General features: G+C 45.0%; 7 protein-coding genes across 12 annotated transcripts in view; 3 read left to right on the top strand and 4 right to left on the bottom strand.

Annotated features, from left to right (window-relative positions):
• Positions 1–42,732: 42,732 nt before the first annotated feature.
• Positions 42,733–45,447, bottom strand: aamdc (adipogenesis associated, Mth938 domain containing). 2 transcript variants are annotated; one of them, XM_076015034.1, is made up of 4 exons: positions 45,325–45,447; positions 44,054–44,203; positions 43,532–43,627; positions 42,733–43,404 (listed from the first exon to the last, which is right to left on the bottom strand). In XM_076015034.1, exons 2-4 carry the CDS (start codon positions 44,183–44,185, stop codon positions 43,264–43,266), a joined length of 369 nt encoding a protein of 122 aa, XP_075871149.1. In that variant the 5' UTR covers positions 44,186–44,203; positions 45,325–45,447; the 3' UTR covers positions 42,733–43,263. The 2 variants fall into 2 exon arrangements, with proteins under 2 accessions (XP_075871149.1, XP_075871150.1); XM_076015035.1 differs by lacking the exon at positions 45,325–45,447 and adding an exon at positions 44,312–44,394.
• A 785-nt stretch (positions 45,448–46,232) lies between these two features.
• LOC142881026 (remodeling and spacing factor 1-like) lies at positions 46,233–60,796 on the top strand. Of its 3 annotated transcripts, none has more exons than XM_076015062.1 (18): positions 46,233–46,472; positions 48,386–48,477; positions 48,656–48,748; positions 48,884–49,089; positions 49,483–49,607; positions 51,593–51,694; positions 51,850–53,191; positions 53,693–53,855; positions 53,945–54,127; positions 54,968–55,072; positions 55,240–55,319; positions 55,403–55,451; positions 55,599–55,708; positions 56,486–56,550; positions 57,179–57,308; positions 57,407–57,618; positions 57,702–57,887; positions 58,585–60,796. In XM_076015062.1, the coding sequence occupies exons 1-18, from the start codon at positions 46,319–46,321 to the stop codon at positions 59,325–59,327; spliced, it is 4,140 nt and encodes a 1,379-aa protein (XP_075871177.1). In that variant the 5' UTR covers positions 46,233–46,318; the 3' UTR covers positions 59,328–60,796. The 3 variants fall into 3 exon arrangements, with proteins under 3 accessions (XP_075871177.1, XP_075871178.1, XP_075871179.1); XM_076015063.1 differs by lacking the exon at positions 46,233–46,472 and adding an exon at positions 46,563–46,816; XM_076015064.1 differs by lacking the exon at positions 46,233–46,472 and adding an exon at positions 47,526–48,239.
• Positions 60,797–61,082: 286 nt separating this feature from the next.
• On the top strand, positions 61,083–65,889 carry clns1a (chloride channel, nucleotide-sensitive, 1A). Of its 2 annotated transcripts, none has more exons than XM_076015067.1 (8): positions 61,083–61,107; positions 61,741–61,871; positions 62,443–62,579; positions 63,193–63,336; positions 63,648–63,758; positions 64,009–64,182; positions 64,940–65,006; positions 65,434–65,889. In XM_076015067.1, coding segments are annotated over exons 2-8 (753 nt in total). In that variant the 5' UTR covers positions 61,083–61,107; positions 61,741–61,752; the 3' UTR covers positions 65,435–65,889. The 2 variants fall into 2 exon arrangements, with proteins under 2 accessions (XP_075871182.1, XP_075871181.1); XM_076015066.1 differs by having other exon boundaries at positions 61,088–61,111.
• Positions 65,890–66,436: 547 nt separating this feature from the next.
• LOC142881027 (pannexin-1-like) lies at positions 66,437–73,362 on the top strand. Its single transcript, XM_076015065.1, has 8 exons — positions 66,437–66,583; positions 68,436–68,671; positions 69,093–69,208; positions 70,027–70,214; positions 70,851–71,129; positions 71,819–72,041; positions 72,366–72,612; positions 72,936–73,362. The coding sequence occupies exons 2-8, from the start codon at positions 68,491–68,493 to the stop codon at positions 73,013–73,015; spliced, it is 1,314 nt and encodes a 437-aa protein (XP_075871180.1). The 5' UTR covers positions 66,437–66,583; positions 68,436–68,490; the 3' UTR covers positions 73,016–73,362.
• Positions 73,363–74,123: 761 nt separating this feature from the next.
• LOC142881030 (unconventional myosin-VIIa-like) lies at positions 74,124–114,293 on the bottom strand. Its single transcript, XM_076015068.1, has 49 exons — positions 114,159–114,293; positions 111,862–111,975; positions 110,770–110,922; positions 109,368–109,552; positions 108,188–108,309; positions 107,883–108,025; positions 107,527–107,640; positions 107,365–107,433; positions 106,870–106,954; positions 106,534–106,610; positions 106,281–106,400; positions 106,020–106,162; positions 104,678–104,888; positions 104,374–104,509; positions 104,040–104,146; positions 103,587–103,724; positions 102,862–103,020; positions 102,594–102,686; positions 102,260–102,354; positions 101,601–101,685; positions 101,222–101,440; positions 100,589–100,696; positions 99,997–100,206; positions 99,179–99,385; positions 98,868–99,044; positions 97,940–98,029; positions 96,381–96,508; positions 95,864–95,990; positions 95,628–95,747; positions 95,175–95,348; positions 94,279–94,506; positions 93,747–93,914; positions 93,229–93,346; positions 92,714–92,840; positions 92,450–92,607; positions 91,972–92,165; positions 91,380–91,504; positions 90,634–90,791; positions 90,245–90,398; positions 89,960–90,115; positions 89,608–89,713; positions 89,422–89,535; positions 89,165–89,252; positions 88,630–88,736; positions 87,652–87,837; positions 75,878–75,994; positions 75,615–75,698; positions 75,348–75,467; positions 74,124–75,240 (listed from the first exon to the last, which is right to left on the bottom strand). Exons 1-49 carry the CDS (start codon positions 114,261–114,263, stop codon positions 75,151–75,153), a joined length of 6,612 nt encoding a protein of 2,203 aa, XP_075871183.1. The 5' UTR covers positions 114,264–114,293; the 3' UTR covers positions 74,124–75,150.
• Positions 114,294–119,647: 5,354 nt separating this feature from the next.
• Positions 119,648–133,770, bottom strand: ngef (neuronal guanine nucleotide exchange factor). 2 transcript variants are annotated; one of them, XM_076015029.1, is made up of 14 exons: positions 133,135–133,770; positions 128,367–128,472; positions 126,660–126,724; positions 124,581–124,831; positions 123,830–123,990; positions 123,542–123,694; positions 122,047–122,176; positions 121,863–121,937; positions 121,455–121,544; positions 121,198–121,361; positions 120,950–121,108; positions 120,647–120,726; positions 120,455–120,559; positions 119,648–120,096 (listed from the first exon to the last, which is right to left on the bottom strand). In XM_076015029.1, the coding sequence occupies exons 1-14, from the start codon at positions 133,367–133,369 to the stop codon at positions 119,843–119,845; spliced, it is 2,028 nt and encodes a 675-aa protein (XP_075871144.1). In that variant the 5' UTR covers positions 133,370–133,770; the 3' UTR covers positions 119,648–119,842. The 2 variants fall into 2 exon arrangements, with proteins under 2 accessions (XP_075871144.1, XP_075871145.1); XM_076015030.1 differs by lacking the exons at positions 128,367–128,472; positions 133,135–133,770 and adding an exon at positions 126,901–127,116 and having other exon boundaries at positions 119,649–120,096.
• A 3,024-nt stretch (positions 133,771–136,794) lies between these two features.
• Positions 136,795–141,619, bottom strand: part of kcnj13 (potassium inwardly rectifying channel subfamily J member 13) — a 6,424-nt gene continuing 1,599 nt past the window's right edge. Inside the window, exons 2-3 of the mRNA XM_076015036.1 lie at positions 139,240–139,805; positions 136,795–138,160 (exon numbers count right to left, since the gene is read on the bottom strand). Coding sequence (XP_075871151.1) covers positions 137,595–138,160; positions 139,240–139,805 — 1,132 coding nt within the window. The 3' untranslated portion in view covers positions 136,795–137,594. The remainder of the gene's footprint in view (positions 138,161–139,239; positions 139,806–141,619) is intronic.

Raw genomic sequence — 141,619 nt, 5'->3', positions numbered from 1 at the left:
CGTGTGTGTGTGTGCCTTGTCGCAGGAGTGACACTTCAATGAATGTAAAACCTTCAGCTGAGCTTTGTTGGGTACAGTCAACATCACAGCTGTTTGTCTGCAGCCAGCGCCGTCTTCATCGCCCTTTCATCTCCGTTCGTTGCCCCCCCCCCTCCCCCCTTCCCCCTTCCCCCACCCCTCCATCCTCCCCCCTCTGCCGATTCCTCCCTCTGTCCTCTCCCACTTGTTTACACTGTCACTGGTGTAGGGCTTCACAGCAACACAATGGAACTTGTGATCTTAATAGAGCTAAGTGTGTTGTTGGCTGCGCCTCCCTCCCTCGCTCGCTCTCTCTCTCGCTCTCTCCTCGCTGGCTGGGGGGGGGCGGGGGGGGTTCTGTGGAACAATGTCTGTCACTTATCCCCCCCCCTTCCTTCTGCCGCCTCCACCAGAGACTCTGGCGCCGTCAACGAGCACTTGAAAGAATAACGAAAGAAGGAGTTCATTGAGTGGTGGCACGAGCTGCGTTTCCAGTGCCCCTAGAATTGGGCTAAAACCTAAATATGGCGATAAATAAAACTGGTGGTGGAAACGGTTCCACTTGAAAAACCTCTCAGACGTGACTGAAAGGTTTTGAGCCTCTCGTGAGGAGGTTTTCCACACGCATCCATATACAACAGGGGTGTCAAACTCGTTTTGGTTTCACGGGGCCACATCGAGGAAAATCTCTTCCCAAGCGGGCCGGACCGCTAAAATCACGCTATAATAATAACGTGAAAATAATAACATCTAATCTAATTGTTTTCTTTGTTTTACTTTGTTTGTGTTCTTCGAGCACTCTGCACTCTGCATCAGCGTTGTCAACTCCTCAGTAAGGAAAGTCGCCATTGGCTGTCCTAGAAGTCGCCAAATGACCTCATGGTCTAACTTGCATAATTGACCATTTGTACTTGATGGCAACGTAACGACAGCAGGAAAAGTCGCTAGAGTTGTCGCTCGTCGCTTTTGACAAAAAAAAAAAAAAGTCGCTATTCTCCCTATAGCGGCTTTTTTTGTGTGTGTGTGTGTGTGTGTGTGCATGAGCCTTGTGTGGACTCCCGTGATGCCGCTCGTTTGACATGCAAGCATTCCATATAAAAAGGATTGGCTGCGGGGGGGTGAAGGAGAGGCGAGAGGAGGACGATGGAAACCATGGATGGAGACCAAGACCAAGACCAGACCAAGACCAAGACCAGACCGAGACCAGACCAAGACCAGACCAAGACCAAGACCAAGACCAGACCAAGACCAGACCGAGACCAGACCAAGACCAGACCAAGACCAAGACCAGACCAAGACCAAGACCAAGACCAAGACCAGACCAAGACCAGACCGAGACCAGACCAAGACCAGACCAAGACCAGACCAAGACCAAGACCAGACCGAGACCAGACCAAGACCAGACCAAGACCAAGACCAAGACCAGACCAGAACCAGACCAAGACCAAGACCAAGACCTAGACCAGACCAAGACCAGAACCAGACCAAGACCCAGACCCAGACCAAGACCAAGACCAGACCAAGACATTTGATCTTTTTTAAATTCCAGTGCTTCTAAATGGAACAGCAACGTCTCTTTCCTGCAACGTTTTCTTGTAATCAGTTTCTTGAACATTTTGCTGCTTTCCCAACTATTTTGAACTATTTTCCGTCCAGACCGAGACCGAGACCAGGCCCAGTAAAAATGCCTCCGAGTCCGAGACGAGACCCAGACCCTTAAAAAGTGGTCTGGAGACCAGGACCAACCTCCGGGACGACAACACTGTTTCAATGAGAAAACTCACGTATTCACGTCTTCATGTATTTGCTGTAATCACAGCACGAGTTTAACTTAATTCTTCTTCCGTATTTTATCCCACGCAGCCAAGTGCAAGTTGAAGGTCTTGGAAATTAAAAATAAAAAGCTTTTCTTTTTCTTTTTTCCCGGCATGGCCTGGCGAGCTGGCTGCCATCAGACATTCATTGTTCCTGGGGGGTCGATGAAACTGCTAGGCGTGCCTTAAATATTTCATAAACCCGCAATGTTAAAGCAGTCCTCTGGGTACATGCGATATTCCCCGCAGCTCATGTGCGCTGCGAAGAAGCAACTTCAATGAAATGGTTTGAAATCCCAGAAAGCTGTACGTCCCCGGCAGTGGCAAAGTTTGACATGCAACGGAGATCTCCAAAATGTGAGCGGAAAGCGTCAGCGGCGAGCGAGGAAAATACGAGGAGGAGGAGGGAAAGAAAGGAACGACGAGCAAACATGATCGGGATTAAAAGGAATGTGATGGATTGAAGAAAAAGGCCGTCGTGCCGCACGTGGAGACGCTCCTGTGGTGTCTGAGGGGGAGAAGGCGATTGGAGGACACGGACAGTTTGAATTGCTATCACAACAGGAACAAGTGAGGGACTGTTGGGAGTCGGCTGGAGGGAGAGCAGCTTAAATTTACAGCGAAGACGGCCAGTGAATGGGAAGACGTGAAGGCCTTGCAGATTTTAGCCGAAACTTGCGATTCATCGCACAGATCCATGAGCAGCGCTTAGTGCACATGAGGAAGGACAGGGAGCAGACATTACAGAGCGTCAGGACTTCTCTGCTCCTGTTTCTTACTTTCACACTTTTTGTCCTGAGATTATTCCTGCCAGCAATTATTTTATTTGCGCTGTCAATGAGCGTTGCATACTTAGGAGGAATGAGCTGCGAGACGTAGCGCTGCCTTGGAGCACGCAACTGAAGCCAAAGTCAAACAGCTTTCTTTTTAATTAGTCATATTGTTTCTTGTGTGCGATTTTCCAAAACAATTTGCCGTAAAGTGCAGCACCAAGAAGCCCCCAGCCTGCTGCTGCTGCCGCTGCTGCTGCTGCTGTTACTGCTGCTGCTGCTGCTGCCGCTGCTGCTGCCGCTGCTGCCGCTGCTGCCGCTGCTGTTACTGCTGTTGCTGCTGTTGCTGCTGCTGCTGCTGTTACTGCCGCTGCTGTTACTGCTGCTGCTGCTGCCGCTGCTGTTACTGCTGTTGCTGCTGTTGCTGCTGCTGCTGCTGTTACTGCTGCTGCTGCTGCTGCTACCACTGCTGCCGCTGCTGCTGCTGCTGCTGCTGCTACTGTTACTGCTGTTGCTGCTGTTGCTGCTGCTGCTGCTGTTACTGCTGTTGCTGCTGCCGCTGCTGTTACTGCTGTTACTGCTGTTGCTGCTGCTGCTGCTGTTACTGCTGCTGCTGCTGCTGCTACCACTGCTGCCGCTGCTGCTGCTGCTGCTGCTACTGTTGCTGCTGCCGCTGCTGCTGCCACTGCCGCTGCTGCCTTTTGCTCAAATCACAGTGACACGGCTTGACAGAGTGATGAAGCCGTGGCTTGGCCAGCCAAAGCAAACAGAGGCTTTTTCTCCAGAGCAGATATTTTATGTATAAACACTGTCCACTCAGGGAGGAACCTGTCTGTTCAACTAATAAAAGGGCTCCTTGTAGCCTGCCGAAGAAAAATAAATTGGCAAAAAAGCTTTGAAAAATCCCATCCAAGTGCTTGAAAGTGCATCACCCCAGAGTGACATCAAGTTGAGTTTCATTAAGTTGCATTAAACTTATTAGCATTTAGGATGATGAGGTCGAACTCGCAGCAGAAAACTGTGAAGACCAAGCAAAAAAAAATAACATTGCCAAAAATGGCACTGAATGCTTTGTCTTCCATTTCCAATTTTTTATGTTTTCAACACAAAAGTGCGAAATAACTCAAGCAAGTTTTGTATTTCAGATGATGTAGAAGAGCCACGCTTCATATAAAATATACAGAACATCACGTTCATATTCAAAAAAAATGCATTAATACACATTAATCCACATATTATTGCTCATACATTTGATGTCTTCAGTGTGGTGGTGAGTTTAAACGCACACCTGCAGAATTCGGCAGGAATAAATCTGATGTGCGTAACTTTTGTATGGTTATTATCATTAGTAGTCGTAGTCGTAGCGGTGGCACTAGTGGCTGCTGCTGTTGTTGTTGTTGTTGTTGTTGTTGTTGTTGATGCTGTTAATAATCTGATCCGGGACTCTGTATCGACCGCTGCTGAATCCAACAGTGATGTTCACTGTGGGAATATTCACTGGGGAACAAACCTGAAATGATGACATCTTCATCTTCATCTTCATCTTCATCGCACAATAAACACCGCCGTCATCATCATCAGCAGGAGGAAGACTCTCTGGCTGGTAAAACCTCAAATCTGCATCGGAACGGAAAACCGCTGCACTATTCAGTGATTTAAGACATTAAAAAAAAAATCCTGATGAAATGTATAAATCCTGTTGCTAAGTGAGAATACGCTGCGCTACCGTTCTTGATAACATGTCACACATTCTCCTTGCAGAACTCTCACATTGTTACACTCAGCTCTGTCTGTGTCTCCAGGGGCTCATTTGACTGCCTTCATATTCCCAGAGGTCCAATTACATTCTATGAGTGCTTATAGAAGAAGAGTGTGTGTGTGTGTGTGTGGGGGGGGGGGGGGGGGGGGTTATTTGCAGAAAGCAAACAAAAAAGCAGTGATACTTCAAATAAAGAGGGAAGGAAGGAAACCAATGAGCCTCCTGATGTCTCAACCACAGCTTTCACTGCTTTTCCATCTGACAACAGGACATCCAATCAAAAACAATCAACCTGCTCCGTATCATCCAATCAACTTTAGTTGTACAGCGCTAAATCACATCCAAAAACGTATCAGCTTTGTACAATCAGAGAATATAGATATATAATAGATATACTGGAGATAGATCATCTTATTTTTCTCTTCTTTCTGTCTCTCTCTCTCTCTCTCTCTCTCTCTCTCGCTCTCTCTCTTTCTCGCTCGCTCTCTCTCTTCTTCTTCTTCTTCTTCATTTTTTTCTATTTCCCTTTCAATCCACCCAGTTCAAGCAGATGAGCGCCCTCTGGGGTGTGGATCTGCTATAGGTTTCTTCCTACAGGGGAGTTTTTTCTGGCCGCTGTCGCCCTCTGCTGCTCTGGAGGGTTCACTTGGTTTTCTCCTGAAAAGTTGATGGCTTGATTTTTGCTTTTCTCTTACCAAAAATCAGTGGTGTGACACCTGAATTTCCTCCGTAGGGATAAATAAAGCATCTATCTATCTATCTATCTATCTATCTATCTATCCATCTATCCATCTATCTATCTATATATCTATCCATCTATCTATATATCTATATATCTATCTATCTATCTATCTATCTATCTATCTATGTCATTCTATCTTGTTTTTTAAACCATGTTTAAACCAAACCAGTTTGCGCTACTCTTGGCTCGGTGAGAGGGGTAACGAGGGATCCGATGGAAAAGTTGATAACCGAGTTCTGAACTTGCATCCAATCTCGTCATCCCTCCGGTACTTTTCCCCCTCATCCGCTTCCAGCAGAGTTTGCCGAGTCATTTCAAGCCACGCAGCGACTCCAGTGAAATACTTGTGACTCCGTCGCCGCTGTTGTGCATTACTGTGCCATCCCATTAACATCAGGTCGCTTTCCCTTCTTCTGCAGAGCCTGCTGATGTTGCATTATGCCTCCGTCCTAAATGTGAAGGGATGTGTTAAATACTGTGTAAGGAGTCTAAAAGCCTGCAAGTGCTCCCTAAGAGCTCCCCTCCTTTCAGACTCGGTCCAACCCGACAAACCAAGACCCATGAATCTCTTTGCAAATGCATTCACTTCACGTACGGGTCGAGTGATGAGTCTATTCACAACATGGTTTGCAGGGTTAAACCACCATCGTGGCTGACAGCAGCCATTTTTGACACTTTTTTTTAGTCATGTAATGTTACGATTGGTCACAATACAGCGTGACTTAGACCAGAGGTCCCCAACCACCGGGCCGCGGACCCGTTTCATTCATTATCTGAGTCTGAAGAATTTTATTTTGAAAAATGACCGGACTCTCTCCGTTACGTCCGTCTAACGCTCAACTCTTGGCGCACGTCGAGGCGCCTGTCTCAGTCACCTGATACGTCACCGCGAGATTAAACCCACAAGCTAGCGAGCTAGCGGGCAACATGAGTGTCGATCGCCATCTCCTCCACCCCCATCCCCAAAATGAAACAGGTCATAGGTTTCCATAGCACCTCAGGTCTCAGTGTGTTCTGTGAGGACTGTTGAGGAATGCTGATGGGACACTGCTTCTAACCATCAACAGCCTGGCAGTGGATTGACTGTGTTCACAGGCTAAAAAAGAACAGAAGAGGTGTCGGTGGAGAATTGAACCAACAACCTCATTGACTGCAGTCAGGCTCCCTCCAACCTGAGCCGTCTGTCCTGACGAGAAGATGCTTTATTTTCTGGCCTCGCTCTCTCTCACCTTGACTCGGAAACAGAGACCATGGATCCAACCCCTGGGCTCCCGCACCAGGGTCGGCACGCTAGCCCACTGAGCCACATGCACAGCGATCGCGCCCTTAAAGTATTTATATCACACTGAACTCCGACAGAGGAAATAAGTGGCGGTGACAAGGCCAAAAAGGCTGGTGGACGGAGAGAGGGAAGAGGAGGAATCGCGGAGGAGCGACTCAAAGAGCCGTTTGATGTTCAGATGCTGCGATAAATAATTGATGCGGAGCCGGTTAAGTAAGTCCAGAGCTCATTTCATTACAAATCTCATTAGGGTTTTTACAAAACATGCTCTAATAACAAAATCCATCAGCGTAATCGCTATGTAAAGAGATTGAGCGCTGTCATTACACAGAGCGCCTGGGCGGCTCCATTGTTTCTGATCGGGCCTCCGACTCTCGTGAAATACAAATGCGGCGCAGTTCAGGAGTCACGCGGCGAGAAACTCCCGATGGAGAGGATCGTTGCTTTGGTCTGACGTTTTCACTTCCGATTGAAAGTGGTTGCTCTGTCACTGAATTAAAAACACGTTGCTCATAATCAGAGGCTGTGATTCGTTGTTGGCCCTCACCAAATACATTCCTTCATGTCGCAAAAGTCTCATGGAAACACTTTGTTCACATTGACGCGTCAGCGGACGTGACGTACGGGGTCAGGTGACCAGTTGACTGACCAGTGAAAATGGCGCGTTATGATTGGACAGAGGAAGTCATCAAAGAGGAAAATGTAACAACCATTGTGGACAGCAAACAAACGTTTGTAAAATCTCGCTTTGACGAGAATTATGGCTTCAAGATCAAGATGAACTTTATTGTCTCACATGGTGAGAAATTAGCTCCTTGTTACGGCTTATGCGAAAAACTGTCATGGAAAGGCAGCTTATCGTTAGCCTAATGGCATAATTGCCATTTTCTTTGGCCAAATTATTGAAATTAAATTATCTGCCTAACTTTACCAACGTGTCGCTAAAAAAAAAAAAAAATCTTGTTTTACGAAAAACCTTCAAACATGACTTAGCTAACTATGCTATTAGGCTAACGTTATGATACTTCGGCATTCCTTTTCTAAATCAAAACACATTTTCTCCAGCTTCAACCAATCTTGCTTTCATTTCAGTTTAATTTCATTTTTTTAAAACATCGAGCAGCTAATGCCGCCACTAGGATGAGCTCGGATGGACGTGTTTGGCTGCCGCCAGACGACGCACAAGAGTCGAGACTTGAGGCCGAGAGATAAACAAGAGCTGGCAGTTTTTCAGTCCATTTAAAAAGACTTAAGTGCAGAGTCTGAGAGATGTGTAAATGTTGTCTGACAGTTCAGGAACATTCCGGCTCGAGCTGGAAGAAGGACGGAAGCCTTGCAGGGGCTTTTAGGCTCCTTCGCGTGGTGTTTCTGCTCATCCTCTCTGCATTAGGGAGTCAGAGTCCTGGCTTTAAACACCAGCAGGGTTCAGAGGAACCTGAATGCAGTCTGACAGTGCAGGGTCCAGCCGGTTATGTGCAGAGAAAGCTACTTACGGTCCAGACCTGCGGTGGTTCTTAACCGTATCACAATGATGTGGCAGCGCACAAACAAAACATTTCAAGCAAAAGCTAAATTATGGATGGTAAATTCTAAATGAAGAGAGTGCAGGCGCTGGTGACCAACAGTGGACTGTCTCCTCCTTCAGCATTTTCACATCAGGACTACTGCGGCTTGGACCTATTGTAAAGTGTTACCTGCAGTGCGGCTGCTTCTTCTGATTGGCAAGAAGTTTGTCTGGAGTTTTGTTCTGAAGGTCCCCAGTCAAAATGCCAAGTGTGCTCTTTTACCACCATAGGGGGGGAGAAGTCATCACTGGCACGAGTGGAGTGTTGCATCGTTAAGATTTTGACCTTTATTATTTTTCAAAGTGCAGATGCATCTCAGCACCTGTCACATGGGTCTATCATGTGTAGCGCAACATGACGTTCCCTGTATTGATTCCTGAACGTTCTCTCTGCTCTCGGCCTCTCCCGCCTCCTCCTCTTCCTCTTCCTCCTCCTCCTCCTCCTCCTCCTCCTTCTCCTCCTCCTCTTCCTCCTCCCCCTCCTCCTTCCATTCAGTAAAGGGAAATGTTAAATGGATTTTTCATGCCTAAAATACATCTTTTTAAAGTTGCCCCCCCCCCCTTAATAGCTTCCTCTCCTCCAGTCTGTATCCACGTGCACAAAAAAAACGTCAATTTGCTGCTAATGTCAGGAGTGTTTCAATACTGTTGATGTGAAGTGCCACCTGACTGTCAAACTCTCCATCTGTGCTTCAAAGATGTGACTGCTTGTTTGGAGTTTCTTTTTTTTTAACGTCGTCGCTCACTGTCTGTTGTTAAACCCTGGCTTCCTCTCTCTCTTCTCCGCCACGTCCCTCCATCCCTCCCAAACATCTCCCAGATACAGTACAGTCCTACCCAGAACATTAGACTCTCCTGAACAGGTTGTTGTATTTCCCCCATGTGTGAACTCTTGTGAGCCAACAACCCAAGACAGACTTTCTAAAGGCTCAGGAGCCTTTTGCAGGTCTTTTGGATTCTTTGGACTCTTTGAAGCTCCAACACTGAAGCTTTTCACAGTATTCTAATGTCCTGAGTTTGTGGCTTTGTGGTTTTAATAAGCTGGAAATCTTCATCAGCAAAGTGACAACAAGGAACTGCTTGAGATGTCAATTTGTGTGGAATGGCTCAATAAAATGTGTTGCTTTCATCTTTGATGTTAAATTGCAAAAAATAAAACAACTTTTACTGGATATTCTCATTTTTCGGGCAGTACCTGCATTCCAGCTGTCACATTAGCGGAAAACAAGTTCTGTCCATGGCAAATGAAAAGTGATTGACTGTTTGGAGGAACCAAAAGCAAATAAGTACAGAATTCTAAATAATATATACATGAAAAAACACACATTTAGGTTTGATTTTCAGAGCATCTCTGACTGGAGTTGAAGACTGGACAACAATATGACTCCACACAAGCCTTCCATGACTCTCTTGTTTTCACCTCATGAATGTTTGTGAATTCAAGAACCTTGATCTGAGGCACTGTGCAAATACACTGCAATACCAGAGGAGTTTGCCTTTTAACAACACATTGCAAACATGTTGGAAAAAACCCATTTAGACATCAATCAATCAATCAATCAATCAATCAATCAAAATCAATGAAACAACTGGTAATTGCATATTGTTTAATGTTGTAATGGACTTCAAATTGATTTACCTTTGCCTTGTGTGTGTGTGTGTGTGTGTGTGTGTGTGTGTGTGTGTGTGTGTGCGTGCGCATGCGTGCGTGCGTGCGTGTGTGTGTGTGTGTGTGTGTGCAGGTATTGGAAAGTTGAACTCCAGATGAATTATTCACCAACAGTAGAAACAAGGACACAAGTCAAGGCCAACTCCTCCTCTTGCTCCTCTTCCTCCTCCTCTGCATCTGTCTCTCTTCCTCCTGCATCCATCGTGTAGCTTCCTCCTCCTCATTCATTTTTCATATTTTCACTCTCAGCCTTCCTGCCTGCACACCTCAACCTTTCCTTGGCTTTTTCATTACATTTCACAGTGTTTCTTCGACCTCTGAGCTCTTCTCTTAACTTTTTGCCTTTTTTTTCTTCTCGCACGGCGTTTTCTCTGATTTTCTTCAGCATTTTTCCCGCTTCATTTCCTCCTCTTTTCTTCATCTCCTTTTATTTGCCCACCCTTTTCCATTTCCCATTTTCTAAGAGCTAATATTGTTAATCTTTGAGTCCTCTGAGTAATTCTGTCTTCTGTCTTCTGATCATTTAGCTCAACTTGATCCTGTTGCTTCCCCCAGCTAAATTAATTTTCCATTTAAACATTTTTTTTTTTTTTTTTTTTTTACAATAGGCGAGGCAATGGAATTAATCTCAGCGCACATTATGCACCAAAAAACTATTTTGCCGTTCAAGCCGTGAACACAAGACGTGAGCAAAATAATCTCCTTCTGCAAAGCTCTGGAAAGACTCAACAAATGTGTCTGAATCTCAGGAGCTCAAAAGAAGAAACTTGATCTTCGCCATCGGATCTCACGATGTGAAACACTGCATGGTCTTTTGAGTCTAGTTGAATCATCACAAGTGGACACAGATACACTGGTAATGTGAATTATTGTGCTCCCTCCTTCCTTCATGTCTTGACCTTGTTGTCTGTCTCTCCGTGGTTCCATCATCAGCTTCATCTCCTACATCTGCGTCCACGACTCACCTGCCACTCATTTGCCTGATTGTCACCACCCACCTCTGCCACTATATAAACCTGGGTCTTCATGTGCAAAGGCTTGCATGGCTTTCACACGGAACTCTGACTTGGGGCCAAGTCGAAGGCTCAAAACTTTGTGAACATTCAAATTCAAGCATGTTTCCTTTGTCAATGCCCGTCATTGTGGAATTGATCCCATGCGAGCGCTTCCCTTGCCACTTCCTTATGGTGTCTGTAGAGTTCTATTAGTGAGCTGTGCCGGTTGTAATTTCATTCATTCTTCAATACTTAAATTTATACGTTTGTCTTTGCCAGTAGATAGCGCTAATTTCTGCTGACTTCCCAGGATCCCAGGATGCTTTGCAGCAGCACGCAGAGCATCCTGGGATACATAAGTACAGGAAGGATAGTAGCAGTGCAGCCTTGGAAATCGGCTAAAACGAGGGCACATTCCGAGTACGCACTTGGAGCGTCTTTCGGACTTTTGGGAATTGGGAGGAGCCTTCACGCAGTGCTGTGACGCAACTTCCTTTCAAAATGCGTACTTCAAGGATGCAGAGCCTGAATTGAGACACAGCAAGCATTTCTGTGTTGTGGCTCCTTCCCACAATCCCCCTGTGTGGCAGCGTCCGCTGTCAGTCATTGGGCTCCACCTCCACCTGGCCCTCCTGCTGCTCCTCTGGTTCTCCCTCCTTCCCCACCGTTCACCCTTCCAGTCTTTATTTAGCTCTGATCTACCTGTGCAGCAGCTAATTCGCTCTCCCCGGGGTGAGCGGGTGAGGTGGGGAGGGGGTGCGGGGGGGTACTCTTAATAAGCACAGCTGTTTTCATCGTCACGGTCCGTGGCGTTTTGTCCTTGAAATTACAGGACAATCCCAAAAACGGGATTGTCTGGAGAAGCAGTTTCCTCTTCATGAAAAAAAACAAACAACATAAAATGAAAGCAGTACAACAGGCAAAGTCAGGATTCAAACATGTCAAGCTGAGAGTGTAAATAGCAAAATGCTGCTTTCTGTTCAGCACCCAAGCTCACTGTTCAGTGTCAGAGCTCCAACCCGCCACACTCAAAGCCTGGATTTTCAACTCTGGTTCACCCACTGATGAAACGGAACCAGAAAGAAAACAAACTGAGCACCAACACTGGCACTGTGAACGTGTGGACTTGCTGATGGCTCTTGAGCTGTGTTTAAGATTTAATTGCATTCTGTTGCAATTCTTTTCTAATCAAACTGGTATTTATATAGGTTTGAAAGAGACAGTATCTTCAAAAATAAAATGATTAAAATGTTTTATTCTTCATGAAGTCCAGAGAGGTTCAGGTGAACTCTGTCGACTCAGATTAATGGAAATAAGGTGTTGAATATTGATATTGTCTGTATCCGACCTTTGTAATTCATGGTTGATAATTATTGAGAACTCATTAACGTCGTCAGTGTATCAGAGTGTCATTAATGATGGCGCACAACTAAAAGTCAAGTGAGAAATGTGTTATTTCAGAAGAGTGCAGCAAACTGGTTGCCCTTGGTGTGACTTGGGACCCATGAGTAGCTCCAGAAAGCTTGGTGAGCGCTGCGCATGTGCATGGTGTTTGTGACCGGGCGGCATCCCTTCCACTCTCAATGCTGCTTTCCCAGGGCGTGCAGGAAACTCCCCAGGGGAATTCCCAACTGCTCACAGTATAATAAGAGCGTTTGAAATACAAACACTTGAGATCATCAGCAGATGAAAGGACACTGAACAAAACCAAGTGAAGGAGTTGCTGCACACCACCAGTGGGACTGGCAAAGCGGAGCTAGAGCACCCAGGGAGAGACTGATGAGGGTCCAGAACTGGAAGTTCAATCATTGACTCTTCAGCGAAGGGCTGTTTGTGGAAGGCAGTCAAGGCCTGACAAGAATCGGTGGTGACCGTAGCGGCATGCGGGCTGTAAGGGAAGATTAGCTTCTAGCCGTGATGATGACGATGAAGACGATGATGATGATGATTATGATGATTATGCCTGGAGTGCTTTTAAAAAGTTCTTTTTTTTTTTATTTCTTGCACTCCTAAGAAGGAAACATGGGCTGCTAGTTCTGCTTTGCTCGCTGTCCACCAGTCTGTCTGTTGTAAGCAGGAGATAAAGTTGCCAGAAAAAACATCTATACTGCTTGATGTCTTTGGATCAGTTATGATGTTAAGAGATTAACATTCGTACCAATCTGCAGTAGGGTAAATGTTTTTTTTACAGAATTTTTATTTTATTATTATTATTTGCAGCTTCTGCTTCCTTCCGGTTCAGAGGAACCATGTCCACTTCTGCCTTTAATGCAAACGACATGGCGATAACTGAGCCCTTCTGCCCCTTCCCAGGATGAAGCACAGTGTTGCGTACGCATGGATAATGAAAGAAGCATCTGAAAAATGAAACATTAAACTGCTCCTCGCTGCTTTGGTTGCTTGTATAACTCAAGGTGTGTGTTCACTGACCTGTGGTTTGTCTATTTATGTTAGAAAAGCAGCTATAGAATGAGCTACTGTGACACGCCACTGGCCTTTACAGCACGAGGTCCCATGTTGTGCCTTACGCTTTGCCCCAAACTCTGTGTCTGTGCCGAGTTGAACATATCTGTCCGCTCGCACTTTAATGGGAAAAGCATGTCTGTTAAGGCTCCATGCTGCTGATGCTCAAGACTCCATCTGAGGCACCTTTGAGTAGAGCACAGTACGCTACACAACGACACGAGCGGGAGGGCCTGGTTTCAAAAAAGAAAGAAAAGAGTCACCTGTGTGTGTTACTTTTTTGTGTTTTTAAATATAATATAGAAATGCTATTCCATAAGCAAATACAGACAATAATGTAGAAGTAATATCACCATGTTTCATATTTGTTAAAATGAATGTAGAAGAAGAAGAAGAATTGGAGCTGTTTTGCAAAGAAAATTGATTTGATTGATTGAGCGTGAAAGATAAAATAGCACGCAATCAACATCTTCATATTTCCTACGTCAGGAAAAGAAGAACCGATGAGTGCAGAAAATTGGGGAAGACATATATATATATATATATATATATATATATATATATATATATATATATATATATGCAGATAAACAGGGAAGCGAGAGGATGACAAGATGAAGATGCAAAGATCAAAGGAAGAGCAGCGGACATGTGGTTGACAGGAGGAGTGAGTGCTTCAGCTGAAGAGCAAAATGCACGAGTGGAGGCTGACGAAAAAAGAGGGAAAGAGTGAAAGAGAGACTTGTGGGAATTGGAGTTGGAAGATGAGAGCTGAGAGGGTGATGCAAGAAGAAGATGGTCGGGGGGGGGGGGGCAGAGGGGGGGGTGCAGAGCAAGATAAGCAGGAGAGGAGGAAGGTCCAATGGAGTTGGCTGGACTTTAGGAAGGAGAAGATGGGAAGGAGGAGGAGGAGGGAGGGACACAGTGACACCAGGAGTCAAAGCACCATGTTGCTGTTGGAAGGTACTGGACGTCAGAAAAGTGATGACCAGCGAAAAACTTCCTTCAATATTTCATGTCACGGCAAAGGTTTTTCATCATCCCTGTAAGATAAACTCAGCGTTAATTCTTTGATGGACTTCATTTCAATTTTCTCATGTTTAAAATCCCCCTCATATCTCCTCGCACTGACGGGAAAGCCGCTTTAAAATGAGCGACTTTTGTTTTGGGAATCTGTGCTGTTGGTATCATTGAAAAAGCCCCGAGGCCCTAATTATGGGACATCACACAATCCATCATTTCATTTAATGGAGACTGATCAAGGCATTTGCAAGGCCGCAACATTGCCTGTCAGGGTTTACATTGATGCGTCGCTGGCCGTGTTGTTCAGTGCGCTGGCATCACTTTGCATTGTCGGCCTATGCATTCATCAACAATCTGACCCCACTTTCCATGATGGGGCCAAATAGCCGCAAAATTATTGTTTTGCTGTGTGTGTGTGTGTGTGTGTGTGTGTGTGTGTGTGTGTGTGTGTGTGTGTGTGTGTGTGTGTGTGTGTGTGTGTATTATCTTGAGGCGGTTGACGGATCATCATATGGTTCTACTTGTACACTATACTTATTCTGGTGCCATTTGGATCCCACATTTGCCGATATGTTAATTTGTTTTCCAGTATCGGGCTGCTGTCACACACACACACACACGCACACACACACAAAATGTGGATACTTTATCACAAAGGAGCCCAGATCAAAAGTGGGCGGAGACATGTTTGGTTTCCCACTGGTCCCAAGAGGCTTTCTGATCCAATCCAATGAATGTCACAGCAGTTGGTCCGGTGCGCTTCACATCTCCCGCCAAGGAAACCAAGGTACAGTGAGGTGGTGGTGCAGCACGAAAACATCAAACCTCTCCCCAGCAGGGAAGTGAACCAAGGTCTTCCACAGAAAGCTGCACTTGAAGCAGGTGTCAACAAAGGACGGGTCGACCTATCAAGTCAGGACTATTGGCTGTCGGACATTGGAACCATTGCTGAGAGCTTCAGGAGATCCACCGCTGGCACCAGTGTTTCTGCAGTGTCGTGGTTATTCGTGGGCCTTCACCTTCTACGTGAAGTGTCGTCTGTTGGGACCGAGGCAGGGACGATGCTTTGATTCTAAGAGGCTGCTTTTAAGAATTTTTTTTTTTTCTTCTTCTTTTGATCCAATTCAATGAATGTCCCAGTGGTTTTCTCTGAGTGCAAGTTCAGCTTCCACACAGTTTTATTGTCAATCGCGTGTTTCAGAAGATTATTAGATTTTTTTTTTTCATGATTAAATTTGTGTTTGCTCAGTTTTAGTTTTATTTTTTCGTCTCTCAAAGGGTTTCTGAAATCTTTTGGGTTTTTTCCGTTTTTCTTTTTGAAAAGTAACTGAAGTGAATGGCCCAGACTTCTTTTCTTCTTTTTATCCAATAAAGAACATGATCAAGCACTGTCAGTCAATATCTCACGACAGGTCAATGGTTTAGTAACCCAGAGAAGGATGTTATAAAAAAAAAAAAAAGTTCATAAAAAGTGACTGACAGCATTCGACCACATCACAGCAATATTGTCTCGGAAAAAGAAAATCATGCTGACAACTTCAGCTGCAGCAGACAAAGCAAAGAGCTCCTCCACCTTTGGTTGGACTTGAGATTCAGATTTACAAAGTGTGTAGCAATACTATTAGCAGACAGATTGAATATTGCAGACTGAATCAATCCAAGCTGAGGTCCGTCCTCAATATCCATGGTGGTGTTTGAAATATTTATGAGGGAACATTGGATTCATTCAGAATTTGCACACAGAAGCACACGGCTTTGTCCAGTAGGATTTCCCCTCTCAGGCTAACTTTCCACTCGTCTGGTTGCCGTCTCATCCCCTCGTGTCTTCTGTGTTTTGTGACACATTTTCAAGACATTTGTTTTAGCAACATTGGCATCATTGCATCAATAATTGGATCTGGCAAAAGGATCCATGGCTCTGTGGAGCTCAGTGATGTTGCACTGATGAAAGATCTTGGCTCCTGCCCTCCTCACCCTGAGCTCCTCACCCTGAGCTCCTCACCCTGAGCTCCTCACCCTGTCCCTCAGGGTGACCCAGCTCCTCACCCTGAGCTCCTCACCCTGCCCTCCTCACCCTGTCCCTCAGGGTGACCCAGCTCCTCACCCTGAGCTCCTCACCCTGCCCTCCTCACCCTGAGCTCCTCACCCTGTCCCTCAGGGTGACCCAGCTCCTCACCCTGAGCTCCTCACCCTGCCCTCCTCACCCTGAGCTCCTCACCCTGTCCCTCAGGGTGACCCAGCTCCTCACCCTGAGCTCCTCACCCTGCCCTCCTCACCCTGCCCTCCTCACCCTGTCCCTCAGGGTGACCCAGCTCCTCACCCTGAGCTCCTCACCCTGCCCTCCTCACCCTGAGCTCCTCACCCTGTCCCTCAGGGTGCCCTAGTCCAGCCACCCTATGGAGGAAACCCATTTCAGCCGCTTGTATCCGAGATCTTGTTCTTTCGGTCATCACCCAAAGCTCTTGACCAGAGGTGAGGGTGGGAACGTAGATCCACTGGTAAATCGAGAGCGCCACCTTTCAGCTCAGCTCCTTCTTCACCACGACAGCTCAGTACGGCGACCACATCATTGCAGACGCTGCACCGATCCACCCGTCGATCTCACGCTCCATCTTTCCCTCAGTGGTGAACAAGACCCCGAGATGCTGGAACTCCTCCACCTGAGTGGGGTCTCTCCACCCACCCAGAGAGGGCAAACCAACTTTTATTTCACCTCTATACAGGTGTTCATAGTTTTGATGCCTTCAGTAATAATCTATTATGTAAAAAGACATTATTTATTGACGGCATTAGATCTTATAAAGTATCAGGTAAGTGCAGTGAGCGCTCAGATCTCCTGACAGCCGTGTGCTGATCAACTCCACGTGACAGATGGCTCACCGCCAAGGTTTTTTTTCCACGTTCCACCGTTGCTCCGGATTTCCAAAATGCATGTAAGTGGCCGCAATCCATCAAAATCCCAACCCCTCAGCACGGTGGGAACAGGCGGGCAGTGGAACACTCGACAGTCGCTCAGCGGGTACAAAGTCACTCCTAATACCAGCAATGTGTTGGAGAAATGAGTTGAATGACAGCAACGCCTGCGGGGTAATAGGAGACATTAAAGGCTTCACAGCCATAATTGGTTTTCTGGGCTTCGCTTGAATGAACCTGCGGAAAAAAGAGAAAAGAAATGTCCTTCCTGGAATCTCCCTTATCAATCACAATCTGCATCTTTTGTCCTTCTCCACCCCCGCGTCCCCGCCGAGGCCTTTCTGTCTGCCTGCACACTCTGCTTTTAACTTGCACCCTTTTCACTTCCGCACACTGGTGGCACACGACCATCAGGAACTATTTGGGGTGAAGGAAGTATCACTCAATCCCCAATCAGTGAACGACTGAGTCGCCGTCCTGAGCCTCGCTGAACCTCCAATCATCAGTTCAGGTCCATCAAGCCAGAATCTCCCACACGCGCATGTTTCCTAGCCTTCAACAGCCACTGTACCTTCAGACGGAAGGCACAGTCGTCCCACTGAGCCCTCGTCTTCGACTCCAATTGAAGGAGGCCACATTCACCACTAGGTGGTGTGGTTTTGCCCTGCATGAAAACCACAACAAACAGGGTCTCTGCGCTGCCTCTGCAGCCTTCTGTTCAAACAGGGACTCACTGAGCAAACAGGGGTGCGACGGATAGAACAGATGGTCGTGTGAAGAGCTTAAGTACACAATGGTCAGGTAGAGGGCGCTCTCCTCCATTTCTCCCCTCTTTTGCTTTGCTTTCAATTCCATTTTAGGCCAGCATTTTAGCCTGCTGTTCTAGGCATTGAGGAGCAGTGAGCTACCAGCATGGTGAAATAAGAAGAAGAAGAAGAAGAAGAAGAATAGAGCAGGAGAACAACACAGTGAGACATCACTTCCAGTTTTGAGGCATCCTTCAAAAACTGAAGTGATTCAGAGCTTGAGCTCCTTCTGTCTTAAAGAAATGTGCTTCAACACCAGGATTCAAAGACGTTGATGGGCGTCTTGGCAAAAATCACCTCAACTTCTCACCATAGCAGAACATTTCTAATGCCTAATGGTTGGTGATGATATTTCGTACCTGTATATTTAATGACTTCTTAGTAGGACATTGGGATGAAGAAGAGCTTTGATGGTCCAAATTCTACAGTTCAAGTTCCAACCTAATGTCGACCAAAATAATTCTAATCAGTTAGTAATTGTAACCATCTGTATGAAGTTCATTTCTAATAATTAAAACGTGCTGTAAAGGTAACTCATGACATAAAATAAGAGTCGTTAATTCTTCCAACACCGTCGCCGCTGCAGACAAGGAGCCACTGAGAGCTCTGACAGATCCCTGAAATTTAACATCTGAGCGCGTTTGTTTTGTCTTGGAAGGAGCGCAGCCTCAGTCAGCACGAAGGTAGTTATGCCAAAATGACTGATGTGAAAAGAAAATGAATAGAAGCAAAGTGAGGGACTTTCTTTGTACATTCCTGAACGACAGCTGGAGGTTTTTCTGCCTGAAAAGAAAACCTTGGTCATGAACAAAGACAGAACTCCTTCATTGTCACTGGAACACGCAGCAGGGGATGGCGGGACCGACATACTGGAATACAGTGCTGAAAAAATGACTGATAGACAGAGAGATAGACAGATGAATACTTTATCAATCTCCAAGAGAAATTTGCAGTTACTGGCAGCTTGATACAAACATTTCTGCTGATACTTCCTGGTCACTTTTTACATTCAGAACCAAATGGTTTTGTCTTCAGGCCTCCTTCCAAACCAGCGACCCCTCAGCGATGAGTCAGTGCTGCGTTCTGCCGTTCACTCTGCCCGGCGACAGAGGAAGCCAACTCATAGGAAATAAATTATTTTTAGAGCAATTATTATTGTTTCATGGCCAGGGCTGCTACAACATTGCCAGGGGTGGGTGTTATGTAACTGATGAAATCTCACTTCCTCTCGCCACCGTGTCGTGACGATGCAGAATTTAATGAAGGCAGCGTAATTGCGAGAGAAGGCACGAAAAACATGAAAACCGAGACAAGGAACAAAAAAAAAACGCTTCTGGATATTCCTTTTTTTTTTTTTTGTAATGTAATGTAAAAAAAATGTTGTGCACAGACAGGAAGTGAATGAATCATTTATTTCAGATATTACATTTTAGAGTTGGAGTCATGGCTGGTGATAATTATAAAGCCGTAGCTCCAGGCCTGGCCATAGTTTTCTCTTCTTTTTTTTTTTTTATCTGGAATTCGAGGATAATTCCAGGAAGGATTTATGTATCTTTGACCTGGTAGAACTTTCTGGTGGGAGGAGCCACCCAGAATACCATTCAAAATTGTTTGTTCAATAAAATATTGCATTTATTTGGTAACATACATTAGACTGGACTCACTAGAAGTGATTTTTTTTTTTTCTTATCTATTTTCTTTGTGCTTCAGCTCCGTCACTTGACGCCACAGCTGACAGCAACGGTCACCACAGACGTTGTCTTTGTTAGCTCAGTATCGCCCCCCTCAGGCTGCAACAGGACGACATTAGCTGTGTTTCCGTGACAGTTTTTCGCAAAATAAAAGCGATATTTCTAAAATTTCGACAAAGCACAATTGTGATTGGCAGGTGTTTCCGTTGAATGGTGTGAAGATCATCAACCATCATTCTGGTCAGATCTGGTCCAGCGAGACGCCACAGTGAGGAGGACGGAGGGATGAAACACTTTGCCAGAAATCTGCATTTCCGTGTTGTTTGCTGTCCAGAATGCTTGTTCTAATTTTCTCTTTGATTACTTGTAAAAAATAAATAAATAAATAAAAATTCCGTCTCCTCCTCCGTCCAATCATAACGCACCATTTTCACTGGTCAGTGCCCTGGTCATGTGACCCCATACGCCACGTCGACTGATGCGCCGCTCCCTGGACCATCTGAGGTCATCTGGGGATGTCTGGCATTTGACAAGAGCTCACTGAGATAAACTGGCCTGAGTGGGCGGCGTGAGGTGATTGTCAGGCCCCTGATTGGCCACAGTAATGAGTGTCTGCAAGAGGCGAAAAACTGAGCTGTTGATTCAAGCTGTTGATGCCAACAGAAAAAGAAAAAGCTTCATGAAGTGGAACAAAAATGGCGTGAAATATCAGCTTTGGAAATTGTGTCTATGGTTCTTCACTTTCTGGAGCCAAGAAGTTCAAAGTGGGTCGATGGCTCGGAGAGCGGAGGAGGAGCAACGCGGCCCAGGCAGACGCTTCAACGCAACGCATTTGGCTTCGGGCACTGACGTCTTTAAGGAAGGAACATTTTGAACATTCCAAGAATAAAAACAGCTTTTCTTCCCAACTGGTGTCAAACTCGTTCATTTACTTTGCAAATGAAAGGTTGACTGTTGGCAAGCAAGAAACAGCAGAGCCTGCTGCAGCCGGCCACACATCTGAGTGACACTTGAAACAGCTTGTAAAATCCATTACTGAACATATGACTCAACTTGTATCATGCAGCCGTCGCTCTCCAACCAGTGATCAAAGGAGATTAAAAGTGTTGCAATGACTGTGATTATGTTTTTCAATCATGGCCGCATGGCGCTCAGTGAGTGTTGGACCTGAGGAAACAAGCAACCTGCCCACTGACACAACAACTTCTCCTGGATGAGACCATTCATCCATGTAATCAACGAGTACCATGAGACAACGAAACAAAGGCTGTGTTATTACAGAGGTTTTATATCACTTTTATTTTCCTCTGCAACGTAGCGGCAGGCAGCGGCGTCTTTGTTTCCACACTGGAAGGAAAGCTGAATGTTTCCCTCTGTGACTCTACGAGACGTGGAGCCGAGAAAGAGAACGGTGAAAGTTTGTGTTTCCATTTGTTTGATGTGGAATCGCCGTGCACATTGTTTGTGTCATGGACATCTGCAGTTGAAGGCAGCCTGTCTTTGAAGGAGGAGAAGAAGGAGTTGAAAAAGCTTTTAAGAGGACAGAAAAGCGCCTGACAGCCACAGATAAAGCAATCTCAATATTCCGCTCTGGATTAGGGGGGCGTGTCACTCTGGGTGTCGCAAGCACAGCGTAAAACAAAAAATATATGTATTTCCTGTTATAATCGAGTCATTACAGTGTTGGCTGAGTCTCCACTGGTCTGGATCCCAGTCCCAGGCCGAGACCAGACCCAGTAAGAATGCCTCCGAGTCCGAGACCAGACCCTTGAAAAGTGGTCTGAATCCCAGTCCCAGGCCGAGACCAGACCCAGTAAGAATGCCCCCAGACCGAGACCAGACCCTTGAAAACTGGTCTGGAGACCAAGACCAACCTCCAGAACTGCAACACTGGTCCTGCCAGGACTGTGTTTCTAGAATGAGCACCAAACATTAGATGGAGATTGGAAATATTATAATACGCCGCAAAGCAACAAAGGAAAATGAAAAGTGGGAAGGCAAAGGTTTTTTTTTTATTACTTAATTTTCTATTACTGCTTCTCCTGCACTCAGGGTTGCATTAAAAATAAAAAGAAAAGTCTGTCTGAAAGAAAAAATAAATTCTCCAAACTGGCTGAGCTCCGTCTTTATCAGTGAGCTGTGAGGAATTAAGAGGCGCCTGGGGCTGCACGGCCGTGTGTTGAGGTGGAAACACATCGAAAGCAGCGGGAAAGTTGCAAACGCGTCTAAATATTTTAATTTGCTGTTCCTTTTGAAGATTAATCCTTTCACATCAAGGTTTGTGTTTATGCTTGTTTACATTTCTTTCATTTAGCATAATTGAGCCAAGCTCTCGCCACCCGGCAGCAACTGTGAAATCTGGTCTTCCAGAATGATGCAAATATTTCAATATATAATATTGTCACACTCAGTTGGTGTATTGGTGCAATTCTGAGCTGATAGCGGATTAAACACCTTTATCCGTCCCATTTCCATTTTTCTCAACAGGTTTTTCCCATTTATCGCCAGCTGTGTCTGAGAGACGTTTGTTCAGAACAGGATGCAGAACCTGGGGTTCGAGTTTTACTCATCTTCTGTTCTTGCCGTAAAAGCTTTGGTTTCATTTCCTGACGCTTCAACCTCAGACGTGAGCTTCACTCGGAGTTCCTGCAGAGAAGACCTCCAAGAAGAATGTGGCTACAGAATTCTGTTGTTTTTTTTCTCATTCCAGTGCAGTGGTTCTGCTTCTGCAAACGGACCTTCACTACATCATTAAACCTCAGGTAGAAACGATTGAGCACTTGGGCCAACGGTCTGAACTAAAACCAGCAATCAAAGGGTGTTCTTGCTATCTTCAGATCTCACCGTAGTGTTCAGACCATCCCAAACACAGCCGACAGCATATTTGCAGACCTTTGCGGACCTTCACTACATCATTAAACCTCAGGTAGAAACGATTGAGCACTTGGGCCAACGGTCTGAACTAAAACCAGCAATCAAAGGGTGTTCTTGCTATCTTCAGATCTCACCGTAGTGTTCAGACCATCCCAAACACAGCCGACAGCATATTTGCAGAGGCTCATTTGCACTTTTATTGGCTTTTTGTATTTCTCTTTTAATGACGTGTTGGGAAGACAGATGAATGCACTACAAAGTACTTTTCCTTTTCCTTTCTTCCTGTTGTGTGACCAGAGGCTTACTGTGAGGAGGTATTCTCTCATTTACATCACTGTTTGAACCTATCCTAATCAGTACGTAGACTAACAGGCCTGGTAGCTGCAAACTGATTCATCAGTCAGGTTCTTTGGTCTGGTGAGGACTTTCCCTCTCTTCCAGGAGGAGGAGCTAAACACACTGGGAGTCACAGCTTCCCACGGCGGAATAAAAAGGCCGACTGCACGCAACTGTAATCGGCCCAAAACACTGAACTCATGCTGGAACTGACCTTCAGCTTGTATTCATCTGTTCTGTTCTGGAGCATCAACTATACGCAGATTCTGCATTCAAAAACACAAAGAAAAATGTTGCTTCTTTTTTCTTTTACCGATTTCCATTTTGACGTTGACATAAAACATGGAACCTAAAGAATGAATTGAAACTGCCTATGGCAGAGTTCTCCTCACCACACTCAACATCACATTGGGTAAAAACTAACTGGGCCAGTGGAGATATAACAAACTGCACAGCTACAAGAGTTACTGTGTGAACGATGCTGTATCTTGTTCAACACTAAAGAAACCGGCTCATTAAAAATGACTGACACATCACAGACGTTGATGAATGGGATGAAACTGGCGAAGCTGCCCGCTGGTGTGTTGTGTGTTGGCTGCTGCCAGCCTCCTCCTGCCTCTGGTGCCGTCCGCCTTGTTCCGCCGCCATTCTCATCATCTGGAGGTGCAGCAAAAGAAAAAAGTCCATTTGAAGCTGTTGCTGTTGCTTCACCGAGCCAGCGTCACCAAGAGCTGCTGAGTGTTGTGTTTGATGCCTGAAGCCTCCGTCCTGCAACTGCTTGTTGTTGTCGTTGTTGTTGTTTGTTTGTTGTCATTAATCCTCTGCTGGTGGTAGTTTGGGTGACTCGTTTGGACTGGACACAAACACAGTGAATGTGTCACAGCACGTACAGTCGGCCTCTACCTCACAACACAGAGGGAGAGACAGAGAGAAAAACACACACAAAGAACACACAAAACACACTGGTCAGGAAAGGAGAGGACGGAGGAGAGAATTATTGACTGGGACCAGTCTGGATCTCGCACGGTGGCCAGTAGGATCACATGCATTGTAATGTAATAAAGTGACAGGTTGGTTCAGGAGCCACTTGTTGTTTAAATGTATTCACTGTGAATGATTTTGAAAAAAGAGCAAAGTGTCGCCATGTGGGACGATTGTGGGACGATTGAGATCAGATTTGGGCAAATGAGCGAATAAACCTCCTCTAGCTACATCTCCAGTTTGGATGGACTCCTTCGTCCTCAGTGCCTGGTGAGCAGGACCTTCTCCAAAGCTGGAGAGCAGGACCTTCTCCAAAGCTGGAGAACTGCCACCCAAGAAAATGTTTAAAAACCAAGACACTGCACCAAGACACTTTTTTTCAAGTTTCTGCCTCAAAGACACAGCGAGCGCTGTCTTTGGGTGAGTGCATATTAAGTCCAGTGGAAGCACCTGTGGGTTCCTCTGATGTTTCGTCATCATTCTCTGCGTGAGTGAAGTGAAGTGATTGTTAGTCCTGGCAGAGACTGAGGCGAACACCAGCAACTAAAGCATGAAGGGGATCTAATGGCAGCGAGACCACTTTTCACCAGGCTTATAAAACAAACCAACCTCTGTTTTCCTCAGAGGGAGCTTCAAACCACGACCACCTACTGAGACCAAACACTCACAGGTCGTTGCTGAATAAAACCTGGACCCACAGTTTCTCTCTCTCTCTCTCTCTCTCTCTCTCTCTCTCTCTCTCTCTCCCCAGCCACTGTCGCCCCCTGCTGCTCTGGAGGGGCTCAGTTGCTTTGCTCAAGAAGTTTAGAGGCGCCTTGATCTAGCGCTGTGAAAAATAAAAGTTGACTGACTGACTGATTGATTGATTGATTGATTGATTAAGTGAATTTCAAGTCCACAGAAAATTAAACAAGCCTTCACTGATCCTGTGACAGCGGTACTCTAGTTGAAAAGCAGAGGTTAAGCCTTCAAAATAAAGCTAGCTACCTTTGTGGCCTCAGCCCTGACACACTGATCTTAATAATGAATAATAATGAGCGCTGTGGCAGCTGGGATGCTTTTTGGTTTTTTCTTGTTTGCACGGCAAGAGTTGTGCTATATTTGAACACAAGTTGTGTATAAATTGACACATTCCACACACGTACTCAGTCTGTTCCCCCTTGATTCATAAGAGCTGTTGGTGTTCTGAGTGTGAAACAGTATTTTAAACTTAGTTCAAACTGTTCTGAAATTGGCCTGATGGAGATGTTGGATGGAGATGTTGGATGGAGGTGTTGGATGGAGATGTTGGATGGAGGTGTTGGATGGAGGTGTTGGATGGAGATGTTGGATGGATGGAGATGTTGGATGGATGGAGGTGTTGGATGGAGGTGTTGGATGGTGGGTTTGATGGAGGTGTTGGATGGAGGTGTTGGATGGTGGGTTTGATGGAGGTGTTGGATGGAGATGTTGGATGGAGGTGTTGGATGGAGGTGTTGGATGGTGGGTTTGATGAGTTTGGAGGGAGGAAGACCTCTGCCAGTTTGTTCGCTGAGCAGCTCACGTCTCCAACGAGAGGTAATTAACCTCCTCATGTGACTGCGGGGATCACGGCAGCAGGCATGTGGTGCAATCAGAACCTTTCATTTCTTGTACTTCTTTAACCTCTTTTGGTTTCTTGGAGATTCGAGATTTAAAAAGAAACTTTTCTTTGTTCTTCTTTCTGCTTTGACTTCTTATTGAAGCATTGGGGTGCAATTGGAAAAATAAGTTTTTGTCCCTTTAATAAAAAGTGGAAATGGAGACGCGCAGCGATGCAGCTTCTGCTGAATACCGTGTCTCCAACTTTTATTCCCCGTGGTTTCACCAAAGCGCATTCGGAGCGACGATTCACTTCAATGCAGCAAAGTTTGTCTGAGTCACGAGCACTGCAGCTCGCCTCTGTTGTGTTGGTTTAATTTTCTCTTTCATCTTTTATCTTACTTAGCCTCCATTAGTGTTCTTTTAATAACTCTGTAGTGCTGCTTTGTGCACGGATCTCAGCCTCTGGCAGCGTTGCTGCAAGCGGAGAAGGTAAAAGAAAAAAAGGACAAAGGGAATTTTTACACCTATAATGACGGCGTTTTATGTTGTGATTTTCTTCCTTCTCAAATTCTGCAACTGCCAAGAGTTTTCTAGGCCTGCAAATGAAGTCTCACTTGGATCTCAACACAGCAGGTGTCCATCAGCGCCGGCCGTCTCCTCAGCTCTAATGCCACTAATGAGGACAATTTTTTTTTTTTCCAAAGCGGAGGAGATGCAAGCCAAATGAAATCCCGTCTCCAAAGTCTCTGTCAATTTCCAAAGCAGGATAAACTGACAGATTTGACAGCACTTGAAAGACTCGTTGTTGGGTTTGTGTGTCGGTGTGGATATTTTAGCTATTAGCTGATTACTAACTTGGTTGAATTTTCAGTGCTTTCACTCGCTGCCTCGTCCAGGGGTCCTCCCAGCATCAGTCAGTTTGATGTCTTTGACAATCTGCACCAGGTCATAGAGCAGCAGGTCAGGTCTCCAGGTCGTCGGGGGGGGTGGGGGGGGGGGGTAGAGCAGCTGTTTCCTCAAATGTCCAGTAGTTTATCTTGATAAAACCTAATCTATTCTGTCAAGCACATTGTTTGTGGGTTGAGGTTGGCAGCATCAGGTTCACGACCAGCTGTGTTGGAGTCACTCAGTCGCTCACAAAGCATCAGAAGAATTGTTGAATGTGTTTTTCTTTGCTGCATAATTACAGATATCTTGCTCATGTGTTTGATGTCTGCAGTGTGGTGCAGTAAAGTTTTCTTTTGATTTGACTTCTGGGAATTAACTTGCCATCTTCTTTATCTTCTGTCAACAGAGCCGCTTTTCCCACATTACCTCTCGTTGAAGCGTGTACGGCTGTGCACCTTTGAACACTCAGGTACATCTTTTTTATTATTATTTATTGCTCCAATGTGACAGTTAAGGGATTTGAAACACTTTCTTTTGGGGGCGACAATTGATCATGAATGTGATTTATATGCAGAGGAGCTGCTTAGCATTCTGGGACGCAACATTTTTCCAAACCCCGGCTGTTTGACTTTGGAGTGTGAACTTGCTCATTAGCATTTCTGAGAAATCACAAAAGCACATTAATATTATGTCCTCAATCCTGAGAAATTGCAAGATGCAAATTGTTTCCCTGAAACAAAGCTGGGAGTTACAAATGAGCAGCTTTGCCGCACAGTTTCCAACATTTCTACCACATTTAACAGCACAAAGTCGTCTCCTCCGGGCTGCTGCCTGGCTCCCCGTCTTCAAAGGCTGATTGTTTGGTGTTCTTCTAAACCATTCTGGAAATTCTCTTTAATGAAACGACTGATACACAGCTATGCCCCGACCATGTTTGGATTATGGCAAATATATATATATAAATATTTGTGTGCGCATCATTTATGCGCATAACTTACGTGCTTGCAGAAGCTGTTTTTCTGGGTTCAGCATCTTCATGTCCTGTATTCCACATGTTTCCTGAGCTCACCATCGTTCTGTGCTGCTCAGTCTTTCTGCTTGTGGACTGCACTTATATTGCACATTTCTGCACCTTAAAGGTCCACGGTGTAATACAGGTACTGCCTGAAAAATTAGAATATCAAGTAAAAGTTGTTTTATTTTGGCAATTTAACATAAAAGATGAAACCAACAAATTTTATTGAGCCATTCCACGCACATTTACATCTCAAGTAGTTCCTTGTTGTAACTTTGCTGATTAAGATTTTCATAAAGATTTGACTTTATGTAACATTCTAATTTTCTGCAAGACCTGATCAGCAAAATCCAAAGAAATAAAAACTTGAAATATATTGATTTGCATATTATTCCTTTATATAATATGCCACTTTCACCTTTTCAGTTGAATTGCAGAAATACAACAACCTGTTCAGGATATTCTAATTTTCTGTATTTGAAGAGGAAACAGCGACATCAAGCGGTTACATTTTACATTGCAGCGTCTTTCACTCTCCCTCCCCCTCCTGAGCTTGCCAGGGAGCTACGGTGGCCCTGCACACCCACACCTGGATACCTGGACACCTTCTTCTTTTTCATTGGTTGTTTATTTGTGTGCTATTGCATTGCAATTACACACTGTTATCCATGCATTAATGCTCAGTACATTAAGCTTTTACCAATATAAAAATCCTGAATCAAAATATTACACAGTGGACCTTTTGAAGGTGCCCTTCACAGCGACGTCTCATTCGTCCATTCGCACACCGATAGCTGGACTCTTCCGTGCACCACTGCCAGGTCATTGAGAGCAATTCAGGGTTCAGTGTGTTCAGTGACACTTGAGCGTGTGGACAGCTGGAGGTGGTCATCAACCCGCTGACCCTTTAGTCGTCGGACAACCTGCTGCTCCACCAACTGAAGTGGGTTGCAAGGACATGTTTAAATCCCACACAAACCCAAATAATTATTTATTTTTTTAAATTTAAAACAATGTTTTAAAGGGGGAATAATTTACATCATTGTCGGATAGAAGGCCATTTAAAACCATGCGATAGCTCTGTGAAGCTCTGCTGGTGGCATTTCTTCGGTGGTCGAGCGTTGCATCACACGCCCTCTGTCTGTTGATATCAACCCTGTTCTATCCCTTTGTTTACAAAGCCAGACTAGTCACACGCACGTGTCAGCGCATGTGAACGTCTACCTCCGCCTGCCCAGCAGAACAGCTGACGGTTGGAGATACAGGGAAGCTGCTTTGCCTCCATTGCTTCCAAATGTGCCAAAACTCGAGGGAAAACAGGTGCAAGTCAGATGAATGCGAACTGAAGCTGTTGCATCTGAGCCCTGCGGCGTTTTCAAGGGGACCACTGCGACTGACCTGCATCCCACACACAACTCTGCTGAGATATGGAAGCGGTTTCCTGTTGCTTTTGGATCAAACGTAACGAAGCAAAAGAAGTTGCAAACGGTAGCGGGTCCGTCAGTCGCTGCACTTCCATGGCAGTTGTTTCGCAAAAATAAAAGCAATATTTCTAGAAGTACAATTGCGATTTGCAGATGTTTCTGGTGTGGTCCAATCAGGTCCAGTGAGACTCCACTGTGAGGAGGACGGAGGGACAAAACATTTTGCCATGAATCTGCATTTCCATGTTGTTTGCTGTCCAGAATGGTTCTTATATTTTTTCTGTTTGATTACTTGACAAATAACGCGGCATTCTCACTGGTCAGTGAACTGGTCACGTGACCCCCGGTACATCACATCCGCTGACGTGCCAATGTGAATAAAGTGTTTCCATGACACTTTTGCGATATTCCTCAATATGGATCCATGTGAAAAAAAAAAAAAACACCTGATGAGAGCGTCAAAAGCTTTCAGCCATATTGGAGAGGTTTCTCCCAGCTGAGCCGCTTCCATCACCAGCTGTTACGGCCGTATTTAGGTTTTGTGCAGTTCTAGCAGCGATGGAAACGCAGCTACTGACAGTGGCTTCCTTTTAAAGTGGTCCCCTTCTTGTCTCTTTGTCCCTTTTTGTCAGTCTGCCCTTTTGTCCGTTTAAACGTTGTAGTTTCCCATGAATTGTTGTCCAAAAAGAAAGCAAGATGTCTGGGGGGCGGGGGGGATTTAGAACAAAATCAGACCTTTCTGCGACATTTCCCTCCCTGACACCATGGCTGATTCTCCACGACGGGCCTGGCCGTGATAAACTGCTATCTCTTCTATCTATACATTGAACTTTACAGCGGCAGTCAACCCAGTGTGTTCCTCTGACAGCCTAAATTCAGTCTAAAGAGCCGAGTGCCGCGCTCCAGTGTGTCACGTAGCGTCTCGCCATGAGCTCAAACGGTCGACAAAAGTGTCGCCGTTGGGGGAGAGAGAGCGTAAAAAAAAACACACCAGAGCCAAAGCAGAATGCGTGCGATTAGCTGCAGAAACCCGTCAGCGGCTGCTTAGTGAAGACATGAAGTGGCTTTGCTCCTGACACATGCTGCTGCAGTATTTATGCGATGATCTCTCAAAGAGAAACTGATCTAAATTTGTAGAAGTCGAAACAAAGCGGCGCCTCGTGGTTCATTCACCGAACCGAAATGTCGTCGTTTTTTTTTTTTCCCTCTTTTTGGTGTGACAGGAAAACAGGGAATAAATAAATCACCTCATTTGCTTCTCCAAATCCTTCCAGGAGATGTTTTTATCCCAATAAGGTCTCCTGGATTTTTCTGTGTTTTGGTCCAAAGGATGGATTTAACGACTCAGATCTGCTACCGAGAGCACCGGCTGATTCCCACTGCTGGCGTAGCTCCGTTTCTTCTTGTCATCCTGCTGCTACGCCGCTACGTGGCCGAGGCGGTTTCTGTGGGACCAGCGTCTGTTGGACTCGATGCCGCGGCCGCGGACTCGTGCGCCGCACAGCGTGAGGCTCCTGCGTCTGCAGGGTTTCCCGCAAATCGTTCCGTCACTCCTGATCAGCGCTGGAGACGGAGTGGCGGGAATCTCGTGGACGCAGTCCTGCTTTCCACCCCCCGGTGGGTTTGTGTGCATTTCTCATTTGCGGACAGAGTGGCCTGACGGGAACGCTGGCTTGTTTTGCATCTGCCGCGTCGTGCGGAACTTGAAGCCGTGGGATCGGCGTAACTTTGCATGTCGATGCTTCCTGATTGCTGCCTGTGCCCACTTGGCTTCCACTTACACTGTGTATATCTTTGCTTTGGTTGTTTGAACGATGTTCATCGCTGACTGACTGACTGATGCTCTTTGTTTGTGTCGCCGGAGGCCAGATTGACGCCGTAGCAGGACCACCTGACTGATGAATGGATTGATTGTTCTATATTGAGGCGTCTGGCCTCCGGGGAAACGCAGCCTGCGTGGAGACGGGACACCTTTCTCACTAATTTAACACAAACGACGATGTATCACCAACACGCACGACTTGGCATTTGACAAAGTTTGCTTTCCAGCGTCGTCATCTGTGTGGAGTGAATTGCACTTGTTATCCCGTGCCCTCAGTCACGCGGGCTGATGGATTAATTGCTTGTCCCCATGGTCTAATTGGACCTAAGCTGCTGGGCGACAGGAAGCGCCTGGCTGACCCCCTACGGTGGTGCGTTCGCTGACTTTGGTGTCGGCTAATTGCTTTGTGGTGTTCACGCGTGGCGTGTAGGAGCCTTCCTGTCATACTGGCCTGATGAGCCCTGATGAGCCCTGCCGCAGGTGACAGCGCCACCTAGGTAACTGCACGGACTGGCTTCTTATTCTGACGTTTCTGTTGATGAAAGGACTTTTGGTTTTCTTTCCATTCAGGGTTTTGTTGGAGTCGTGTTTGGAAATACAGACAGAGGAGGCAATGGCAACACAACAGGCACACAACTCACTGTGTGTCTCTTTATGAAAGACATGAAAGATGTTTTGTCCCTTCAAAATAAAATGCTGCCAGAGCAGAAACAAGTTGACTTCCAATTTCCTGATCATTTGCTAAACTTCCCACCCTTCTTCTCCTCTTTTCTCTTCATTTCATTCTCATCACGCCGCTTGCACACCTCTTCACGTCTTCTCGCTCTCTTCTCTCAGGTCTCCTCAGCACAGGAACTCTCAGCTTAATCTCACACCCACCTTGGCTTTTCATCGAGAACACAAATAGAATTGAGAAATAAACATCTCTTATCCGTTTGGCGAAGATCTGGCTGGAATCCCATGGCTGACGCAGAGCTCAAACGGCTCTCATTCCGTCAAACTCAGTCATGGAATCATTCTGTCAAATTCCATCCATTTATATGCTGATCAATACCTTTATTTTTTTTTTTTTTGACTTAGCATGCTGTGAAATGCTCAAATTTGCCAATCAGGCTTCGAGTTCTGCAAGCGTCGACACCAGAAGAGTCGCCGGCCAACCAACCAAGCAAGAAAGTGAAATGCACGAGAAGATAAAGCAGAAGCTCTGTCCTCTCACCAGCACCTTGTACTGTGTTAGGTTTTATATTAAGTGGGACAAAAACATGGGATGGCAGATGATTCGCAGTGGCCACCACTGAAGGTAGCCGGCAAAAGCAGAAGACATCAAAAAAGAAATATTGACCTTTATGTCCTTTGATGAAATTTAGAAGCTGATTAATTTTTTTTCTGAATCTGTCTCCATTGAAAATTAAAGATAAAAAAAAAAAAAAATTGTACTATCACATTCATTGGTAAACAGAAGCAAATGCAAATCAAATTGAGCGGTTGTTTTCTTCACCCAGCGGTGGATCAGCAGCATTGACTTCATTACCGAGCACATGCAGCCTGAGACTCCTGGCTGCTCCCTGCCTCTGTGCAGCTGCAGACAGTGTGTCGCACTGTGACCCTCTTATTAACCTCCACCTTTGGCTGACGTGTTGCTGCGAGAAAAACACAGTGTTTCTCGGAGGTCGTGGAGTCGCACCGACGTTGCTCTCCCCCGGTTCCCTCTTGTTTATTTCACAATTCCCTCACGCAGTGTTTTGCATCTCCTGCTTTACGCTGATTTTGCCTCAGGTGAAGCTGTTCTACAAAAACACAGCCGGGGAAAAATGAGAGAATGAGAAGGAAGAGAAGCGTACAGATGAGTGAGCCTCTGCCTCTCTGCCGCGGCCCCTCGGGATTTACGCAATGAATTATTAACAAAACAAATTGGAGTTACAAACACAACTGGACATATCTGTGCCATTTAATGAATGTGGAGTTTTCAAATTTTGCTGAAATTAAATATTAACACTGTTTATTGCTTATTTATTTATTTATTTATTTATTTATTGTTTATTATTGCTCTCGAGTGGTTTTCTATTGTTATTTTTACCCGTAAAGTGACTTTGAGCACCTGTAAAAGCGCTTTATAAATAAAAAGCATTATTATTATTATTATTATTATTATTATTATCATTATTTGTTTATTTACTGGGATCTCCATTCGCTGCAGCAGAGCCGCAACGACTTCCTGGGGTCCACCAAAGATTTTTACATGAATCAAAATTCCGTACAAAATTCCAACAGTATATAAAAAGCAAACAAAAAAACCTTAATCCTACTCGATGAATCACTGTAGTTGACTAAGTCTGCACACATATGAAAAATAGGCCCAACTGGATGCCACCTTTCTGTGTATTACATGCATGCAAACAAGATTAAACCCAGATTCCTCCTCATTGTGATAGATGCAGTCTCACAAGTGTTTGGAAAATGACCTGCATTTGAAGCGAGTTTGATGGGATCGGGTAATCGGCCAATCACGTGGCAGCGATGAAACGCATTTTAAGCACTCGTCGTTGCTGTCGTTGAAACTGAGCATCAGAGCATCGGAGGGGATTCTGATTTGGTGGTCGGTGGCAGACGGCCTGGTTGGTCCGAGGGTTTCGCACACTGCCGGTCTGCTGGCATACTGACTCTCTCTCTCAGCTGACTTAAACAGCTGAGAGACAGCTGGTGAGGGCACGACAGTGAGATATTGGGAAATTTGAGACGAGCAGAGATGTTTTTTTACAGAGCTCATCTCACACAACAACTTTAAAGAAAAACAGATGACATTTTTTTGTTGTTGTTGTTGGTTTTGATGGAATCAATGAAGAGAAGAAAAAGAAATTTTCGCATTTCTTCGTATTTCCGCCAGTTTTGTGTTGTGGAACGAAGTGAAGCCCTTATTGGGTTTGAACAGTGGGAGTCTGGCGTCTCTGAAGGCATGAAGGTACCGACAGTAGGGTCAGGTAGTGGCAACGTGCCGGGGGTTTGCTCCCTGAGACCACCGCGGATCCACAGTGCAACCGCCGAGCGTCCTCACTTTACTCACTTTTCTTTGTCATCATTTCGTTTGAGGCAAACTGCCAGGTTGCTGTCTGCCCAGCTCATTGTGCAGCGTTACAGGGCCCACACTGTTTAATGCGCCACCTGATGGTGATTACACGCAGACACACACACACACACATTATAGCGGTGGGCAAACAGAGGCGCATTAGCTGCTCTTTGGCTCACTTAGATCATAAACGCGTCACATTCTACGAGGCTGATTTGTGCCTCCGTCTCATTGTCATCGGTCACAGCTGTCGCGGTCCATTTGCAATCCCCGCTGTCTGCCGCGATGTTCTATTCCCACGAGCCGCGTTTTGACGGCTGCCATTTATCATTACGTTTAACCGTGAACGCGCAGTTCACAATTGCGCGACAAATAACGCCGCGCGCTGAAAGAGGAGATCGCGATCGTTTACCAGGGGTTCTTTTCTGAAGCTCAGCGCTCCGTGGAATCAAAAGAATAATAAATGATCCCATGAAGGGCTTTCATTTAAACAGAGCGAGCGTCAGAGAGCCTCCTGTCGGGCCACAGCACAGACGCACAGCAATGACATGAAGAGCTACGTTTTCAGAAGTGTGAGTGCTGCGAATCAGCGAGCCTCCAATTATATTCATGTCCACTCTTATGAGGCTCCTTGTCATTATCTTAGCACATCCTGAATGCGAACGAGTAAGGAAATAGTTTGAGAAAACTCAGTTCTACAACGTTTAAAACACCAGCAGCTGCGTTTCCATGAATTGCCCAAAAGCTAAACACGGCCATAAAAACTGCCAATGGAAAAAAAAAAGTCTCCGCTGGGAAAAACCTCTCAAACACAGCATTGACACGTCAGCGGACCTGAGGTAAGGGAGTCACGTGACCAGTTCACTCACCAGTGAAAATGGCGCGTTGTGATTGGACGGAGGAGGGAGGAGACGGAATATTTTTGACAAGTCATCAAAGAGAAAAATAGAACAAACAACAGCGAAATAATCTCGCAAGACGAGATGTTACGAGAATTGCGGCTGATGAGCTTCACACCACTCAGTGGAAGTACCTGCAGATCACAACTGTAATTTCAATTTTATAAAAATAAATATGGCTTTTATTTTGCGGGAAAAAAAAAAACTGTCATGAAACGCAGCTGGTAGCTACGGTATAATCATTCACTGAGTTTGAAATGTCTAATTAATCTGCTAATTGCAGTGTGTGGGGCTAAACAGACACACTGGACGCTAATCTATTTGTTTCATTTGTTGATTCATTGAAAATGACTCCACTGCTTCACCTGACTTCAAATAAACACGGCTAAGAAATAGAAGAAAAAAAATTGAAAGTGAAAATAGTGCGGCAAACTGACGTCAACAGACCGACCTCTCAGTGCCACCATGCACAACTGGCAACCAGCTCTCTGTTCTCTGAATGATATCATGACGTGATTGACTCCTCTCGCTCACACTTCCTGGGACAAACAGAAAGTCTCCTGTCGGGTCCTGCTCACTGAGGAGCAGTTATTGGATGGTTTGCTTCAGAACAGGGCTGCACCAGAAAGGAAAGCGACCCGTCGTGTCACCTCGTGATGTGAGGAGAGGCCGCGGTTGAAGATGTTACTTTTCCCTGGCACGCAGTGATCAACATTTGATGAGTCAACCTTCATAAAAGATGGAGCGCTGCGCTCCCCTGGAATCTCTGGGGCCTCTCCTGGATATGTTTTGCACGACGGGAACTATTTTGACAGCGGCCTCTTCCGATGCGTTGTAAACAAGACGCAACATCTCCAACAACCTGCTCAAGTATGCATGAGCTCTTTTTATGTAAATGCTTTGGCGAAGCAAAAAAAAAAAAAACAATGGGAGAAATTGAGTTGAAGTTTTATTTCATAACATGGAACGGAAACTATGTTCAATCTTTTCTTTTCTTTTCTCTTTTCTCCGGCATTTAGTGAAAACCCAAACCACAACAGTGATCCATACTCATTCATTCATTCATTCGTCCATTCAGAGTGGTTACATGAGGCCTCACTCTTTGATGCAACCTTTCAGAAAAATGCAGTTTGGGTGCATGTTTTCTCTAAACAGAAAACATCATAAATTAGACATGCGGTTTGGAATATAAATAACACAGGCAGACCAGCTGTGCAGGACCAAAGGGTGACAGGGAAATTGCATTGTTAGGTCAAGTGCATGATGATGTTTCAACGATTATACCACAGCTTGAACACTTCTGCAAATACAAATCTGCGTGTCCCTGCACTGCAGGGGTGTCAAACTCATTTTGGTTCACGGGGCCACATAGAGGAAAATCTATTCCCAAGCAGGTCGGAACCATGGTAAAATCATGGTATGGGAATAATAACGTGAACATAACAACAACTTCCAGTTGTTTTCTTTGTTTTACTTTGTTCGTGTTCTTTCAGCACTCTGCACTCTGCATCAGCGTTGTCAACTCCTCAGTAAGGAAAGTCGCTATTGGCTGTACTGAAAGTCGCAAGAGTAGCCAATAGGAGACGTTCTGGGGCAATGAGGGCAGCCAATAGGAGACGTTCTGGGGCAATGAGGGTAGCCAATAGGAGGCGTGAGTGGCTGTACTTGTGCCGATTTGCTCAGCCCCAGTATTGAGTTTGTTTGCAAAGCAGAAATGATATTGCGACACCAAGTGGACACATTTAGAACAGCACTTTCTTTCACTGATAAATTGCGGTCTTTATATTTTGCAAAATCATCTCGCGGGCTAGAAGAAAACAGTTTGCGGGCCTGATCCGGCCCGCGGGCCGTATGTTTGACACCCCTGCTGTACAGCATATCCTGTCTGGATATTGAACAGGAAGTAGAAGATGGTCCAGCGAGGGAGGGAAGGACACACAACCTCGCTCGCGGAGGAACTCCACCACCAAGCAGCTCGAGTGGGAGCCGCCTCAGCCTGCAAGCAGCAGGCCCGCAGTCTAACAAGCACATCTGTCACCATACGAGCTCGCTGGCAACTAGCGGGCTTGATAATTAAAGTCATATGGCAAACTGTGTCTCCCCGGCTCACTGACTGTAGGGTTGCCTCTAATTCATCATTTGTCCTGTAAAACATGGCCATTAGTTGAGTCACAGATGATTCTCTGTTTGGCCGTCTTCTAATTATTTATCACCTATATTCTCCCAATTATGCGCCTCATTTGACTCAACCTTCGGCGTAATTAGGACTTGATTGTAGAACTAATGTGCCTGTGTCTCTGGACCTCCCTTTTTTTTTTAGGCAGTTCCAACACAATCTACTCAGTTCAAATGGTTTTATGAAGCTTTGGCCACTTCTAATGGTGTGCACGACGTCCACTGAGTGCAAACTGATGTTGTTGCAAAGCAGCTGAGAGGTTTTGCGCAATTCCATGAGCCGTAGAATTGCGCAAAACCTAAATATGGCAACAAAAAGCTGGCGATGGAAACAGCTCATCTTGGAAAAACCTCTGAAATATGGCTAAAGGTTTTTCAGACGTACTCATATTGAGGTATATCGTTAAAAAAAAAAAAAAAAGTGTCATGAAAAAACACTTTTTGGACATTTACAATTACAATTGACTTTTTTACGGCCGTATTTAGGTTTTGCCCAATTCTAGGGGTGATGGAAACACAGCCATAGACAGTTTGAAATCCTTGAATGCACTTTCCAAGCAAAGACTGCTCAGTCCCGAGCCCCTGCTTGCGAGGTGGCTCTGTCGAGACACTGGACCGTCGTCGTCGTCGTCGTCGTCGTCGTCGTCGTCGTCCTGCTCGCTGAACCACAAAGCCATCAGATGCCCTGCTGGCCACACACACACACTCAGGGGGGAATGGACCGCTTGTTACTCTGCTGTCCGGTGCAAAGACAAAAATGATGTCAGATCAGTGGAGCAGAGTCGGAGCCATCAGACCGCAGGGACTTCTCATTGGGTCAGCTCATTAGAGCAGCTCATTAGAGCAGCTCGTTAGCACGCGCCCTGCGTCATTGATTTGGGCAGCAGCTCGCCGGACGGATATAAATGGGAGGAGTTAGTCTGGTTAGAGGGAGGTACGCTTCGTGTGTGTGTGTGTGTGTGTGTGTGTGTGTGTGTGTGTGTGTGTGTGTGTGTGTCCAGTCCACCAAATGAAAAGGCTTCATTCTAGGCCCCATTAACTGATGCCTGTTGGCAAATTGAAAAATAAGAGAGAAGAAAAAGGGGAAGAAGTTTGGAGATGATCAGAAAAATTTGTGTGACAATTTCACATCTGATCCTTCAACAGGGCCGTCTGTGTCACTCGTTTGATGTAGGGGTAAACGAGCACGAGCACGAGCACGAGCACGAGCACGAGCACAGGCTGAGATTCGCAAACAAATCGCACTCAGCCGAAAATCTTATCACGTTGGAATTGGATGGTTGTTGTAGGTTTAGCAAGAATTCCGGCTGGTGCGCTTCACGCCATTCAGTGGAAACGCCTGCAAATCGCAATTGTGCTCTGTCGAAATTTTAGAAATCTGGCTTTTATTTTTGCGATAAACTGTCATGGAAACACGGCTACTGTTGAACTAATACAGTGCTAAATAATGTTGTCAACACATCTGGGAGATACAGCTGCTGCCAGGACAGATTGTGTTTTATTTTTTTCCTTTCTTTCACCACAGTTGTTGTGTCACATCTGGCCCCCTTTGCTCAACCCAAATTTCAATCAATCTGAAAAAAAAAAATCTCCAAAATTGTAGATTATATCCATGACTCCTTGATCTGTGTGACAGGGATTTGAATTAACTTGCCTGAGAAACTCCTTTGAGATAGAGCCTTGAAAATCCTCATATTCTCTCTTGACTCTTCCTTTATGATTCATGGACGTGGACTCCAGACTGTGGACTCCAGACTGTGTACTCCAGACTGTGGAGCGTCTGTGGTGCAAACACAAGCTGCAATGGGCTGCAGTGGTTCATGCAGGTGTTGTTGTTCCTTAATGGGCGAATCGTTGCCATTTGTTATCTTTCACGTTCACGCAGCCGTCAGCACATCCAACACGTACTCAAACATACATCTGGCAATATGAGAATGGTGGCCCCGCCCTTTCCCCTCCCCCTGCCCCCATCTGCCAGAAACACTTGAACATAGCACACGGCCCTCCCACACTGCTGCCACTGGATACACTGCCAACACGATGCAGGTTCGCTGCTGTTTGGACAGACTGGCAGGCACGTGTGTGAAAAAAGTGCCACACATTTGGCCAAGTAACACAAGCCACAGACAACATGCTGCCGCTAACATGAGTTGGTGAAGATCAGTTATGAAAGTCATTGAGATCTCCACATGAGAGCACATGACAGCCTTATTTTCCAATACCACAAATAAAATGTACTCATGTCTCAAAGATATCCGATAGTTTTAAGTCTTAAAAAGTGATTTGTTTGTTTTTGTTTTGTTGATGAAGAGTTGCTCAGACACTTGTGTAGGGAAATTATTTGCCTCAGGTTTCCTTTCCTCATAAGGTAAAGAATAACTGCTTAATACTCCCCACTATACCAGAGCCAGAAACTACAGAGTGGGTTCACACACAGGGTGAGAGATTTAAATAGTGCTCAGTCTGAATGACCTTTATATTTTTTTAACCCAAGAAAATTGAATTGAATTTAATCTGAATAAACTGATTTATGAAAAGCCCCTGAGGAACCAGTAGGTAAAGAAAACCTCTCTCTGTAAAAGAAAAAGGAAAGGCAGTCATTAACACACTGCTTCAATTCAAAAGTGCATTTGCACCTCAGCGGACGTGAGGTACGGGGTCACATGACCACTTCACTGACCAGTGAAAATGGGGAGTTATGATTGGACGGAGGAGGAGACAAAGAGAAAACTATAACAACCATTCTGGACAGCAAACAAGATGGAAATGCAGCTTTGTGGTGAAATGTTTTGTACCTCCATCCTACTCACTCCCACCTCATCACTCGGGCCTTTATCCGTCCTTATGATAACCTTGAAGCTGGGTGGTGATGGACAGGTGGCTTCACTCCTGGATGAACTGATGAAGGGAAAGAAAAAGTACAAGAAACCAAAAAGAGTAAATATGAATGCAGCCCAGGAGACTGTGTTTCTTCAGGGATTCTACCTGGGTGCATTTTCTTAAAATCTGTCAAAGTCATCTCAGTTGCCTTTCTACCGCGTGTCATTTTTCATTTTTTTTTCTGTTTTTGAACTTGAGGACGACAGCAGACAGACTCTTGCATCCACAAAGAGATGCTTGATCCCATTGATCTACAAAACTCACTGTGGTGTCTGCTAACGTTATCCAAGGGGATGAAGGAAAGTGGGTGAACGGCTTCTTTCTGCTGTGTTGTTTGTTTAGCAGATGGGCGTGAGTTGCCTTTTCTTTCAAATTTGCTTTCATAACGATTTAATGAGTGAGAAACATGCTGCCGTGTTGACTCGTACAAAGTCGCAGCTCTCCTAGGGTGAAGGCAGGGGGACACCCTGGACAAGTCGCCAGTTCATCGCAGGACCACATAGAGACAAACACTCACATGCACACCTACGGACAATTTAGAGTGTTCAATTGACCTCACATGCATGTTTTTGGACTGTGGGAGGAAGCCGGAGAACCCGGAGAGAAACCAGCAGACACAGAGAGAACCCAGAGAGAAACCAGCAGACACAGGGAGAACCCGGAGAGAACCCAGAGAGAACCACGCAGACACAGGGAGAACCCGGAGAGAACCCGGAGAGAACCCAGCAGACACAGGGAGAACCTGGAGAGAACCCAGCAGACACAGAGAGAACCCAGAGAGAACATGGAGAGAACCCAGCAGACACAGAGAGAACCCAGAGAGAACCCAGCAGACACAGAGAGAACATGCAAACTCCACACAGAAAGGTCCCAGGCCCGGAATCGAACCCACGACCTTCTTGCTGCGAGGCGGCAGCGCTAACCACTGCGCCACCTACAAGTTCCTGTTGCAGATTTGTCGTGTGACGCCTGCTCACCCGCGTCTTGCATAATGAATCCAGATGAACCGAGTAACCCCACCCCAGCAGTCATGTCCTGCAGTGTGGTTGCTCTGTGCAAGAACAAAAGTTCACTCTGGCTCCCCTCTCAGGTCAGGAATCGTCGTTTTGATGAATGTAAATATTGAGGACCTTTAACCTTATCTCTGTCTCTCCCCTCTCTGTCTCTCCCCTCTCTCTCTCTCTCCTCTCTCTCTCTCTCTCTCTCTTCTCTCTCTCCAGCCAATTATTTATGAAGACAGTGAATGTTCATACGGGGTCTGGGCTCAGGCTCATGTCCGTGGTTACAGATTTGAGGTTTCCTCCTCCTCCTCCTCCACCACCAATCCCCACTCTCTCCTCTTCATCTCTCGCCACTCACTCGATAACTGCTCGTAACTCGCATGTTTGTCTCTGTCGCCCGTTCTCTCCTCCAGCCAGAGAGGTAATAACCTTGTGAGGCAGTTCAATAAGCACAGGATGAGGTGGGAATGTGGAGCGGTATTTCTATGAGGCCTGAACAAAGGTTGCTTGCATCAGCTTCTTCTTCTTCTTCTTCTTCTTCTTCTTCTTCTTCTCTTCTCGAGGCTGAGATACAGCAGCGGGAGAAAGATGAGGCCCGGTAGGGAGACCAGGCTGGGATCCGTACCGCAGCGAGAGCAAGGGAGTCGCTACAGTCAAAGCTTTATTGCAGTTGGTAGATGGAGCGGTTAAGTATATAACGAGGTCAATAAATATGTGTGTACTCATATTTATGGAGCAGCGTTTATCAGTGTTTTTAAAGGGTATAAACTTTAATGACTGCCTGGTTTCCAAACACCTTTCAAAAAGAATCAGGACAGAATTTGTCCCTGTTGAATATATATATATATATATATATATATATATATATATATATATATATATATATATATATATATATATACATCTGTATAAAAGATCTTTGCAAATGTAATAACCCAGCCAATAACATAATATTAGTGGATGTTATTTTGGCCAAAAACGTATCAGCCAATAACTGGCTGTAATGTCATAAAAGCCCTGAACCAATCACGTAATAACGTCATTGGCTTCTGTAGTCCCAGCCGTAAGATTTAAATTTCATTCATCACTGGACCTTAAAACATGAACGCAAATACAGCAGCCTTGATGCAGATTCCTGTATTCGAGATTTCAACCTGGGTTCAGTTCATCCATGTGGTTGGACTCACTCACTTTTGTCTCCATCTTCTTTCTGTTGGACACAGGCAAACAATATAACGTAAAGATCCATTAATCTCCTTCTTTTCATCCCAATACAAGACAGTGTTTTCAAACCGCCTTTCTTCGGACTCTGCAGTCCCACTCGATCGACCCTGAGCTGCTCCAGGCTCAGATGTCTCCGGCTAATCAGACGGCTGCAGGTTCCCTCTCACCTCACCTCCTTGAAGGTGAGATATTAACCTTTTGGTCTATACCTGGTATGGGGAAACTACAGCAAGGGGGCCGTTAAGATTATTAATCCAGCCCTCCAAACTATTAATAATCAGTCAGTCAATGGTAATCATGCAGAGAGTGTGAACCTGGGAACTTGGAGACTGAGGAACTTTGCTTCCTCAAACTCACAAACAAATGCTGCCCTGGAAATAAAGGAAATCTTTTTGATAATCCACCAGTTTGTTTTACATCGACTTTTTAGGTAAAGTCCAAGGGAGAAGTGTTTGATTTTCTGTCGGGTTGTTTTGCGTCAATCTGCACAAGTTGTATTTACCGAGACAAAAATCCCATGTGACTACAGCTTTAAATAGCGCAGCTGTGGCAGCTCTTTGTCACCTTCTATCAGGCGTGAAAACCCACCAGCCTGCACACCGACACCGCTTCTGCTTCCTGTACTCTGGAAAAGCCGGTGTGTTTCTTTCTCTTTCCTCAAGTCTCTCAGCATTGTGGCTGCTTGAATGTCCTTTCCTCCAACTTCACATTCACTTTCTAATACATCCTATTTGTAAAGGTCCACTCCACTATTAACTATTAGTTAAACACTAATAAATAAATAAAAAGTTAAATCCTATTCTTTATGTTCTTTATATTATAATGCCATGGCTGTTGGAACTTTTCAGGAGGAACAGAATTAAAACTAGACAGACAGAACAATCATGTGCAATCATTTAGGATGTGGTGACCTTTCGACCAGCCTTCAGCCTCCAGGCTGTGTGCCAGTCTGTGCAAATCAGTGTCATTCTAAATAACAGAGATACTGCATATGTACTTAAAATACATGTAAGCCCATAGAGGTAAATACCACCGAACAAAGATACAGGAAAACAAAACACGCTCAAGACATCTTGATGGAATCCACAACCACGGCTTTTATACATACAATAATGTCACCTGACGTAATATTGGAGGTGGACCGACCTCCACCGGACCAACAGCACAGAGTGGAGGACACCGCTGTCACTTTTATGCTTTGCTTGATTCAGACCACTATGTGGCACTGTTGCGCCTAAATTAAACACTGTCCACATTCAAGTTCTGGAGACCAACAGAGGTTGACAATATTGAGGGTCAAGAAAGGCACTCTGACTGCGTCAGTAAGGCTGAAGTGACGTCATGAGGAGCAAAAAGCAGTCAATTAAGACGTGGAAATCCTGGTTCGACTGCCGCCACTGTGAGAGCAATTAAAATAAGGTCAACACTGACCTCAAGAGGACGGAAAATGAACTGCAGTTTATGCTGTTTGGCAGTAAAGAATCTAAAAGATCAACAATAAAAGGTAGAAATGCATCACTGAGATGTTTTAGTTGTTTCGTGGAAACAGGCGTCAGCCTCTGGGAGTCTTTGAACTTTCTTTAACCTTGGTGTAATAAGCCAAGGTCCTCAGCAGGTGGAGTGGAAGACTCCTCCCACTCGGGCTCCCTGGCCAACCAGCTTGTTGTACTCGGCAACGGCCTTCTGCGTCTGCTGCACCGTGACTCCGACTCCCTGCTGCCTCACAAAGTCCAGGGTGGTGGAGGGAACCTGAAGGAGACACAGACCAACATCAAGCAGCTTTCTGCTGTGGGCGCTGTCCAGTAGACACCAAGCATCGAACGACATTTTCTGTTGTCAAAATACCTGACGTGCTCATTCCTTGTTATTCTTTTACCTGCATGGCCTCGTTCATGCCTCTGCCAATCACCAACACGTCAACGCCCTTCAGCAGCACCTCCTCCAGGTCGGCAGGCTGCACACCAGGGTAGTGCTGCCAAAGCAATACCGGTCAAATCACGCTCACTCCTTGAGGATTGCATGCTGCTGTGCACGTAAGACACTAAGGCAGTGCTTCTCAACTGGTGGAGTCTCAGGACCCACATCATTTTTTTTTTTTTTCCTCATCATGAAGTCACGACCAAAATTTATTCCACGAAAATAAAAAACACTTGCCTCACTCTCTATCGTGTCTATGTCTTTTTATTGAACTGTGTTTCCTGCAAAATAAATGTCCAACATTTTCTCTAGAAATATATCTCGGCTGTGTTGGACTACCTACCTACACAGCTGTGACCCAATCAAAACAGCTCAGCGCCCCACTTTTGGGTCCCGACCCACCCGTTGAGAAACGCTGAACTGAGTGGACTACAGCTGCACTGGGATAAATGAGTTCAAAGTCTCATTATTTCTGCCTCACATCAGTGCCAGTCTCCCTCCAGTCCCAGGCCCGACTCCCACCAGGCCAGACCTTGCAGTCCTTGTAGCTGGATGAGCTTCCCTTGACCTTCATATGACCCCATGACAGCGAGGTGATCTCGGGGGAGGACATGTCTCACCAGGCTGTCTGCTGCGAGGCAAATTAAAAAAACGTTAATACTGTGTTAGAACCAACGAGCTCACAAATGTCAACACAAAGCAGCAGCGCCCTGATCTCAAAACTTAACTAGTAGGTCACCTGTGATTGGCTGAATAGTTTACGATTCTATAGTGAGTCTTTCAGCGACGAGAACCAACCAGATTCAACCATGTGTGTGTTGGCACATAAGCTGAGTTTCCATGAGCGTTTTTTCGCAAAACAAAAGCCCTGTGTCTGAACTTTCGACAAAGTACAATTGCGATTTGCAGGTGTTTCCATTGAATGGCGTGAAGCGCATCAGCCGTAAATTCTCGTCAAATCTCTCAGAATGGGATTTGACGAGAATTACGTTTGCTTTTGTTTGTTTACGTTTGTTTGCTGTCAAGAATGGTTGTTGTAGTTTTCTCTTTGATTACTTGTAAAAAGAAATATTCCATCTTCTCCTCCGTCCAATCGAAATGCGCCATTTTCACTGTTCACGTGACCCGGTACGCCGCGTCACGTATTATTATTATTATTATTATTATTATTATTATTATTATTATTATTATTATTATACTGGTATATTATGTTTGGACTACAAAGTTAAGTCGTTCTTGGACATTATTTGAGCGCGACAAAGACGAATTAACACAGCTTTTGGGGGCCGCCAAGTTTAATTTTAGGGTCGCTGAAGGGCCCCCAAAATAAGGCCAGCGTCGTCCTTGCTTGACAGAACGCCAAGAAACACAGAATCTATTTTAAGTTCGTTCAAATCACGCAGGTAATCGTGCAATCTTGATGTCGTTGTGCCGGTGTATTAAAGCAAATTCAAAGTTCTCCTCTGTTCATGAGTGATTGTTTTTTTGTTTTTGTTTTTTTTATCCTTATAATGTTATGCAGCCCGACAAGGTACTGAGACGTGTTGACAACACCGTCCAAAGATCGGATTCGCGTCATGTGAACCGAGAGAGTCGAGGCGACGCGAATTTGGTTTTGTATTCGATATTCGGTTGTTTTGTTGTTGTTGTTGTTTTTGTTCTGCTTTAAACAGTATTAGCGTTCTAAACATGACAACCATTCCATCAAGTCTGGTACAGAAATGAACGCCAGACGTTGCGCAACTCACTCACCCAAGTCCAGTGTTTACGGCGGAAGTGTACACGATCTAAACATCCGGCCGAGCACCGCGTCGCAACCCGAGGATTTAGGGACCGTCGTAAAATGTCAGTATCATTATTTTTTTCTAAATGGCTTATACAGCTGTACTTAAACAAGCTCCCTCCCAAATACAAAATTCCAAAATGTAGCGTTAGCAGATGTTTGGTTTGGCCAGAGCAGAACCGTATTAAACGCTCCGTTTTCTTCAGACACTTTCCTTTTCTTACAATTCTCCAAAGGAATTCTCCAGGCCCTATTTTCACACAGTGTCTGGGTTTTGTTCCTGATTGTATGCCTGTAGTTTTACATGGCGCCACTAGATGGTGCTATCAGCCAACTCACAGATACTCTTTGGAACAGCTAACTGGAAGCAAGACCCTTAACCTATGGACATTCTGATATATACAGTATGTACTGCAATTATACACTTTTATTAATGTATTTATGGGTAGTATATTAGGTTTTTACCAAAATAGAAATCATAAATCAAACTAAATATTACACACTGGACCTTTAATGTTAAAAAGCCACACATTTGACAGATGCTGTTTAACTCTCCGTTAAAACAGCTTTGTGAAGACTGTAAGCCTGTTTTCCTGCCAGGATATTAGCTTTGTGTGCATCTGAACATGCCTGGGTTTGAGTCAGTATAGAGACTATATTGTCATTATTAGGCTTAACAAAAGGAAAAAGTGTCATTTTATACATTTTTTGGGTTTATGTTTTGCCACGGCTAAAATTAAAAAAAAAAAAAAAAATTTAAATAAAAAAAAAAAAAAAAGTTGGAAAACATTGCAAGTTTAACTGTACTGACGGTCTTGTTCGGCACAGGCGGATGCTACTACTCCCTCAGTCCCCTCTCTTCGTTCGCAAGTCACACAGTCGCATCCTGGCAACAGCTCTTCTTCCTCCTCCTCTTCCTTCTCCTCCTCCTCCTCCTCTTCCTCCTCCTCCCTCCCAGGAAAGATGGCCGCCGCCGCGGTGCTTCGGAGCTGTGGGCCGGCCCTGTGCCCGAGCTTCGCCGAGGTCTGCTCCTTCCTGGAGCGCTACGGAGCAGCGCTGGATTTGCCGGAGATGAATTTCACGGAGATGGAGAGATACCTGCGGGACACGACGACAGGTGAGGAGGAAGAAGCAGGAGGAGGAAGAGGTGGAGGTGGAGGAGGAGGAGGAGGGCCGGCGGATGGTGTTGTTGCTTCGGATGACAAAGTGGAGGAAACCTGCGACACACCGACATTGAACTTGTGCTCGAACACCATCACCGTCACGCGCGGAGGTTTAATGGATTGGAAATAAAATGATCGCGGCGTTTGTGAAACTACACGTCAAACCTCGCAGGTCCATGAACGCACCATCACAAATGGCGTTTCACTTTTCCTTTTTTTTTCCTTCTTTTTAGCTAGAGTTGTACTACGGTGGATGTAATCAGGGAGATTCAACATATTTGTGAGTCACCAAGTGCAGGTTCGTCCAAAAATACTGTCAACGTTTTTACGTATGTGTGTAAGCGTAGGTCCGGCGGTTCGATGCAGTATCTGTACACTGACTGGAACGGCGAGATCGTGAGATGTTTAAATTTCCTACTGGACACTTTGGTTGACTTCACTCAAAGGAGAAAGTGAATGCTGTTGAAAATATGTTTTATATATTTATTTATTCATCGTATCCTCCTGTCAGCATCTCTCAACTCCGTGGATGCGTGGAAAGGGACATACGTTCGCTCAACGGAGAAAGAAAAAAAAATTGGATGCTAATTTGCGCCGTTAGTGTCGCTTATATGTGCGTAAGCGCAGTAGATACTTTTTTTCTTTTTTCTTTTTTTGAGTAGTCAAGCACGAGTATGACGAAGGCACGCTGCCACCTGAATGCATCACTACACATTCAGGTCCTAAACCCGCCGGGATCACCAACAGCAGCGCCAACATTTACCCTGAAACATCTGCAGTTAGCAATGAGCTAACTGTTGTCTGCATGCTACGGGTTGACGTCACATGGGTAAATGCACCAAATAACATAGCGTTGTCGCATTTTGTTCGTATTCAGAATGTTTTTTAAGTAGTAATAGTGCTAGAAAGTAGTAGTAGCAGTAGTATTAGTAGCAGTAGCAGTAGCAGTAGTAGTATTAGCAGTAGTATTAGTTGCAGTAGTATTAGCGGTAGTAGTAGTAGCTGTAGTAGTAGTAGTATTAGTAGCAGCAGTAGTAGTAGTAGTAGTAGTAGTAACAACAACAACAGTAGAAAGATTGAATGGGCCAATAATGAAATGATGATTAGTTATATGATGTGTGTATATAAGAGGGACCTTGTGAAACGGTGAGGATACAGGACAGGTGACGGTGGAGAATTTGTGAAGTGTTTCAGCTTTAGTTACGATAAAATGCAGAGAGTGGAGTAGAGAAGCATGTTAAGCCGGTTCGGAATGGAGCATCTGTAAGAGTGAATGTGAAGGTGTACAACGGTGGGGAGACCAGTCATCTATTTATCTGTCTATATATGTAATGAGACAGTGCCACTTAGGAAAAGACAGGATGCAAATGCTGCTGTTCTTTTTGAAAGTGAGCGGGATGAATATGACCAGGAGTGCTTTAAAGGGACCTCTCTACTCCGTAGTTTGCAAAGCTGGACCGGCTGGATATGCTCATGCTTGATTGGCTGGAATGATGCTGGAGGTAACCCTAAATCCAGAGGCTCTTCTCCCAGAAAGCCACTGATAGTCCCCGCCTCCCCGGAAACACAACATGCAAGCATCATTTGTTTTGCCAAGTTTAGCATTTCCAGCTCGTTAACTCAACATTCACACGCTTGCAACATGATGTACTCGTCACTCGACATTGTCCTTGAACATTCAATGTGTCTGTTTTGCATCACATAGGAGGAGTGGCGAGAAGGTGGGTCTCCAAAGCCTCTTTTGTTTGGTATACACGCTCAGCTGTGCTGTCTAGCAGTGAAAAATTGTTTATTTCCCTTGAAAAGAAGAAGAATGGAAAGCTGAAATCAGGGGGTTTGATTTTCTGCATTAAAATTGATTTTTCAGTTCCTAAACCTCTTATGGAGCTCCACGTCAAGCTGCTCAGGAAAATGGGGAAGTATGTGTCTACTGACCGTTGGGAGAAATACTTGGCTAAGGTGAGGGATACATGTCCGTGCATGTTTAATGATGCATGTGACTGCGCATGCCATTCAGAATTACTGTGCTTTTGCATAGATAGAAATGAGTAAATCCTGATTGACTATTGACTGCTCATCCAGTCTTCCAAAGTGGTTTATATCTGCTTGCATATGTCATGTCTATGACTTCCTGTAGGTTTGCCTAGAGCTTAACCATACATGGTCGTGGGACCTGGAGCATAAGGGCTATCAGGAAATGTCAATGGAGTGCAAATCAAGCATCCTCAAAGTAAAATACCTTCACTATGAACACTTCTGAACATCTCAGAAATATTCTCTTTTTTTAAAAAAAAAAATACACATGCTTTCTTGCTTTTTCTATCTTCTCCTCTTACCGTTTATCTACTTTTTTTTTCACCTGAAGTATCTCTGCGAGTCTCAGTTTGATGACAACGTAAAATTCAAAATGGCAATTAACGAGGAGGACCCAGAGAAGATGCGCTTGCAGCCAATAGGTCGGGACCAGCAGGGCCTGATGTACTGGCTACAGCTTGACCAGGAGCAAAACATCCGGTTATACACAGAGGAGCAAGACGATATGGACGGATCAACATGGAAGTGCATTGTTAGGTAGTGCTGACTATTGACACTGACACTGACTACACTCTCATCTACTGTATTTCCGAGAGGAAGATTTTTTTTGTTTATAGATAATTACAAAATAAATGATGCATACTAATCTAATAATGGTTGTTTGCATACACTTGTTAATTATTTTCCATTCATGGCTCTCATTGTCCATCTCATTCTTGCCCTCTTGTACCCCTCTTTGCTGTGGCAGTGACTTTTAACGGTACAATAGTCTACATGTAAAGCTTCTGTAATACCACCTAACTAGAGCGTCTCTTGTATTTGCCAATGAAATCCTCACAATGCATTACAGTGGAAAATAACAACACTGTCAGGCAAACATGTTCTGTCCCAACACTGTGTTACAGTCATTTATGTAGACCTTTTTCTCAGGACACGCAATGATCTCGCCGAGGCTTTGGGGCTTTTGAAGGCGCAGATTGATTCAAATGTGAATCGGTCCCTCAACTGGAGCAAGGCTGGACCCACAGCCACCAGCGCCTCATGGGATTATCCAGGTACGTGATGTTATTTTGGGTTGCAGAGTTCTGTGATATTGTTTACATTGGCCATCATATTTGTGCAAAAAAAAAGAATGTTTTCTTGCTTTTAACTGCGGGGGCGGTGTCCTCGGTCTCCTCTGGCCCATGCTTTTCTCAGCATGTCCTGGTTAGGGCTCTAGGCCTCCTCCTGGTTAGACATGCCTAGAACACCTTTTTGGAGTAGGTAGGTTGACCAATGGATTGGTTTAAAATCCGCATCACTACCATCGTTGCCCCAATCCATCTGTTTCCAATTCCATCTGCTTTTTTCCCTCTGTATTCAACCCCCACTAGTGAATAGGACCCTGCGATACCTCAACTCCTCTACTTGGGGTTGACAAGCCACCCTGCTAATGCTAACTGGTGACAGGTGCATTTGTAGTGATTCATCATGGAGAGATACCTAGATGTTTCATCATCTTGAGACTACCAGTCATTCATGTTTCACTACCAGTACATTCCAGGTGGTGGATCAATGTCATGGATTTCCCCCAATCTTGCTTGTCCCTCAACTCATTTACTTCTGCCTTAATTCCTCCACAACCAGTTACTGCTCTCCCCTGCTTCCTCATGTCCTTGAACATGTGACAGGTTGAGGCACCAACTAAGCCCAGGCACCCTATCACCCTATCTTGTTGATATCCCCTGTTTGGGGCTCTAGCAGGACCCCCATTGGAGGGTCAGGTGAGTGATGACATCCTTTGGGTTATCAAGTGGGCTCCTTCCTTTTAGAATGTTTTGCTGATAGGCCCACAACACCTCTAGAGGGTTCAGCAGGGAATCCCAGCACCCCAGGTTCACCCACTAGATACCATCGACTCACCTTGGACCCGAGGCGGAGTCCCTCCTCTCCATCCACAGCCATGACTCCCCTTTTCAGCAACTCTGGAGAGGTCTTTGACTGCCTGCCAGTGGGCCTACCCTCATACTCCCATCTGCCTGAGAGTCCTTGATGTTGATGAGGTGGCTACGAAATCCTCTGCGCCCTACTTACACTGGGCTTACCTTCGCCCCTCCACCCCGTTGTTGCACATCGTCTGCAAGTTCAGCGTACCTCAGCCTTCTCCGCTCAAAGGGTCCAAGGGTCCAAGTCTTTCAGCTGCAGGTGTCCCCCACCTCGCTGGCCAGCATCTGGTCCTACGGTGCTGAGGCTTATTTCACCCTTGCACTCCTGCACAAATGAGGTTGCCTGCCAGCAGGATGATGGGGATGAAGGGTGTTCACGCTCATCTGTCAGCACTCAAGCACAGTTGCAAGACTCTTTAAGACCTGGTTTTGAAGCCAGATGTACCAACCTTGACTGAGGCTGGTCTTGCAGCCCACCAAGATGTGTTTCAGTGGTGCTGGACTTGGGCAAAGAGACAGAGAGGGGTTTTGCCATAGAAGGTAGGACATCATAGACCCGCTGGATTTCTCTATTTTCGAAGTTGGTGTTCCAGATACGAGGAATTTTGACTGTGTCTCATGCAGGGGATGTCAGTGGTCTGCCCTGAAACCTGACAGCTTGCCTGACTGGAGCTGACCAGCCAGCTTTCTCAGCAGTGGCGGTTCTGGCTACCATGGGGGCTGGGTTGGGTTCATTGGCTGCAAACTTTGAAAGTCATGCTCTCGAATGCAAAGGAAATCAAAGGAAAACGTGCACTGTGTGCTTCTTGGTGCTCTCCAGTGCGACTCTCTCTGGCTGCTGCTTCTTCTTCTTCTTCTTCTTCTTCTTCTTCTTCTTCTTCTTCTTCTTCTTCTTCTTCTTCACCTCGAACAGCTCTGTTTGTAATGTTTGTGCTTTATTTGTGCTTGTTTTTATCTTATACATATTTGCTTGTGCTGTTTCAGTTTTAGATATATGACATGCTTTAAATTTGGATGATGACGTCACAATTCCAATTAAAAATGGAATTGTTTAGAAGTTGATGTGATTTGTGAAATAATGACTGTACGTTTGTGTTTCTGCTGCAATCATTTAGGGAGCACAGCTATTAAGAACGAAGAGAAGGCTAACGTCACAGAGGAACACTCTGTCAGTGAAAAGCCTCACCTAGTGAAAGAAGTGAAGCCCACACATCAAGGTACTAATAATAAGAAACCTTTGATCTCATTCATTACAGTTATGCCACATTATCACAATAGAAAGTGGTCAATGCCAGATTATATTTGATTTGTGTTTGGATTTAGAAGATCCGATTGTCACTCTAACTTTTGTCTTGTGTCTGGTCTGTAACAGTTTCTGTAACAGTGTCAAAGCAGCAGCAGATGCAGCATGAGATCTTTGCTGTGAAAGATGAGAAAATAGATTTCAGATTCCCTACCTCTGACAACTGTGTGAACACAATTACTAACATCATTGAATTAGAATCATCCGTGGATGCACGTGTCCCCAGAAAACCTGAGCCGGCTGTCATGGCACCAGATGCACCTGTAACCAAACTGGAAATGACCAAAGTAAAGGAAGCAGAGAGAACAATCTTTCGGAGCAGCCAGCAGGCCAAGATACCGCTGAAGAAAAGGGACCTTAAGCTTGCAGAGAGCTACCACATCGACTACCTTAACAACAGTAGTATTATAGTTTGCAACCCCATGATGACCCAGACCAAAGGCAGTTCTCCAGGAGAGGTCCTGAACTCCAGCGTGAACCCTCTTGGCCAAGCTCCTCAAGAGTTGAACAATGGGAGAGCAGCACCTCTTGACTTATCAGGTAAAGAGAGACCCAGTGGCCTCATAAGAGCTGTGGGACATGTGGGCGTAATTCGAAGCTCATTTGACTGTCATATAGTGCCTATTACTAAGCAGGAGGAACATAAAGTGCCTTGTTTGGAAAACCAACCAATCATTGCTAAAGAGCAGGCCAGTAATATTAGGCAGCAGTCAGTTCTCGTAAAGAACGTTCCCAGTGAAGATCACGTAGAGACTTCTGCTTCTAAAACCACTGCTGTCACAGTGGCTCACACTGGGACAAACCAGCATTCTCCAAAATGTGATCAACTCCCGAGTGCTTCTGAGAGACACAGGATATTTCCAAGTAGCTTCTCACCGCCTCAGTCCACAGAAAGACCCGAAGAAAACGCAGAAGAAATGCAAGGTCTAAATACAGCAGGAGTGGAAGCAGGCAAAGAAAACAACTCTGAGGTGAGCCGTGAGCTCCTCAGACGTGACGAGGTTAGCAAAATCCACGAGATGAGAGAGGGATCTGAAATCAGTCCTGTACTAGAGGGAAATGCTGACGATGAAAAAGAAAGGAGCACTGTTGGAAAGATGAAGGCAGATTTGGAAAGCAGTGTTTCACCTCTAAAAGGAGATGAAGGGAAGAAAAAAGAGCTGGATGACGTGATTACACAAGGGTTGGTTGTCCAGTTAAAGTCTGAAGGAACCAAGCCAGAATCAGAAGTAATGGATGGACCCCTGGTGGAAGCCTCCTCTGAACTACAAAAAGAAGGAATCAGACTGAAGATCAAGATCCCCCCACACCGCAGAGACAAGTTGAGAGGGAAAGAAGGGAAGGAAAAGGAGAGAAAGCCGCAGTTGCAAGAAGCATGGAAGCCGCTGCGAAGATCTGCCAGGATTTGCAGGTCAGTAAAACAAAAAGCATCAGGGGATGATGGTTCACTGGGACTTTAACTTTCAATGAAATAAAAGTACAGTTTTGATTGGGGATGATTAGGGACCAGTGTCAGGTATCGCTATCGATACGAGGGTTGAGTACTCTAATTGTATAATACGTAAAATACATGCTGAACACCGGTACCAGTTGTGTATGTGACAATTGAATTGAATTGAATTTAGTTATTATTGTCATTGCACAAGTTGCAATAAAAAATTACAATTTTCTTAGATTTGTGTTTGTGTTTGTGTACTGCAGTGAAACTTGTTCTAGAAAAACATGTGGAGGAATGTTGTTACGATAACACATCTGTGTAGAAAAACTCAAAGTCATTCTATAATGTGTAATGGCCTTATTAAGTACTTAGTGTCGATGTCGGTGAGTACTGAAGTGAAAGTACTGTGTAAAAAAAAAAACGATTGGTGCATCCTAGTTTTGATGATCTTTTTCACTTTTCCAACTCATAAAGACCCAGCTCAAAGGCAGCTGAAAGCCCCAGAAAGAAACCAGAGGGGCACCTAGTTCTGCCGGCCGAGTCTGAAAAACACTTTGAAGAGGAAGAAAATGAAGAGGAGCAGGGCCGTCCTGTACAGAAACATAAAAAAACTGAGCACTATAGTAAAAAACAACAGGTAATATTATTCATTGCTGTTTGTGTCTTCTGCAAGCTTATTGTCTGTGTTTTTATCTTGACGCTTCCCCTCTGCTGATCTGACTTCAGGGCAAGAGGAGCCACCGGCACCATGGCTGGTCAGGCACTCGCTCAAAGAGAAGCAAGCACAACGAGGCGGCCGAAATTAAAGACAGAGTTGAAAAAAATTGTGTGGAGGAAATCAAATCAGAAGAATCGTTTCTCTCAGAGGATTCCTGTAGTAACTGTGGCCTGGCCAACCATCCTGAACTGGTGAGAGACGAGTGTGTCGGGAAACGTAGAGGGCGTTGACACTTTTTAGGTGCACATTAACCAAGAAAAAGTGCGTCACGGTCAAAGGAACTTTAATTACCTTGATTTGATGTTGTTAAGTTACTTGAGGGCCAGTCCACAATATATGACAACAATAGACGATTTAAAGGTTCAATGTGTAATATTTGGCTCGATTTCTTAATTCTTATACTGGTATAAGCTGAACGTACAGCCCATAAATACATTTAAAACATTGTATAATTCCCGTGTAATAAAAGTTGTTTGTTTTTCGGTTCTCAAATATAAAAGAATATACATAGATCCAAGGGTCTTCCTCCCAGTCAGCTGCCGTCTTAAGGAAGCCTGGAGTGGACAATCCAGCTGCACATTTCATATTTAGGGTTAACGCTGACGTCCTCAAATAAACCAACGAAGAAGAAGAAGAAGTTGGAGGTTTCCATTGGGATTGGGGGGGGGGAGTGAAAGATCGTGCAGCCTGAAATGTAACCACTTGATGTTGCTGTTTCTTCTTTGAAATCTCCAAATATTACACACTGGACCTTTAAGAAGGCAACGTTGGACACCCTGTCGCAGGAGGTCAAAGGTCTCGGCTTTGATTTCTAGTCCTGGGGACTGTCTGTGTTGTGTGTGTGTTCTCCGTGTAGTCCAAAGACATTCATTGTGGCAATAGACATCTCTCAATTGACAATGTGTGTCAGTGCGGATGGTTGCCGTTTACGGCACCGTAATTATTAAAATAGTCATTATCATTAACGTGATTTGAGATCAATATATTTCAAACGTGGTTCATGTCACAGCTGGGATTATTTGTTGTTCTAGATTCTGCTGTGCGACTCGTGCGACAGTGGATACCACACCGCCTGCCTGCGACCGCCACTCATGTTGATCCCAGATGGGGAATGGTTCTGTCCCCCCTGCCAGCATGTAAGCTGTATGTGTGTCTGAAAAATGGAGAAATGAATCCAGAGGCAGATATCATCTCATGCTTGAATCTTTTGGAGATATTTTGGAGGGGAAAAATAAAGTGATCCTGAATTGTACTTAATCGGGCATGCTTTTATTTTTCTGTGTTGTTTTTTCCCTCTCTTTAGAAGCTGCTGTGTGACAAACTAGAGGAACAGCTTCAGAACCTCGACAGTGCACTGAAGAGGAAAGAGCGGTCGGAGCGAAGGTAAAACAAGCAACTCCTGGAAAAACTCCTTTGAAATCCTCCAAACAGCGTCAAGTGTGTCTCTCACATCTTGCTTTCTGCAGGAGGGAACGACTGGTCTATGTGGGAATTAGTGTGGAGAACATCATTCCTGTGAGTAGATCCCAAAGACTTAAGTCCCACAGTTGAATCTCATGGAATGTATCCTTTTCTTTTTCTAGATCACCGTGCAAAAAAATACAGGGTATTGTAAAGGGTTTTTCTGTTGTGTACCATTACAAAGTTGTTTTGACTTCATAGGATGAAAGTGAAGAGGCAGAAGAGGAGACTTCGACAAAGAAAAAAGATTCAAAAAGAATCAAAAATCTTGGAAGGAGATCAACGAGATCAAGAAAGAATATCAGCTACAGGTGTGTTGGAATGTTAGGATGGGATTTAGGCTCTGATTCTGATTCTTTTCCTAAATTCCCCTTTTTTACATTTTGTATTGGAATTCCTTTTCTTTTTGGTGGGGTTTTTGCTACACTGATGACTTTATGCAATATACTGTGGTTCATAATTCTTTCCGGCTCAAACATTTCCTATGATGGATAATGATCCTTTGTAAAACTATCCACAAAGATGATGCATGATGACTGTGGCTCAGTAGGTAGAGCAGGTGGTCCAATCAGTACAGTAAAGCACTATAGGGGGCAGTAAAGGTGCTGGAAAAGCGCTATGTAAGCACAGTGCATTTACCATTAAGCTCTGGGATATGAGAGACATTGGCAAAACTCAAGAAGTCATGAAAATGATACAACTAGCGATGGGTCGTCCACGAGTGCCATTGTCAAACCCAGATAATAAATAAAACAGCCTTTGATTGGCCTCAATCATCCCCAGTCGGCTGGCTGACTAATGGGGAGTCAATCAGCACTTGAGGCAGTTGTTGAGTTTCACCACTGTCATTGGTGTCATCAAGAGCCAGTGCAACACGAAAACCATTGTGTACCTTAAAGCTGGAGTGAAGCCAGAGGCTAACCCAGAGGCTAACCCAGAGGCTAACCCAGAGGCTCCTCACCACCACCCCCCACTCATCTTCCCAAACAGCTTCAGTCGTCGGAGAGGAAAACTCAGAGTCGCCCCTCCTGACCGTTCTTCAACTGTTTGTGCATTCATGTGTTTCCATGCTTGTTTGTGTGCTGCAGCTTTGATGCCTTCGATGATGCTATTGAGGAGGCCATTGAAGAGGACGTCGTGGAATTTCCTGGTGGTAAGTAGTGAGGAATTGTGACAGCGTAGTTGGAAAAACATTTCCAGAGATGTTTAGTGCAAGGCTTAGCAAACACTTTTAATGTCAATTGATAAAACCGTGTCATATTCTTATTATCATCATGATGTAATATTTATTCATCGTCATTATTTGTTGTTGGTAGGGCAAACCTAATTTTGGGTTAACATTTACAAAGTGCATCATAATATGAAAATGACGCAGTTCATTAGAATTCTCCTTTCAGAGTAAACCTTGAAGTTTGTTGCACTTGACATTTAAGTGCGGTACAGGCACATATGCAATTAATGTGATTTATTCCTCATTTGATAGTTTGAGTCACCTTATTAATCAATTATCGTCAAGCAGCGATTTCCCCAGAAGCTGAATTCCCCTCTGAATCAAAATGTTCCATCTATAAATAACATACAAAGGAAGTGAGGGTTCTATGCATCTCATTTAGATAGCGATAGTTGAAAAGTGTTGATGGGTAGCTTCACACAGGAGATACCTGCCAGCCAGATTGTTCCACCACCAGGTTGTGGAGAGAACAACACCACAATGCTGTTCCATATGAGTGGACCTGAAACGTTTAAATGTAGGCCCAAAGAAATCACCTCTATCTTGTCAGAAAAGGAGATTCACCGACCCGTCGCAAGCCAAGCGCGTTCTGCCAGAATCACAAAGAAGCGGAGACTGAGAGACCTGGAGAGCGACAGCACAGGAGCAGAGAGCGAAGATGACTTTGTGATGAGTAACAGGTGTGGTGAAGCCACTCAAATGTCGTGCATTTGGATGGCACGGCTCTCCTATTTGTTGTTTATCCTTCCTTATTCTTTCATTGTCTTCCTCCTTGAAGCTCGGACGATGAGGACTTTGGTGTCTCTGGAGATGACGTGGAAGAGGAAGACACACCGAGTGATAGAGGGAGCTTGAATAGTTTGCCTCACTCCAAACATACCTTTAGAAGGATGAAGAACTGGCAACCTCAGCGGATCCTACACAAGGGCAAAAAACAACCTAAACAACAACAGAGGCGCTCCACTGAGGAAGACAGTGACGAGGAGACAGGTGAGTCTGACTGGTTGGTGTCACTTTTTTAAATTCTTTTTTCACTCCTTGTTTTTTTTTACTATCTCTGTCTCTCAACTCAGATCGGTTTAGCAGCATGACTGACAGTGACACTGACTCAAAAAGGCGCAACCTGAGACGTGGCCAGCAGCAGCAGGTCAACTACTGCGAGACGTCCGACTCGTCAGGTCGTTCCTCGGCAGGCAAGCGCAAGAACAAACTTCATAGCCGGCCAGAAAAGGAGCATCTCTCCAGCGACTTCAGTGGTGGTTCGTGATTGCTGGCGTGTGCAGCGTCTCTCTGTCTTTCAAGCTAACTATCGATGAAGCTTAATGCGGCAAAACATCCCATTCTCAGTTTTTACTCAGTTAAAAGTAATCACAATGAAGGTATTAATTAGTGCTTTCAATCTATTAATAATCTAATGAAAGTAATCCGTTTCTGATTAATCACGATTAATCACAATGAAGGTATTAATTAGTGCTGTTATTAAATTAGACATTTTAATGAAGTTAATCAGGTCTTATTTAATCATGATTAATCACAATGATGGTATTGATTAGTGCTGTGAATCAATTAGAAATGTTAATGAAGTTAATCCGGTTCCGATTAATCACAATTAATCACAATGTTAAGATACTATCCTAAAAGAAGATTGATTGAACATGTCTTGCTGTTATCGGTACAGAAATGAATGCATGAAACACTTTTAAAGAGCTTGTGAAACACTCGTAGATCAAACAGATTAGTTAGTTCTGCCATGGTTCTCTCGCTCTGTCGTGATCTTCACCACCACTTCCTAAAAACAAGACATTTCACAGTTGAGTGAGATAGGATTTTAGCAATTTATAAATGAGAAAAGCTGTAAACTTGAAGCACAGCATCAGACTTATTTCAGCCTGTCTGTTTTTCTCTTTTTGTTGATTACCAATGCTAGCTAAGGTTTTTCTTTTTTCATTCTTTCAGCGTCACCATCCTCTGGTGACTCTGATGAGTTTGATCATTTCGAAGATGAAGAACGTGAGCGGACGTCGAAGGGGAAGAGGAGAAGAGGAGCTGAAGAAAACCACAAAATGGCAAGAAAAAAGCAGAGAAAGCGCCAATGGGACGACGACGAAGAGAAAGGTGGGCGGATAAAGACGAAAGCGCAGCAGAAGGGGAAGAAAGACGCCCTGTGGAGAAGGTTGAAGCGGCCGAAAGAAAGAGAGGAGAGCCTGGAGAAGACGGGCAGAGGCAGAAGAAGACAGATGTCACAGCAAAGGCAGAGAAGACTCGCTCAGATCCTCAAGAAGAAAAGGCCTCTGACGGACGAGGAGTCCACCGAGTCAGACTGTTCACTGGGAGAGGACCGTCCGATACGCAAAAGACTCAATCGCATCGATTCCGACGACGACAACGACGACAAAGAGGAAGGTGAGGGAGGACAAGAGAGCAAAAACTCTCCGACGGCGGCGAGAAGGCCGAAGGACAAATCTGACAGCGATTCTCAGGAAACGGACAGGAGATATAGCTTCTGTCCTTCTAATGGACACTGGACCTCTGGAGTCCCTCTGAGGCCCGGAGCTCGGAGTCTCTCTGAGAGCGGCAACGGTGGAGTGTCGTGGAGACAGAGCGTGCTGAGCGGCCCCATCAAACCACTGGAGGAGGCCAACGAGGGCAAAAGTCACACGAGCATATTAAACTCTGTCCAGAACATCATTCCAACATGAGGACTGCACTTGGACTCGGCTTCCGCTCCCCCCCCCAGCCCCCCCATTCTCTCCATTCACCACTTTCTCTCCCATTTTTGAATGTCCTTCCCGAAATCACTTTCCTCACGCGGTCGTATTTTTTTTTATGTTATCTCCTACAAATGTTCAGGACGTCGCAACGTAAACTCATCGTTGTTCACCGTTCAGTTGGAAAATGTTCAGCCAGCTGGGATCAAAAGTCACATTTTCAACAGGTACGGCTGCACCTCCAGTCTGTGCTATCTCATTGGAGCCATTAATAAATGGAAGGTGGTTAACATCACAACACACAATGTGAACTTTCCAGTTATGTCTTTGTGCAGGGTTCAATCTTTGGAGTATCTTTTGATTTTAGCTGTAATGAAAATGGACTTCACATCATTCACATCATTCACATTCATACAGTGACATGGCTTCACTTTCTATCGGGACACTTTGACGAGCAGTCAAACGGGAACTTTGGACGGAACTTTTGGTGTGTCACCGACAGACTCACAACTTGTGAAAGTGACTTCACCCCGCAGGTTTATTCTGAAAGTGACATTTCCGTTCCGTGCGCGGTGAGATTCTGTGTGTGTGTGTGGTTCAACCTGAGGGGACTTTTCAATCTTATGCCACAGTCAGACGTCCCTGGTTGACCTTGGAGACGACACATTTGGAAATACTGTGTTTTTGAGATGTGTGTTTGTTTTTACAGCACCGGGTCAACACAGCAGGAGAGAAGGTATTTGACTGTGTACACTCCATTAACTGATCATGTGAGCAGGGGTTTAGTTTGCTCAAACGTGGCTCGACACCCAGTAGCCCAGCGTAACCAGAGAAGCACCACCAACTACCAACTACTGGTTGGTGTGTGGTTATAAACAGACCTGAATCGATGGTACAACAGCTAGAAACGTCACAAATGGTCCTTGCAGTTGCCCTGATTCCCTCAAATGATTTTAATTTATTTTCAGTCAAGTCAAAAAGGAAAAGGAACAATCATAAGGAAAAGCTACATAGTGATACCAGTGAAGGACTGAATGAGCTTTGTGAAACTTGAAAAAAAATAATATATATATATATATATATATATATTCTCTAAAAAATTCTCAAACTAGAAAAATAATTTGCAATGAGTTGTTTCTTAAAGTAGTTTATTCTTGGATAATACAAAATTTAAAACTTAAAAAGTAAATCAAAGGAGACAAGCTAATAGGAAGAAAAGAAAAACTACACTAAAAACTAAAGTAATAAAAACTAACTAAAAAAACTAAGGTGTGTACGTACGTCAACCGCTTCCTGTCAGAGGCGCCGAGGGTGGAGTGTCGCGCTCTCTGAGCCAATGGGATGACTGTCCCAACCCACGAGGGTGGAGGATTATCTTCCGCCAGCTGCACTTTATGAATCTGTATGTGGTGTCATGTTTGTTGCTGATGGGAGAGATAAAAATAAAAATAAAAAATAAAGCAGTAAAATGAAAGAGCCACAATGATGAAGAACGTGTGATTTTGACATTTTTGACTATACAAGCATAAGCACTGCTACCTCACAATCCATTAGTAATTACATTATATATACGTGGTTTTGGGTGTACTTACTGTTTGAATAAAAACTTTAATAAGTTACAGTGAGTTGTGTTAAACTCAGCGCAACAACAGAAAACGGTCGGTGTTCTGTCGTCATGAAACGCCGTACGAGTACAAACGACAACGGAAGTGTTTCCGAGGGGAACACTATCAGTGACGGACCTGCCTAACACAGACTTCTGTTCCCACAAGTAAGTGAGTTTATCTCGTTTTATACCTAAACTGGCTTTGGATATGCGATGATAACGGAGCTGATTTCGTTTTTATTTTTGACGAACTGTGGACTCGCAGTGGTGTTGAAAGTGGGCCAGAGTCCGCTCACATTAACCGACACCACCTGCGTAACATAGCAGATGACAAACACGCGATGGTGATGTGGTGACGTTGGCGACCACTGGTTAAATCCTGCTTAGTTCCTGGTTAAGTCGTGGTTAAATCGCTATTATATTATATTAACAGTTTGCCGAGTTCATCGGAAAGGAGGAGCAACCAAAAAAATGAGAATTCCTTTTATGCTTCTCGTCAGTAAGAACTAAAGGGGTTCCATCTTAAGGGGTTGACCCTACGTTGTTCTAGAATTCAATATTAAAATAAACAACTAAAAAAATATATAGTATATAAGTATGGGTTTTAAAAACGAAAGAAAAAAAAGCAACAATAAAAAAAAATCTCCTTGTGGCCCCAATCCTCTTTCTTGCTAAGTAGTGTGAGAAGATTCGTGCATGGACTCACAAAGCAAGCAGGCAAGTTGGATGTCAGAAAGGTGAAATTGGCGCATGTTAAGAAATCCTTTCCCCCCCCCCCCCCCCCCCCCCCCACAACAGCTGCGCGCTAAGATGGTGTTATTAAAAAACCTCCATCCTCCCACCGAGGGCGTGAGGCACGAGCAGACTGAGACCACGGCCGTCATGGACGGACAGAAGCTGGGCTGCGGGATGCTGTACGTCACCGAATCGTAAGTGACCAACGAAGCTGATTTTGTTCGATATCTATTTAATAGTCGAGTACATCGTTTCTAAGGCTTATCAACAGTGGTTCTGGTTGTTTTTGGTTTGTTTGTTTTTAGCACAACAGTTTAAATGATATCTTTATGTTGTTGAAGCGGTCATTTTATGACATACAGTGACATTTTTACGCATAATTTTTCATTCGTAAAAATCAAAAATTGGCCTTTCAAAAATTGGTGACAAATAATGTTTATACCCTGCACCTCATATAACTAAATACATAAATACATAAAAAGTCCAGGTTAAAAAAAAAAGCTCAAAATGTAAATTTGTTGGTCAGGCTTTCCTTAAAATACTGTTGGTAAAGGTTTTCCTGGGTCGTTCCATTAATAATGGGTATGACTACTAATTTAAAGTCAATGTATTGTTGAAGGCTTATAGCTTGTAATCAATCAATGAATTCATAGCTGTAATAAGAGTACTAATAGTAGGGGCAGTAGTAGTCGTAGTATTAGCAACAGTAGTAAATATACTGCAAGTCCTGGCTGCCATTTGAAGAACTCTGCCTGCTTTTCTCAGGTGTCTGTCGTGGTTCGATGGTTCTGGCTTGGGTTTCTCTCTGGAGTATCCCAAGATCGGCCTGCACGCCATCTCCAGAGACGTCAGCGCTTACCCACAGGAGCACCTGTACGTCATGGTCAACGGCAAACTCACAGGTGAGAGCGACTCGTTCATCCAAACCAAGACGTCATGCATTTTTTTTTTTTTTTTTTTTTGTACTTTATTATTTTTTTTAATCAGAAAGTGGTATTGAAAATATTATACATACATATATATATATATGTATATATATATATATATATATATATATATATATATATATATATATATATATATATATAAATATAAATATAAATATAATTGTCTTCAGTAGCTGCATTTCCATGACAGTTTTTTTTTTTAGCAAAATAAAAGCGATATTTCTAAAAATTTCGACAAAGTAGCACTGCGATTTACAGGTGTATGCAGGATGAGATTTGACGAGGATTAGCTTTGCTTCGCACGTCCGCTGACGTGTCAATGTAAACTAAGTGTTCCCATGACACTTTTGCAATATTCCTTTATATGGATACGTGTGAAAAACCACCTCATGAGACCTTTTAGGCATATTTGAGAGGTTTTTCCAAGTGGAGCTGCTTCCATCACCAGTTTTTATTGACATATTTAGGTTGTGTGCGATTCCAGGGGTGATGGTAACGCAGCCGGTGAAGGCAACTCAAAAAAAAGTGCAATGCCATTGTTTTTGCTGTTATCCCCCCCCCCCCACAGATGAGAATGAGGCGAGGATGAAAGAAGAAGCAGCCGATGGCGAAGGTGACGACGGCGCTGACAGCCAAGACGGCGGCGGCGACGACGACGAGGACGAGGGAACCATCACGGAGTTTCGATTTGTCCCCAGTGACAAGGCAGCATGTAAGTCAGAACACTGTCCGACTCGGGCGACCTTCCCTCTGTGGTCCGACTGCATGACAGGATGACGTCCTGCGTGACTTCTCACTGCACCGTTGGCACAGCTGTTCACCTGTGATTTTGTTTTTGTTTGTTTTTTTTGCTTTTTCCCAGCTACACTGTTTGGTCCCCCGTGTTGATTTTAGCCTTTACCTGACCTGAGTCCGCCCACGCCTAATAGCCTGTTCTATTCAGTATTTATTATATTTACTAACACAGTGAGCTGTAGTGCACTGGGACCAGTCGTTAGACGCTGTTTGTTTTTTCCTCCGCAGTGCAGTCCATGTTCTCAGCAATGTGCGAGTGCCAGGCTCTGCACCCCGACCCCGAGGACGACGACTCAGACAGCGACTTTGAAGGAGAGGAGTACGACCTGGAGGAGGCCGGTGAGGAAGAACACACACACACGCACACACACACATTCACGAGACAACGGAGAACTGACTCACACCGACGGTTTCAAACATTTCCACCTTTAAAGAAACCATTTGACATCGGCATCGTATAATCTGAGGGTTCATATTCACGGATTAGACCAACGAGTGCAAGGATCACACTCGCAATTTTCCATGAAATGTTGGATGGCAAACGTAAGAAGGCTGTGAAAGTAGTTGACTTGTATGCTTCAACCCCCAGAGTTTGGTCACGGCGACATCTCTTCCTTCTACACGTGTGACGAGGGTCTGTCAGCGCTGACCCAGGAGGGCCAGGCCACCCTGGAGAGGCTGGAGGGCATGTTGGCCCAGTCGGTGGCCCAGCAGTACCACATGGCCGGAGTCCAGACAGAACAAACCCAGGCTGAGTTCCAAGGTTGGAGTCAAGTGTTGCACAATAAGGCCTCTGGTTGAAAGTTGTATTTAAAGTATTGAAAATGCACCGCTGGGGCGTCAACGCTTCTGAGCTTTGCTTTTCTCTGCTACCGAATCTCAACTGAACCACCTTGGCTGTTTATTGGTCTGCATATGGATACATAATATGCAATATAGTCTCATGTGATATGCGATAAAGTTTCAGAAACACACTATAATAATACTATTTTTTTTTTTTAGGTTTACAAGTGCAGTGTGTAATTTTTAAATTTTGATCTTCAGATGAGCAAAGATGCAGAATAATGCTGGAATGTACAGTATTGACATCCAGCCATTCAAACTTAGACATCTGCATACAACCTGAGGATTCATTTTTATCTACTCTAAGCAGATGTTGGATGTACAAACACATTTCACATCTGTTTAAAATGTGTGTAAAAAAAAATTTTTTTTTAGCCAGACGGAATCCAAATTGAACACATGATGCACACGATCATTTCATAGTGGACCGAATACCCTGAATACTCCAACTGCTGGCAATGTTTCAATCAATCAAAACTTTATTTATACAGCGCTTTTCATGCATTATCAATGTTAAAATAAAAACAGAAAGTTGATGTAGACGGTCATTGGGAAATATGTCACACATACATTTGGGTATGCCTGATAGTAATTCATATTTAAATGAGGTGAGAGAGAAAAACAAGCCTTTTTTATTGGACAGTAGGAGGACGATGACGGTGTTTTGTGATTGACAGATGCCATGGAGGTGGAGTCACCAGCAGCTGAGGCTGGACAGTTTGAAGATGCAGATGTGGAACACTGGTAAGAACCTTCCAACCGTCCACAAAGATATTGTGGGTCCACTCTTGCATAGGTCATGCTGTGAGATTCTAGAAAGACAGTGTCCAATCAATCAATCAATCAATCAGCTTTTATTTGTACAGCACTAAATCTCAGCCAAAAAACCAACTGCGCCCCTCCAGAACAGCAGGGGGCGCCAGTAAATGTGAACAAAGTGACACTTTTGCGATATTCTTCCGTATGGATGCGTGTGAAAAACCTCCTCATGAGAGTCAAAACCTCAAAGCCATATTGGAGAGGTTTTTCCAAGCTGAGCCGCTTCCATCAGCACTTTTTATTATGGCCATGTTTAGGGTTTGTGTCATTTTCGGGCTCATGGAAACACAGCGAGTGACGTGCGTGCGCTGTTTCAGGCTGTCACTGATGGTTGTGTCATGTGTTTGTGCAGATGCCGCTGGTTCCAACAGTCCATCATCAGAAGCGTCAGTGTTTGCTTTGCAGGGTCGGACGGATTGGAGCAGCAGAACCTCACCACACCACCACCATCCTCGTGGATTTTAAAGGATGCGCTCCTGTTTTTCTCTCCACCCTCCTGTTGTCAGACCAAGGTTATTTTGCAACTTTTTGTGTTTTTTTTTAACCTGATTTGCCTTTTTGTAGGTTTATTTTTGTCCCGTTTCACTGAGGTGTTGTCACGTTCCATTGCCAATTTGTCTCGGTCAGTTTTTGCTGCTGTGGTCTAGTCAGACTAGTTCTCAGTTTGCTCATTCCGAAAACTGTAAAAAGAAAAAGAAAATGAAAAAAAAAATCTGCGTCTGATTTGATGTTATACTTCCCTGCCTGTTTGAGTTCTGATATTTGTATAAAAAACAAACTACCAATAAACATAGTTTTTGTAAACTTTTCTGGTCTTGACTTGCAAATCATTGCACTTTTTCATTTATTCTGTGGCTGTGTGGGCCAAACCTGCAGACGATGGAAATGATTTCCTCATCTTGATAAATATTTATCAACTGCGTTTGTGTTGTGACGACAGTGTGGCAGCATTGACTTACAACTAGAATTAAAATCAAAATTGCCTTTATTGATCCCACACAGGGGAAATGTACAGAATTACAGCAGCACGTAGGTGCAATAGAGAAAAACACCAGGATGTGAACTAAAAAGAAAAGAAAATCAACCAGTGAAAAAAGGAAGGACATTACATTGAAAATATAAATGATTTTTATTGCAACTTCATAAAATGTTGGCGAATTTTGTGACTTAAACTATCATTTTATTTATTTATAGGTAATAAAACCTTGCTTTTGTTTTTGATTCACTTGAATGTTGCCGAGCCGACAAAAGCGCCTTTTGAATCGCTGTTCATTCTTCAACAAAAATCCAACAAAAGTCTGCGCCATCAGCGGTGTTGGACTGTCTGTTTCCACTGTCATTCCAGTAGGTGGCGGTAACGTGCCCGCAACATCGTTTGCCAACCGCCATGAAGAAGAAGCAGAACAAGACGAAGAAGAAAAAGGGGGAAGAAGTTTGTTTGTGTGTTTTACCAGCCCAGCGGTGTGATTACTGAGATGGCACTGTAACCAGAGCTTCGACCGGTAAGTCATTCTGTGTCTTATGTTATATTTCTGTTTTTATTTAAAAAAAAAAAAAAAAAAAAAAAAAAAAAAGAAGAAGAAGAAGAAGAAAAAGAAAAAAAAAGAAAATCAACAAAAAAATCAAACTTTAGTGACGCAGTGTGAGCGACTGAAGCAACTGTTGGAAGAAGCAGATGTGAAGCGGCGCAGTCATTCAAAGTCTTGAACCCGCTCTGACTCAAAGAACTGACAATAATACGGCAGAGAGAAATGTAATAATTCGTCTTTTCAAACTTTAAAACTGCTGGGACTGTGGCACCGCGTGGCTCCATCTGTGGTTGTTTGTGCCAAGATGAAGTCGCTGAGTTTGTCGCTGCCGCCGAGGCGTTGAAGTGGGAAGTAGTAAACACAGTGGTCGCGCATTTAGAAAGAACGACGCGCGGCTCTGCTAAAGCTTAATATTGTCACTCAACGAGTCTCAACATGTTTACAACTAAAGCCAAACACTGTACTCACAGAGCAGAAAGCAAACACCTGAGCTGTTAACGTGCATCAGGCACATTGCTGATGATCGACTACGACAAAAATGAAACAAGCTGAATGAAATTGGACTGCTAATAAAACAATAAGTCAACAAGCTAGTTTCACCAGCTGCCTTTTATATGCTGCATTACAATATAGGAAGTGTGTGTGTGTGTGTGTGTGTGTGTGTGTGTGTGTGTGTGTGTGTGTGTGTGTGTGTGTGTGTGTGTGTGTTCTCCGTCAGACTGTTAATAATCAATAGTCATGCCTTGGATTTATTCATTTATCGCCTTTCAAGCGTCTCAAAGTGGTGAATCATTCACTCACTGCTGCTGCTGGAAGATTCACACTGGAGAGGTGGAAGAGGAGGTGGTGGTGGTGGTGGTGGTGGAAGAGGAGGAGGAGGAGGAGGAAGATGTGGTGGTGGTGGTGTTGGAGGAGGAGGAGGAGGAGGAGGAGGAGGAGGAAGAAGATGTGGTGGTGGTGGTGGAGGAGGAGGAGGAGGTGGTGGTGGTGGTACTGGAGATTGGACTTGGTCTCCAGACCACTTTTTAACAGTCTTGGACTCTGAGGCGGTTTTACTGGGTCTGGTCTGGGTTTTTTTGGACTGGACAGAATGTTTGATCCGGACCAGTGGAGACTCAGCCAACACTGTAATAATAATATCTCGAGAATAACAGAAAATAATCCAGCTGTTGCTGTTTTACACTCTGTTTGTGACACGCTGAGTGACACCCTGCCCCCTTATCTCTAGTTCATTGATTTTTTTTAATTTTATGAAGCAAAGTTGTCCCACCACTTTAGAAACACTGCAAAATAAAAGCGATATTTCTTAAATTTCCACTAAATGCAATTGTGATTTGCAGGTGTTTTCATTGATTGGTGTGAAGCACATCAGCCGTAAAAATCTCCTCAAATCTTGTGCAGTGAGACTCCACTGTGAGGGGGACGGAGGGGGAAAACATTTTGCCATAAAGCTGCATTTCCATGTTATTTGCTGTGCAGAACAACATGGAAATGCAGAAGTGTTCCGTCTCCTCCTCCGTTCAATCATAACGCTCCATTTTCACTGGTCACGTCACCCCGTACCTCACATCTGCTGATGTGTCAATGTGCAAAAAAGTGTTTCTATGACACTTTAGCGATATTCCTCAATATGGATCCATGTGAAAAACCACCTCATCAAAACCTTTCAGCCATATTAGAGAGGTTTTTCCAAGCTGAGCTGCTCCCATCACCAGGTTTTATTGCCATATGTAGCTTTTGCACAGTTCTAGCGGTGATGGGATCGCAGGCTGTGATTGTCAGCGCACTGTGGATCTTCACCTCGACACCGTTTTGTGCCTTGCAGGGGATTCAGTTTCTCTGCCAGCGCTGCACGTGAGGTCAGCGGGCCGAGCGGTGAGATGGCGATCGCCCACGTGGCCACTGAGTACGTGTTCAGCGACTTCCTGCTGAAGGAGCCCAGCCAGGCTCGCTACCGCAGCGTGAGGACGGAGCTGGCCGTGGACAAGATGGTGACCTGTGTGGCCGTGGGGCTGCCGCTGCTGCTCATTTCGCTGGCCTTCGCCCAGGAGGTCTCAGTGGGTGGGTCCGACAAACTACCAACCCAGCAAAAATCAACTACGCAGCCGTTACAGAAGTTAGAAAGACACTCGGATCAATCTGTGTACCAGAAACCAACCAAAGCAGATGTGCGAAAGACGGTCGAATTGAGCAGAGGCAGCGATAAGCAGGCTGTTCTCAACCATGAGTGCATCAACGATCATCAGAGGAGGAATAATTAGTGACTTTGTCATTGTTTCAATGATGCAACTTTCCCCACTGGCATGTATTTGACCAGTACATAGCAGAGGACTCAACCCTGGTATTGGTACCGATACCTGATACTGGTACTGGTGTCTCCGAGTTGAGTGGTGCCTTCAGTCTAGTCACTCTCTCTCACTCTCTCTCTCTCTCTCTCTCTCTCTCTCTCTCTCTCTCTCTCTCTTTATTCTCCTCCTCTCAGGGACTCAGATCAGCTGCTTCGCTCCCTCCAACTTCTCGTGGCGACAGGCTGCCTACGTGGACTCGTACTGCTGGGCGGCTGTACACACACACACTCTGCCTCTGTGGCTGCACAAGGTATCCCAATCACCATAGATAGATGACAGATAGATAGATAGGTAGGTAGCTTTTTAATCCGGCCGGCCGAAACTTGATGAAATTATATTATTAACAAAGAAGTCATAAAATAGCTGTGTTTTATTATTTCTTCAATTCTTTCCAGTGTTTTCAGAGTCATTTCAATAAAGAGCTGAACACCCTGGTGGGGCTTCACAGACACTGACTTCAAAAATGTTGTCGAGCTGCTGATTCTCCTCAAAGCTCTGACATCATCATCATCATCATCAGTCTGAGAGACGGTGTTGGCGAGCGCGTCCTCCGCTGCGTGACGTTAACGTGCTAAGTGAAGCTAAAGATAAATTAAAGGCTGCTTGACACGACGTGTTGTGTTGTGTTGAGTCACCAAAACGGAAAACAAAAGATTCCCAGTGAATACTTGAGGCGATGAAGCGACGGCATCCACACCCTCCTGCTGCACAGTGACGCTCAGCTGTCACGGCTGGAATGTTACTCAGCTTGCAGCACAGTAAAAAGAAATGTAGGATGTTTTTATGTGTGGCACTTTAACATAATTCAAAGGGAGGTCCAACCGAAAACCTAAGATTTAGTGATTATTTTATTGTTTGTTTTTTTTTTAAACCTTTTATTTTACACAGAAGCCCATTACACTCACTGAAAAAAAAAAAAAAAGTCGGCATTCAAAAATAATGCATTTCAAATGCATTATTTTTGAATAAATATTTTATTTTAACTCTATTATTTCGTCACTTCATTATTATCTGCAGCCTGTCCTGCTGTGCGTGTTTCTTGAAGCCTGCTCTGCTCTCCTCCTGCAGTTCTTCCCCTACATCCTGCTGCTGGTGGCCGTCATGATGTACACGCCAGCACTCTTCTGGAGGTTCTCAGCGGCTCATCTCCTGCAGTCGGACCTCAGCTTCATCATCGAGGAGTTGGACCGCTGCTACAACCGAGCCGTGACGCTGGCCAAGCGCATGGCCTCGTCGGGGGTGCTCAGCCCAGAGAGGTGAGCAGGAGAAACCATCTGGAGGAGGACCAGGAGTGAGAGGAGGCGGAGGAGTGAAAAATCAATGAATAGTAGAAGGTGGAGGAGAAGTGGAGGGAGGAGGTCCAAGGACCTGCTGGCTGCTGCCTGGAATGGATGTTGGTGGGGCGCCTGTAGCTCAGGAAGGCCATGAAAATCTGAGTTTTCACATTATTGACTACCTGCTGATACACCTGAGACTAGACAGATAGATACATACTGGCTAGATACTAGATAGATAGATACCCGATATATAGATACTAGATATATACCCGATATATAAATACTAGATAGATAGATACCAGATAGATACTGTAGATACTAGATAGATGGATACCAGATATATAGATACTAGATACATAGATGCCAGATAGATAGATAGATAGATACTAGATAGATAGATACCAGATAGATACTGTAGATACTAGATAGATAGATACTAGATAGATACTTAACAATTCTACCCGCGGTCGCCACACAGGAAGCCTGTTTTTCCAAAGCGGTTTCATGCTTCTTGGATGCTTCTGAAACGCGCCCGCGTCGCCCCCTAGTGGTGGGAACACACACTGACTTTTTTCTCCTCCTCCTCCTCCTCCCTCTCCTTCACCTCCTCCCCAGCGACCCCACAGAGGGCTGCTTCAACTACCCCCTGGTGGAGAAGTTCCTGATGACCAAGCGTAACTCTCGGGTGCTGCTCCTCTACTACCTGCTGGGCCACGGCCTCACGCTGCTCACGCTGCTGTGCGCCTGCATCTACCTGGGCTACTACCTGCGCCTGGCCTCCGTCACCGACGAGTTCGGCTGCACGCTGCGGGTGGGCATGCTCGCCGCTGACCCCTACATCCCCGAGAAGGTGCAGTGCAAGCTCATCGCCGTCGGAGTCTTCTCCCTGCTCAGGTACTGCTGGTTGTTTGTGGCGCCGTAGTTTCAGCCTTATCGCTAACCCTAATTAAATGCAAGTCTATGAGGGTCAAAGGTCAACTTTGTCCTAGAGACATGGGACCACTTGCTGCTTCATCAGGACCCCCTAAGACACGCTCACGCCAAATTTGGGGCTTCTAGCCCATGAGGAACCCTGAAACCCTAACCCTAATTTCAGCTAACCCTAACCCTAACCCTAGTTTCAGCCTTATCGCTAACCCTAATTCAATGCAAGTCTGAGGGTCAAAGGGCAACTTTGTCCTAGAGACATGGGGCCTCTTGCTGCTTCATCGGGACCCCCTAAGACGCCCACGCCAAATTTGGGGCTTGTAGCCCATTAGGAACCCTGAAACCCTACCCCCAACCCTAACCCTAGTTTCAGCCTTAATATCCCTAATACCATACAAGTAAATGGGGTAAAAGGTCAACTTTGTCTTAGAGACATGGGGCCACTTGCTTTTTCATCAGGAGCCCCCAAGACACGCCCACGCCAAATTTGGGGCTTCTTGCCCATGAGGAACCCTGAAACCCTAACCCTAATTTCAGCTAACCCTAACCCTGGTTTCAGCCTTATCGCTAACCCTAATTCAATGCAAGTCTATGTGGGTCAAAGTTTCTGATCCCTCATTGTACTCCTAATGTATCTGAACTGACTGTGATCGCAGCCTGGTCAACCTGGTGGTCTTCATCGCCCTCATCCCCGTGGTGATCTACGCCAGCCTCCGCCCTCTCTTCTGCCACGGCTACGCCCACTTCCTGGAGATCTACCAGCTGCTGCCCACCGTGGGCGTCCTGCCCAAGCCTGACGGACACTGGGACGACCTCTCCCTCTACCTGCTCTTCCTGGAGGAGAACATCAGTGAGCTCAAGTCACACAAGTATATCAAGGTGGGCTGCAACATGTTACCTCCCCGTATATCCATCAATACATTGGGGATGCAAATTATCGATTCATTCATTCACCGTTAGTTGATTGACCTTAATGATCGATTAACAATTAATTATGAAGCGTTGATTTTTCCTGAGAACCCAAATTTCAATTTATTGCTGATTTGATTTAATCGGTTAAATTCTTAATCGACAATTAATCAATAATTGATCAATTGATCAACTTTTCTAATGTATGTATTTATGTATAGGTGTATAGATGATATTGGTGTGTGTGTTTTGGTTATGATCTTATTTCCCTCCTCCTTTGCTGCTCGTCCTCAGGTGTTGGAGATGCTGCGCAGACGCGGCGCCTCCTCCGAGGAGAACATCGACGCCATGGGCCTCTTACAGACTCTCTGTCTGGTGAAAATGGACACTGTAGACGGGAGGAAGGCTTTCAGCACGGCAGGCAAACAGCCGGTCAAAGCCGGCGCGGCCGCCGACTGCCACGCCGGAGCGGCGAGCAACGACTGCAGGAGTCTGGAGCGTCCTGTGGGCAACGACCACCGGCTGGAGACTGAGATGAAAGGTGAGCTGCTCAAAGAAACACAGCTACATCGTGTTAGTGTGCATTTACACAAAGTAATAATAATGATGTTTACTGCAGGTACACAACACGGCAAAGGCTGTGGATACTTGTGAAATATATCGGATATGTTAAACGTTTCTAAAACTTTTTCCACACAGCTCTTTCTGTGGTGTTTTGTGTGTAATTATGAGGATCAAAACTAAATGAATCCACTTTGTGGTGAAGGTGTGTGGTGAAGGCGGAGCTCCGTAAATACTCTGTAGACTGCACACTGCACGATTCCATCATAACTCATTTTCACACCACCTTTGTTTCCTTTTCAGAGTTTGCCCGTTTGCTCCCAGAACCGACGATGGTCGAAGACTCCACAAAGACCAAGAAGGAGCTGCAGCAAGTCATCTGAGCACCACCAGGTCCCCACTCATGGACTGGGCCTCTGGTCACTGCTAAGAAAAACTGAATAACTCGTCAGGGCATCCTGCATCTCGCGGTACCTCCACCCAGGTTCCGGAGAATTCAGCGATGTTTTGACAAATCAGGTCCTCCCTTGAATGTGTTGGAAACGCAAACGCTCCAATCAGAATCAGAAGTGGAGGCGGGGAAAGTTGTGACTTGACGAAATGATTGACTGTCTTACAAACGCAGCTGTAACTGTATATTCACGATGCTCTGTTCCACTGAAGCAGGTACTTGGACGTCATCAGACTTTCTGTGTTTATCCTATGCATGGCGGTGCCTTATTATTTTTTTTTTTTAATACAATTTTACCTTATTGGTGTCTAAAGTTGCATTGATTTTTCCAACTGTTTACATCCTTTTGTTATCACCTTTTTACTTGTTGTAAAGAAAACTCTTGGTCACGAGTCGGTGGCTGCTTTGTCACAAATTCTCAGAGAAAGAAATGTCTGGCTTGTGAAAAAATAAACATGCTTCATGTAAACCAAGGCAATCTGAAGATTTTTATTCCATCCGTTTGGCAGGTCGCCCCTCCCCTCCCCCCCGCAGGACCGCATGAGTAGCCGCAGGCCTGCTCTAAAAAAATAGCACAACTAGTTGAGCTGAGTCTCCTCAGGGGAATTCTGTGGTCAACTGTTTGCTGCGCTGAGATCCAGAAGAACAAGAGCAGATGGAAAGCAGCTAGCTTAACGTCTTAGACAGGAACAGAAGGTTGGAGATTGGCCAATAATTAGACGTGACTGAAAACGTTCATACTGTCTTTGTTGATACCTGTGGCTTCAGACTAATTATTGTAAGTACAGAACTAATAATTAACAGGTTTGATTTTAATTATGAGCAACAAACTAGTGGTCGACTTGGCAGAGATGAGAGAGAGAAGTTCAGAGAATCCAAATTGCTGAAAACTCTCCAGACAAATCAAACTGTCACCAGCTTTCCAATTCTGTCGAGTCTTTTGTGAGTGAAATGAATCGGTTCGAAATCACCCACTGATTTTTTTAATAACCTCCATGATCCTAAAAACCTTCAGTTATGTAGTAGTAATACTAATAACAACAATAATAATAAGTGTGTTGTTTTTTTATTTGGAATGTTAAACAAAAGTTAATCATACAATCACAAAACATTGTTTTTCTGCAAGAACATTTCAATCAACTTCAAAGGAGCAGATACAGTTCAGTTCAGTTCAGTACAGAATACAACAGGCCCAAGTTTTGAAGTTATCAGAACCTTTTTTTGCACAGATCAAAATAGTTTTGAGGTAATTTGGACGTCTCCTGTTTGAGTAGTTGATCTGCTTCAGGTTTAATGGACAAAACATTTTATATTTACTAATAATATTACTAAGAGTATCGGTCCAAGAACGCACCCTTGAGGGACTCCATGACTGATTCCCATTGGAGTGTGTGTGGTGTGTGAGGCTTTGTGAACCTCTCTGGACACTGATAATGTGGACAAACACGCTATATACAGACCCACTACTACATCTATTTACACATTATGGTACTTTTATTTTATTAGGTTTAATTTGCGTACTTTAATGAGAATTTAGATCGCTTGAGTTCTTGCCCTCGTGTCGGAGAAACTTAACAAATATGCAACGAATGTAACAGATTTCAGTATTAAATAAAACTCACGTGAACATTAAAAAACCAACAAGAACAACAACAAAAATCTTTCAGTCTCGGCACTTAGATCCTAAGTCACCTCAACTTACCATCCAAACCCTACAAATGATCTGATCTCCACGATCCAAATGAGGCAAACTATTTGGAATATAAACTGTGGAACGCCAGAGTGAACATCACCAGCCGTAGTGTCTCAGAGGTAGTCCTCCTCAGAAGACAGCCAATCATCGTCATCATCATCCAAGACATGGTCATGTGTGCTGCTGCCACCAACAGCAGGGTCACCGCTGCAGCCAGTCGAGCTCTTCAGGGTGGACAGTGACTCTGCTGAGCCTGCAGAGGCACTGCGACTCATGGTCCACAGCTGGTGGGCGAAGGTGCGAGCCCAGCTGCAGGGTTGACCAACAGGGCGCAAAATCTGCACCAGCTCCTTTGCCCCCTGCCAGTAAGAAGATCACTTGCTGTGGTCCCGGCCACGGCGCTTGTTCATGGTGGTTAACATCTGACTTATGTAAGAGGTCAAGAGGTCGTCCATCTTGTATCCCTGAGAATGCACCCACGCAAAGTTCTGTGAATACTCGAGGTCGGTGAGCAACATCAAATATCTGTCTGTCTGTCTGTCTGTCAGTCTGTTCAATGTGTTCCACCTACCAGTGAGGTTTCACACAGAAGTTTGCTTCCTCTGACCAGGTTCCCGATGGTGATGTGAAAGTAGGTGTTCCCACTGCTCCAGTTGGAGATCTTAGTGAAGCTGTGTGCAGTCAGTATATCCTGTTTGAAACACCCAGAGTGCAGTTCATGTTATTTCATGGCCTTATTATTAGCTCACATTCCCAGGCAAAAATTCACATTTAACACAGCGGGCGGCTGATTGCGTTTCTCCCGTTTCATAAATCAGCAAGACGAACCCACACAAACCTTTGTCTTTGGGTCAATGAGACTGACTCCATGCTTGTTGATGGCAATCAAGAGAATCTCAGGAAAGACTGGCTCCGTGGTTTGCTGAAGAACATTGAAAGAAAACAAAGAACAGGAGAAGCAAGTTACCATGTTTGAATTATAGCAAAAGTAAGACGCAAGTCAATCATTCTGTTGTTACAAATACGTTTGCATGTTCAGAACACGTTGCAGAACGAACCACCTCTGTGGTGTGGCGGTAGTGGGAGTGGTGGTGTGTTCACCTTGACTTCAAAGAAGGCCGATCCGAAGGTCGGCCACTTGTAGATGATCTTCAGAAACATCAGTTTGGCTTCCTCCCTCGATTTGCCTGACTGTTTATTGAAGTACGCCATCACAGACTGCAATCAGAACAAAAAAAATAAGATAATGAGGTCATTGACCAGCGTCTCCAGGGTTTAAACTGTTAGGAAGGAGTTATTAGTTTATAGAGACAAAGGTCAGCTAATAACCAATGAGAGACACAGGCTCTCAGGACCTAAGACACGCCCATGCCAAATTTGGGGCTTCTCGCCCATGAGGAACCCGGAAACCCTGACCCTAGTTTCAGCTAACCCTAACCCTAACCCTAGTTTCAGCCTTATCGCTAACCCTAATTCAATGCAAGTCTATGAGGGTCAAAGGTCAACTTTTCCCGAGAGACATGGGGCCACTTGCTGCTTCATCAGGAGCCCCTAAGACACGCCCACGCCAAATTTGGGGCTTTTAGCCCATGAGGAACCCTGAAACCCTAACCCTAATTTCAGCTAACCCTAACCCTAACCCTAGTTTCAGCCTTATCGCTAACCCTAATTCAATGCAAGTCTATGAGGGTCAAAGGTCAACTTTTCCCTAGAGACATGGGGCCTCTTGCTGCTTCATTGGGACCCCCTAAGACACGCCCACGCCAAATTTGGGGCTTCTAGCCCATGAGGAACCCTGAAACCCTAACCCTAATTTCAGCTAACCCTAACCCTAACCCTAGTTTCAGCCTTATCGCTAACCCTAATTCAATGCAAGTCTATGAGGGTCAAAGGTTAACTTTTTCCTAGAGACATGGGGCCTCTTGCTGTTTCATCAGGAGCCCCTAAGACACGCCCAAGCCAAATTTGGGGCTTCTAGCCCATGAGGAACCCTGAAACCCTAACCCTAATTTCAGCTAACCCTAACCCTAACCCTAGTTTCAGCCTTATCGCTAACCCTAATTCAATGCAAGTCTATGAGGTTCAAAGGTCAACTTTATCCTAGAGACATGGGGCCTCTTGCTGCTTCATCGGGACCCCCTAAGACACACCCACGCCAAATTTGGGGCTTCTAGCCCATGAGGAACCCTGAAACCCTAACCCTAACCCTAACCCTAACCCTAACCCTAGTTTCAGCCTTAACCCTATCCCTAATACCATGCAAGTAAATGGGGTCAAAGGTCAACTTTTTCCTAGAGACATGGGGCCACTTGCTGCTTCATCAGGAGCCCCTAAGATACGCCAACGCCAAATTTGGGGCTTCTAGCCTATTAGGAACCCTGAAACCCTAACCCTAATTTCAGCTAACCCTAACCCTAACCCTAGTTTCAGCCTTATCGCTAACCCTAATTCAATGCAAGTCTATGAGGTTCAAAGGTCAACTTTTTCCTAGAGACATGGGGCCTCTTGCTGCTTCATCGGGACCCCCTAAGACACGCCCACGCCAAATTTGGGGCTTCCAGCCCATGAGGAACCCTGAAACCCTAACCCTAATTTCAGCTAACCCTAACCCTAACCCTAGTTTCAGCCTTATCGCTAACCCTAATTCAATGCACGTCTGAGGGTCAAAGGTCAACTTTTTCCTAGAGACATGGGGCCTCTTGCCGCTTCATCGGGACCCCCTAAGACACGCCCACGCCAAATTTGGGGCTTCTAGCCTATTAGGAACCCTGAAACCCTAACCCTAACCCTAACCCTAGTTTCAGCCTTATCGCTAACTCTAATTCAATGCAAGTCTATGAGGTTCAAAGGTCAACTTTTTCCTAGAGACATGGGGCCTCTTGCTGCTTCATCAGGACCCCCTAAGACACGCCCACGCCAAATTTGGGGCTTCTAGCCCATGAGGAACCCTGAAACCCTAACCCTAACCCTAACCCTAGTTTCAGCCTTAACCGTATCCCTAATACCATGTAAGTAAATGGGGTCAAAGGTCAACTTTGTCCTAGAGACATGGGGCCACTTGCTGCTTCATCAGGAGCCCCTAAGACACGCCCACGCCAAATTTGGGGCTTCCAGCCCATGAGGAACCCTGAAACCCTAACCCTAATTTCAGCTAACCCTAACCCTAACCCTAGTTTCAGCCTTAACCCTATCCCTAATACCATGCAAGTAAATGGGGTCAAAGGTCAACTTTGTCCGAGAGACATGGGGCCACTTGCTGCTTCATCAGGAGCCCCTAAGACATGCCCACGCCAAATTTGGGGCTTCTAGCCCATGAGGAACCCTGAAACCCTAACCCTAACCCTAGTTTCAGCCTTAACCCTATCCCAAATACCATGCAAGTAAATGGGGTCAAAGGTCAACTTTGTCCTAGAGACATGGGGCCACTTGCTGCTTCATCAGGAGCCCCTAAGACACGCCCATGCCAAATTTGGGGCTTCTAGCCCATGAGGAACCCTGAAACCCTAACCCTAATTTCAGCTAACCCTAACCCTAACCCTAGTTTCAGCCTTAACCCTATCCCTGATACCATGCAAGTAAATGGGGTCAAAGGTCAACTTTGTCCTAGAGACATGGGGCCACTTACTGCTTCATCAGGAGCCCCTAAGACACGCCCACGCCAAATTTGGGGCTTCCAGCCCATGAGGAACCCTGAAACCCTAACCCTAATTTCAGCTAACCCTAACCCTAACCCTAGTTTCAGCCTTATCGCTAACCCTAATTCAATACAAGTCTATGAGGGTCAAAGGTCAACTTTTTCCTAGAGACATGGGGCCTCTTGCTGCTTCATCAGGAGCCCCTAAGACACGCCCACGCCAAATTTGGGGTTTCTAGCCCATGAGGAACCCTGAAACCCTAACCCTAATCCTAACCCTAGTTTCAGCCTTAACCCTATCCCTGATACCATGCAAGTAAATGGGGTCAAAGGTCAACTTTGTCCTAGAGACATGGGGCCACTTACTGCTTCATCAGGAGCCCCTAAGACACGCCCACGCCAAATTTGGGGCTTCCAGCCCATGAGGAACCCGGAAACCCTAACCCTAATTTCAGCTAACCCTAACCCTAACCCTAGTTTCAGCCTTATCGCTAACCCTAATTCAATGCAATTCTGAGGGTCAAAGGTCAACTTTTTCCTAGAGACATGGGGCCTCTTGCCGCTTCATCGGGACCCCCTAAGACACGCCCACGCCAAATTTGGGGCTTCTAGCCTATCAGGAACCCTGAAACCCTAACTCTAATTTCAGTTAACCCTAACCCTAACCCTAGTTTCAGCCTTATCGCTAACCCTAATTCAATGCAAGTCTATGAGGTTCAAAGGTCAACTTTTTCCTAGAGACATGGGGCCTCTTGCTGCTTCATCGGGACACCCTAAGACACGCCCATGCCAAATTTTGGGCTTCTAGCCCATGAGGAACCCTGAAACCCTAACCCTAACCCTAACCCTAGTTTCAGCCTTAACCCTATCCCTAATACCATGTAAGTAAATGGGGTCAAATGTCAACTTTGTCCTAGAGACATGGGGCCTCTTGCTGCTTCATCGGGACCCCCTAAGACACGCCAATGCCAAATTTGGGGCTTCTAGCCCATGAGGAACCCTGAAACCCTAACCCTAACCCTAGTTTCAGCCTTAACCCTATCCCAAATACCATGCAAGTAAATGGGGTCAAAGGTCAACTTTGACCTAGAGACATGGGGCCACTTGCTGCTTCATCAGGAGCCCCTAAGACACGCCCATGCCAAATTTGGGGCTTCTAGCCCATGAGAAACCCTGAAACCCTAACCCTAATTTCAGCTAACCCTAACCCTAACCCTAGTTTCAGCCTTAACCCTATCCCTAATACCATGTAAGTAAATGGGGTCAAATGTCAACTTTGTCCTAGAGACATGGGGCCTCTTGCTGCTTCATCGGGACCCCCTAAGACACGCCAACGCCAAATTTGGGGCTTCTAGCCCATGAGGAACCCTGAAACCCTAACCCTAACCCTAGTTTCAGCCTTAACCCTATCCCAAATACCATGCAAGTAAATGGGGTCAAAGGTCAACTTTGTCCTAGAGACATGGGGCTACTTGCTGCTTCATCAGGAGCCCCTAAGACACGCCCATGCCAAATTTGGGGCTTCTAGCCCATGAGGAACCCTGAAACCCTAACCCTAATTTCAGCTAACCCTAACCCTAACCCTAGTTTCAGCCTTAACCCTATCCCTAATACCATGTAAGTAAATGGGGTCAAATGTCAACTTTGTCCTAGAGACATGGGGCCTCTTGCTGCTTCATCGGGACCCCCTAAGACACGCCAACGCCAAATTTGGGGCTTCTAGCCCATGAGGAACCCTGAAACCCTAACCCTAACCCTAGTTTCAGCCTTAACCCTATCCCAAATACCATGCAAGTAAATGGGGTCAAAGGTCAACTTTGTCCTAGAGACATGGGGCCACTTGCTGCTTCATCAGGAGCCCCTAAGACACGCCCATGCCAAATTTGGGGCTTCTAGCCCATGAGGAACCCTGAAACCCTAACCGTAATTTCAGCTAACCCTAACCCTAACCGTAGTTTCAGCCTTAACCCTATCCCTAATACCATGCAAGTAAATGGGGTCAAAGGTCAACTTTGTCCTAGAGACATGGGGCCACTTGCTGCTTCATCAGGAGCCCCTAAGACACGCCCACGCCAAATTTGGGGCTTCCAGCCCATGAGGAACCCTGAAACCCTAACCCTAATTTCAGCTAACCCTAACCCTAACCCTAGTTTCAGCCTTATCGCTAACCCTAATTCAATACAAGTCTATGAGGGTCAAAGGTCAACTTTTTCCTAGAGACATGGGGCCTCTTGCTGCTTCATCAGGAGCCCCTAAGACACGCCCACGCCAAATTTGGGGCTTCTAGCCCATGAAGAACCCGGAAACCCTAACCCTAGTTTCAGCTAACCCTAACCCTAGTTTCAGCCTTATCGCTAACCCTAATTCAATACAAGTCTATGAGGGTCAAAGGTCAACTTTTTCCTCGAGACATGGGGCCTCTTGCTGCTTCATCGGGACCCCCTAAGACACGCCCACGCCAAATTTGGGGCTTCTAGCCCATGAGGAACTCTGAAACCCTAACCCTAATTTCAGCTAACCCTAACCCTAACCCTAGTTTCAGCCTTATCGCTAACCCTAATTCAATGCAATTCTGAGGGTCAAAGGTCAACTTTTTCCTAGAGACATGGGGCCTCTTGCCGCTTCATCGGGACCCCCTAAGACACGCCCACGCCAAATTTGGGGTTTCTAGCCTATCAGGAACCCTGAAACCCTAACTCTAATTTCAGCTAACCCTAACCCTAACCCTAGTTTCAGCCTTGTCGCTAACCCTAATTCAATGCAAGTCTATGAGGTTCAAAGGTCAACTTTTTCCTAGAGACATGGGGCCACTTGCTGCTTCATCAGGAGCCCCTAAGACACGCCCACGCCAAATTTGGGGCTTCCAGCCCATGAGGAATCCTGAAACCCTAACCCTAATTTCAGCTAACCCTAACCCTAACCCTAGTTTCAGCCTTATCGCTAACCCTAATTCAATACAAGTCTATGAGGGTCAAAGGTCAACTTTTTCCTAGAGACATGGGGCCTCTTGCTGCTTCATCAGGAGCCCCTAAGACACGCCCACGCCAAATTTGGGGCTTCTAGCCCATGAAGAACCCGGAAATCCTAACCCTAGTTTCAGCTAACCCTAACCCTAACCCTAGTTTCAGCCTTATCGCTAACCCTAATTCAATACAAGTCTATGAGGTTCAAAGGTCAACTTTTTCCTAGAGACATGGGGCCTCTTGCTGCTTCATCGGGACACCCTAAGACACGCCCACGCCAAATTTGGGGCTTCTAGCCCATGAGGAACCCTGAAACCCTAACCCTAACCCTAACCCTAGTTTCAGCCTTAACCCTATCCCTAATACCATGTAAGTAAATGGGGTCAAAGGTCAACTTTGTCCTAGAGACATGGGGCCACTTGCTGCTTCATCAGGAGCCCCGAAGACACCCCCACGCCAAATTTGGGGCTTCTAGCCCATGAAGAACCCGGAAACCCTAACCCTAATTTCAGCTAACCCTAACCCTAACCCTAGTTTCAGCCTTATCGCTAACCCTAATTCAATACAAGTCTATGAGGGTCAAAGGTCAACTTTTTCCTAGAGACATGGGGCCTCTTGCTGCTTCATCAGGAACCCCTAAGACACGCCCACGCCAAATTTGGGGCTTCTAGCCCATGAGGAACCCTGAAACCCTAACCCTAATCCTAACCCTAGTTTCAGCCTTAACCCTATCCCTAATACCATGTAAGTAAATGGGGTCAAAGGTCAACTTTGTCCTAGAGACATGGGGCCACTTGCTGCTTCATCAGGAGCCCCTAAGACACGCCCACGCCAAATTTGGGGCTTCCAGCCCATGAGGAATCCTGAAACCCTAACCCTAATTTCAGCTAACCCTAACCCTAACCCTAGTTTCAGCCTTATCGCTAACCCTAATTCAATACAAGTCTATGAGGGTCAAAGGTCAACTTTTTCCTAGAGACATGGGGCCTCTTGCTGCTTCATCGGGACCCCCTAAGACACGCCCACGCCAAATTTGGGGCTTCTAGCCCATGAGGAACTCTGAAACCCTAACCCTAATTTCAGCTAACCCTAACCCTAACCCTAGTTTCAGCCTTATCGCTAACCCTAATTCAATGCAATTCTGAGGGTCAAAGGTCAACTTTTTCCTAGAGACATGGGGCCTCTTGCCGCTTCATCGGGACCCCCTAAGACACGCCCACGCCAAATTTGGGGCTTCTAGCCTATCAGGAACCCTGAAACCCTAACTCTAATTTCAGCTAACCCTAACCCTAACCCTAGTTTCAGCCTTGTCGCTAACCCTAATTCAATGCAAGTCTATGAGGTTCAAAGGTCAACTTTTTCCTAGAGACATGGGGCCTCTTGCTGCTTCATCAGGACACCCTAAGACACGCCCACGCCAAATTTGGGGCTTCTAGCCCATGAGGAACCCTGAAACCCTAACCCTAACCCTAACCCTAGTTTCAGCCTTAACCCTATCCCTAATACCATGTAAGTAAATGGGGTCAAAGGTCAACTTTGTCCTAGAGACATGGGGCCACTTGCTGCTTCATCAGGAGCCCCGAAGACACGCCCACGCCAAATTTGGGGCTTCTAGCCCATGAAGAACCCGGAAACCCTAACCCTAATTTCAGCTAACCCTAACCCTAACCCTAGTTTCAGCCTTATCGCTAACCCTAATTCAATGCAAGTCTATGAGGGTCAAAGGTCAACTTTTTCCTAGAGACATGGGGCCTCTTGCTGCTTCATCAGGAACCCCTAAGACACGCCCACGCCAAATTTGGGGCTTCTAGCCCATGAAGAACCCGGAAAGCCTAACCCTAATTTCAGCTAACCCTAACCCTAACCCTAGTTTCAGCCTTATCGCTAACCCTAATTCAATACAAGTCTATGAGGGTCAAAGGTCAACTTTTTCCTAGAGACATGGGGCCTCTTGCTGCTTCATCGGGACCCCCTAAGACACGCCCACGCCAAATTTGGGGCTTCTAGCCCATGAGGAACTCTGAAACCCTAACCCTAATTTCAGCTAACCCTAACCCTAACCCTAGTTTCAGCCTTATCGCTAACCCTAATTCAATGCAAGTCTATGAGGTTCAAAGGTCAACTTTTTCCTAGAGACATGGGGCCTCTTGCTGCTTCATCGGGACACCCTAAGACACGCCCACGCCAAATTTGGGGCTTCTAGCCCATGAGGAACCCTGAAACCCTAACCCTAACCCTAACCCTAGTTTCAGCCTTAACCCTATCCCTAATACCATGTAAGTAAATGGGGTCAAAGGTCAACTTTGTCCTAGAGACATGGGGCCACTTGCTGCTTCATCAGGAGCCCCTAAGACACGCCCACGCCAAATTTGGGGCTTCCAGCCCATGAGGAATCCTGAAACCCTAACCCTAATTTCAGCTAACCCTAACCCTAACCCTAGTTTCAGCCTTATCGCTAACCCTAATTCAATACAAGTCTATGAGGGTCAAAGGTCAACTTTTTCCTAGAGACATGGGGCCTCTTGCTGCTTCATCGGGACCCCCTAAGACACGCCCACGCCAAATTTGGGGCTTCTAGCCCATGAGGAACTCTGAAACCCTAACCCTAATTTCAGCTAACCCTAACCCTAACCCTAGTTTCAGCCTTATCGCTAACCCTAATTCAATGCAATTCTGAGGGTCAAAGGTCAACTTTTTCCTAGAGACATGGGGCCTCTTGCCGCTTCATCGGGACCCCCTAAGACACGCCCACGCCAAATTTGGGGCTTCTAGCCTATCAGGAACCCTGAAACCCTAACTCTAATTTCAGCTAACCCTAACCCTAACCCTAGTTTCAGCCTTGTCGCTAACCCTAATTCAATGCAAGTCTATGAGGTTCAAAGGTCAACTTTTTCCTAGAGACATGGGGCCTCTTGCTGCTTCATCAGGACACCCTAAGACACGCCCACGCCAAATTTGGGGCTTCTAGCCCATGAGGAACCCTGAAACCCTAACCCTAACCCTAACCCTAGTTTCAGCCTTAACCCTATCCCTAATACCATGTAAGTAAATGGGGTCAAAGGTCAACTTTGTCCTAGAGACATGGGGCCACTTGCTGCTTCATCAGGAGCCCCGAAGACACGCCCACGCCAAATTTGGGGCTTCTAGCCCATGAAGAACCCGGAAACCCTAACCCTAATTTCAGCTAACCCTAACCCTAACCCTAGTTTCAGCCTTATCGCTAACCCTAATTCAATGCAAGTCTATGAGGGTCAAAGGTCAACTTTTTCCTAGAGACATGGGGCCTCTTGCTGCTTCATCAGGAACCCCTAAGACACGCCCACGCCAAATTTGGGGCTTCTAGCCCATGAAGAACCCGGAAAGCCTAACCCTAATTTCAGCTAACCCTAACCCTAACCCTAGTTTCAGCCTTATCGCTAACCCTAATTCAATACAAGTCTATGAGGGTCAAAGGTCAACTTTTTCCTAGAGACATGGGGCCTCTTGCTGCTTCATCGGGACCCCCTAAGACACGCCCACGCCAAATTTGGGGCTTCTAGCCCATGAGGAACTCTGAAACCCTAACCCTAATTTCAGCTAACCCTAACCCTAACCCTAGTTTCAGCCTTATCGCTAACCCTAATTCAATGCAAGTCTATGAGGTTCAAAGGTCAACTTTTTCCTAGAGACATGGGGCCTCTTGCTGCTTCATCGGGACACCCTAAGACACGCCCACGCCAAATTTGGGGCTTCTAGCCCATGAGGAACCCTGAAACCCTAACCCTAACCCTAACCCTAGTTTCAGCCTTAACCCTATCCCTAATACCATGTAAGTAAATGGGGTCAAAGGTCAACTTTGTCCTAGAGACATGGGGCCACTTGCTGCTTCATCAGGAGCCCCTAAGACACGCCCACGCCAAATTTGGGGCTTCCAGCCCATGAGGAATCCTGAAACCCTAACCCTAATTTCAGCTAACCCTAACCCTAACCCTAGTTTCAGCCTTATCGCTAACCCTAATTCAATACAAGTCTATGAGGGTCAAAGGTCAACTTTTTCCTAGAGACATGGGGCCTCTTGCTGCTTCATCAGGACACCCTAAGACACGCCCACGCCAAATTTGGGGCTTCTAGCCCATGAGGAACCCTGAAACCCTAACCCTAACCCTAACCCTAGTTTCAGCCTTAACCCTATCCCTAATACCATGTAAGTAAATGGGGTCAAAGGTCAACTTTGTCCTAGAGACATGGGGCCACTTGCTGCTTCATCAGGAGCCCCTAAGACACGCCCACGCCAAATTTGGGGCTTCCAGCCCATGAGGAATCCTGAAACCCTAACCCTAATTTCAGCTAACCCTAACCCTAACCCTAGTTTCAGCCTTATCGCTAACCCTAATTCAATACAAGTCTATGAGGGTCAAAGGTCAACTTTTTCCTAGAGACATGGGGCCTCTTGCCGCTTCATCGGGACCCCCTAAGACACGCCCACGCCAAATTTGGGGCTTCTAGCCTATCAGGAACCCTGAAACCCTAACTCTAATTTCAGCTAACCCTAACCCTAACCCTAGTTTCAGCCTTGTCGCTAACCCTAATTCAATGCAAGTCTATGAGGTTCAAAGGTCAACTTTTTCCTAGAGACATGGGGCCTCTTGCTGCTTCATCAGGACACCCTAAGACACGCCCACGCCAAATTTGGGGCTTCTAGCCCATGAGGAACCCTGAAACCCTAACCCTAACCCTAACCCTAGTTTCAGCCTTAACCCTATCCCTAATACCATGTAAGTAAATGGGGTCAAAGGTCAACTTTGTCCTAGGGACATGGGGCCCCTTGCTGCTTCATCAGGAGCCCCTAAGACACGCCCACGCCAAATTTGGGGCTTCCAGCCCATGAGGAACCCTGAAACCCTAACCCTAATTTCAGCTAACCCTAACCCTAACCCTAGTTTCAGCCTTATCGCTAACCCTAATTCAATACAAGTCTATGAGGGTCAAATGTCAACTTTTTCCTAGAGACATGGGGCCTCTTGCTGCTTCATCGGGACCCCCTAAGACACGCCCACGCCAAATTTGGGGCTTCTAGCCCATGAGGAACCCTGAAACCCTAACCCTAACCCTAACCCTAGTTTCAGCCTTAACCCTATCCCTAATACCATGTAAGTAAATGTGGTCAAAGGTCAACTTTGTCCTAGAGACATGGGGCCTCTTGCTGCTTCATCGGGACCCCCTAAGACACGCCCACGCCAAATTTGGGGCTTCTAGCCCATGAGGAACCCTGAAACCCTAACCCTAATTTCAGCTAACCCTAACCCTAACCCTAGTTTCAGCCTTATCGCTAACCCTAATTCAATGCAATTCTGAGGGTCAAAGGTCAACTTTTTCCTAGAGACATGGGGCCTCTTGCCGCTTCATCGGGACCCCCTAAGACACTTCCACGCCAAATTTGGGGCTTCTAGCCTATTAGGAACCCTGAAACCCTAACCCTAATTTCAGCTAACCCTAACCCTAACCCTAGTTTCAGCCTTATCGCTAACCCTGATTCAATGCAAGTCTATGAGGTTCAAAGGTCAACTTTTTCCTAGAGACATGGGGCCTCTTGCTGCTTCATCGGGACCCCCTAAGACACGCCCATGCCAAATTTGGGGCTTCTAGCCCATGAGGAACCCTGAAACCCTAACCCTAACCCTAACCCTAGTTTCAGCCTTAACCCTATCCCTAATACCATGTAAGTAAATGGGGTCAAAGGTCAACTTTGTCCTAGAGACATGGGGCCCCTTGCTGCTTCATCAGGAGCCCCTAAGACACGCCCACGCCAAATTTGGGGCTTCCAGCCCATGAGGAACCCTGAAACCCTAACCCTAATTTCAGCTAACCCTAACCCTAACCCTAGTTTCAGCCTTAACCCTATCCCTAATACCATGCAAGTAAATGGGGTCAAAGGTCAACTTTGTCCTAGAGACATGGGGCCACTTGCTGCTTCATCGGGACCAGAACGAGGCTTCATCCTTCTTGTGTAGCCAACACCCAGATCCCCAAGTGAGGAAAATCCAGCATTATATCCAGGATCATTTTAGCATGTGACTTCCACATACTGCATTTGGGACGGTTGCTTTTCGCTGTTTATCACGGTCATGGGACGACTGTTCTGATGGACTGGAGGCAGAGATTCCCGTGCACTAGTACAACACGCACGGCTCTCGTCAAGAAGAGAACGCAAAGAGCTCGAAGTCACGGGACAGAGAGGCGGAGCGACGTCAGGCTCAACCCCAGAACAACTATGCAACCAATATTATGTGCAGGTTTACTCTTTTCCAATCTTCTTGAGACATCTGACAGATGAGATCCTGGGGCACCAGCTCCCGGAGAATCTTGGGAATTGTAGGAAAGTGGGATTTGTCCTCCTCAAACTTGACGCGGTAGATGAGGGCTGCCAGTTGAAAAACTTCCTCTCTGGAACACTTGTGGTAGCCACGCAAGTACTTGGGAAGCTCCTGTTCAGTTCACGGAAGAAACAAACAAATCAACATGTATTTGAAAAAGTGTGTACACTAAATAAATACACCATTGAGTACGACTTTATCATTATAACAATAATAATAATAATAATAATAATGATAATAATGAGCCATCCATCCATCCATCTTCTCTACCCCCTCTCTCCAGGACCTCAGGGTCAAGGGGTTTGCTGGAGACACACACACACACACACACACACACACACACACACACACACACACACACACACACACACAGTTAGCAATTTACCTCACATGCTTGTTTTTGAACCCGTGCAGACCCGTGGACGCAGGGCCAGTGAACACATTACAATACAATGTGTGGCACAATCAACCTCTACATTGGTTTGGACTTTGTTGAGTAAAACTTTATTTGCAACGGCTAAAAATCAGGGAAGTGCCTCAGTTCCAGCATGAATGTTGACGTGACAGTGAAGTCTAAATCTCGCTTCAAGTTGCTGAGCGTGAAACTCGCTGACTAATCAACAAAATGGATTCAGCTGGGAGCAACATCTACAGCGAGGGGAAGCTGAGGCTGTTTTTTTTAAGACATTTTTCAGTTGTGGCTCTTTGAATAACGGCAGTCAGTTTCAAGACGCAACTTTTCAAAGACTTCAGACCAAAGCAATGGCTTAGCCTTGATTAGCGTTACCACCTGCTGACATTGACGGCCACATTTGACAGATAAATATAAAATAAATTCATGAAGCACTCTGACTGACACAGGGTCCATAAGATAATAATGAGGAAGATAGATAGAAACACCACCTGGTAGTAATGGAAAATGGAGTCGGCAAAAGTGTCTTTTCCTGGAAATGTGTTGGTCCACAACTTCTTCATGAAAAACACCTGATAAGTCAGAGATGGGACAACTCCTGCAAAAAGCAGCAGATGGTTTCAACATGTAAAAGTGGCTTTAAAAAAAAACCTGATGATGATTTTCAAATCAAAACAAATTCACATTTCAAAATCCAACGATTGCCACAAATTGAACTACTAGGTTTGTTGGTGTTTTGTAGTTTACACGCAACTTTGAGCAGCATCAACAAGGAATAAACATCATGCAGTCAAAGGCAAAGCTGAAGAAATATCATTTATACCTTCTGAATTGTGGATTTATGTCTTCATTAAAAACAACTAAACTAGTTCAACTTGTGTGTGTGTGTGTGTGTGGTAGACCACACATATTTTTAAAAAATAAGTTCTTGTGTGTCTGTCATATTTTAATTTCCACACAATAAATGCCAAAAAAAAGGACCTCAACCTCAAACAAGTTTTGTATGCACACATGACAGAGACAAACCGTCTTTAGCCGGTCGAGATTTTTTGATCCATTCCGTCAAATGCCTCACAAAGTCAAAGAAAAAATCTTCTTCCGGTACACTGATCACCTGCAGAGGACGTCCACACAATGAACCGAGTGCAGTTGACTCCAGCTCGACTCTAACTACTACTACTACTAATAATAATAATAATAATAATAATAATAATAATAATAATAATAATAATGATAACAACACACATGCGTGCATACACACTGAGTAACAAAACACTCTTGACCTTGTCTGTGATCTTCACAAAGAGGCTGAAGCCTTCAGCAGACTTGAGAAGCAGTCTGTTGGAGATGTTCTGGCAAAACTCCTTGGCTTTGGTGCTGGAGTCCACTTCGAAGGCCTGCAGGTTCAAGATGAAACTGTTTTGGCAGGTGACTTGTTACATATGAAATGTTGATTTAGTGTTAAATACCTCGTCTGTGTCATCGGGGAAGTACACTTTATGGAAGATCTGGGTCGTTTTATGCTGGATGGCCTCTACCTCCACCAGATGAGGGGGGTATTTCCGAGATCCATTGCTGTCACCAAAACAAGCAGTTGGAAAAAATTGTATATACAGTATATATATACCAGTATCAGGTATCAGTACCAATCCCAGGGTGGAGTACTATACTCATAAAATACGTGCATGTTAGGGTTAGGGTTAGGGTAATGTCTGCATGATTGTACATGTACTGTATGTATATGACAATTTTGTTAAATTTGTGTTTGTACTGCAGTGAAACTTAATGTGGCAGAACTAAGACAGCAGAAGGAATCCCTACCGTAGAGCCTTGTGCAGCCTTTGCATGCAGTCTCCGAAGAGAGGATGTTGTTTCCTCGACTGAAGGAAACGTTGGATGTGTGGCAACAATATCTTACTGGGAGGAAACAGACCAGTACACAACCAAAGCAGCTCCCATCCCTTCTCCTCGCTGTACCTGTGATTGCACAAGTTCAAGTGGGGTCATCATGGCACGTTGTACGTTCTATTTAGTATCTTCATGAGATTGGACAGGCTTTGCAACTTTAACAGTTTAATGATGAGAAAGGACAGAGTTGTGACATACTTGACATTGTTGTCCGTCAGCTGTTTGATGATCTGACAGTAGATTTCATCTTTGAGAGGCTCCGCCTTCAGCGCTCCTTCAAAAATCTGGTCTGTTAATTCGTTAACTAATCGTGTCCTTTTGGACGGGTAGTCGCCCATGTACTTCATCAACGGTGGGACACGAGTCAAGGCATCAACTGGATTCACTTGCACATTGTGTTGTTGTTGTCATGGCCTGGTTCTGAAGTCATGCACAGACACTATGTCAAGCATAGACAGCAGGGGCCAGCACTAAAGGACAATGAATGCTTGTATGTAAAACTGCAATGACATGCAGTACATTATTGTTAAGTTAATAAACCATAATAAGAAGACATTGTTTACAAGAACGGGAAGGAAAGAGGATATCAATGAAGGACATGCAGGCCTCCTGGGCCAGGTCCTCGTGGTTGATGACCTTCTTCAGCAGCGGCTGCTTTAATGGCTCCCTGGTGCAGCTCCACAGTTTGTCCTTCCCACGGTTCTTCGTGACCATCACTCTACTCAAGGTGTGCTTCGGAGGTGGCCTTGGCCAAAACAAACAAACAAACAAAAAAAATGCAGTCTGATTCCACATGATCCCAGTGTACATTGTAATGTGCAACATCGAGTGTGCTCCAAAAAGAACCCCAGAAATGCTCCCCGGTGTGTCTTCATTTCACCCGTGACAGTAACACAATTGCGCAGCGCAACACTTGCAAAGCTCCCACATCATTAAAAGCAAAGCTGTCCAATACAGTGAGGAAATCCTCCATCTCTATGTCGATGACACCATTTAAAGAACAAGATTCAGCTGACAACCGGCCCAGTCTTTCAAAACGCAGTGTTCCAAAGTGCAAGTGGAGCTTCAGTTCAGTTTCCGTCAATACCTGAACTCCTCACTCAACTTATCACCTATTCACTCTTCTGCTGGGCTTAACTTTGCCTTAAACAGAGCCCAGTCCTAAAGGTCTGGCTGCAGTGGCTCTACTTCACCAGCTGAGTTCAAGACTCGCGACACGAATTGACGGCTGATCTTGTCCCATCACACACGTTCATTTTCTATACAAACAGCAACCATAACAGTCAATAAACACACACTGTATGGGTGTGTGTGTGTGTGCGTGTGTGTGTACCTGAAGTAGTCATAAGAGAAATCCTCCAGTGTGTAAGGCTTCATCCTGCTGCTGTTCTCTTGCATAACAAGTTGTGCAACAGGGACAGACTCCTGCTGCTGCTTGGGTGGCATGGTCACCAACGCCTGATTGGTTGGAACCATTTCACATCAGTTCGAACCAAAGTTGAAAAAGTAAAACAAACAACAACAGAAAGTGACGATGCCGGTCTGAAAACAGTGGATCGCATCAAAAAGCTGCACGTTAGAAGCAAGCTTCCATTCTAACACTTGGCACATGAATGAAAAATGGCTTTGCAGATCAATAACAGATGCAGGTGAAAGTATTTGCACTTATTGACCTGGTGTCTATTGGTAAGCAGACATATTGTCAAAGTGACTCATGTCATGATCTTCTATTTGATCCCCAAGTTGATCTCACATTTACCAAATACCGACTGTGACATTAAGGTAAAATGACATTAAATTGCAACATTTATGTGTTTGTAGTAATGTAACTATAACACAGCAATGTTTGACCAGTTTAAATTGTCTGAGAAGAATCCTAAAACTGTGTACAATCCAAACATTGTTTTTACTATACTTCCTCTCACCACTATGTCCTCCTGAGGTCGGGTGATGGTGGGTAGGACGTAAACAAAATCAACCAGGAAATCCCCTCTCTGATTGGTCCGTTCATTGACTCCATGCGCCCATCCAGAGTTGAGCACCTGCTCACTAATGTCCTGGTCCAACAGGATCAAGTCTCCCTTCGAAAAGCTCAGAAATGTTGTCGAGTCGCCCTCCGCTGTGAAAGAACAACATTGGGGCGTGGCTATACTCCACTTTTATAAGATATAATTGCAGATGTTTTACATTGTCTCAAAATATAATATTGGTATTAAAGGTAAGTATCAGATAGATCAGATGCAACAGTATGTATAAATAAATATTTAACTCTGGGGTCAGTGTGATGGAGGCATCTTGCCCATGGGCACGACGGCAGAGACTTGGGATAGAGCAGGGGGTTCGAACCCCCAACCTTTTCCCCACAGCCTACGCCTCTCCAGACCATGAGTGTGAAGGACTCACTGAGCGTGGAGCTGCTGTCCTGTAGGGCAACGACAAACTTGGACCTCTTCCTCAGACCCTCCAGGAAGGTCACCACCAAGCTGCTCACATCGTCGGTGTTGTTGGAGGTGAAGGAGTACTCGTCCTGCTTGATGGTCGCCAGAGTGAAAGCGCCTCCACTGGAAGAACAATCGTTTGAAGTGAGTGGTCAGAAAACGCACGTAGCCACGTTTAACCATCATCAGAAGAATGGAGAACTTGGCCCCTCCCCCTGTTCCCTCCTACCTGCTGCTAGAAACCGCAGTGATCTCTGGGAAGGAGAGTTCTAGCAGCACCTGCTCTTGTTCGTCCACAAAATAAACTCCAGTCCAGTTGACAGCAATAACCAGGTCGTTCTTGAGCAAACTGGGACCTGACAGGCAGAGGAGTTGCGAGGTTTCTTTTTTTTAAATCAATATATTTGTGAATTTGAAAAAGGTAAGAGAGGAGTGGATTCATGAGCAAACAGTTTGTCTCTAAGGAAATGAACGGTACAAAAAAATGACATTAAAAAATCAACTGTCAAATCAACAACCCATTGATTTTACCTGTGACGCTGGAAGACAGAATCAATACTTAATTTCACTTGATTTGACCCTCAACAGAACGCAAGGCACAATTAATACTTACAAGCTTTGTTCATCTTAGTATTGTATGTGACCCAATTCACAATTAGCACATTTATGCTGAATTAAAACACTAACATGGAATTCTATTCTGATCTGATTCTACACATTGAATGTTTATTAGTACAAACTCACCTGAGACCTTAAAAGCCTCGTAGAACCGTGAGAAAAGTAGAGGCCACTTGTGACGAGCGAAGTCGACCACCTCCTCCTTGACCTTCAGAGGGTCAAACCTCTTCTGAGTGTAGATGCCCTGCAGCCCAAGGAAGGTGTGTGAGGTTGGGAGAGAGCCCCAGCTCAGTGACATGGCTGACGTGATGTTGACTTGATAGAGAAAAAGTCCAGAGATCTTCATAAAAGTGCTAAAAGTGTTTATTAGGTGAAAGAATTGTTTCCATGTATGTGCTGAAGCCCTTGAACGTTCACCACGTCTTTCACAAAGCAGCCGCATTAGAGCAACAAGGTTGCCAATTACGCAGTCATACAGGAATCACAAGACCATCATATGTGCATGTTGTTGGGATGTTAATGAGATTTTTCAGTCACATCATCTCTGCAATAAACTGTCCACCCTGCTGTTTTCCTAAGGAGTCTTTGCTGTCATAGAATCTACGCAAAAGAACGACAAGTTTAGTTCCAAAATGATTTTCCACCTTCTTGTGTGCAGCAATGATTAAATGAGCCCATTTCTCCACCGTCCTGGAGCTGCTGATCTCCCTGTCGGGGATGTAGGAAGGGATGAGGCTCAGCAGACGTTCTGGAAGGATCTCTGAGCCGTACTCAACATAGTACTGCTGGGATGCCAGTTCTGCCAGGTCCTCCTGCAAACACACAGGGATGGGACATGGTAACATGTTGGATAAGAACTTTAGAGACAAAATATTCTTTAGGTCGGTGTGTGTGTGTGTGTGTGTGTGTGTGTGTGTGTGTGTTAACCCCTTCACCTCTATATGATGTAATTATCTTGTTTTTCCTTTCTTACTCTATAAATATTTTTAGTTTATTGCTGTTCCACTCTATTGTTGCACTATATTGATGCACTATATTGTTGCTGTAATTATGCAGTGTGTCCCGTCCTGTGAATGAAGTCTTCTATTCTATTCTGTTCTATTCTTACACATGTTGTTTCAAATGTAGGCAGTTCCTGAGGAAAGAAGAAGGAGAAGAAGGAGGAGGACAGCGCACCCTGTCACAGCGGTATTCTCCAAACTTGACGCCCCGGACGATCTGCTGGTAGATGAGGTTGGTGGCCACCTGGTCGTCAGAGGGCTGGTGCCACGGCGTGAAGATCTCCTTACGGAAGAAGAGCCTCCAGGGAGCGTTTCTCTCTTGGGCTCCTTGTTCCTTAGCGTACTGCTCGCACTGCGACACGGCGTCCATCACGTGATCGCTGCCGCTGCCCAGTGAGGACACCTGGAGAACGAGGCCAGGATGGAGAACAGGTCATGAAATCAGTTGGACTTGTTATCTACTGTAAACGCTACGTACATTTACCACAAGTCCAGGAGAGCTGAAGAAATCTCACATGGTTTTCTTTTACTTTTAACGATGTTTCCTGAGGCCCTTTGAGTTCTTGGTTTCGACCTTGAGTTAACCTTAATATTCTTCTATCACATTTCAATTTTTAGATTGAGATTGAACTTTATTGTCAACGCAGTTAGCAGAAATAACCACAAATGCTTCACAGCGAATTAAATAAAAATGTACAGTATACACACACACAAACATACATACAGTATATATACATATACATATATATATATATATATATGTAGTGCAAAAGCATGAATAGCTGTTGCTTTCAAGTGTAGGTATTAGATAAATACAGAATATAACAGGTTATATACAGTAATTATACACAGATCAGATCTATATGAATTTAGTGATTTTGATTGCAGTATGTACAGTGAGGTATTAACAGTAACGCAAGGAAGTAGTAATAAGTCCGGTACAACTACAGTACAGTACAGTAGTGGTGCAAAGTGTGTACATTTAACTTTAATATTCATTTGCACACTGGTCGTCGATGGTTTGCGCGGTGCAAATGGTGGCGCGTCAGGGAAACTACTCTTCCAACTCACCTTGTCAAACAGTGCAATGTAGAGAGAAAATCCAAATCTGTCGTGCAGGTTGATCTTCTCAGACAAGGCGCTGCAGAGCTCCTTGGCCGTCATGGCCGAGTCCGTCAGCACCGTTTTGGTTGTGCCATCCATGAACGTGATGGGAAGCATGATGGGTTTCTTTGACTTGGTGGCCTGGAGACAAAACAAAGCAAAACTTCTCATGTGTGTGTGGTGTCCTACAAAATAAAGGCCTACCATTTTCTCTGAGAATGGCTGTACGTGACATTCCTCTCCCTATCCAAACTCTGACATCATCAAAATGATCGATTCGTCTTATTTATATTGCCGGTAGGGTTTTTTTTTCCACCGCTGGAGAGTTTGGGGAGTTGAGGGAAACAAAGAGGCAGAGCGGCGTTCCCTCCGTCTCCATGTGCTGTTTCCAAACCCACGTCGGGCACGATGAGTTTCTACCTGCAGCTCCAGCCAGGAGGGCGGCTGCGTTCTCGGCCCGTTGAAGAAGGTGCGTCTGAGTCGCTCTTCGCAGTATGGTGCGTATCCTTGTGGCCCGCTGCTGATGAAGTTCCTCAGGTACTGCGGACAAACCAAACAACCGTCATCCGAAAACAGTGACGCAGCCGTAATCAAAACTGAGTCAGGGTCAGATTGTGGAGTGACGATGGAATTCTTCCCGTCGTCCTTGGCCTAACCTTGACAAACTTGTCTGATGGAGCAAAGCAGCCGACACAGAGAGAGAGGAGGATCCATCCACGAGCGTAAGAACTTTTGGATGGGTTCTGACTCAGTTGCTTGCAGATTTGACAATAAATTTCATCCCTAATACGAGCAGAAAAAATAAAAGCCACAGAAAAATAATATTAAAAGCACTTATTATTATTATTCCTAGGGATGCATCGATACCAATACCTCTGACTGGTATCAGAACTGATACCAGTCACACGTATTGGTACCAGTACTGATACCAGTACCTCTGACTCATATCAGTACTGGTACCAATACCTCTGACTGGTATCAGTACTGATACCACTGACTGGTATCTGTACTGATACCAATACCTCTGACTGGTATCAGTACTGGTACCGGGGTTGAGTACTCGTGCCGATACTACCACACCGATACCAGTTGTATATGTATGTACAGGACCATTTTTGGTGCTCAGTGTCTCCAGCTGCATCTGTTAGTGTATGAGTGTGTTATGGGCGGTACCTCAGCGACGGCCTCAGGATCCCATTGCCAATGATGAAATGAAGCTTCTCCAGGTTGGAAGTAGGTCTGTCCTCCAACATGCTGTTGCCTTGAAGGCTGCATTCACCATCATGAAGGCGCTTAGTCACCTGCAATATGCAGTGTTGTACTCAGTGACGGTTGTAAGACAGTCAAATCCACATCCTGAAGTGTTTTCTCTAATAATGGAAGTTCTTCAAAGACAGGGGTTACAACTGTATCAATCTCACCTATTGTAATTAACTAACATGATTTACATGTCGCGGGAAAGTAACCCCCGAGGGCCAAAAGGTATCTCCTTGTGTTTGTTGGATTTGCATTCAGGGACTGTCTCTGCCTTTTGTTTAGAACTTTCCTTTGAAATGTTGTGAGTGTCAGTGCGAGAGGTATGAAGGTCTTGGTGATCTATTGTTGCTGTGGAAAATTACCCCTGATGACCAAAAGGTTCCCGAGTAGGAAGAGTTGATCTGATTTGAATCTTTTAAATATGCATTTTAGCAGTGTCTCTGTTCTGGGAGGATATTTAAGGGAAGGAACAAGAATCTGAAGTTCTTCTTTTTTCTCTCTCCTTTTCTGGGACCCACTCTCTCTCTCTCTCTCTCTCTCTCTCTCCCTCTCTCTCTCTCTCTCTCTCTCTCTCTCTTCTTCTTCTTTTTCTTTGACTTCTTGATTTTTTTTACCATCATTTTTACACAACCGGTCTGTTACATTTTTGCTGCATTTTTACTCTGGACATCGCAATAAACTGGTATGTTATCCATTCCCCTTCAATATTAACTTGTTGAGACTTTTGTTTCTATGTGGAGAGCAATCTGACATCAGATATTGATTTAGTCTTCAGTTATATGGTAAATTCATTTGAGTAATGCTTGTACTCTTTACCTCTGAGTTGAATAGAAAAGATTGAGTGTCATGTTTTTCTAACTATTGAGTTGGAAGATATAAACCTCTGAACATCTCAACCTAGATGTCTGGGCTGTTCTTCTATGTTAAGAAGGTCACTGAATGCTTTGTCTATATCTGCCATCACTGAACTAAGATAGGGATTAATCAGAATCCCAAAGACCTTAGTTATATGGTAAGTTTCACTGGACATTATTCAAACCCTTAACCTCTGAGTTGGTCAGATAAGATTGGGTATCATGTTCAATAACCTCTGAATACTCCAACCCAGACATCAGGCTCTTCTTCCATGTTTAATGAACAAACTGAATAGTTTTGTTAATTTATAGAAGCCATCCCTGAACTGAAGACTAATGTCAGATCACGAGAATTTTAGCATTATTGAGTCTATATTCTTAATTGTTAATCAAGTCTTTCTCTCAATCAAGATATAAAAGTAAAGTTATTATTATCAAATGGAGTCAGATTAAATTAATTATTATGTATTTTACTTTGAAATTCTCACCTTGACACCGGAACGACGGAATACGTATTGGGGAGATATTACTATTTGTGTCTAGATATTTCCTCCCCTACACGGTCCAAAGGGTGAAGTGATATAATTCTGCAGTCATCTCTCCACGACTCGGTCTTCTTACCTCCTCTGTGATTTTGGATTTCTTCTTCAGGGTCAGAGACACCAGTTTGTGTCGAATGCTGCCGTTCCGGTTGCACTCAGACTGAGTTGTCTGAGGAAGAACAAACAGCTTAGAGATTTGTGTGAGCTCAACTGAGTCCTGCACCGAGCACTGGTTCATTCATATCCTCTTGGACTGGGATTCATCTGCACGTTGGAACAATTATTACTCCTCTGAGTGTTTTTCATTTCTTGTCCTCAGTGTTTTATTCTTGGTGTTTTGTTTTGAGTCTTTTTTAGCTGAGAACGACCTCAAAGGAAAATCGGGTTATCCGCTCATAATGACAGATCAACAACCCTGACGATTCTTCAGAGAAGCTGATACCTACAACATCCACGATACACAAAGCATCCAACACTTCCTTCTGTGAAGCTCAGGAGGGAGAGCAGGTTGGTCAATGACTGAAACTCATTGCACTGATTTTCTCTTTGACGACTTGTAAAAAATATTCCGTCTCCTCCTCTGTCCAATCATAACGCGCCATTTTCACTGGTCAGTGAACTCCTGGTCATGTGACCCCGTACGCCACGTCCACTGACGTGTCAATGTGTTTCCATGACACTTTAGCGATGTTCCTCTGTATGGATCCGTGTGAAAAACCACCTGATGAGAGCATCAGAACCTTTCAGCCAGCAAGGAGAGGTTTTTCCAAGCTGAGCTGCTTCCATCACCAGGTTTTATTATGACCATGTTTAGGATTTGTGTGGTGGGTGATGGAAACGCAGCTACTGTCTGGACTTCTAGAGCATTTCAAACCAAACTCCTCCTTCTAGAAAACCTCAGACTCCATCCCTCCTTTAATGATCTAAATGCTAGAGCAGCATTAATCCAGAACATATTGTTTGCTTATGTGGATTTACAGAAATGCACTCCTCCCACATGGTCTCACCTCCCCCTCCTGCTGCAGAACCTGCAGCTCCTTCTTGTACGTCTTCTTTCCCAGTGTCTCGTAGATTTTCGTCATGACAGGAATTTTCTCGCTTCCGTTGCTGATGGCCGTGTGGTACTTGGGCTCCGGCAAGTCTCCCATGAAACGCAGCACTGTGATCCACACTGCTAAGGAGGCCTGGTGGAAACATCACAATCTTCTTAGGGATGACTTCCACTTTCCAACGAAATATCAGTTACAGGAAGCTCAAAACAGCTGCGTCATTTGCATTGCTTGTAAAAAAAGACAGATGTTGATGTGTGGTTCGTTACCAACTGGTCTCCCTCGTCATCATGGAAGAGCAACGGCTGCTTGAGAGGCCGCCGGATGTACGAGTACGTGGAGGTGCCCTGGAAGTAGGTGGCGGCAAACTTGGCAAACTTGTAATCGGATAAATCCTCCTCTTCATCGTCCTCGGGGAGAGGAAGAGCTTCATCCAGATCCACCTCCTCCAGCTCTTTATTGGTTTGCTCCAGGTCCTGCGAAAGGATGAACACACAGGCGACGATGTTGTTTTGCCTTCTAAAAAACCCTTCAGGAAAACTTGCAACGACGCAACATTCCGAGAACCAAACGGCAAAATGTTGCAACATGATTTAAAAAAAGCATCTATTAAACTCTGTGTGTGTGTGTGTGTGTGCCTGTGTGTGTGTGTGTGTGTGTGTGTGTGTGTGTGTGTGTGTGTGTGTGTGTGTGTGTGTGTGTGTGTGTGTGTGTGCGCGCGCGTGTGAGCAGCATCTACAATTTACAACCTAAATTTGTATTCCCTAAAATGACATCAAGAATTTGTGGGCGTCGTCCAAGACAGCGTTTTAGAGAAGCAGCCAGCCAATCAGTGGAGGCGAAGCCACGTCACCATCTGCTTCCTGGTCCACACTTGTAACGCAGGACCACCATTAAACCCCCTTTTTCTCTACATATCCCAGAATATATGTTTTCCTCCTATGAGGTGAGGTGGCTCACCAAAGCACTCCCTCCACCTGCTGCTGCTCCGGCCCCTCTCTTGAATTTTAGAACCCCATTGTTCTCACACTTTTAATGTTGCATGAAAACCACGAGGTCAAATCCGTCCGTCCACATGTCGGCGCACCTCGAAGCCGAGCGGAGCTTGACCCTCCTGTCCTGGGAAGGAGGCCGTGGCTCCCAGGAAGCCAAACATCTTGTCCACCATGTCCGAGTCGTTGACCGGCTCCAGCCGATTCCTCTCCATCTGCTCCACCAGCTCCTTCTTCTTCCGGGCGTTCTCCTTCTCTTTCTTCTCCAGCTCTGCGTCTTCTTTGGCCAACTGGGTGAGACGCTCCTTGAAACGCAAAAATTGTGCATTTATTTATTACGTGAAGGTCGCTGAAGCCCGGTGTAATTCCCTGTCACCCATTCACAGTCACCACCCAAGTGGAATTTCCTGGTATGGGGAAATAAAACTACGGGGATGGAGTGTCAGTGTCGCCTGGTCCTTGGTACCAAAAACTGAAGAAACTGAATTAAATGCCAAACTCCTGTAGTTACAGAGGATCAAACAATAAATTCAATGAATTTATATTTTCAAAAATTCATTTCATTCAAACAAAAACATATTTAACTTCTTCTGAGCAATAGAAGCGAAATAGAAGACATTTGTGTCCAAAAACAAGGGAGGGAATAAATGTTAAATTCTAGTGAAAGAACCCGAGCACAGAAATCACCTGATGTTTGCGTTCAGCTTCAGCTTTGGCTCTTTTTGCTGACATCTGATTCCTCAGTTTGGCCTCTTCAGCCAAACGCATCTTCTCCACCTCCAGGTGCCTGAGGTACTGAGAGGGGGAGCAAAGCAGGATGGTTGGTTCTGGGTTGGTTCTAAGTGGTTCTGGTTGGTTCTAAGGTGGTTCTGGGGTGGTTCTAAGTGGTTCTGGGGTGGTTCTGGTTGGTTCTGGTTGGTTCTCGGTTGGTTCTAAGTGGTTCTGGGGTGATTCTGGTTGGTTCTGGTTGGTTCTAAGTGGTTCTGGGTTGGTTCTAAGTGGTTCTGGGGAGATTCTGGTTGGTTCTAAGTGGTTCTGGGGGGGGTTCTGGTTGGTTCTAGGGTGCTTCTTGGTCAGGCATGGGCAAACTATGAAAATGCAAACTGTATATTTTTTTTCTCCTATGAGGTGAGCTGGGTCACCAAAACTCTCCATCCATCTGCTGCTGCTCCGGCTCCTCTGTCACATTTTACGACCCACTGTGGCCCCAGCAGTCAAACAGTTTGCCCCCCCACCGGGCTAAAAGTGTTGTTTTTACTAAATGAATGAAATAAAAATTGCAATAAATATATATTTTTGAAGACATGCTCATGCAGCTACCTCTCCTCTCAGCCTTTTGTACAGCCGGCGAGCGATCATACCGCGGCCGTGCGCCTGGATTGTCAGGACGGCCCACAGTCGGTGTCTGAAGGCGCGGCGCACCAGGAAGCCGCGGCAGCGACCTTGAAACGAGGTGATGCGCTGGCGCGCGACGTGGTAGAAGACGCACATCTTCCTGGAGCGCACCAGCGCTTGGAGGCGAGAGAAGCCCGCCCTCATCTGGCAGGCGGGGGGAAGGCGGACGGAGACGCACACACACAAAGACAAAAACCAGCGGCGGCGACTGAGTGGCAAAGTTTGCACGAGGACTCGCTTCCACCGGGAGTTCACACTGCTGGCGTCGTCGGTTGATTTATGAAGAGAGGGCAGTGATCCTCACCGCTGTGAAGTTCCTCCTGCACTGGTACCCTCGCCACGTCTTCTGGATCCAGATGGCCGACTTCCTCATTTTCAGGAAGTGGGATCTAATGTTGAAAATGACAGCAAGGCAGAAGTCATTTGAGAGTGAAGTGAAGTGAACTTTTTCTGAGGATGAAGGACATTTTAACCCATTAAAGGTTCACTGCGTGATATTTGGCTTGATTCATGATTTTTAATATTGATAAAATCTTCATATGCTTCCCATCACATTTACATTAATAAAAGTGTGTCATCGCACAGGCGAAGCAGCGTCGCGAATTAAGCAAATTTTACACACACACACATATATATATATATCTATACACACACACATATAGATCAAGGGTCTCCCACTTAGCTAGCATATTTCTAAGGAAGCCTGGTGTGGACAATCTAGCTGCCTGGCAGCAGAGTGTTTGGTATTTAGGGTAACGCTAGGGGGCGCCCTCAAATCAAACCAACCAAGAAGAAGAAGAAGGAGGTGCATGAAGTGCCCGGGTTTGTGCTTGCAGGCCACTGTAGTTCACTGGCAAGCTCGGGAGGGTAAAAGATCTGAAAAGTAACCACTTGATGTCGCTGTTTCCTCTCTAAAATCACCACAATATTACGCCTTGAAAGACGGGTTTTTGAAAGGCCCACCTGTCGTTGAAACCGCGTACGACCTTCTGGATGAGAATGGCCTTGTCCAGGATGGCTTTATCTCTTTCAATTTCCAGGAGCATGTCATGGTGATCCTACAAAGACGGAGAAAAAGCAACGAGGAAATTATGGTTTAGCCTTTATCGAAATTTTACAGCGACAGTTTGCTTTTGCTTCATTTTGATAAGCTCAGAAAAAGGTTGCGTTCATTTCTCGTTCTTCTGTGAAGGCACAGGAGGTCCTGAGGGTTCACCACTGAATAGACCCTGGAGGCAGGGCACGACCACGTCTCACGCCACATCTGAACGTGTACATTAACGCCTAAAAGTGGCACCTTAAGGAAGATTTTCGTCTTTCCCAACTGCCAGTCGTCGTCTCTACCCAGCACCATCTCTGAGATCCTCTGGCAGGTTCCCTTCAAGTCGCCCTGATGGAGAACATCAAACAACATGGGAAAGTAGGCGGAGAGACCTGAGATCAGAGAGGAAGGGAGAAATCTCCACAGGGCTGCCACACACACACACACACGCACACACGCGCACACGCACACACATATGCAAACACACAAACACATGTATGCGCGTGCATTTAGGCAAGTGTACCTGTTTGTACGCTGGCTTGACCCCCGGCATGAGCATCCGATAGCGGTCGACAAACTCAACAAAGGTGTAGCGGATGGGATACCCTGCACGGCGGATGCGAATGGTCTCCATCATCCCAGAGTACCTGAGCTGACGCACACAGAGCTCCCTGTCAAAGAGCTGCCAGGGAGACAAAGCACGGTGAGGAAAAAGCAACAGAAAGACAGTTCCTATTCATTTCAAAGATATTACATTACATTATAACCAAAAACACAATTTGTCAGTAGCTGCGTTTTTCGCAAAACAGAAGCGAAATTTCTAAAATTTCGACAAAGCACAGTTATTTGCATGATTGCACGATTTGCATGTGTTTCCATTGAATGTGGTGAAGCGCATCAGCCTTGATTCTCGAGGATGGAGGGTACGAAATATTTTGCATTTCGCTGGTCAGTCAGTCAACTGGTCACGTGACCCCGTACGTCACGTCCGCTGACGTGGAAAAAGAGTTTCCATGACACTGTGGCGATATACCTCAATATGGATACATCTGAAAAACCACTACCTGACGAGAGCCTTGAAACCTTTTGGTCGTAGTTGAGAGGTTTTTCCAAGTGGAGCTGTTTTCAGCACCAGTTCTTTATCCTGATATTTAGGTTTGGCGCAACTCTAGGGCTCATGGAAACGCAGCTAATGGCAATTCTCTCTCTCTCTCTCTCTCTCACACACACACACACACACACACTTACCATGGGCTTCTTGTATTCATTGGGTTTAATGCAGCGAACAAAAAAAGGTTGACATCCGCTCAGAGTTTTCATCAGCAGCTCCAAAGATCTTTTAAACTGGCTGCTCAGAGTTGGCGAGCGCTTCCTGGTCTCTGCCCCCTGCAGGCAGAACACACACATGTGTAAACACCATCAGATCAGAATTTAGCGACGACAAGTCCTTCCCCTTGATTTGGGTTTTTAAAAAAAAAAATCAAAATGTTATTTCTCAAGCATCAAGTTTGACTGTAACTGTGTTGCAGCTGTCAATTCTCAGCTGTTTTCTGTTCATATGTGTTCAGTCAGTACATCATCACATTACATTCTTCTAAACACCCCACTTTCCCAAATCAAAGCCCCGTCCTTGCTGCCTACTGGTGGGGTGGGGCAGCTGCAGCCGACATGGGGAAGGGAACGAAATGGAATGTTGGTTACCATGGCAACATCAGCCTGGAAGATCTGCTTGATGAACTTGTTTCTGGAAGAGTGAACCAGCTGAATGATGTCGCCGTATAAAGTGTCCCGGTTTTTTTCCAGAAAGCCTGCGAGATGACAGACAGACGGACGAAGCAACCAAAAGCAGGGTGGATATAATTATTGATTTGGATCATTTATTATTATTACTGATCATTTTTGGGGCATATTTAAAAAGGGGCGGGGGGGAGTGGGGGGATCAACAATCAATAATTGGTTTAATTTCAAGACTTCTCTCTTGCTAAAATCATTGTGATAATTAGCTTGTGGTAACAGTGCATCGTGTGACTCCCACCTTTCGTTTCGTAGAAAACCACTCCGGCAAAGTGCTGAATGCCAAACTGAGTTTCATGGCTGTTTTTTGGTGGAATGAAGTTTGTGTTGAGTTTGTGTTGAAAGTTCAGCTTGTTCAACATGGTTGTGTCTGTACCCTGAAGACACACAAACAGACACAATCAGCACCATGACTTCGAATGGCCTGAGAACTTCTCAAGCAATGCTTCACAGTCAGAGACAGATTTAAAAACTTCACGTCGGGCGTGGAAGTGAAAACGGAGCAACAGAGAAACCACAGCGCTTAGTATTTCAGAATGGAGTGCCTTGGGGAATCGACTCTCTTCATCGATGAGTGAGACGATGTTCATGGGCTTGATGGCGATCATGTCCAGGGCGTCCTGGTTGTCGGTGAACTCGATGTGCTGCCAGTTGATGTTCTCCAGGTTGTATTCCTCTTGCTCCAGCTTGAAGACGTGACGCACGAAGAACTGCTGCAGGTTCTCGTTGGCAAAGTTGATGCAGAATTGCTCAAAGCTGCAAAGACATTTGGAAAAGTAGATTGTAGAATAGAGTGGAACAGAATAGAATGGGAAAGATGTACTTTATCCATCCCAAATTGGAAGAACAACAAACTACGCAGTAATTACAGGAAAAGTCACCAACAAACAAAGCGGTCACAGAAACAACGGTGAATTTTTCTTTTCAGTGACTGAGGCTGAAAGCTGCTTCTCCGGGTTTGGTTGTGACTGTGGGGGCAGAAAGCAGCGGAGCTCACACGTCTGGATGATTCATCGCAAGGCCTGAAGAGAACATGGACCGCTTGCATAAATAGGGTGCCGAAAAGCGAACTGGAATCTGTGGCAGTACACGAAAAATATCGAATCACATTATCAGCATATTTGATTACAAAAAAATTACAATTAAATTAAAAAAACAGAGATAAGTATTCTGGAATTTATTTTTTTGGCTCGCGTTGTGACGCCGTACGACACAAGAGCACAGGAGACTGGTGTTGTAACAATTCAAGACTGCACCAACCCAGGCCAAGACATTAGCAAGACTGGAGAGTATCGACATCCAGACCAAGACTTCACACATCAAAGAAAAGTAACAAGAAAACAGAAAAAAATGAGCAGTATCTTTGAAGTTCCAGTTGGCTTCTAAATGGAACAGCAGCATCTCTTCTCAGCAAGGTGTCTCTGCATCATTTTCTGCAACATTTTGCTGCTTTGCCAACTATTTTGAACCATTTTCAGAAAATTAAAAATCAATGAACTGGGAATCAGGGGGACAGGGCGTCACTCTGGGTGTCACCAGCAGAGCGTAAAACAGCAGCAGCTGGATTCTTTACTGTTATTATCGTGTTATTACAGTGTTGGCTGAGTCTCCACTGGTCTGGATCAAGAGACAAGAGTCCCAGACCGACAGCAGACCCACTAAAAATGCCCTTGTGAGCGCCTTTCTGAGCAGCCGAAGACATTTTCCAGGAAACACAATGTAATAAAGCAACAGTTATAAGCGACCCCACAGAGAGGGCAAGGCACAAAATAAATTCAATATAATAACATGAACTATAAAGTGAAGTGAAACAACAGAGACAGGTTGTGGAGCATCATTGCTGTCATCCTCCAGAGACTCGACCAATGACGACGGGCTCTGTTCTACCTGTTGACGGTGAAGTTCTCAAAGCCAAAGATGTCCAGCAGTCCGATGGAGCGCCGGCTGCTCTTGGAGGTGCGGGACACCGGCCTGTAGATGGCAGCATTGATCTTCTCCACGATCCACACAAACAAACGGCCATATATTCCCTGTTGCAAACACACACACACACACACACACAGGGGTTTGGTGACAGTTCAAGTCTTATACAGTGTGAGTGTGTGTGTGTGTGTGTGTGTACATAGAGAGAGAGAGAGAGTGTTGCACCTTGACGAAGGCGTCTCGGACGTCCAGCGCCTGCTCCCTGCTCAGAGGGGTGGAGACAGTTTCTCCTCTGGTGATCAGAGTCCTGCTAGTCAGACAGTTGGTCAGGTCTTTGCTGTCAACCTGAACACACACACACACACACACACACACACACACACACACACACACACACCAAATCATTGCTCCTTTGACAGTCATCGGTGGTAACAAGGCTAAAGGCTAATCTGATGTTAGCGTGTTAGCGTCTCAGCACCTCCAGCAGTGTGGCCACGGTGGTGAGGTGGGAGCTGCGAACCACTTCACAGGCATCCAGGTGGTCGTAGGTTCGAGCTGCAGGGTCACAATGGTGTCAGTGTCTGTGAGGCTGACCAGGGAAATGTGTATGTACACATATGTACATATATATATATAAATATATAAATATATATATATATGTAGATAAAATGTGTTTATACACATATATATATATACGTACACATATATAACGTGATATATTTTGTGTGTTAATCATCGAATTGACGCGATAATGCCATGACCCTTATGTACAGTGTACATTCATATACATAACACATCAATGCTGCATCTGTACCTTCGTACTGCAGATTTCCCATGTGCAATACGGCTGCCAGCTGCTTGGAGATCTCCCAGTTTTCTTTGTCGGTAAACATCAGCACCTTGACAAGAGAGCAGGTAGAGCCTCGTTTAATACTAGAACACTCACTTCATATATGTGTGTGTGTATACTAACCCTAACCCTGTAAATATACACAGCTGTGTGTGTGTGTGTGTGTGTGTGTGTGTGTGTGTGTGTGTGTGTATAGAGTGATGGAATTCCTGTATTTTGTATGTTATAAGAAATACTATGAATAACATTTTTGGATAGTATTCTATTGGATTGTAGATATTATTGAGAGAAGCTGAAATTCTCACGTTAATAATTCATCAACAATCAACTGTCAATCCATGTATTCGTTGATAACTGACATGAAAACAACCTTTAATTTTAGAGAAATCGATATGTGAAGCTTTTGCCCAACAACACCTTCAACTTTCTCCCTACATTCTGGTTGTTTTTCTCCAATACCTTCATCGCAGAGCAGATGTTGGAGTACTCTTTCAAGTCATCTCTGCCGTCACACTGCGTGCAGTTCCCCTGAAGTGAAATAGTACGATGATTAAAAGGAGGCCGGTGGTGTGCACGAGCCCCGGCGGGGAGGGGAGGGGGGTGGAGGTGGAGAGGACTCACTATGGTCAGGTATGTGTAATCTCTGGCTCTGCTCAGCCCCAGTTTCCTCTTCTCCTCCGCAGTCATTCCTTCTAACATGCAGTAGAAGATGTGATAGTTCCTCTCGTCATGGGCCTGCAAAAAACACATTTCCATCCATCACCACAGTGCATTTAATATCTGACATTCAAGAAAACTGACAAGGTGATGGCCCCCTGGTGGTAAAAATCATTCACTGAAGTCCAACTGCAAGTCAATTCAGCGTTTAATGACACGAGTTCAAATAAAACCCAAACGTCACCATTGAACTACAGCTTCCAAACTACTGCATGTCTGATATATACGGTACGATAGGTGTTGATTTCTTTCAGCCACACCTGTCGACAAACTCTGGACTTCTCCAGCAGGTATTGTTCGATCTTGGCTCCCTCGATGGCTCCTCGCATGTTGAAATGGATGTCGATGTATTTCCCAAAGCGAGACGAGTTGTCGTTGCGAATGGTTTTAGCATTGCCAAATGCTGAAAGAGACGCGAGAGAAGAAGAGTTCACTCGCGCTGCTTTACACATGCAACCAGAGTATTTAATACCTCTGGGATTCCCTACCGCTTGACACACGGCGAGGTTCTGCTGTATTTTAACCGCCAGTGCATTTGTCTCTCGTTTTTATTTCTTGACTTTACCTTCAAGGATGGGGTTTGCCTCAAGGACCTGCTGTTCAATCCAAGAGTGCTGACCACTGATGGCTGCCAGGAACTGCAGGATCAGTTTGGTGCTCTCAGTCTTTCCTGCTCCAGATTCACCACTGGCATCAAACAAAACACAAATCAAGATTTGTAGATTTATTGTTGGGAATGTTATGTAATTACACACTTATTCACCATTTAGCCTGGAGGTTTTTGTTACACACCCTTGAGGCTTTTTGACAAAACAAACAACAATAAGAAAACCAGAGACGTCCACACTAATAAACAGCAAAACTACTTTTATCCTCGAATAAATATTGTTGTATACAGGGAAGGGATACAGTCAGTATTACCATGTGTACATATCAGTCATGGGTACAATTCTTTAGCCATGCCATGATGATACCTTTAGGTATACTTCAATGATACTACAGGTATATAGTATATACAATACTTTACATGTTGTTGTGCCGTTGCCGTGGAATTTGGACATTTTTGGTCTGAATAATTAGCGAGTGGAAAATTCCTCAGGTTGTGTTGTTGGACCTCACACCTTGTTCCTCCACTGCGAGCGGTCAAATGTATTTATTGGGCGAATCTCATTGGATTGTTTGATTATTTCATGAATGTTATCAAAGTTGCAATCAGCAAAGTCGCCACTGGTTTCAAAATGTGTTTCCTTGAGCACGAGTACGGTCTAGATCAGTCATGGACAAAACTACGGCCCGGGGGGCCATGTGTGGCCCGTTAAGCTTTGTAATCCGGTCCGTTAAAACTTGAAGACATTAGGATTATTAGTCAGTAAGTCATAGAATATTGTACTGTACTGTACTTCCTCCATTTGTCAGTGCTTTCAGAGTCATTTCAATAAAGAGATAAAACTCAAAGACACAGATTTTGCTGTAACTTTGCTTTTGTTCATTTTCAATTGACATTAAAGCAACACGTTTTCCACGTATCCCACTATATATTTTTCCTTCAAAGTGGTGGGTCACCAAAACACTCCATCCATCTGCTGCTGCTACGCAACCTCCCATTGTGGCCCCACCAGTCAAAAAGGTTGCCCACCCCTGGTCTAGATGGAATCGTATGGGAGTAAATCCATGATGGATTCCTGGATGGAAAGATGTCCTACAGTAACTGGAAGATTTGTAAGTGAACTGCTTTTTTTCCCTACCTGATGATACAACACTGGTCACGGTTGTTCCTCTGCATGTTGAAGTAACAGTTGTCAGCGATGGCAAAAATATGCGGAGGCAATTCACCAATCTTCTTATTGGTGTACTGTCGAATCTGGTCCGCTGTGTAGATAGGCAGCAGCTGGTAAGGGTTCACAGCCACCAAGATGGAGCCAGTGTACGTCTGCAAAGGGAGGAGCAGGATGTTCAAAGGAAAACCACTTCTCATATGGTTGAAGTGGTTTCACACCAAATCTATCGCAAAGTCACACAAACTAACCGAGGGAACACTTTGGACAGCATGGATGTATGAGTGGTTCTAATGTAGAACTTAGACTTTCCCCAACCATTAGCAAACCTTCAGTTCATGGACACACACGCTCTGCATGTTTTCACTATTCTGCAACAGTTAAGACTGCAGGTGCAACACGTTCAACAGGTGGAATCAGAACGGTACATTTTTTACTCGGAACAATCCGGTAGGATCCAACTTACCCTGCCACCGCAGTTTGTCTTCAGACAAAACAGTAAGAATGAGAAGAAGAGGAGGATGGTGTGAAAGAATGGAAAGAGAAAGGAAGCAGAGACACTGCGGTTAGAAGTGAACACAGTGATGTTGCCAAGGCTCCGGCCTGCGTCACGTCTGCAAAGTACGTTTGCAGGACGACCGTGTGTCAAGAGGACACTTTGATAATACTTTGGTCTGCAGCCACGTTAGTACAAAGAACACACATCCTAGTCATTAATTAAAGCAGACCAGGGTCCGTTGGCTCATGAGCTCTGTAGACAAGCTGGGTAAAGTTTCCTTCAGTAAGAACTCAGTGGACACGCAAAACGGGACGGAATGTTAAAAAGCTTAGCAACATCACTGAGGACAACAGTGAAACAAACTCAACTTACAAACTGTATAAACATCTCACACTTGCAGTGTGATACTGAATTTGTAAGCAACGTTGGTGCATATCCAACACAGGTGCAAGGAGGAGGGGACTCTCCACAAGCACCGTGGCCGATTTGGTCAGCATGCAGACCAGCAGATAGCAGACAGCAGATAGCAAGGGTACATAGCAGTGAAGTCAGCAAATGTGATCCGTTACCTGGTGTATGAAGATCATCTATAGAGACATTGCTGAGTATGACACAAATGAAAAGAAAAGCCAACTTTGTGCTGCTTCTCTCTCACTCAGGGTGTGTGAGGATAAAGCAGGAATACTGAGCACCACTTCAATGCAGGAGGGACAACCAACCATGGCCCAAACCATGGCCCTCACACCAATGGCCAGTTTAGAGTTTCCAACTAATCTGATGTTTATTGAAAGTAAGAAGAAGCTGGAGTACACAGAGACACAGAGACACAGAGGAAAATGTGCAAACTACTCAACACAGCACAGGAATATTTACATATATGAGTCTTTCCCGGTATCTGATCAGCAGGTTGCGAAGGATTCCCGCTTCATTGAGGTCCCCCAGGCGAATCATGTCCTCTACGCCATGAATTGAAGTTGGGTGCATTGGCTTGATAGTGGTTGCATTTTGGGGGCATATCCAATGCTCCTGTAGGTATAAGAACAACAACAACCTGTTAATAATGAGATTAAAAAGAAGATACAGTTGGCTAACTGAACTGGTCTCTGGGGAAAGTTAGCTGGCTTCAGGAGAGAAGGCATGAGTCCTATTTAGACTGTGGTGTTGGTGACTAGATGGTCTTGTCAAGGCCATACTGAGGGGCAAGACCAGGGGTGGGCCAACTGTTTGACTGGTGGGGCCACAGTGCATTCTAAAATGCCACAGAGACTTATTTCTTCAAGTCCCGCCAAACTTATTAAAACACTGAACGGGCCACACATGTCCCCTGGGCCCTAGTTTGCCCATAGCTGGGCAAGACTGTGCTAACTAATGCAAACCGTGTCATCATCATTGTCTTCCCAACAAAGAAATCAACATTGTTTCCAGATTTAGGAAAGAGGACTCGTGAAAACGGTCCCTCAAATCAGGAAGGGTGTAATGTAGCACACCACACATAATTCACAATGGCATCTCAGGGCATCTTAGCATCTTAGCATCTCTTAGCGTCTCTGTTTTCTGCTGCAGACAGCATCCAAGCATAGTCATCTGATCTGAGAGCAGAATGACTAAAGCCATTTAACTTTAATTTCCACAGACCTCTTACGTGTATCATCTTACCAAGTTGTGTGTTGTCAGGGTGACTGCTTGTCTTCTTGGTTGTGTGTAACCATGTGTCCTTATATTTTACTATTTGCCTTTCATCATTACTGACAAAACTCGACCTACAATCTGCTTGGCCTGTATGTTTGACACGCAGGATCCTTTGGATCCTTCAGGGTTTTAATGCAAACTAATGAGCTGCAGCTGTGGGCGAGTTTTCCGATCTCACTGTCATACTCAACTTGAATTATGCAGTACGTCAGGGCTTCAATAGCGCGCAGACAGTCTCGCTCATTCTCAGTATCAGTGCACCGTTTTAATACTTACCGTTCCCTCGTCGTCCGTCACCTGGATCTGACCTGAGTCAGAAAGTTTGACGACCGCTCCGATGGAAACCTCAAAGTCCCGTCCAGTCTTCAGGTCCAGCCAGACATAGTCACCCTGGGAAAAAGAAAGAACAGAGCAGCAAACACAGCTATTAGAGTGACAATTCACACTATGCAAAGTATACTGTAACCTCCAAGCTAGGGGTTTTCAAAATAGGGGCCACCAGGGGGCGCAAAAAATGGGAGAGAAGATAAGAAAAAATGCAACAAAATAAATTAATAATATAATTATATAATCATCTTTTAATTTTTCTTATTATCAAATGTAATAATCCGGGGCGACCCCCATCTGTCCCCAGTGAACCCATGAGACCCTCTGAAAACCTCAGAGCAAAGTTTAAAGGGGGGCTCTTTTTTCAAAAGGCTAAAAAATAAAATATATTATTGTCACTAGTGGTCATTAAAATGTCTTTAAAATCACCCAAATATTATTTGCAAATAGGAAAAGGGACCAGCGGGCCAAAAGGACCAAAGGTTGATGAGACTCTGATGCAAAGAGGCGACGAAGTTGCATCCATGAAATATTGTAAGAGTGTTACCGGCTTCGTGTTAAGGACATTTACATTGGTCCTGAATATTGATGGATATTTCACACACTGGTCCTCGTGCCCCCCTGCCTGCATCTGCTGACTGCCACCATAAAACAGACAGCCAAGACTCTGCTCCCACTCTGAGTCAGAGCCTTGGGCCCAACCTCCTCCACCTGACTACCACTGATTATGACCCTGATACGAGATGGATTATCATTAACATAAAAATCAACAACAAAGATGGCCGTATTTCCAGTGTTTATGGAACCATATGTCGATGACACCTCCTTCTTTTTTGACACTTTCTGTAAACACAAAACTCATAATAGGAGGGGATTTTAACCCTGTGCTCAACTAAGACCCTGGCAGGTCCATCACTGACGAGCTGCAGACAAGATGAAACCATACGATGATGATGTTGGTCTATCCGGCCAGTAGCACTCACACCACCCTGCACGTAGGGACTACACCTTTCCTCACCTGTGCACCACTCATACTCATGCATAGGCTATTTCATCACCAGCCAATCACTCTTGGTGAACATCTCCAGATGAGCAGATCCATTCCACCTGTCCCTTTCCCAGCCACTCACGCCTTGTCTCTGGTCTAATTTCTGCCCAGCCAATGAGAGTTAAGAAACGTCCCAGTGGATGAGAAATTTCTCCTCCGCATTTGACCCTTCACCCCCTGAGGGAGCGGTGGGCAGCAGCGGTGCCGCACTCGGGAATCATTGGGTGATCGAACCTCCCGATTCCAACCCTGAACACTGAGTGCCAAGCACGGAGGCCATGGGTACCACTGCTAAAGTCCTTGGTCCGACCCGAACCCTAGCAGTCTCACGGCAGACACTCTACCACTGGACCGCCATGATAATCTTCTGCTCTTTCTCTTGTGTAACTGGTGTTTAGCCACGGTGTTCAATTTCTTTCAAGATATAGGTTCTTCAAAATAAAAGGAAAACGTGAACATGAACATGTTATTATTTTAACATCAAAATTATGTGGGTACAAAACATGAAACCATCCTGCAAATTATGCAGAAAAAAATGTATTTCTAGCAGAAGCACATTAAGGGTAAGAACAGAAAAGAGACAATGAAGGATGATGTTGTGATTTTAGAACTAGACAGGTGGGGTTTTTTTTAGCGATGTAATTAATTCTACTTTAAGGTTGTGTTTCCATTTCTTCTGTGCCTGTCACACAGCAGATGTCACATGTTTAATTATGCAAAGCCTCTGCCAGACAGGTGCATGCATCACCACCCCCCACCCCACACACACATACACACACACACACACACACACACACACTGAAGATCACTAGTCGTGCATTTCTGTTGACATTTCTAATGACATAAAAAAAAATCAGACTTGTCTTTTCTAAGCAGAAGCAGCAACGTTGCTGTTTGCAGCTGCTTGTATGTTGATTTCTATGGACTTTCTGCGTCTTTTTTAGATCATTCACACGCGGCTGAAAGTCAACAAATAACACAACCGGTAGTTATAGCAAAACACCAGCAGTGACTGTTGATGCAGCCAGGTTACCAGACTGTAGGAAACAATGAGGCACATTGAAACTTAAACATTTTTCTAACATGTTTATCCACTGAGTGACTGATCTCACTGCACATGTATGAACAAGTCAAAAAAATAAATTCCTGGTCATGTACAATTTCAGATTTTTGTAGCTGCAAGAGAAGTTGTGCGTACCGGTAACAGTGTGTTGTGAGTCATGACGGTGGTGATGTTACGCAGCAGGGCCCACTTGGCCAGGTCCTTCTTGTACAGCTCCACATAGTCCTGGTGTTTGTGCATCGCAACGTGCACGGGTCAAAAAGAATTAAATCTCAAACCGACGCTCGATGGTCGCAATCTCCTGTTGCATTACAACAAAAAAAAAACAAACAAGCAGCAAAAGTCCTGCATGAGGGTGGAGCCGTCCCGATCCAATCAACAAAGCAACTGAGTTGCATCTGTTTCAATATCGAACGCCAAAGTTGTGCAAGACGTCAAATGTAAACAAACATCACGTCTGTCTCGCATCTTCGGTTTAAATTTTTTTTTTTTTTTTTTTTTTTTTTTTTTTTTAAATAAGACGTATTAGCAAAAAGAAAAGTAGAAGGGAAAAAACCTTGTATCTTGCTTTGTAATACAGAACCGGTCAGGATCAAACAACAAGGGCTGAGAGGTCCGGTCTGATTACTGGACCTCACAGAATCCCACCCAAAAAAACAAAAAGAGTTTAGGAAGTTTCCTCTGCGTCTGAGTTCCACCGTGATGATGTTGGTCAGTCGTTGTTTGAGTGAGTCAAGCCTGCACTCAGCCTGCACTGTGTCCATGGTGACTGCTGATCACTTCCATGGTGTTAGATTTCTTCAAAGATCTATGGGGACTTCAGAATAAAATGCATGAACCATTTTTTTTTCTTTTTTTTTTTAACTTTGAAATTATGTAGGTAAGAAACATAAAAATGTCTCCAAATTATGAGAAATAATGTGATTTCCCACAGACATGCAACTGATATCTCTCACCGCTGAGACCAGGATTGTATACATTGGTTTCTTCAACAGAGCGTGAAAAGAATGGACTTGCACTTGACAGAACCGCTCACTGGCACCACACAACCTTGGTCTTTTCAGCAGGACAGGGTGAGGGGTAAACAACAGCTTGCCTTTTTTTTTTCTATGTTTGATGAGTTGCACCCCTGACGTGCCAGTTGACCTCATTTGCATTTTGATAGATCCTTTGCAAAGGTCAAGGTTGAGAGTGTGAAATATGGTGACAAGTTAATTACGCTGGTATTTGTCTCTTAATTGACTTATACAAAATCATTCTGCTTCACTTGGCAATTAACATTATGTTTCCTCTCAACCCGGGCCAAAGATACGACATCAGCTTAACAACATAACGACTCTCAGAATCAGTTCATGGACAGGATATTTACATTAAAAAAAAATAGAAAAGAAACATCCATTAAAACAGGAATAACAGACATTTTTCTTTAAAAAAAAAAAAAATTGTATCACATTCAAATTATTATTTACAACAAAGTGTCTACCTGCACGAGGGTTAAGCAAATGAATGCATATTGGCTTTGAAAGACAAACATTTCTGGTTGCAGGTTGGTGTATCAACCCTCCTACTCATAATCAGTGACATTGAAAGTGGCTCCTTGGTTTCAACTCGGCTGTAATAAGCTTGGATTTAAAACACACTGACACTGAAGCCAACAGACTTAATGAACCTTATTGACCACTGGGTTTAACTCTCCATCCAAACCATTGAAGAAGATTATTAAAGCATCGTTGGATCGTCGTTTTTTAACTCACCTGGATGAGGGTTGTGAATCTAACACCAGGATGGCAGCTGTTCATGTTTAATCCACTGAGAGGTTAGCAAGGGGGTAAAAGGCTATTTCTGTTAAAAACAAGCACATCCTGTGAGGGGAAAAAAATGCAGAAAAAATTCCAACTGGAAAAACATCCTTCGGAAAACCTGCAAAAAAAAATAAAAAATCCTTCTTTGGTGATTAACGTCATTAAGAACATGAGGAACAGTCCTGAGAAGTAGGAAGCACGAGAGACATTCACTGTCTGTCAGAGTGGACACACACACACACACACACACACACACACACACACACACACACACACACACACACAAGGGCGCGTTGTTCAGTAATGCACTGGCCCCCCTGTACCTCCCTACTACTGCCCCCTGCTGGCTGGCACTCACATCGCCCCAACCCCAAGTGTACTGAAGCAACACGTGTCATCACATTAACACAGTGAAGACATGACGTCCATGACGTCTGTTGCAGTGGCACAATGGAGACGAGCTGTGTGCGTGTGTGTGTGTGTATCTATGTGTATGTATGTGTGTATATTGTGTATATATATACATATATATATATATATATATATATACATATACATATACATAGAGTGCAGTACAAACACAAATTTAACAAATGGGTGTCGTGACATGGGCACTTATTCTACCAGTACCAGTAGAGCAGTCAACCCTGGTATCTTAGCTGGTAGCCAGTACTGGTATCGCTGCATCCCCAGTTGCAAGCATGCTTGAGCCCATGTGTAAACTGCACTCCAGCTGAGGAGGTGGAGGAAGATTCACACTGAGTCTGTTTGCTGTTCCCTGTCTGGACGGTTCGTCCCATTCAGCGCCTCGACCACGGAGACGAGCTGTCAGCACCAATTAAGTTTTTTGAAAGGCAAACGAGCTCCGGAATGCTGAATGACTGACGAACCGCAAATAGCCTCTCCCTCTCCCTCTCCCTCTCCCTCTTCCTCCCTCACTCTCTCTCCCTCACTCTCCCTCCCTCCCTCTCTCTCTCTCCCTTTCTCTCTCTCTCTCTCAGCCATTGATGCACTTCTTCATTTCTTTCTTGCTTGGAAACAGTCTATTTAAAAAGCCTGTCAGTGAACTATTGTAATGTCAGCCTGGTGAAGAATGGCTCAGTAAGTGACGGCATTGTTTTAATAGCACAGTGTTTGTTCTGTATTCAGTGAGTAGGTGCTCAGCATCAGCTCCATATTTCTGAGTGGTTAGGAACCGCTCGTGAGTTGGACTATGTTTGTGCATGAACGCCCTGATGAAAACTGAACTTCAGCTTCAGCTGAAGAAAACTTTATTGATCATCTTGGATTTGAGCTGTGGAGAAGTAGAGGCGATTGTTGAGCTCGTAGCGGCTCGGAATGTTTCTGGGGTCTGGGCTGTGCTGCTGCTGCTTGAAGCTGCACCACATGACACACAGAGACATTCACCACCTGTCGCACCGGTGGCTATATACTGACTATTTGACTTCAATCTAACGTGTGAAACAAGTTTCCTTGCTTGAATGGCTGTGAGCACACCTGCGAGGTCTTCTGTCACCGTTCACACCAAAGCGCCTCTGAGAATCGGCAACGTCAGTGAGCAACACAATATGAAAAGTGGGCATTATTGGAGTTGTTAGCAGTGTTTGGTGGAATACATTACATTTGATTGACTCTCACAAAAGAAGAGAAGCTAAAGAGCGTCAAACTGCTGACACAAATCAAAAGGTCAAATGTCTGTGAACACACACAGCGACACACACACGGCTCCAGCAGCACTGCCTTCACAGTGGAGTACACAACTCAACACACCTGCTGAGCACCAGGAGCCACTCTGCTCCCCTTCACTATGTCCTCAGCAGTGCCCCCAGTGGCTGGGCTCTGAATCACCTGCCCTGTCTCCTTCAGAAGGGGAGTCGAGAGACAAGCATGTCATCGGCATAGCGCGTCATCGGCCGGAAAGCTCAAATGAATATAAAACTTCCCAGTTTAAACACAAAGAGTGATGAACCTCGTGCCCAATCTAAAGTCTGGATCTTGACTCATGTGGGAAGAAGAATACCCAAAGTTTGGAAATTGTTTTACTGATGAGAGGAAATACAAACGATAATTAGTCAGCAGGTAGGTGAGGGATGTCTCTCTACCCACCGGCGCCCCCTGCAGGGTGCCTAGGATCCTTCTTCTCCCCCCAGTTTGACCCATCTTCTGCAGCCAGAACCAGAAGCTCTGCTGGGCCTCCCTCCTCCCCCCCCCCCCCCTCGTCCTCGAGTCGCTCTCAAACAGACAGTAGTTTGCAAACAGTAGTTTGCAAAGTAAAACCTTCAGGAAGTTAACGGAACTTGTCGCACTTTACCTGACGTACCGTACGGACGCACTTGTGTTAATTAAAATCAAATGAATATTCTTTTCAAAATAAATCTAAAAAAAAAGAATGTTGGGATTAAAATCAAACAAGGAGTCCAAATTAGTTTCAACAATCATTCCATAGCTTATCAAGTGTTTATTTTGAACATGTTCACAACATGCTGTTGCCATTATAACAATTACTGAGCAATTTGTAAACCAAACAATAAACAATTTTAACCTAATGTACATATTACACATTACCCATATTTCCATGTAAAAATGAATTGTGACAGACAGCAGTAATTTCGCCATAGAATGCCCCTGCCCGCTCACACACACACACACACACACACACACGCACACACACACACACACACACACACACAAGTTCAAAATTCAACATGTCTTTCTTCGGAGTGAATTTCTGGAGAAATAAAAAATGTGTTGGTCCTTCCTCGAAAAAAAGTGGTGCCACGTGAATGAGTTTTTTTCCTGAAACTCTTACCAGAAAAAAACACAACGATCACAAAATAAATATGTACAGTATTTATCATATGTAAGTGGGGCTGATAAAAATGACGTAGTTACGCTGTAAATTAAATTGCTCATATGTGCCCTTTAATTCGTTTTGCATTTTTGTAATTTTAAGGTCGCAAAAAATACATTTACCATTTAACAAAATAAATTATCCTTCAAATTCATCTGAAATGCCACAGTGTATTTTTCATGCACACTCATACTCAACAATACAAATGAGCAAATAGAGAAGAAAAGAAATGAATTGTGAATTTTTTTCCCTCTCCAGGAGAGGTCGATTGTTCAGGATCACGCCGAGTTAAAAATGGAAAAAGTCCAATTTAACAAAGATTTTTTTTCATGCAGTATTAATCTTCCTCACACATATATTAGACATGCAGCATGGCTTTTAAAACATGTTTCACTTTGATCAGTTGTTACATGTATGGGCCCGTTTCCACGAGAACCTCGTCGGCTCAGCTCCGTGTTTGTTGCACTCCGGGGCTCTGAGTTCATTTTTTTTTGTAATTAAGAAGATTTTTGATTGAACACTTAAGCCGGGCTCAGAATATGTTTGGCGAACACTGTTGACTTCTGTTGTATCCAAACGCCTGCAAATTGAGTAAAATGCTTTCAGAAGTGAAAGTTAAGATGGCGAACCCGGAAGTACAAGCAGAACACGGAGTACGAGTCAGTGGCTAACAGCTCACCTGCTAAGAGTTGTTAGCAGGTGAGCTAACAACTCACCTGCTAAGAGTTGTTAGCAGGTAAGCTAACAACTCCGACATTGCTTGTAGAAAAAAAATGAAAAAAATTTGCTCCAGAACTTTTTCACCGTGTCTCTGCGTCCAGCTCCCTTTGAGGCAGGTGTACTCAGGTGTACTCAGGTGTACTCTGATAGTACCCGCGAGGGACGCATCAATACCTGCGGCGCTGACTGAAACTACACTACTCGCTCTGTGAAGAAGAGGTATCAGTGCGTCCCTAGAAGCTGTCAGTACTGCTTCCTACCACAAACCGACCCGACCGGGTTCTAGTGGAAACTCTCCCATCGTGACCAGTCCCAACCGGGGGAAAACCCAGTGAGTTGAAGTGAAAGAATTTTAGTGAGGTCACAATATTAAAATCTTTTCTTTCTTTCTCAGTGTGCAGACGGTTCAGAGAGCTCGGCAGTCGTCTGTGAAATCAATCTTTCTTTCATTGCTGTTGCAGCTGATCAGTCTGTTTTCTGGAGAGATTGAAGACTTTAGCGTGAGTGCGTCTCCCGGCCCTGATCCCACTCCTGAGCCCGGTTTGCACAACGCCCCCTGAGACGACCCCCTGCGCCTGCTGGATCCTAAAGGCCTCCTTCAGGTTCTGAGTGCGGACCTCCTTGCTTTGGATCTCCTCAACCACTCGACTGGGGAACCACCCCCTTTCACTGTCATGCAGTCTCTCACCCAGCATCCAGCCTAGAGGGCGAAAATGAAAAACATCAAGGTCAAGAAGAAGAACTAGAAGAAGAACTAGAAGAACTAGTCGAAGAAGAACTAGAAGAAGAAGAAGAACTAGAAGAACTTGTAGAAGAACTAGAAGAAGAAGAACTAGAACAGGAAGAAGAACAAAAAGAAGAACTAGAAGAACTAGAAGAACAAGAAGAACAAGAACAAGAAGAAGAACTAGAAGAAGAAGAACTAGAAGAAGAAGAAGAAGAACTAGAAGAAGTAGAAGAAGAAGAACGACAACAACAACAACAAACACCAGTGTCCACCAGGAAGTTCATAATATTTCTTCCATGGACCAACAGAACCAAGCTGTGCGTGTCAATACCGTCGTCCGTTCTCTCCAGGAGGTTCAGAACATCGGCCATCTCGATGGAGAGTTCATCCGGCTCCTGAGACGTGTACGACTGAATGCACTGCACCTGTGGAGAGTCTGAAGTCACGTTGTCACAGTTGAGATGATCAGATGATTCACACGGTGGTGTTCAGCCCATAGTGTCGCTGTCATGTTTCCTCCAACCTGTTTGGTGGGCACCAGTGGACATGAAGCGTGTGCGCCGGTTGGGAGTGAGAGCGCACATCCACCGCAGCTTGTCACTCCTGTCCCAAAGACATCACCATGAGTGCAAGGTATGGTTAAAAAAGTGAATCAAATGAATCAAATGAATCGAGCACGCCTCAACATTCTGGACTCCAGTCAGGTTTTATTGAGCCAGTGGTATTTTTCCAAACACACACAGCTGACTAATGTTGCCAGTTGGGTCGTGACTGAAAGCCGGTTCTGGTGCAGCAGAAGTCCGAGCAAAACAACGTAGACACTCACATACTAGATGTCTTCAGCATGTAGTTGGTCTCACGATCCTCTTGGTTCTCCAGCAGTTTGAGATTGAACACATTGGCGAGTTGCTGCCCCTGGTCTTCAAGATCTGCGGTCCTCAACATGGCCCGTGTGCACGAGTCGATGACTTGGAAGCGTTCCCCACTAGCAACAGAATATATCAGACGTGACAAAGAGGTCCGCTTTGGTGCAATGACTCCACTTTGAAGGTCGGTAGCCTATAAAACTCTCACCTTGAGTTCCGCTTGGTGACCAGCAGCAGATTGTTAAAGAGAAACAAGTAGACGGGTTGGTACAGCTTTCGACTCCGCATGGTCTTAGTGCTCTTGGGTCCGGCCATGAGTTGCACTTCACCTTTCTTTAACAACCAGCGTGAGTGGGAGATGATGGGCACAGACTGCAAACAGTGGAAGTGCAGCAGGTTACGAACGGGAAGCATGAAGTTTTCCTCACACCAGGAAATGCACGCGGTGATTTTTATTTTTATTACCTTGCTTTTGAATTCAAGTGTTTTCTCAATATTGATAAGTTCCTCCGTGCGACTCATTTTCCGCACCCCCTCATTGCATTCTTTCACAATCTGAAGAAACAATCAAACAAAATAGTAAAAGCACTATAATAATAAGGTCTTGTGTGTGTGTGTGTGTGTGTGTGTGTGTGTGTGTGTGTGTGTGTAAGAACCATTCTAAGTTATATTGTACTGCCATTATTGGCTTTCACCAATGTATTTATGGGCAGTACATTCAGCTTTTACCAACATAGAAATCATAAATCAGACCTTTAGCATTATGTTTAGCGTGCTAGCTCGTAGACAGCGAGACCAAGTGTGTTTTACGATGCATAAATATACTGTTTGAATGAACTGAATGAGCCACGAGCTGTGCTGTCTGCTGGTTACCTGCTCCAGTCGCTGGTGGGCTTTGATGGCGTTGGTTTCCCTCTCGGAGTTTTCTTCTACTTTTTTCAGGATATTCTGTGTGAACAGTCCCAGATCTTGTTCAAACAAAATTCCCACCATTCCACCATAGTTTGATCTTCTATAAGCAGCGTCTCCTTGGTGTGTTTTTTGCTACCACACGTACCTGCACTAGCAGCTTGAGTCTTGTAATCCTTTGGAAAGGGAGGATGAGGAAGGAGGTGAAGGACAGGCCTCTCACGCACGGATCCTTCTCCAGTGAGGCCATCGCGTCCCGGAAGGCCTGGTTTCCCTCTCTGTGGACGTGTTGAGACAAGGCATGGTCACATAGTTACATTGTACACAAATACATGCATGCATGCACACAATATCCCTGGTAGATGAAAGCTTTTGTCTGTCACAGACTTCTAACAGCGGTGTAATAGAGATATTTAAAGAAAGCCTTTCTGATTGCACCCTTTAGTATTGAGGGCCACTGGCAGGAAGGCTGCATTACACAGTGGCAGTGCAAGATGGCAGCTAGCTAGCTAGCAGCAAGACCCTCATTGCTTCATGTATATTCATATATAAATGAGAACCGTTCTAAAGCGATCGTTTTGGGGTTAATAAAGTTCATCTAATCTTAGGTGTGCTTCTCGTTTTCCATGAGAAGGACACATAAACCAAGAACTCTTAACATGGTTGTGGTTATAAAAGACTGGAATGAACTGAAAACGAGCCGGTGGTCGATCCTTGGTTGTGTTCTACGCTTTAAGATTGTTTTTTGTTGTTGGAAAAAAGTCTGAAGTCTTCTTGTATATTTGTTGTTTAAAAGACTGCAGTCCGTCCTTGGTTTGTTTCAATATACCTGCATCTTAAAGAGCCAAATGTGTTGGGTTTCATGAATGTATTTCCTTGGTTGTTGAGTTTTATACTTATCATCCTTTGTGGGGGTTTGAACTATACATTAAGTTTTTATTTAAACACTAGAACAGAAAAAACTACTGAACTGATAAGAAACTGACTTGTGAGGTCCAACCAGACTGGGACCCCAGACTGTAAACTAACCAGTGTTGGATAAATCTTTAAAACTTAATATAACTAACGTAGACATATAAAGCGCTACACACGGTTTCATTAACCCATATGTATGTGTATGCTGTATGTACACACGTGTGTGTGTGTGTGTGTGTGTGTCTGAGTGACAAACCAGCAGCACTACTGCTGGGCCTTCACCTCAGCCAACAAATGACGTCATCACGGGGAAAATAACAATGGTACGATGAGTAAAACGTGCTTAACTACAATCACTGCAGGTGTGTTCGAAGCAGTAGTTATAAATACCGTGTGACCAGTAGGATTAGCGTAGGAAGGAGGCAAAGACGTGTTTTAACACTGCACCATAGCATTAGACTAGCATCTTCTCAGGCAGGCTAACGTGAACTAGCATCACACCCAGGAAAGTAGGACTAAAACTAAAATACAGTGTGTATTAAAATCGTTTAAAGAGTCGGTCGTCTTATCTGGGCTGTGACTGGGACTTCCTTAAAGTATTTTCAAAAAGGAGACGACGGCCCGTTTTAAAGACCGTGGGTCTGCCTTGTCAGGGAGGTTCCTGTCAAAGGTCCCGACAGGACCATGAAGCACCAGCAACGATCGGTTCAAGCAGCGCATGCACTCACAGAATGCGTCTGTAGTTGCTCTCCTGGTACACTTGGTTGATGACATAGCTGACGAAGACCTTGAAGTGTTCCACGGCGTGGTTGTAAACAATGTCGCACACGTCCGATATGAGAATGGACTCCTCCATTCTGTGTTCCAGATCCATCAGAAACCTACAAATGTTGTTGCAAAAGGAAACAAACACAAAATGTGCGACATTGAGCGACATGGCGCCTGCAAAATGTTCACTTTCCACACGAGCCGACGTTCACTCAGGTGGTTGCTGGTGTGAACGAGGCTCCTCCTACCTCTCGCTGACTTTCATGACCTCCTCGATGTTGGAGAAGAGGAAGTGCATGTCGGAGTTGCTGAGGGTTCTGACTAGGAAGGAGTTGCGGAGGAAGTGCGTCTCCAGGATCTCCAAGCTCTTGTAGTAGGAAGCCTCGGACGTCACCAGCTCAAACATGGCCTGGAAGGAAAAACAAAACATCAAAGCATGAAGGCCACATCCAAACCATGCAAAGCCAAACACAAGGTCCTGGAGAAGATCCAAGCATTCAACAGAGTCTGCAGCACATCGTTCAACCAGGATTCCACCTGGTAATAAACTACATCAACAGCCACTACCACCCAGCTCGGTGGTCTAGTGGTGGTGTGCACCCTGAGACTGGGAGGTTGGAGGTCAGACCAGAGACTGTGACCATGGTCCCCATTGGCTCCCTGCTTGGGATGATTCCCGGCTGCAGTACCTTCTGGAGTTATCTACTCTGCTGCAACCACGTCCTTCCTTTGCAGTTTAAATACACTGCATGTTGTCAGAGACAGACTTTTACACTCAGACACTGGCAGCACGTCGGCTGTCTGCTGATGCTCTGACTGTTTGGATCAGATCATTCCAAAGTTAAAAGACACAGAGATGAGTTTTACTTGCTGAGCTTCATCTCGAAAACGAAACCCCCAAAGAAAATATAAAAATGTAATTATTTTCTTGAGGCTTTGTCAAGTCAGGTCCCCTTCAGCTACACAATCGTTGTCACGCGCACAGAGACACACACTCACCTCCTGCATTATGATTTCCTTCTGCGACAACGTGGCCAGCAGACCACTCTGCTGCACAAGCTCCAGGTTCTGCCAGAGACTGAGTGAGCGAGCGCTGTTCCTCAGCTGCAGCTGGACCACCGGGGGGGATGAGATGGTGGATCCTGCCGCCTGGATCTCGGTCCTGGACCCAGGGGGAAGGTTCTCCCGCTGCCGCCTCTGCTCGATCTCCTGTTGCTTGGACGTGTCTCGGTATTCCTGGTACAGGAACGCTAGGGGATTGAAAGCAATGTTCAGAATGTCCTTCGTTTGCCGTCCCCAGAACCGGCCACGCTGGACCGGCTCATCGGCCCCGCAACAGTGGGACCTTAGGATCCAGGACCTCACGGCAGATCAAACACCATCACAATCTGCTGCCCCCCCCCCCAAACATGGACCAGCACTTCCTGGCAGCACCACTACTGCACATTGAAGCCCATTATATAATAATTTGATGTGTAACTATATAACAATATTATATACGTCTCTCTCTCTCTCTCTCGCTCTCGCTCTCTCTCTCTCTCTCTCTCTCTCCTGGATCTGCTCCAGAGTTTTCCTGGCCACTGTCGCCCCCTGCTGCTCTGGAGGGATGCAGTTGATTTTCTCCTGATTGTACAAAGACACCTTGAGACGCCTTTGGATGTGATTTAGCCAGTCAACTAATAAAAGTGGATTATTTTATTGATGTACTTGGCAACTTGGCCACTGGTCTAAGGCACACGGAGGTGAAAGGCTGAATTATTGTGACACTGCTTCGCAGTGATGATGGCAGTGTTTGCAGCTTCGCCAAGACTGAGCGCTGAGCATCGTCCATTGCGGTGCTGTGATATACAACAGCACTGCAATGGACAGGAAACACACACACACACACACACACACACACACACAATGTTACGCAATATGAGATTCTGACTCACTCTGAGCTCAGTCTGGTTCTCTGCTGCTTTTCATGGAGGAGGGAAGTAAGTTTTTAAGACATAGAATGGTGTTCACACACACACACACACACACACACACACATACACACACATACACACACACACACACACACACACGCCCACCACCTAAAGTTTACAGGCGCTGAGCCGTAACATACAGCTTTACTTGCACAATCTGTAAACAGCTCAGCTCAGCTGTTAGCATTGTGCAGCAGTAGCCACTTTCTAAACCAGCCCCCTTTACTCAGGTTGGGCCAAAATCAGCCACAAATTTATTTCTAGGAAGGAAGTTCAGAAGTTTCCCTTGGCCCATGTGAAAAGCCTTGTGGGTAACACTACAGCATCTCTGGACAGGTTCTAGGACTTCGAAGAGGAGGATTATGGAGGTCACGACTGTGGCGTTGATTTGTGTGACTGGAATATTTGGGACTGGAGTTCAGCACCAGGTACTGTCCAACTCTGGGAGCGTCAGAATCCAACAATCACGAGCGATCTGCTCTGCGCTCGTCTTCAACCTATGACCCATTTGTTTATATCGTATTACAGAGTTTGGTCAGGATTCGAGTGACAACATTTCCCTGCTCCTGATTTTAAAATTAAAAAAAACAATTCACAAAGCAATTCATGGAACATTTCCTCCGCGGCTCTCAATTTATATAACAGGGGTGTGTTGCGTTATCTCCGTCAGACACGGCAGGTCGCCTCACGGCTTTGAGATTCATTCTTACATAAGAAACTGAGAAACGCAGAGATGCAATCTGAGGAAGCGTACACCTTTCTACAATATCGCTGCACCGTTGTGCACAAGCACCAGCCAGTGGTGAGCCACCAACACATAAACAGTTACTCAGGAACCAATGGAGGAATACAGTGGTGACTCAGTCACCATATGCAGCAACAATCTTCTCAGTTTGGTACGTTGCTAATTTAATATTGAAATTTAATTGAATGTGGTTATTCCACAGTTGTGTATTTTTGTTAGCCTTTGCAGTAAAGTCATACAAAAACAAACAGCATGATGTCAATAATGTAATATGTAATATGTTTTTTTTTGAAGTGTTTACAGTTTAGTAACTAAGAACAGTTTTCTTTTTCTTATGAGCAAAGATTAAAATTTCCTCACCAATGTTTTTTACAATGTTGAGGCTGTGGCTGACGGTCTGCTGGCTCTCGCCGTTGCTCTGCAAGCTGAGGGGGGAAAATATATTGTTACTGACAGGCAAAGGGTGCAAGACGGGGATGCTAATTTGTAACTGTTGAAAAATGACAAAACAGTCACTGTGATGTTGGAGGATGCGCCAATGAAAACGAGAGCGAATCCAGACGAGCAAACGCTTGCACCTACGTAGCGAGTTCAGTCTGACCTGAGGTGGATTTTCTCCTGGTCTGCTCCACCATAGCTGGCGAGCGTGGAGCTGGAGGTGCTGCCTCTGTCATCCTTGAGAGCTGGAGCTGCTTCCTCAGACAGCATCTTTCTAGATCTCCTCCTGATGTTGTACGTCCGAATCGTGACGGAGTCATGTGCGAGAATATTGATGCAGAATACTGGGAGACAGCAGATGTGTCCACACTCCTTCCTCCCACTCCTTCTCTTGTCCTATCCCATGCATCTCTGCTATGCAGAGCATGTTGCTGCTGCTGCTGCCTCCTCATTGCCTGGCAACGTACTTCTGGAATGTTGGAGCTGTGGTGAGAGCTCACTGCTACATATGTGCAGCAGCAAAAAACAACACGTGTGTGTCTGTATATGTGTGTGTGTGTGTGTGTGTGTGTGTGTGTGTGTGTGTGTGTGTGTGTGTACAGATAGGTGGTAAGATCCATTTTAAAAATTATGGCATTTGTAATGAATTAATCGTAATTAATCATATTTTAATCGCATATTGATATTGGAGTTATTGCTAGCTGCAGTGCTCGTAGCTGCTGCTACTCTTTCACATTTAGGTCGTTTTGGACGCTTGAATAGCTGATGTATTAATATATATATACAGGTATATGTGTGTGTGTGTGTGTGTGTGTGTGTGTGTGTGTGTGTGTGTGTGTCTGTGTGTAAATGGGAACCATTTGTTGCTTGACAGTCGCTTGACATCAGGCAGTCTTGGTTGATTGAGGCTTTAAAAGAAACGAGCGATTTATTTCCTGTTGTGTACGATTTGCTTTGCCTTTGAGTTTTAAGTGCACAGTTGTGGGTTTTTGTCAGCGTTGTGAACATTTTTATCCGCTCTATCAATTTGCACAGCACATTGCATTGATGTATCGCGCTTTACAAATCAATTCAATTCAATGTAAAGTTCCAAGAACTGTGTTCTCCCGTTGCTCGTCGCACTTTTGTCGATCGAGGACAAAGTCAGACGCAGTTTGGCCAGTTGACCTGATAACCTCCCGAAAACTGTAGACCAGCTGCTAAATAAAGCCTGTTTCAATGCAAAGTTACAGTGACAAACACATGCCACTGGCACTGTCACACACGGTAGTGCGAGCACATGACCTGGACAACTCATGCTGATTAATGAAAGATACGCACACGCCTTGTTGGATGAATCCAGTTCAACAACCCAACTGACAAAGCCACACCTATATTGGTGGGCGTGGTCACACACTCCATTGTTCTGTATGATTTAAAGTCTGCTGTAAAAGCAAGTTCATCCGTCACCGCTACCTATGGAATAATAAGATATAGTGGGCATTTTTTTATTGTGTTTGTTTGCCATACAACAACATTGTGTTTGAACAGGTGGTGTGTATATACCCCTGTTTTTATTTCCTGTATTGTTATTCTTGGGGCGTGGTATATTCAGTGGCTGGGTTGGGTAGTGAAGGAATGCAGACTTACTGTCTGAACTCAGATGCACACGGTGATCTGTGAACCAGTGGCGAATTACTGGAAGTTGCTCCTGTCCTGTTTGCTGGACTGGGATTTGAACCAGGTCCTGGGTTACCTAGACAGTGAAGAGAAAGAGAGAATCATCATCGTCATCATCATCGTCATCGTCATCGTTATCATCATCATCATCATCATCACCATCATCAACAACAACATCAACAGAATGGCATAAAGTGAAAGCAAAGTTGGAGAAAACAGTGAAATAAAGCCTAATAAATGAAGGAAATCAGACACTGAAATATCAACAAAATCATCATCAATGGAAATTAAATTCACAAGTGTTGGCACTTTTTCCTTTTGCTGAAAACCCTGCCAATAAATACTGGTGTTGCATTGTTTCACCAGTTCTTCTCTCTCAGGGCCAGAGGACGATCGGCTGCAGTCGATCTCACCTCTAAAATGTCTTTTTTTTTTTATTCTGGGGGGGAAAAAAATCCTAAAGGCCTCCCAATATTCACTCATATTGCTCCTGACTCAATGCAGTTGTGATTCATTGAAGACAACACCATGGAGAACGAGTGTCAGTGTGTTTTCCTGCAGTTCTCTGTGTGTGCCGTCATGTTGGAGCTGCCGACTTCTCCTCCCGGCCTGCTGCAGCTCCAACGCCATCAACTCAGTCCGTCCACTGTCATTTGTGAAGCGTCTCAAATCAAACGGATCCCCCCCAGAGTGAGCAGAGAGTGACGGCGGCGGGGAAGAACTCCCCAGTATAGGAAGAAACCAAGAGCAGACCAGGCCTCTGGGAGGCGCTCATCTGCTGTAACCCACTGGGGTTAGGGTTAGGGTACTGGGGTTACAGCAGAGGAAGAGGAAGAGGCGGAGGAAGAAATGGAAGCACTCAGGGTGGCGGCGTCCAACTGTCCAGCTCTCATTATAGAGATATAGATCTAGAATATATAGAATATGTATAGACATATACACACACACACACACACGCACACACACACACACACACACACACACACACACACACACTCTACATTGTGTACGTGTGTTGCGATAGACAATAATAACACTTCTCATGTTAACGCTCCATTGGCCACAGATAAAAAATAAATGAGAATAAACAACTGTCTGTTTCCATTGTTTCTTTGTGCCTTGTGTGTTTGTTGTTGTTGTTGTTTTTATGCAAATGTTGTAACAATCTTCGATCTTATTTCATACGAGAAGTTTGCCGTCTCCTCCATTGTTTCTAATGGGTTGCTTTCCTCTTCAGATCGTGTGAGATGAAATCTCGCACAGGAAAATAATTCCCGATGATTTATAAAAAAAACGTCCAATTCTAACTCAGTGAAATTAAAAATACGTGACGGATGCAATACATCAGGACATCAGGACCGATTTCATTTCGGTGACTGGACCGTTTCAGGCCCACTTCACCCAGGAAGACGGGTTACTGAACAATGCCGTCGGCTTCACGGCTCTGCAGCGCAGGGAGGAAACTCAGACGAGGAGGAAGAAGAAGAGAACAAAAAGTGACTCAACCGCGGACGACAACCGATCGCACTGCACACATGAAAGGAGCACATACAGCCGCCGCCATTCACTGACTTTTGTCCTTTGTCCCGGGTCCAACTGTGCTGCACAGGAGAGAAGGAGGGAGGACTTGCACTGACTGAGCCATAATAAAGAGCTTCAACGCTTTAGCACTGAAGCACTGAAGCACTGTGAGCCGGACTTTGGCTTTCGGATGCTCCCTACATGTGAAAGCTGGGACCAGTTTGATTTGTCCGCTGTCCCAGTGGTCCGACCCAATCAGCAGCTCGGTGATTGAACGCCTCTTCCACAGTAGCGAGCTACGCAAACAAGGAATCCCACAATGCCGCTGTGCCCTTGTTGCATAATCCGACTGCAACTTGAAATGAGACGCTGGTGGTGTGAAAACACCCACTAGGTGCTGTGATATATGATTATTTTTAGTCATTTGATGTTACACAGTACATCAGCACTCAGTGAATACTCATACTCACCTGGCTTAACAAGAAAGACGCACTCTCAAATCAAAACATTAACGGTAAAGAGGTGCGAGGCCACGGACAGTTCAGACTGAGAAATGAAGAACGTCTTGAAGCAGCAACAGTGACCTGACTGACTGACTGACTGACTGACTGACTGACTGACATCCAGGACCAAACACAAACTGGTTTCCACCAGGTCTTCCTCACCGGGTATCCCAGCGACTGAGGCAGACTGACTGCTCCTCAGTATATAACAGTACAGAGACCAGCTCAGTGGTCCAGTGCTGGAGTCCACCCTGAGACTGGGAGGCTGTGGGTTCAATCCCCGGCCGGGTCAGACCAAAGACTGTGAACATGGTCCCCACTGCCTCCCAGGGTTGGGATTGAGGGGTTGGATCAGCCAATGATTGCCGGGGCGCAGTACCGCTGCTGCCCACCAGTTCCCTCAGGGGGTGATGGGTCAAATGTGGAGGGCACTGAGGAACAGTGAGTCTTCCTCAGTATGTATTCCTCAGACACACCTCCTTAGTGTGTCTGAGGAATACATACTGAGGAAGACTCACTGTTCCTCTGAGTACCTACTGAGTACACTGAGGAAGACTGAGGAAGACTCACTGTTCCTCTCTGAGTACCTACTGAGTATACTGAGGAAGACTGAGGAAGACTGAGGAAGACTCACTGTTCCTCTGAGTAGCTACTGAGTACACTGAGGAAGACTGAGGAAGACTCACTGTTCCTCTCTGAGTACCTACTGAGTTTACTGAGGAAGACTGAGGAAGACTCACTGTTCCTCTGAGTAGCTACTGAGTACCTACTGAGTACACTGAAGAAGACTTGATAGAAAGGTATTTGTGTTTGGTCCTGGATGGCCGCCAGTGAGTCAGTGAGGATTTTGCTTTAAGATGGACACTGTCCCTGGATCTTCTTTTTTTTTTTCGATCAAGTGGACCTGCCAAGTCCATCAAGATACCTGGAACTGTGCTGGTAAAACCCCGCTCATGTTAATGATTTTCCAGACTTTATCATCAGGCCCTTCTTGCACAACCAGCTGGCTCCACACAACAATTGTGCCAGTTGAAAAAATGCAACCACAGCTGGTCCTGCAGGTTATTATGAGCCAGACTGGTTGTGCTCAGTGCACTGACTGACTGACACGATGTATCAATCTCTTATATCTTTATAATCTGAACATCTTCTATAGAATATTTGTCAATTTATATATGTGTGCTATACTTCTTGGGAAAAACAAAAAACAACTTGCGTGTATATTTTGGATTCGTCAGCTTTTTCTTCTGCGTCTCGCCTCGGATTTGACAGTTTTGAGAGGCAGCGGAGCAGCGAGCGCTGATAAGATGGTACGTCTGAGTGAACGACGTGAGGAGATTGACTTTATCTTCTTTATCTCACACACAATGTATAAACAGTATGTTGCTCACTGTAGTCAAAACAGGAAGCTGTAATGTTGAGTCCAACAGGCCACACAGTCCAATCCAATCAGTTAACTTTGACATGCAGACCTTCACACATCTTTACGTCAGATTACATTTGGAATTTCTATTTTGAGAAACACAAAGTCACTGAGTGGCGACACCTCAGTCCAACGTGATCTTCTGCAGAGATGAAGATCTATGAATTCTGATTTAAAATCCTCAAATAATCTCCAACACTGAGACGCTTCCACAGCTGACAGCTGACAGCTGGATAAACCTGGTCTGGAATTACTTCACCGCTCTGCTCTGTCTGCCCTGGCCTTCCTTCCAACAGGTGTGAGTGTGTTTTGATCTCACTTGTGTCTCTGGAAAGACAACAAGCTGTTGTTGTTGTTTCAAAAAAAAATGAAAATACCTCTGTAATCAATTCAGAAACAACAGAGAGACGGCGTGAAGGTCGCGGAGGTTCGTGGCAACTTGTGCAAACTGGAAATTGCCGGTGAAAAATGCAGGTGCTCACTGCTTGGAGCATGTTTGTCAGGTTCCATTTGGGAAAAAATGTCACAGGCAAGACTCACCACCGAGTCGTCCACCATACAGAGCACACAGAGTCTCTCTGAGTTCATCAACAACACTTCGAACCACCTGAATTTCCTTTGGGATCAATAAAGTTTGATCTAATCTCATCTAATCTAACAGCCCAAACTTGGTATTTGAGGTGTTAGAGGAGGGAACTCTGTGTTCAGAGAGGCTCCTCCCACTGCTTATTGTCCACACTGTATCATCACTCAGTTTATATACGTATTGCAATATTATTCATTTCATTCATATATAGAGAAAGAAACAAACAGTTTATATTATACTGTACATAATGACAGGTTTGGACACACCTGTTTCTTCCTTACCTGGACTACTTTCTACACTGTAGATTCACACTGAAGACATCAAATATATGAGCAATAATATGTGGATTAACGCGGCAAAAGAAAAAAAATGTTAATGTTCTATATATTTTATATGAAGGGCGGCTATTCCAGATCATCTGAAACATAAAAACTGTTTGAGTTATTTCACACGTTTTTTCTTTAATCCACATTCCATACATGTTCATTCATAGTTCTGATGCCTTGAGTGACAACCGACAATGTCAATAGTCGTGAAAATGAAAGAAAAAACAGTCATTCAGATCAACAATCAAATTGTTGAATCTGATCTGATCTGACCTGATCTGATCTGATCGAAGGCCGTGCGTGTCCGCTCACATATGAATCAGCAGTGTGAGTCAACGCCAGGATGAAAACACGCAGCAGCAGCAGCAGACGGACTCACTTTCAATCTCCCTCTTCTTCCTCATGGAGCGGTAGAAGCGGGAGTTCCTCCTGATGGGCTCCCTGCTGAAGGTCACTCTGGGGTCGTCCTCGTCGCTGTCCTGCTGCTGGCTGAGGGGTGAAGCAGCAGCAGCAGCAGCAGCAGCAGCAGCTGGCTGCTGCTTGACCGAGGCTTCCTGAGACTTCTGGCCCCACTTCCCTCTGAACAGAGCCGTCACTGACATAGTGAAGTCCATGAGAGTCCAGGGGACGAGCGCAGCAGCGAGGCTGTCAAATCTCTTCTTCTTCTTCTTCTTCCCCTTCTTCTTCTTCTTCTTCTTCTTCTTCCTCGGCTTGTTCTTAACCAGAATCCAGGAGGAAATCCATGACTAAAAATGATAATTCCAGTCGGTAATGAAATCAACCAGAATGTGGTTGATGGGTTTTTTAAATGAAAAAGGTCCGCGGAGAAAAGTTTCTGGGCCTTTTCTTTGCTGTGCAACAGCTGAGCTGTCTGAGCTCTCAGCCTGTGGAAGCAGGAAAAGTACTTTAGCTATTTCTGCCTACACAGTAATTACTGCATTTATGACTCTCTCTCTCCCTCTCTCTCTCTCTCTCTCACTCACTCTCTCTCACTCCGCTGCTCTTTGTCCCTTCTGTGTTTGGCTCCCTCCCTGGTGTCTTTGCACCACCCTATTACGTAGCTGCATTCCTCAACTCAACCTGGCCTGACCAGACTGCACTCACCTGCTGCTGCTGCTGCTGCTGCTGCTGCTGCTGCTGCTGCTTCTCACGTCTCTCTGTTGCAAAACCTGAAAAGTTACTCACCAAACAAATCTTCAGTCTTAATTCCACGCATCTGATTGGCCGTCGGCGTCATTTAGATCTACTGACGGTATTACTTGATGTCCTTTGTTTGTTGTGCTCTCAATGTGCCGTGTTTAGATTCAAGATTCAAGAGCTTTATTGCTCACATGCTCAACTACATTCACAGTGAAGAGAGAGCGAAAGAGCAGCAGGAAGCGTCTAGAAGAGCAGCAGATGCAACTACAGTTGTTTTATTGATATAAATACCAAAGAAGCGCACCGTCGTCAAAGGCACTTATTTAAAAAATGTGTGTAGTGTGTGAACGATTGGAAAAGTGACTGAAAGTATGTACAGTGTGTACAGTGTTGCTGTGACTATTTCCGATTGTGCCAGAAGCTGACTTACATTACGACCCAGCAGGTTGTAAGATTGCTGTTCCTTCCTTGAACTTGTCAGAGCCTCGTTAAGCCTTCTGGCCAGTAGATTACTTTTATGAGCGTCAGCTGACCAGAAGAGTGTAAAGTTCACTTCTTTCAGAACAGGAACAATAAGGCCAGCCTGCCTCTCGGCAGCACAGGGTTCAACTCCTTCACGTCCTGCAGTGGCACAGGGAAGTTATTCAGCTGGAATGACTGGAGGGATTAGCGCTCCCGGTTGGCCCCAAATACACAGAAAGTTTGCAGAGAACAAAGCAGAAGCTGTTTGTGTTTGTAGATGGCTGTTATTGTGTTTCCACTTATAGAAAAACGCAACAATAGAAAAACAAAACAACAACACAAATGCAACCTACAGTCAGAACAAGACCCCACCAGTCCTTTGCTTCTTTCGGCTCATGGAAAATGGAAACCAATGTACACCTGAAAATCAATGTTCACATTTTTATTTCCTCATGGTTGAAGGTTGTTTTTGTTTGTTTTTTGTTTTTTTTAAACAAAAATGTGAACAAAGCAGGCCTGATGATAGTTTTGTCAATTGCTAAATCAAATGCTGCACTTGGCAAAGGCAGTGGCTGGATTTTGTCCTTTGCTGCTGCACAGGTTGTAGGTTCGAGCTTCTGTTGGGACTTGTTTGGATGTGGCGCTTGTCCAATGACTGCCTGTGTATGAGGAGAGAGAGCGACTGAATCTTTCACAGAGGAGAAGAAAGACTCCACGACTCCAGTTTTTACTCTTCTTCTTCTTTTCATTGTTCAGTCAGTAATAACAGGAAGCTAATGGCCACAGTATGAAAAACATTGTTAAAGAGTTATTATTATTATTATTATTATTATTATTATTATTATTATTATTATTATTATTATCATAGCCAAGGCGCATTATCAATTGGAGGCATAGTAACAGGACTGCCACTGTCACATTATTATTATTATTATTATTATTATTATTATTATTATTATTATTATTATTATGAGCTAGATTTGCGTAACGCCTGACACCTTGTGATTTGATTTGATTTGATTTGATTTGTGCAGGGGGACGAGGGGGACTCACCTTCTGACATCAATCCCTTCCAGCAGAGTCCTGCACGGGTGCAATTTTCAAGGTTGACCCGACCCGACCCGACCCAACCCATACCACATACAAACCCGCACCCGAACTGCAAACCCACGGTGAAGTACAGCAACCCAATCCGACCACGGGGGAGAAAATTTATCCACCATTGGAAAAACTCCAGCAACATTACACGGTGATAGTTGTACGTTTTATCCTATTATTTCTCAAATATCTAAATAATAACGCCTAATAACTTACTGTTTTGAAAGCGGCGCTTGTCAGACGGTGGCAGCCATGTTGATTCTGTCGTCCAATCACAAGTCGTGTTCTTAGCTGGTCAAACGCATTTAATCGGCTGAACCAATGAGCGTTGTGCAATAGCGGAATAGCGGAAGTGATCGTCAGAGTGTCAATAACGACCAAGATAGTTATCTGTAGTTTACCTTTTTCCAAATTTAAACTTTTAAATAAAAACCGCCATCAGACGCGCAGGTTATTGTTCCACCCAGATCCAAACCATATGAGTAGAGAAACCATCTGAACTCTTGTTACAACTGCATCTCTCTTTGAATTTGGCGATGACAGAGTCCGAAATGTTTCTACTTAATCAGCGAGAACAAAATTAAAAGTGATTTAATGATGGTCTGATATGAGGTCGTTGTGGTGGGGAAATGGCTAAATGCTCTGTAGTGTATCGTTAATACACTATTAGTGTTCTGCCCTCTTGTGGTCATGGTAGGCATTAAAGTCCCAGTCTGCACGCTCAGTCCGGTCACCGTCGATTGATCGAACCCACATCCACACATGTATTACAGCTCTATGCTAAGACCGTATTTTAGTATTAGATCAAAATAATGATTATTTTTTTATGAGTGGGAACATTCACGACTCCCTTAGGAGTTCAAAATTGATTTAAAGCTGGAACTCAAGTTGTCTCTTTTATCGTCTACTTGAATATTGAAGTCTCCTATCACTGTAATCTTATCCTTAGTTAATGCCAAATTAGACATAAATTCTAAGAATTCATCTAAAAAAAAAAAAAAGAAGGATATGGCCCAGGGTGACAATAGACAATAAATCTAACAATTTATTGGATGACAGCACAATAGACATGCTCAAACTCTCAAACAAACTAGAATTAGATTTAGGCTTGGTATTAAATAGTAAATTGGAACTGTGAGTAGCTGCCACGCCACCTGTTGACCACTATCGCCAGCTATATGAGTACTAACGTGACTGGGCGGAGAGGCTTCACGAAGACGAACACGTTCATCTCGATGTAGCCATGTTTCTGTGAGGCCAAGAAGATCATAATTCATTCATTTCTTAAATCATTCATTCATTCAAGCATTCATGTCACCCAACACAGCACAGACAGAAGGTACTTTGACAGCTACTTTATTCGTCCTCTACGGGGAATTTTGAAGCCATTCCAATTGAACCAGTTGATATTTTTTATACAATAATTTAGACGCTACATTTCGGGACTTGGATCTTTTATGACCGATAGTTTACGGTGCAAGTAACACGTTCCTCTTGATTTAAAAAAAAAAAAAAAAAAAAAAAAAACATCTGCTTATTAAGCAAATTTATAGTTAAACATTATCATATAGGTACATTTACACCACTTGACTAAAATCTCTGATTCAAAGTATCAAATGTATTTAAAGTCATTCAGTCTGCACTGAAGCGAAGCAAACCAAAAAAATCTCTCGTTAAATATTTTTCTCGTTATTGTTGATGCAAAAGTGATTAAAAGTGTCCCTATTTTTGAAATTTATCCTATTTATAAGTAACCTATAACATAAATGGTGTCTAACAAAGTTAATGTGCCAAGCTACAACTAAAACTATTCCCATTATTCTTTTTAAAAAGTACCTTCAAATTTTAATACAACCATATATGAAAGTTTTTGCGTTTAACTATTAATTAAAATAATAGTTGTCTAATTTATTCTTTCATCTTGATACATCAGTAGCTGAGAAGCTGGTAGGGGATCGCACCTCAATGCCTCACGTTAATGGGCTAAAGTCTTCCACTAATCTGCTGTTTCACGCACACTGAAAATTTTTATTTAATTTTAAATGACGTTATTTAAATATATGAACAAATTTCTGACATTTCTTTGAAAGACACTTTCACTGATAGTCAGCAGGATTCGCGCTCCTCCCCCTCCATCCTTTAATTGCCGTCACCGTTGATCTGCACCACGCACTCTTTACTGGAACGATCCCTCGAGTGGACGATGTCAAAGTGCTGGGAGTCCACCGCATATCGACCCTGACCGTCCAGCACCAGCACCGGATGGACAAAGCGGTGGTCCAAGCGGATCTCTTGGCGCAGGTAAGAGGTCCTTTTCTGGCAGGATTCGCCGGTCCCTTCATGCACCGCTGACAGGAAAACCACCAACTCAAAGTGGGTGGACGTGCCGTCAAACAAGGTGGCGTAAATGGGGCTCTGACGGTCGAGGGGGTGGAAGAAGGTGAGTGGGAAGATGAAGAACGGATAGGGCTGCTGGCCCAAACGATCCGAGTAAAAGTCCAACGAGGTCTGGTGCAGGGCCTGGCCGTCGCACTCAGTGTAGAGGACGGCGCTCACTCTTACATCCACCAGGGGTCGCTGCAACAGGTTGGTGGAGCGTAGCATCAAGCACGTCTGGCCTTGGTGTTGGCCCACCACGGCGTTGGGACTGAACTGGATGGCCCCCGCTTGCTTCTGTGGACGTGCAATCTTGGCTACGAAAGCGCCTAAAAAAAACGAAAGAAAATGTACAAAAACGTGGTTTTGAATATTGTGAGGTTCTCGGCTCTTTGAAATGGAACACGTGCAGAAAGAATCATATGGAATCCAGAATGGTGAAAGGTGGAGAGGAGGAAAATTGATTTTCCTCCTCTCCACCTTTCCCCAGTGAAATTCATTCTGTCAATTCCATTCTGTTCAATCCATTCGTCGATTCATCGATTCCAATTCCGTGGCTCATCAGTCGCGAGCCTCACCGCACGTCGCTGCTAGAAATGAGTGAAACACATCTACGATGTTAATATGTCTGCACATAAAGGAGAGCAACAGTGAGGAGCTTTGACAATCAATGGTGTTTCATTACTATGGCCAATAAAATTCTCACTGATGTGTGGATGAATAAACATGATAAACAAGAATAAATCCACGTTTTACTCATCATGAACGTGTTGACCTGTGATACATGCGGTGGATGCTTCAGTCCGTAGCTCTGTACAGTATGCACGTGTTTACGGTGAACGCACATTATATGGCTATGAACACGTATGCCTTTGTATGTGCACAACGTATATGAACTGATTCGGTAAATCCTTTGCTCAGATTAACTGCATGAGTTATTAGTTAAAAATCAATACTTGCAACTGTTATCATTGTCAGCATCATATTCTGCTATGCAACTTTCTGGTCAAGCAGCTGAGGCAAATAAAGCTTCAACCTCAAGCTTTTTTTTTTTGGAAAAGTCTGAGTGAGACTGTCAGCAGTGTGGTCAGATTTTCTCATGTGTGTTATATCTGCACTTTAGAGACTTTGTAAAGCTGTGCAAAAATACAAACATGTCTTCAATCAAAAAGCAAGTTACAAAAATAAAGCAAAAAGCTTCAACATGTTTTTCCTCTTTTGATTGGTCTGTCAAAGTATTTATCAGCCCCATTGAAAATATACATTTTTAACACGTGTAATCTGACTAAACTGAAGCATGTCTGCGCTCCCGTGGCCTTCGCACATGACCGTCATCGGAATGTGAATTCTGGAGATTAAGTGTGAAAATCCTTTGGAGAAGAAGACTTGAGGAATATTAGAGATGTACCTGTGATGAACGCTTCTAGCATGAGACCCAGCAGCATCTGCACCGCCAGCAGTGCTATGGCACTGGGACAGTCCCCGCTGGGGTACATGGTGCCGTAGCCAATAGTCAGCTGCGTCTCCAGGGAGAAGGAGAAGGCGGCCGCGAAGCTGGTGATGTACTTCACGCAGACAATGTGCCCCTGCGGAGGAGCGTCGTGGTCCAGCACCGCGAGGTCTCCATTCAGGTAGGCCAGCAAGTACCACAAGCAGGCAAACAGCAGCCAGTGGGCCACGAATGACGCACAGAAGGCCAGAAGGACCCATCTCCAACGCAGACCGATTAGAAGTCCCCACGAGTCCTGCAGGGCGTGCAACCAGGCTCTGCTCGACGACGCTCCGCGCCTCAAGTTTGAGAAGTACGCGGATGGACGGAGGGTGCAACGTCCGTCTTTGGTGACCAGGCGTTGGCGAGGCGGCGACAAGAGAGGAGGAGAACAGGACGTTTTGACATGTAGGCCCAGACTGTTGGATTTGGCTGTCATGGCTGAAGATAGGTTCCAATCAATGGAGGTTAATGTGGGGAGGATTCTGGGAGAAAGAAAAAGATAAAAGACGTAGTATATGTTACGTATGTTATATCAAGTCTGTGGTCAAGCTTACAGAACAAATTAGTATTCATAAAATAGCTCACTGCACATCTGAATAGAAAATATGTAATATCTGTGTGTGTAAATTCATATTTTGATACTGGTAATAATTTCACATTAAAATGACAGGATAAATGACATTATCCTGTAAATATTGACATGCTGTCTAGCAGGTGGGAGGGACCAGAGATACAAACAACAACAAGAAAAATGTGTCTCAAGATACCTGAGATTTATTACAGATTTTATGAAGGACATTTGATTTTGCATTTTTGCTGCTAAGTCGAGATGCATGGAGTATTTGGGGGAGCCACCTCATAGGAGGAAAAAATATAATTTACAGTTTTATATGTTGCCCATGCCTGGCCTAGAACCACCTAGAATCACCCCCAAACCCACCCCAAAACCACAAAGAACCACCCCACGTCACCCCACCAGAACCACCTTTGGACTACATCAGGGGTGGGCAAACCTTTTGACTGGTGGGCCACAATGGGTTCTAGAATGTAACAGAGGGGAGGGGGGGGGGGTGCAGGAGCAGATGGATGGAGTGAGTTTTGGTGACACAGCTCATTGGAAGAAAGAATATAGTTTGTAGTTTTGTAGTTTGCCAAGCCTGGCCGAGTGCCGTTAAACAAAAACTCACGCGTTTGTCTCATCAGGGCCGACAATTCAGACTTCCCAGCCTTGATCAAAAACAAACAGGAAGTGCTCAATTTGCATAAGTTGCTGACACGTATGATTAGGCCGTATGGTTGAGCCTCCTTTCGGCCAAACAATTGGCTCCCTAAACGCGCTCCAAAACTCACAAAATTTTGCCACACAAAGTAAAGACTGGTGAAGCTTTTCATGAACATGGGTAATGAACCAACCGGGTTCTGCCACGCTACCTTCAAAAACAAAAAATGTTACCCTTAGCCAAATGTAACCTAACCCTAGGGTCCAAGCCAAGTGGTGTACGTTAGGGTACATCCAAAATGATGTAGCATAAGCCTTGGGTACATACGACCTGATGTACCTAACTCTAGGGTACATACGACCTGATGTACCTAACTCTAGGGTACATACGACCTGATGTACCTAACTCTAGGGTACATAAGCATTGGTCGGGGACAGTGGCCTCTGGATTGGCAGAGCGGGGTGACCGGTGGTTCCTCTATTCAAGAAACGGGACCGGAGGCTGTGCTCCGACTACAGGAGGTACCAAACTCGTCAGCCTCCCCCGGGGGGGGCGGGGTTATTCCGGGGTACTGCAGAGGCGGACACGGTCGGCAGTCAAACCTCGGAATCAGGAGGAACAATGTGGGTTCCGTCCTGGTTGCGGAACACTGGACCAGCTCCGCGCTCCCCATCGGGTGCTCGAGGGGTTCACGGGAGTTCTCCCAACCCGGTCCATATGTACAACTGAAAGCGTTGGATAATTGTCATAATTGAGTCATTCTATAATTTGAGTCTATACCTGTCAATCTTTCACGTCAGAACAAAGAAATTAAACTGTTTCTGCAACTCCTTCCATTCCCATTCAGATAGACAGTGACCACTATAATGGACAGTTGCACTGATTTTGTTTTTTTAACAAGCACACAACAATGTACACCAGGTGTATGCTCAGTGTTCACAGGCAGGCAGCCCAGAGTTTAGACTTCCTGTTATTTTTTTAAGTTTCTATTTCTATGTCAATATTGTTGCCAGGGAGATTAGAGCAGCTCCCAGTTGGGAGTCTGTCTGGGGAGCACATGGCATGCTGGGAAGGAA

The sequence above is a fragment of the Nelusetta ayraudi genome, unplaced genomic scaffold (assembly GCF_046127955.1).
Source record: "Nelusetta ayraudi isolate G7.1 ecotype Tasmania unplaced genomic scaffold, CSIRO-AGI_Nayr_v1 ptg000175l, whole genome shotgun sequence".
Lineage (NCBI taxonomy): Eukaryota > Metazoa > Chordata > Actinopteri > Tetraodontiformes > Monacanthidae > Nelusetta > Nelusetta ayraudi.
The sequence above is the reverse complement of the archived record's forward strand: the minus strand, read 5'-3'. Positions and strand labels throughout refer to the sequence as shown.

What these genes read in the sequence shown, in the direction of transcription:
- clns1a (XM_076015067.1), top strand. Translation starts at nt 61,753, where the DNA reads ATGGTGTTATTAAAAAACCTCCATCCTCCCACCGAGGGCGTGAGGCAC. An exon ending in CCCCAGTGACAAGGCAGCAT is followed by an intron (nt 63,337 to 63,647) that starts GTAAGTCAGAAC and finishes TTTCCTCCGCAG; the next exon opens with TGCAGTCCATGTTCTCAGCA. An exon ending in GTACGACCTGGAGGAGGCCG is followed by an intron (nt 63,759 to 64,008) that starts GTGAGGAAGAAC and finishes TTCAACCCCCAG; the next exon opens with AGTTTGGTCACGGCGACATC.
- ngef (XM_076015029.1), bottom strand. Translation starts at nt 133,369, where the DNA reads ATGGACTTCACTATGTCAGTGACGGCTCTGTTCAGAGGGAAGTGGGGC. An exon ending in GACTCAAGCTGCTAGTGCAG is followed by an intron (nt 121,938 to 122,046) that starts GTACGTGTGGTA and finishes CTGTTCACACAG; the next exon opens with AATATCCTGAAAAAAGTAGA. An exon ending in ATGCTGAAGACATCTAGTAT is followed by an intron (nt 120,727 to 120,949) that starts GTGAGTGTCTAC and finishes TCTTTGGGACAG; the next exon opens with GAGTGACAAGCTGCGGTGGA.
- LOC142881027 (XM_076015065.1), top strand. Translation starts at nt 68,491, where the DNA reads ATGGCGATCGCCCACGTGGCCACTGAGTACGTGTTCAGCGACTTCCTG. An exon ending in TGCCTCTGTGGCTGCACAAG is followed by an intron (nt 69,209 to 70,026) that starts GTATCCCAATCA and finishes CTCCTCCTGCAG; the next exon opens with TTCTTCCCCTACATCCTGCT. An exon ending in AGTCACACAAGTATATCAAG is followed by an intron (nt 72,042 to 72,365) that starts GTGGGCTGCAAC and finishes GCTCGTCCTCAG; the next exon opens with GTGTTGGAGATGCTGCGCAG.
- aamdc (XM_076015034.1), bottom strand. Translation starts at nt 44,185, where the DNA reads ATGTCCTCCCCCGAGATCACCTCGCTGTCATGGGGTCATATGAAGGTC. An exon ending in GGAGGGAGACTGGCACTGAT is followed by an intron (nt 43,628 to 44,053) that starts GTGAGGCAGAAA and finishes TTGCTTTGGCAG; the next exon opens with CACTACCCTGGTGTGCAGCC. An exon ending in GCATGAACGAGGCCATGCAG is followed by an intron (nt 43,405 to 43,531) that starts GTAAAAGAATAA and finishes TGTCTCCTTCAG; the next exon opens with GTTCCCTCCACCACCCTGGA.
- LOC142881030 (XM_076015068.1), bottom strand. Translation starts at nt 114,263, where the DNA reads ATGCACAAACACCAGGACTATGTGGAGCTGTACAAGAAGGACCTGGCC. An exon ending in GGCAAACCCCATCCTTGAAG is followed by an intron (nt 108,026 to 108,187) that starts GTAAAGTCAAGA and finishes CGTCTCTTTCAG; the next exon opens with CATTTGGCAATGCTAAAACC. An exon ending in CCGTGGCCACACTGCTGGAG is followed by an intron (nt 106,401 to 106,533) that starts GTGCTGAGACGC and finishes GTGTGTGTTCAG; the next exon opens with GTTGACAGCAAAGACCTGAC.
- LOC142881026 (XM_076015062.1), top strand. Translation starts at nt 46,319, where the DNA reads ATGGCCGCCGCCGCGGTGCTTCGGAGCTGTGGGCCGGCCCTGTGCCCG. An exon ending in GGGAGAAATACTTGGCTAAG is followed by an intron (nt 48,478 to 48,655) that starts GTGAGGGATACA and finishes GACTTCCTGTAG; the next exon opens with GTTTGCCTAGAGCTTAACCA. An exon ending in CGCCTCATGGGATTATCCAG is followed by an intron (nt 49,608 to 51,592) that starts GTACGTGATGTT and finishes GCAATCATTTAG; the next exon opens with GGAGCACAGCTATTAAGAAC.